Source organism: Mandrillus leucophaeus, unplaced genomic scaffold, assembly GCF_000951045.1.
Source record: "Mandrillus leucophaeus isolate KB7577 unplaced genomic scaffold, Mleu.le_1.0 Scaffold719, whole genome shotgun sequence".
Classification (NCBI taxonomy): Eukaryota; Metazoa; Chordata; class Mammalia; order Primates; family Cercopithecidae; genus Mandrillus; species Mandrillus leucophaeus.
The window spans coordinates 327,719-435,295 of NW_012107797.1; the positions used below are offsets into that span (position 1 = coordinate 327,719).

The window sequence follows — 107,577 nt, forward strand, 5'->3', positions numbered from 1 at the left end:
TTTTTTTTTTTAAGCCTCTGATGAAATCCTGGTGGCTTCTTCTCTCTTCTTACCAATCCAGGAAGTGTAGAGAGCTGTTGAGCCCTGTTTCCAAATCCACAGGTGAAGCTGTGCTGACATGCCTTCTGTCCGTACAGCCCTTTCCAAGACTCAGCTATTTGTGATCACCCTCAAATGCTGCCCTGATTCTATTATCAACTTGTAATAAAACTCACTTGTATGGTGGAAAGGCTGTTGCCAATTAATTTTATTTTCGTTTGTCACCTATCTTCCCTTCCGTGTAATCGTCAAACTGTTTGTTGTACATATTAAAAATAACACACAATCAAGAGGGCATATGCTATATTCAAGCAAAGAATGCTATGTGAGCCAGGCATGGTGGCTCACGCCTGTAATCCCAGCACTTTGGGAGGCCAAGCGGGGGTGGACCAATTGAGGTCAGGAGTTTGAGACCAGTCTGGCCAACATGGTGAAACCCCATTTCTACTAAAAATACAAAAAAAAAAAAAAAAAAAAAAGCTGGGCATGGTGGCGCACGCTTGCAATCCTAGCTACTTGGGAGGCTGAAGCAGGAGAACTGCTTGAACCCAGGAAGTGGAGGTTGCAGTGAGCCAAGATTGCACCACTGCACTACAGTCTGGGCAACAGAATGAGATGCCATCTCAAAAAAAAAAAAATGCTATGCAATAAAAAAATTATGTACTTATCAATAGTCCAGTGAGTCAGGGGAACCCTTTCTCTTTATTGTGGAGAAAAATAGCACAATCAGAAAAAAAATTAAAAGATAATTTTCAGGAAAACTGACACTTAAAAATCCAATGTTGTCTTACAAAAGTAGGATTTACTACTCTTTTGTGTTTTGCAGAAAAACAAGTATCTGGTGATTTGGAGATGGACAATATATGGCCCTTAGCAAATGAAAGAAGTTTAGCTGTGGGGAAACCTGTCCTTCCTCACAGTTTATTGAATAGCTTAAAAAGATGTCATCAGCAATTATAAATATGCTTCTGGGGTGCTAACTTCATGGGCCTCAAAGGGAGAAATGAGTCTGACAGGAGGCTTGAGGCACTTAAAAAAAACACAGACATTCTGATTGCCACCCCTAGAAAGTGCTTTTTTTTTAAGTTAAAAAATATGAAATGCTTCATAAATTTACATGTTATCCTTGAGCAGGGGCCATGCTAATCTTCTCTGTATCATTCCAATTTTAGTATATGTGCTGCCAATATAAGCATAGAAAGTGTTTTTCAGATGGCCAGGCATGGTGGCTCATGCCTGTAATCCCAGCACTTTGGGAGGCCTAGGTGGACGGATCACCTGAGGTCAGGAGTTAGAGACCAGCATGACCAACATTGAGAAACTCCGTCTCTACTAAAAATACAAAATTAGCCAGGCCTGGTGGCACATGCCTGTAATACCAGCTACTTGGGAGGCAGAGGCAGGAGAATCGCTTGAACCTAGGAGGTGGAGCTTGCAGTAAGCCGGATCGCGCCATTGCATATTTTTCAGGTAAAACCATGCATCAACTCTACTGCCTTCAATGATTAGGTAGGCTCTACCAAACAGCAAACACCTGAGCCATTCTCACTGGAAAGAAAATCACAGGCAGATCACATTCCATATCTTAATGCTTCTAAATATCAGAGAACTGCTGGCACAGTGGTGTGTGTCTGTAATCTCGGTACTTGGGAGGCTGAGGCAGGAGGATCCTTTGAACCCAGGAGTTTGAGACTAGTCTGAGCAACAAAGCAAGATTCCATTGCAAAAAAACAGTATGTAAAGTAAATTTAAAATAAATATCAGAGAAGCGTACTTTGAAAACAAAGCAAAAATCCTGAAAAGGAAAAACACAAGCAATCTACGGTGTACACAAACATGTATTGTACCCAATGCAGTAAGTAACTGGACTACAGTTCATTCCAACTACTTGGTAAGGTTCACTGTGAACTGCAAACTTAGAAAGGGATCACTGTTTGCTTTTCCTTTATCTTAGAAAAGACAATAGGCCAGCTTTGCAATTAAGAGGGCATACATGGCGTTTACTGTAAAGGCTTTGATGTGAGTTCAGCTCTACCGTCTTTAAAATAACCAGAAAAACTCAGAAATGGTTTGCTAGTCTGATCTATGATCCTACTATTAGAAAAGGCATTTTATCAACCATAATTTTCAAATGTGCATTTTGATAAAGCAAGACACGTTTTATACTGTCATAAGTGACAATCAAGACCAATTAAAGTTTAATATTTAGGTCAAGCGTCCAAACATCTGGGCAGTCCATGCCTGCCAAGTGCAGCCCTGCTGGGTTGTATTAAGGAAAAGGTGGGAGATACAGCAGTAAGTCCAGTTGGTGCCCAGGGAGATGGTTTGGATGTCTGGAACATCACCTTTGGTGATTGTGTTAAAACTATTTTTGACTTGAATGGTATTATTTTCAGCCTGTCATTTCAAAGGTGCAACCCAGAATGCCAGTATTATTTGTGTGCAGAGAATACAAATAAATTGAAAACCACTATCCTTGGTTTCTACCTCTTCCCCTCCCGTGCACACTTGGGTCTAACTAAAATTTCTCTCTTAAATATCATCAACTGCTTCCTAATGGTCAAATCATCTGGTGGTTTCTCAGATCTCATCCCACTGTTGCTCTCAGAGATACTAAACCCCACATACATTTTCCTTCTCAAAGCTCTATAAAACCTTTCTTAGTTTCCTCATAGTATTTTTTGTTCTCCTGCCTCAAATTTCCCTCACTTTCCTCCTTCTATCCAGTCCTCCCCCGACCCACCCCACCTTGTCTCTCTCCACTCTCAGGGCAATCACACTTTCTTCCATTATTTTCATAATACCTGTACACAAATGACTCATATTTGGCTCTGTCCTAATTTTCAACAGAGCATTTCTAACTCTCTGCTGGATTCCACACTGTGCTGATAACAGTATCAGAAGTCACTCAGGTGAGAACTGAACTTTTCTTCCTCCTAGGGTTTCCTACTTCCTTACTGAGTAAACAGAGCAGCATCTCAGCATGCCAGTGAAACGATGGCTCTTTATTTCAGGTCGATCCTGTTCCTCCTTTTTACATTTTTTTTCCGGTTATACTTGCACACATTATTTAAAGACTAAGTCTTTCAGTTCTAAAAACTTTTCTTGAATTTCTTTGGTACTTTCTCTTTTCCAGTCCTTTTTACTCTTTTTGGTACTCCTATTACTCAATTATTGGACCTTGGTGACCAGTTCTCACATTGTATCATCTCTCTCTCCTGTTTTCTAATTTCTTCGTCCTGTTGCTGTAAAATCTAGATTTCCTCAACCTATTTTTACTACATTTCTGAGTTTTTCATTTTTGCTATCACATTATTAATTTATAAAAGGTATTTGTTTCCCCACTGAATATTTTTTTCTTTTTCGAGACAGGGTCTTGTTCTGCTCTGTCACCCAGGCTGGAGTGCAGTGGTGTGATCATATGATTATAGTTCACTGTCACCTCAAACTCCTGGGTTCAAACCATCCTTCTGCCAAGCCTCCCAAGTAGCTGGGACTACTCTACTCAGCTATTTAGTTTTTTTGTTTTTTTTGTTTTTTTGTTTGTTTTTTGAGGGACAGAGTCTCATGATGTTGCCCAGGCTAGTCTTAGACTCCTGGGCTCAAGTGATCCTCTTGCCTTGGCCTACCAAAGTGCTGGAATTACAGGTGTGAGCTGCCATGCCCAGCCCCTCACTGAACATTTTTTATGTAGTATACTTTATAATTTCTTTGAGGGTATTGATAAATTAACTTCCTCTTTGTTTAATCTGTTTCGTGTTTGTTTTGATCTCCGCCTCTTGGGGTAGAGGCTTTCCCCTAATTCCTGATGATCCTTGGCTATTCACTCATATGTAAGAGTGAGCCACTTAAATGCCAATTAGCTCTATGTACATGGTGATATTTGCCACTATGGGCTTCATAGTAGGGTGATTTGGCAGAGTAATTTACTTGGGGAACCCTGATATCTGTCTTTAGATCTTTTTTCTTGGGTTTGTTAAATTCCCCAGAAAAGTCTCTTCTAGCCTCCTACCTAGAGTTAGAAGTGTTCTGGCAGTAGAGTTGGGGAGAAGGCCGGGGAGGATGGTGGTTATATTTAGTATGTACATGTTTAGTTAATCCTGTTTTCAGTGTTTTATTCCTATCTCCAGCTGTGTCTGGTGTTCCCTAGTTCAAAGACCTGTTGTTTCACACTCTCCGGGAATAAACCTCTAATCTGCTAGGTGGTGGAGGGAGCAATCGCTAACTACATGGAATGGGGCAGAGGATCTAGAAGTAATTGTTTCCAATTGCTTTTCCACCCACCACCCCATGGTACAGCATGGTACTCAAGACTACAAGCTCCTGAGCCTTCAGAGGAATCCAGCTCATAAGTCAGGCTTTTTCAGTTTTCCCCATTCCAGATAGGAATGTAATGTTCCTGGGTCGACTAAGTTAGTTTGAACCCGCCACTGCAAAATTGAAACTGAGACAGTGAAAGAGATCTGACCTAACCAACTCCATCTTGCTTCTAACCTCCAAGCTGTCCTTATTCATCCCTGGGCATAGGCTGAACTAAGTTTGGGAGGAATTTAGCTTATAGTTTAAAACAAAGATAAGAGGCAAATCCCCTTCTTGACTGGGGACTAGACTGCCTTTATAGGATTAACAAATTAGTCACAAGATTATAAATTATGGTTTAGGAGTCATGCAGTGGGAGGCTGCAAGATTCTGATCCTCCCTAAACTGCTCCTAAATCAGTAACTATTTTGCAGAGTCTGCACTTGATGGATCAGCTGGCATCACCCAGATTGATAAACTGGCTCATCTGATCTTGGCTCTTGTGGCCCCCACCCAGGAACTGATTCAGCACAAGAAGACAGCTTTAATTCCCTGATTTCATCTCTGACCCAACCAATCAGCACTCTTGACTCAACATCCCCTACCCACCAAATTATTCTTAAAAACTCTGATCCCTGAATGCTCGGAAAGACCGATTTGAGTTATAATAAAACTTCAGTCTCCCCCACAGACGGCTTTGAGTGAATTACTCTTTCTTTATTGAAATTCCCCTGTCTTGATAAATCGGCTCTGTTTAGGGAGCAGGCAAGATGAACCCACTGGGTGGTTACGAATTTTCAACCTACCTACCTTTGAGCTTCCAAAATTGTTTTCTCCTTTTCGATTTTGTCCTCATGTGTCTTGTTGCTTGTGATTTGGCCTCTTTATTGTTGTTAGTGGGTGTCTGAAGGCAGAGAAGCTGATGTGAGCATTCAGCCAGGCCTGGATCCCATTCCCATTGCCCTTGCCTTCAGTGGGATTTCTGCAACAAACTCTTCCCAATCTTTGTGCTTGTCAATGTAGCCACTATATTGCCACTAAAGTCACTTTCTTCAAACACAAAACCAGTCATTTACTCAAAAACCTCATCAGCTGTCTACTGTGTATAGAAAAGTCAATACTCCTTAGCACATCACCCTAGGTCTTGGATGACCTGACTCCAATATACTTTTATGGTGTGACTTATACCACCCACCACACATATCCAAAGCTGCAACAATTTTCGTTTTAATAGTGTACATTCCTCATCTTCTGTCTTGAAGGCAGGGAATAAATTATGCAAGGAGTCTGAGAAGAGGTTGGAACCCAACTATTTGAATCCATTACTTCAGCTCTGCCACTTTATGATCTTGGGCAAGCTACTTAATCTCCATGTCTGCAAAACAGTAATAGTAATAATAATAGGACCTACTTTCTAACATTGTTAGAAGGATTAGATGAGCACTTAAAACAGTGGCAAGTAGGAAGTGCAAGGTAAGGATAATGATTATAATTCTCTGCACATCTGTCTCCTCCAGCAGATTATCAAGTCCCTGGAGAAGGATCACTTCTCATTTATTCAACATTTGTGCTGTGCCTATGATGTGACGATGTAAAAAGAGCTTAGCAAATGGAAAGACTGTTGACTTATGGTTCAAATATAATGTGACAAATGATACAACACAGGAAAGAGCAAAGTGCAGAGAATAGAGCATGCAAAATTGAATGGTGTGGAACAGATGGGGAAAGGCTTCACAGATCTAACACTGAAGATGGGGCTTGATGAATGAGTATGTAAGGGCCAAGAGTTGTACAAGGAACAGTGGATGGGGAAAAAAGCACAGACAGGCTGGAGAAGCAGGTTGGGGCCAATTGCACAAGGCCCTGCATAACCTGTTTACCATACACTTTATTGTTTGACCAGTGTTTGTTAATCTCAGTGTGCTAGCATATAGGGTGTGTCAGAGAATTATGAGGAGTCAAAGTATTTTGTTACTAATAATAGCTGAAATGTGGGGACTGTTTTTTTTTTTTTTCCTGAGATGGAGTTTTGCTCTTGTTGCCCAAGCTGGAGTACAATGGCACGATCTCAGCTCATTGCAGCCTCTGCCTCTGGGGTTCAAGTGATTCTCCTGCCTCAGCCTCCTATGTAGCTGGGATTACAGGTGTGTGCCACACGCTCGGCTAGTTTTTTGTATTTTTAGAAGAGACGGGGTTTCACTACATTGGCCAGGTTGGTCTCGAACTCCTGACCTCAGGTGATCCACCCACCTGGGCCTCCCAAAGTGCTGGGATTACAGGCGTGAGCCACCACACCTGGCCAGGTACTTGACATTTTAAAAATAAATGAGGACACACTCCCAAATGATGTTGAACAGAATAATACATAATCTATGACTCCATTTATAAGAGTAAAAGAAAGAGAAAACAAGGCAAAGATCATTTCTGTTATCTCAGTTCACGACACAGTTACCTTCAGGGGTGGACAGTGACAGGGAGAGGACTCAAGAGGGACTTCTGGGTGCCTCATGCTATTTCTTCGTCTGGGGACTGGCTCCATAGATGTGCTGTTTCTGAAAATTCAACAAACTGTATACTTATAGTGCACTTTTCTGTATCTCTTCTGCTTTAAAACAAGTAAGTTAGGTGTATGGCACCATGTACTCACTTGCATTTCCATATGCTTTTACTGGAAGGGCCGAGGTTACAGACTGCTCTTGTGTTGTACTCTGGGAACTCACTGTGCAGACATATATCAATAGTTTTGTGTTCCTTTATGACGTAACTCTGGGAATAGCGCTTAGATGCTCAGAAGGGCCAAGGATAGTGATCACACCAGCCAAGGGTCACCTTTAGCAAAAGCAGGGCTTAGTGAGTGTGTGATGAATTGACTTACACTCTAGTTAGTTATAAATGTAGATATTCTGAAACACCAACTTAGCATACCTGTAAGACTGCTTTTCCCTCATTTTACACGCAATGAGGGGCTGACAGTTCCTTGCTAATCCTATAGAGAAACACAGGTCAAAACCACACCTGCATAAGCATGAGTTATAATGCATTCAACATTTATGTACCTTTTGGAACAATATTCGTTTTTTTTTTTCTTTTCCCAGTTATTTCCATTAAAACACAGTTACCCATGTGTCACTTGACAGGGACATGTTCTGAGAAATGAGTTGTAAGGCAATTTTGTTGTCATGTCATGTGTGTTACAGAGTATATTCAACAACGTAGATGGCATAGCCTACTACACACCTAGGCTGTATGGTATTGCCCATTGCTCCTAGGCTACAAACCTGTACACAGCATGTTACTGTACTGAATACTGTGGGCAACTGTAACACAATAGTAAGTATCTGTGTATCTAAACATGCCTAAACAGAGGAGAGTTACAGTAAAAATAATGGCTTGATAGTCTTATGGGACCACTGTACTATGTGGTCTGTTACTGAAATATCCTAATGCAGTGCTGCATGTATCCAGCTAAAAATAGTACAAAAAGATGAGAATTTGTCTTCCACATCAGACCTGTCTCCTAAGGCAACCACTATTATGACTTTCTTATATAGTCTTACATACATATTTTATACATGCACAAAAGCACATATATTAATGTGTATTACTCCTGCCCTGCTTCTTTCCCTAAATAATTGCAAGCCCCATGTATTTACTTGTTTTTTACTGGAGATGTTTCACATCCACAAACATGCATAAAATGCATTATTTTCACAGGCATATAGTATTCCACTGAACAAATCCTGACTTAGTTAACCAGATATTTCTAGTAAAACTCTAAATAAAACCTTAAAATATTTTGCAAATAATGTGGCATCCTTGAATACACATTCTTTGACGTGCTTTTTCAATTATGGTAGAAACTGCCTCAATGCCGTTTCTCAACAGCCTCACCAACATGTTAAATGCAAACCTTTTGACCTTTGCATTGCTATTTGGCTAACACTGGTACTTCACTGTTATTTTAATCAGCAACCTTCTATTTAGCTCCACTGTTTTTTCCATTTCTACCTGAATTAAGTACTAAACTGTTTCAAATACCATAGCCTTAATCTGTATTTTAATGTCTGGTAGGTTTAGTCTTTATTCTGTTTCTCTGCAAAGAGATCATTTTAAAAAAAATTTACAGGCAATACTTTAGACTGCCTTAATGCAAGACTTAGCAGCACAATGTAGCTATTGCTCCTATTACACAAACATATTAAAATTGACTTTACTGCTTCCCTTCAAGAGTATGGAACACAATTATTCATGTCACAATTTTAAATAGGAAAATCATATAGTGATTAAAATTTTTTTTAGAAAGAATCATGTTCATACAGTAGGCCAGGTATAATAACTTCTCAAAGAAATGGCTAAGGTTTTACATTTTTAATATATCACTTTCTGTGTAAATATCCCAGAAGGAAATAGTAACTATATTTGGTTAGTGACCCTCCTGGATTCAAGTCCATCAAGAACACGTGAAAGTGACCTTATCTGGAATTAGGGTCTTTGCAGCTGCAATCAAGTTGAGACCATACTGGATGAGGGTGGGTTCTAATCCAATGACCGATGATGTCCTTGTAGGAGGGAAACTGGACACTGACACAGGAAAATGCTATGTGAGGCAGGAACTGGAGTGATGCCGCTACAAGACGAGGGACACCATGGATGGTTGGCTGCCACCAGAAGCCAGAAAGGGGCAGGGAGGGATTCTTCTCCAGACCCTGAGAGCACTGCCCTGCTGAACCTTGAGTTTGGATTCTGGCCTCCGGAACTATGAGAATAATTTCAGGTGTCTGAAGCTGCGGCACATGTGGCAAGTTGTTACGGCAGCCCTAGTTAAGAAGCGTGATCACCACCCCTGATTTTGTATCAGTTTGAACTGTCATAAATCTCCAGTGGTATATAGGTATATTGAGTGACTTGTCACTTGATATCTCTTTTTCAGTCACTAGGTTGCTTCCAATAAGGCAAAAAGTAAGAACTTGTTTAGAAAACCCAGCCGGGCACAGAGGCTCATGCCTGCAATCCCAGCACTTTGGGAGGCCAAGGCGGGTGGATCACTTGAGGTCAGGAGTTCAAGACCAGCCTGGCAACATGGTGAAACACCCGTCTCTACTAAAATACAAAAATTAGCTGGGTGTGGTGGCGGGCACCTGTAATTCCAGCTACTCGGGAGGCTGAGGCAGGAGAATCACTTGAACCAGGGAGGTGGAGGTTGCAGTGAGCTGAGATTGTACCACTGCACTCCAGCCTGGGTGACAGAATCAGACTCTGCCTCAAAAAAAAAAAAGGAAAACCCTTTTGTGGTGATTATTTTATACTATTATTTCATTGAGACATAATTTATATTAAGGAAAAACAATTCCTGGAAAACAAAATGCCAATGTTTTACAAAGTGTTCATAGTTTTATTACTTATCACTTCTATGTATTTTAACAACTTCAAAAGTGCAGTTGGATTATATGGGAAAAGATTTTTCTTTTGCAAACGGCAGATGGCATCTTGTAGCTCCTGGAAGCATTTTACTATTGTGTAAAATATTCCCACTTCAGAGACGACATCATTTGGGGCTACTTCACAATCAAAGGAGAAGTCAGTATCAAATTCTTTCAGAAACAGAGGCCTTGATGGAGGCTCAAGGCTAAATTCTTCTTTATCTCTGCTTGTCCCAGCTGCATCCTGAATCTCCATAGTTGCTTGTTGGTGTAAAGATGTCTGTTTACTGTTAGCTAAACACTGGTCTGTAGATTCCACTTCAGAATCATCAGAGCTGTCGTAATCTACCAGACTTTGAGAGGCCCGGGGGGAAGACAGACTAGAAGTACACATGGTGTCAGTCCCCTTGGACATCATAGCTTTCAGTGGTTCAGAGGGAGCATCGGAAGCCCAGGAGTGCCGAGCACACACATCTATGTGACTATGAGGAGCAGTCAAATGATGGGGTATTGTTCGGTTGGTGCTTTGGTCTTGGACAAGTAAGGGGACACAGTCACAAATACTTATGTCATATTTAGATTCAGTTGCATCAAAGTTATTGCAAATGGTGAAAAAATTATCCCAGTCCTTTTGCAGTAATTTTAAATATCTAACAAAATATTCAAGAAAACAGGTTTCTGATGAAATCAAAAAGTCAAGAAGAACTGTAGAATCAAATCCTATATTTTTTAAGAAGAACAAGAAAATACAGTGAGGATTGTAGCCATTTTCATGTGTGTGATGGTCCCACATTTCTTTTCCTTGGGTCAAGCTTTCAGTGGCTTCACATCCTCTGAAAATGAAGATAATGGAGAATCCAGATTAACGACCTTACAAAAATAAACAGTTTTAACAGATATAATTCACATACTATAAATTAACCTATTAGATTACTTTTAAATCTATGCATCACTTCTTAAAAGAAAAAATTTCAAAACCTATTCCTTTCCCCATAAGCTCTAAATAAGTCCGACTCAGTAAAGCAAAATCCACTGACTTCGGCAGTTCCAGTTTTTGTCTGCCCAATAAAAGTTCTCTGTCATCCTTTCTCTTGACATCAGAATTCCTCATTCTTACAGGTAACCAATTCCATGTGGTAAGATAATTCCTAAACCTCCTTCCTTACCCTCCTCAACAAGGGTGGGCATGGTGACCCAGGCTGACCAATCAGAACACTCCATGCTCCTGGCCACCATGACTGGTTCTGACAAGGCTCTGTAACCCAAGTGGGTTAAATCAGATCTCTCCTGGGACTTTTGCTGGAGCTATGGAAGATTATAACTGTAGGGCTGAGGTAAGCCTTGAACTGCTGGTGGCCATGCCTTGAGAATGAATTCAAAACTGTGAGACAGAGAAAAAGAGAAGTGACTGATGACTTGATTATAGTCCCTGTACATACCTAACTCCAACTTGACCCTTTAGAATTCCCAGTTATGAGCCAATAAACTTTGGTTTTCGCTCAAATTAGAGTTGGTTTCCATCATTTACAACCAAAAAAATCTTAACAAATACAACTACATCTGAAAAAAGTATCTATGTTGTAAGCACATGCCTCTCTGGACACACCGAACTGGAATTAAGAAAGTCAGAAATTCACATACAAAGTAAGTTTAATTCAGGGGTTTCCACTTCCTGAGGAGTAAGGAGCTAACTTTGAGTACAATTAAGATATACTCTTACAGGCGTGTGCATTTTCAGACTGAATTTGTATTTGACCGTTTTGAACCTAATTCAAATCACATGCAGGAATTTTGTGTTCTTGATTAGAATCTTTTGAAAATTGGCCCCAAACACTTAAGAGTCTAAGAGCAGCCATTGCCAGCAGTGTCATAATACAAGTAAGTACTGGCAGCACAACACTGCACCACAGATCATTAGCAAGAAATCCCTTTCTCCCAGGCCAAGAAAGAAATGGAAATAAAACAAGTATGTGAGTGTTTTAATAAAGCAGAAGCAGAAACAGTGGAAAAGGTCATCAGTTATTAGCTTCATAACCAATTACAGATATTTGCCACAAGAAGATATTATCTCAAGTACAGCTATTTTAATAAAGCAGAGACAATCAGTATAAATCATCAGTAACATAACCAATTTCAGACATTTGCCTCAAGAAGGTATCAGCCCAAATTCAACTGAATATTGAAACGAAAATTCAGAACAGCTCCTTTTGACTATTTCTAAGTTTGTATTCACCTTTACAAAAGCAAAGATCATCTTACTGAAGCTTAACACAAAAAAGTAAGTCTTAGGGGTGAAAAGAGGTCTTAAATGAACAACAATTAGGATTCAGAGAAGTGTATTGACTTACTGAAGACTAAATCAGAAGCCATGGTTTTAGATACCAGTCTACTTATACTACCTGAGATCTGCCCAGCCAGCCAAGTTTTCACAGTGATGCAAATGCAGTCTCCTTTTCATTGTAAGTCAGGGTTAAAGAAAGGAACTGCAACTTATGAGGAAACCACAGGATGTTTTACCCCAAATGATGCAAAGTAAGCAACACGCCCAGCAAATTCTCAGAAATGTTTTCTGCTTTCCTGACTTGTAGGCCGTTCAATAAATACTTTAAAATACACTAACCTGGTCAGTGTTAAGTAGATGCCCAGTGATGCCTTGGCAGCCTCCAGCATGTCATCGTCTTGTTCTATGAAAACTCTAGACAGCCATTTGCATGGATTGTGTAATTGCAGAGAGGGCTGAAGGTGAGGCTTTAAGAAGGTCAATAACTCAGACATGAACCTCTGTAAATCAACTTCAAAAAATGCAAATTTCAAACTATAGGCAATAGTTCATGAATGAATTAATATCTTGCCTATATATAAACTCATAGTGCCTAGACTACCTTAAGATGCAATTATCCTAATTCACTTTCAAAAAGTCATCAGGAATCAGTTAGGAATCATCTTTATTTGGCAAATGAGGACATGGAGGCTCATTCCAGAGCATACATTTAAAATGTACAGCTAGATCATCTATTCGCAACAACTGCCAAATAACTGTCTCTCAGAAATAAAAGCTATGTGATTTCTTGCTAAAAGCAGATAAATAAATGAGCAGACCACAAAGATCACTTCTCGGATGCCAGAGCTGTCTGTTACTAGAGGCAAGAATGCGACCAAGCAAAAATAATTTTGTCTTCAAAATAACAGAAAAACATTTTTTGTTTGTTTAGAGCATAGAAGTACTACTATTAAGCACAAAAATAAAAAACATTTTAGGTAGTTTTAACTACAATTTAAAACTGAATTATATAACAGGTGCCATCTAGTGTTATAAATTATAACTGCACAGAATTATAACTAATGTGTAGTTATTAGAAGCTAAATTATATCCAAAGCAATTCAGTGATGTCACTGCTCACATTCAAACTTTTCACTGAATCTGTATGCTGCTTGTTTAGAGACATTTACTATTCATTTTTCTCAAGTAAAATGGAAGACTTTGAACTCCTGTGTTACTATCCTGGAAATTATATATGTAACAATTTCTTTATCAATATAACTTCTCATATATTAGCTTCAAATCAATATCTAATTTTCAATAATCTACATTAGTAGAATTAATAATTGTATGAAGGATTAATATAAATGGGGTAGGGAAATGGAGGCGGGAGGATCGCTTGAGATCAAAAGGTTGAGGCTGCAGTGAGCCTGGGCAACAGAGCAAGACCCTGCCTCAAAATAAACAAACAAACAGTAAACATAACAATAACAAAGAAATAATAACTAACAATAGTAACAACACTTAAGTGGGAGTGAATACATTTTTCTTTAATCTCTCTGTCTCCTCACTCTCTTTCTCTCTCTCTCTGACAGGATTTCCATCTGTTGCACCAGGACTGGAGTACAGGTGTGCGATGGATCGCAGCTCACTGTAGCCTTGATCTCCCAGGATGGGACCTCCCAGGTTGGGACGGGAGGAATAGCATGGGCCGAAGGCGGACCAGGGCTGCAGTGGGCCATGGTCATGCAACTGCACTTTAGATTTTTTTTAAAAAAGAAGGATTAATATAAATAAAATGCTATAAATACTTGAATATGAATTTCCATCACTTACTTTGAGATGACTCAACAGCAAGTTTTTTAAACCTAAATCATTCCTTATACTTTACAAATTCATTGTAGCCACAAAAAGCTGACATGTTTCTTAAAGGTAAATCCAGTTCTCTTTTTTTTTTTCTTTTGGAAAATGTAGCAAGTTATAAATAGGATAACATACAGCTTAAATTAGTGGAATTTATATTAGTCCTGAGATTTGATAATTATGAATTACTATACTTAATAATTACACGCTGCATACAAAAGGAGTTTGGGGAATTACCTTTCATTTCACTTGCTGACGAACAATTCTGAAACTTGATTTCCAAAGATTTCATTATAACTAAGCTTGCTGCTCTAAGGATCACATGATCTGGACTAGTGATATGTGCACATCCAGGTTGAACTTCATCACCTCCAAAAAAGGAATGTTTTCCATAAACAGACAGTGTCTTCAACAATCCTGAATTCACAGCTTGCAAAACGGCATTAGCTAAAGCCAGCATGTCCATTGCTACATGACGGTCTGGTGGCATTAGGGGAGGTACAGATCCACGACAAAGGTCTTCACCCACTTTAAAGAGAAGGCATTTTTTGAGGAATATGATGACCTTCCTTTTGACAAAAGCCTGAATAGGCCAGGTAATAACTTCTAGCATGCAAGATGGTTTCAAAAATAAAATCCTCTGGCAAGTGAAATGTAACTTCAGGTAGATTCTGGAGGCTATGAGAAGCTCAAGCAACTCCAGGAAACATATCAGGATGTTTACTATTTTAGAAGTATCCTGGCAGTTTTCAAAATGCTGAGAGAATAAGGAATTGTAAAACACTTCAAAAATAGTGTCGAAATGAGTCAGGAACTGCTTTAGAATTTCTGCAATTATAAAAATAGGAATTATAAACAGGGAAAATGCAGTCTTCTTCAAATAATTTTACAATTCAGTTTTTATAAATATCACTTTATAAGATGAAAAAACAGATTTGGAATGTTTACCTCTAACATTAACAAATGAGGTTACACAGAGTAATGGCTAAGAACCACAGTTAAAATTCATTTTATGGTCAGGTGCAGTGGCTCACAACTGTAATCCCAGCACTTTGGGAGGCCGATGCTGGTGGATCACTTGAGGTCAGGCGTTTGAGACCAGTCTGGTCAACATGGTAAAACCCTGTGTCTACTAAAAATACAGAAATCAGCTGGGTGTGGTGGTGAGCACCCATAATACCAGCTACTCGGAAGGCTGAGGCAGAAGAATCACCTGAACTCGCAAGGCAGGGGTTGCAGTCAGCCAAGATCATGCCATTGCACTCCAGCCTGGGCAACAAAGCAAGACTTGTCTCAAAAAAATAAAAACAAAAAAAAAAAAACCAAAAGAAATTCATTGTACGAATATCAGTAGCATCAAACAATGCAAGGGATTTACGACCATGAAAAGTTTTACTTTTTTCCTTATGCTTTTTTCTTTTAAAACAGGTTATCCTCAATCAAAATATATTGGAAGAGACTGAGTTTTTCATTACTTTAAGACAGATCAGATGTTCCAAAGTAAGTTTTGTTTCTCATTATAAATACAATACTCCCAGGAGCAAGATGACGATTGTTTATGGGGCCATGTAATCCATACCTGTTTTTTGTGAACATGAATCTTTAAAGATTTCTTTTATTATTGCTGTAAGAGTCCAGAGGCAGTATATTGCTTTATTACTCTCAGAGTATTCAGAAAGATTTTTCTGGCAAAAAGCAACCCAGGAATTACTTAAGGTTATCTGCAAGTGAGAAAATAAAGAAAGTAGTTAAGGGAGGCCGAGACAGGCTGATCACGAGGTCAGGAGATCGAGACCATCCTGGCTAACATGGTGAAACCCTGTCTCTACTAAAAAATACAAAAAAACTAGCCAGGCGAGGTGGCGGACGCCTGTAGTCCCAGCTACTCGGGAAGCTGAGGCAGGAGAATGGCGTAAACCTGGGAGGGGGAGCTTGCAGTGAGCTGAGATCCGGCCACTGCACTCCAGCCTGGGCGACAGAGCGAGACTCTGTCTCCAAAAAAAAAAAAAAGTAGTTAAAATACAATATTTTCTTTACATAACACAACTGTATACCACATTGTTTACACATTTGGTCAAAAGAAGTATGATAATATGTGGTAAACTGAGGAGGAACAGAAATATCCTAATATAATTTAAGTAAAAAATTTGAATATGCCATAGAAATAAAATAAAAAAGGAAGATGAAAACGTTAGCAGTGTTATCTCTAAGTGGTGAATTTTTTATTTTAATTTGCTCTTTATACTTTGTCTATTTTCCAAATTTTCTACTATAATATCACTTTTTATATTCAGGAAAAAGTTATTGAAAGAAGCAAGAGATTATGGTCGAAAAGTCAGTAGATACTTCATTTGTTTAATTCAGAGATAAGAGAAAAACTCAACTCTGAATTTGTTTATATTGTTTTACATTATGCTGAGGATTGTTGTTAGAATTTACATTAAACCTGTGAAAATAGGCTTGTTCTCAAGAGGTAGTTCCTAAATCTTTTTAGGGGAAAGGGGTCCACCTAGTAGTTTGAGAATATGCAGAAAGTTATGGACTCTTACGTGAAACTCACCTCTCAGGTTAAGAATCTGATTAAGATTGACAACATATTTAAGACTCTAATCCTTGACACAAATAATCTATTCTATTCTTAAATTTTTATGGTTTTACATATGTTATTATGTGAGCAAACGTCTTATTAATACAAACATTTGAAGGGTAAAAATCAAATGTCAAAGAGCAATTTTAAAGAAACTATAAGAGAAACAAGTTGGGTGCCATGGCTCTCGTCTTTAATCCCAGCACTTTGGGAGGTTAAGGCAGGAGGATTGCTTGAGCCCAGAAGTTTGAGACCAGAGTGGGCAACACACTGAGACCTTGTCTCCACAAAACATTTAAATTAAAAAAAAAAATTAAGAAAGAGAAATAATAATGCACTTTGATTACTTATCTTACCTTTTCTCTCAATTGGAAATAGAGAAGCAATGCAAGGCACTGTGCGGCCATGTGACATAACAATTTATCTGAATTTTGGAACATACAGATCTAGAGGAAAACAAATACAATTAACCACTATTGCTGAATGTTCTTAAAATTTTTATTTTAAATATCTAGATCTTTAAAAAAAACAAATGGCTTACTAATTTAGAATCAACTTTGGCTGATTCTAAGAGAATTTTAATTATATCTCTGTATTTCTCCTTTGCATGGAACTCAGTTTTGACAGACAATATCCGGGTTGTCATCACTTTGATCACTGTTAACTGAAGGAGCATTACTTCTCTGGAACTGCTCATCAGAGAGTTGGTCTTCAAACATGCAGGTGCTACAGCAATGGGAGCCACACCGACAGAGATAGGCTGATGCCTGCCCTGGATACCATAGGTGTTTGCCCATTCTAAGGAGGTGGCTGTAGAGCAATCTTGATCTGAAACTCCTGGGTTGAGATAAAAGATGTAATCATGGCTGTCATTTTCAAGTGTGACTCCAAGAAGTACCTTCTTGTATAACTGTTCTAAAACTTCACAGAAAACTTTCATTTTGACTTCCAAAATGTTTAAGAAGGTCAACAACTCCAAGTTGTAAACATTAAATCTCAGAGGTGCAATGAATCTCTAAGATGTTTCTTCAGTGAAACCTAAAATAGGAAAAGTAATAAAAAAATTCTAAGTGCTATACACTTATTACAAGAGAAAGCAACTGTTTCCACTTAATCACCAACTCTCTCAAGTTAAAGGGTATGCTGACTGCTTAATTTTTAAAATGGAAAATTGTAACAGGAACATTATTTCAAGACCTTAACAATGAAACGTATGCTTTCCACACAGATTTGAGAGCATAAAATTATGTTTAATTTTAACACAGCAGAAACTTGAGCTTCCCTCTAACAGTTTTCAATGGCTATCAGGGTTTCTTAATCTTGGCACTATTAATATTTGGAGCCAGATAACTTTGTGGTGGGGAGCTGTTTTGTGTATTATAAGATGTCTGGCAGCATTCCTGACCTCTACCTTCTACACACCCAAAGCACTTCCCACCTGACCTGCCAGATTTTGACAACCAAAAAAATGTCTGCAGACATTGTCAAATGTCCCCTGGGGGACAAAATCACAACAACTGAGAACCACTGAGCTAATTCAAATTCACTAACCTTCACCTCCAATTTATAGATAAAAATTTAAAGTTAGACTGCTATATGGTCAAACTAGATTATGGCTATTGCCAATGAAATTCCAACTTAAAATGCATCAATATCAGAAGCAGCAAGTAGTTACTATAGAGGGAGTATGGCAAGGAAAAACTTAGGACTTTGGCATAAGCAAAAGAGATTACTGAATACCATGACAATGGAATGCTGGAGCCTCTGGGAACAATCTGACCCTGGGGAGGAAGGGGGTTTTCCTCCTTTCATTGCCTTTGAGCTATTTCACACCTCAAATAATTCTTGTCCAGAGATATGTGAATAACTGTCTGACAAAGAGGCAACCCTCTCCCTAGCGGGAAAAATCAGTTTTGCTTCCATCTGTAAACTCATTTTAACATTCCTTCACTCTACATAGATTTCATGGTTTTCTTACTGCTCCTTTAAACAGGTTGTGCCTGGTTCCCTTACTAAAAAGGTAAATAAAATCTTTGATACGTGGTCATTTTATACGGGTTGTGATTTTGCACTCTTGAAATTTACCCTTTAACAAAATTACAGACTTCTCTGCCCTGACCCATTTATAGACACCCTTCCCATCTTCAACTTCCAAAAGACTTCGGAAGGCTACCATTTATACTGGGTCTTCCGTCTACAATATGGCCCACTAGCCTAGTCTTGGTCTTTAATGGCTGGCTTCTTCCCGATTTAGCCTGAATTTCAATTGTTGATTACTCCACAACACAAAGCTGCCCTGTTTTAGTCCTTTCATGGAGAAATAAATATTAAGAAACCTATAGATTTTAAAGTTATGAATGAAACTTTTGATAAGTTTTCTCGGAATCACACTTTCAACCTGTGGTATGCATCCCATATGATTTATTAATACAAACGTTCGTAATGTTGTTCCATCTGACAGTGTTACACTTTATCTTAGCCCTGAGTGCTCTCAGAAGGCCAGAATGGATAAGCACCACACCCTTTTTTAAACCAAGAAACGGTTAACCAGAAAGGACCAACTGAAATACAATTCCCAAATAGGACCTACTTCTACCCTTCCTTGATGACTCCCGTTTTATTAATCCCTACCTTTTCTCCTTCCTCTTCAAGAGGTTTCCCATTAGTGAACATTCTCCCTATTGCAACTGCCTGAACAAAATAATCTCCTTAATTGCCTGATATATCATCTGTCACACATCAGAAATTAGGTCTTCATGTTCCACCTCAAAGTCTAATTCCATTGCACTTACTTTATATTTTAGTTATAATATTTCTTTTCAAACTACTGATACTATAAAACAGAATATTTTGTTTTAATTACTATCACATGCTCAACTCTTTTAGTAAAAATTTCAGCAACAAATGGAATTATTTTTATTTAAATGCTATAGCAATAAAAATACTTCCAATAATATTCTTATGGGTCACTAAGTCCTTAAATTTTACCAAAATGAGAATGAAATTGCTATCTGACCCAGTTTCAATCCACACAAAGGGCAATTTCATATGGCTCAATCATTTTAGCACACCAACCAAAGTGAATGCCAGTAAATAAAATATTCCAGGGGGTTGATGGGCTGTTTTCTCTCATGGTGGGACCCAGGTTCTTTGGTAAGAGTGATTGTGAGAAATTAGACTGAAAGGTTGTAAACTTTAAGAAATGCAGATTCAAAATGAGCCTTTAGAGGCAGAGGGGGGAAAAAAAGCCTTGGGGTTATGAGAGGAAGAAATAAACTCAGTTTCTTCCACTATTCTCTTCCAACATGCTTCTGACCTCAGATGTGTGAAGATTTCTCCCCACCAGCCAGTAAGCAAACAAAGCAACTCTGCACAGACCACTACTTGGGCATCCTCCAATTCAATTCTACATTATCTACCTGGGGATACCATCAGATCACACAGATTGAAGACTGAGCCACAATTCTAATGCCAATTGCAAGCCCCAGGATGTTTCACCTGTGCTTCTGATCAACTGGCTCTAAATCGGAGTTCCCCTGACTTCTCCTTTGGGTTTGATTAATATGTTACGGCAGCTCACAGAAATCAGAAAAACATAACCATAAATTCTTCCCTCCCCTACTCGACTGGCTAAGGACAAAAGAAGCCCACTCAGGCTCCACATCCTATCATTACAGTTCATGGCTGTCACTCTAGTGGAACGAGAAGCATGGGAAAGCGTGGTCTTACCAAATTATACAGATGCTGAAAGTTGGGGATTACACCCAGGTATCAAAGGAAAGCTCACAGCAAGCCATCACCTCTGGAGGAAAAGTATACAAAGCAGCACCAGTGCCCACCTAAGGTCAGAGACGTCTGATACTCTAAGATTGGACTCCAAAGGGGAACACCCCACGGGGATCCTCTGGACTTCAATCTCTACAAAGGGGATGCCCTTGGCAGAGGTTCTGAGGTCTAGTACTAAACTCTCCTTAGAACTTTCTCTCGTAGTTGCAATACTGTTTGGCCCCAATATTGTTTGGAATCTGGAGTTTGCCGTTGAATGGGAAAGTGGGATGGTGTTGCATGTATTCAGGCTTTTGTGCTGCTGTTCTAAGCAGAGGGCCTGGTTAATGTGTGGTGCTCTTGTTTGGAACTGTTTGGCCCCAGTGTCCTTTGGGGTCTGGGGAGGTTTGGCGTTTAAAAATCAAACTGCCATGGAAAATGCTTTACTCGAAATTTTGGTTCACAGCCTTCATGGGATTATTTATTGCGGCAAATGAAGTAAAACCAGTGAGCTTGTATTGCTATCTCACGGCTAAGGTTCCAAGCTATTGGATCTTGGTTCGTGTATGTGTATACATGTCTAGATGTGTTTATTTGTATGTACATTTGTTGTTATATGCTGTGTTTACTGAACTGACTTATAAGAGTGCTCATACATTAACTAAGTCTAAGCAATTTTTAAGTTCACGTGACTTAAAGTATAACTTTACTAAACAAGCTGGCTTTAAAATTACTGGTAAAATAAAAACAAATGCCTTCAGAACTATCAGCATACATTTTTTGTCTGGTTTTATGTTTGTCTTCGCTAGATATTTTGAGATGTCAGCGTTTGGCATAGAAGATTATAAAACTATAAACCTAGCCAAAACAAAATGATCTTGGTTAGCGTGACTTTTTTTTTTTTTTTTGACAAATCAGAGAAATCTGTGAAAGGAAAATATCTTGGGCCCCCAAAATCACTAAGCTAAAGGGAACATTCAAGCTGGGAATTGCTTAGGGCAAATGTGTGTCCCATTTTACTCAAAGTCATCCCTCTGGTCATTGAGATAAATGCATATCTGATTGCCTCCTTTAGAAAGGCTAATCAGAAACTCAAGAGCATGCAACTGTTTGTCTCTCACCTACCTGTGCCCTGGAAGCCCCCCCTCCCCACTCCCCTTAGAGTTGTCCCACCTTTCTGGACTGAACCAATGTTCATTTTACATACCATGATTGATGTCTGATGTCACCCTTGTTAAAACTGAAAGAACTGAGCATAGTGAATGGGATAAATGTTTTAGGTAAACTTTTTGTGTAAATTAAATGCTTTGAGTTATTTTTGATGCTCATTTAATATCTGGGTCATTTCCAATAAAGAAAGGGATGTGATATGGGGAAGTATGTTTCTAAATTGTGGAACTGTTCTTATCTATAAATGCCCACATCTGATGGTTCAGAATTTCTTGCTTTTTGGGGTTTCACACAAGTTTTAGGTTACTAAGGATAAGAATTCTAGTTAACACATAATTCTGTAGATAATATGTGCCGAAAAGTTTATATTACTAGTGAGAAACATAATAATTTTGTCTAATTCAGAAGTTATCTAAAAGTTAGTTCAGATTACAGATTTGAAAAGGTTATTTATGAAATACCATAGTAAGAAACCAGTAAGTAGTGGAGAAAGATGTGGAAAAGGTTTAGATAATAAAATATTCTTTAAAACCTGATAGAGAATTGGAGACATTTGGCTAATTAATGTTTTCAGTTAAAGCTCTTAGTCTTGATTAAAATAAAGTAAGTATTGTAAAGAAATGCAGCCAGGTTCAATGGCTCACGCCTGTAATCCCAGAACCTTTGAAGGCCGAGGTGGGCAGATCACGAGGTCAGGAGATCGAGACCATCCTAGCCAAAATGGTAAAACCCTGTCTCTACTGAAAATACAAAAATTAGCTGGGCGTGGTGGCCCGCACCTGTAGTCCCAGCTACTCGGGAGGCTGAGGCAGGAGAATTGCTTGAGCCCAGGAGGCGGAGGTTGCAGTGAGCCAAGATCACACCACTGCACTCCAGCCTGGCAATAGAGGGAGACAGTGCCTCAAAAATAAAGAAAATAAAAAAATTTTTTAAAAAAGCATTAGCAGTTTGGCAATTCTTTAATATAGTTAAGCCTGAAGCTGGATTTAATGTAGAGCCAAATTTCACATACGTGCACGCATTGCTTCACACTATGTTTACTGTTTTGCATGGATAGTGCTGGCACTGAAGTACTTATTGGTCATGTGCCTAGAGTGAATTTCTTGATTGCACAGGATGTATAATGATACTGGTGAACTTAAGGAAACTGAATTGTGTAATAGTAACTAAATATTCATTATGTGGGTTTTTTGGGGCCCTGGGTAACACTGTAGCCTCCAAGATAGACTCAGTAGGAAAATTTATGGTTGGTTTTCTGCTTCTTTGTGCTTCTAGTTTTCATTTGTTTGCTGTTTATTCTCCTCTGGGCTTTTCTCGTGTATGCATATATATAAAACCAGGATTTTTTAACGTTCCTAAGTGGAAGGCTTTTATTTGGTTCTGTGGGTATTTTGTTTCCTATGGGTTTCTAGAAAGTCATCATTTGTCCCATTTATCTGGAATTCCTAGGCTACCTTTGTTGGGCCTACAGGAATTAATGGAGCACACCAGCTTTTTAATCTTAAACTAACTTTTTTGGAGTTTAGGCTTCCTGATACTTTAAGTGTCTTGATTATACTTTTGTAAATAGAATTTGAGTCATATTTCTCACTCTGCCTAATTTCTCCAAAATTTGTAAACCATTTGTGAATATTCTTAACTCATGTGAATGTGTTTGTTTGCATTACAGTTGACTAGGGTCACTAGGGTTGCTTAGGGAGAAAGAGCCCAGAAATCTGGCATGCCATCAAAAGGGCAAGAATTTCTTAGTAGTTAGACTCTGGCCTCTCTCTCTATGCAAACTGGTTAAATGAAAGGTAAATGTCACTGTTTATCTCCTCTATAAAGTTTTAATTAATACAAAAGGAATTCTGAGGCTGGTTGTAAGCTGTAGTGAATCTGGTTGCTTTGTGTGTCTTCCTGTGTTGTTCTGTCATAGAGGGGTACCTTAGGATAAACTGTGTGTGTAGGGCCCCAAAAGCCCACTGATCAAGATGGCCCAGCAAATTGGTCAGTCATGTCCTTGGGAGTTTGACCTTGTAACTATGTGGCTGTACTTTCTCTTTTCACAATGGTGGCCCGGTTTAGGGTTCAATTCCTGGCTCAGGGAATGAATCCTTTATGTTATACCTGTGTATTTATATGCGTTGTGTGTATAATATAAAAGAGCTTTAATTAACTGGTTAATTAAGAGCTTAAATCAAATATTTTGTCAGAAAAGTAAAAAGTGTAATGCCTTTCATTTAGTTCATGTGACTTAAGTAATCTCTGGGAAATAAAGACAGTTTTAAACAGTATTGGTAAAATAAAAATATCTTCACAAATGTAAACACTTGGTCTAAATTATGCAGGTCAGATATTAGATTTGCTAAATGCTTTAAGGTCACAAACTGCTTCTTTGACTTTTAAAAATTCCTTAATTTACTCTGGAGCATTAGATTCTAGATAAATCTTGGGGACATGTGAAATGAGATATGCCCTCTAGCTATGCAAAGAAGGTTTTATATAAGAAAGGATCTTGTATGATAAATTCTTGTCCTAAAGTAAAATAACTGCTAGTTTAAAAGAGGGATGTTTAGGACAAGTCAGAAAGTCCAAGCATGTAATAGATGGTCTGTGTAAGTCACAAAAGAATTTATGAAAAAGAATTTATGCAAGAAATGTTGTACAATTTAAAGGTGATTAGGCCTCCTAAATGCTTTGTAAATGCCACTATGACTCTTAACTGTACAATTTGACTGTTTTACAGCTAGGTAGGGCCTGGGACACATGGAGTTAGATGCTAGAAAGAGTCAGACTTTATCCGCATTTCTTTCTGGGTTCTAGGCGCCTCACACCTAGTACTTAATTAAAACCCCAAACTTATCAAAGTTTTCACCAAAAGTAAAAGTCACTAAGAGTTAACATTGTAACATGTAACTGAGACTACTGAAGAAACAGTTTTACATGCAAGGTGTGTAAGAAAAGTGAAAGGTGTTGTTCATAAAAGACTATAAGAAAGCACGGGAATGTACATTTTTGCCTAGTTTAAAGGGTTAAAAAACAGAAATAACCAAATTTCCTTGTATAAAGCAGCTAACACAACTAGAACAAGAATGAATTAAATACTTTAAGAAAATACTTTTTATCAGATTTTCATGTTAAACCAGCTAATACTGAAATTGTTTAGATATACATTATGAATGAACTCCACGATCTAAGTCAAATTACCTTATGATAACCCATCAGTTACTAGTGCTATGCAGCTAATTTGGAGAAACAACTGGCATTCAAGAGGATATAAGTCTAATATTAACTAAGCATGGACTCACTGAGAACCAGGATGGTCACCTTGTCCTTTCCAAGTCCTTAAAGCTTTTATTATTAAAAGTTCTGCATTCGATGACTCATCACAGAAAAGATAAAATGATCCAAACTGAATATACTGGTGTGGTGACTTACAAATTACTGAAATAGTTTATAACCAATGTTTGGGCCCATATTCCTAGGAAAACAATCAAAGCTTCAGGTACATTTGGTCACCTGATGGGCCATCTAAACATTTTATAAAGTGATTTCATTCAATTGTTATTTTCAATGCATGTTTTCTGGTTGTATAAAAGCTCTCCTATGCAAGAAGGCTCATGTTATAAAACTAAGACATTATACCACGGTGTATTTTCACCAGGTAGAGAAAGTTTTTTATGGTTCACTGAGGACAATCAACCCCTTCACAATCTAGAACCTAAAGATTAGATCTTCTGAGAACATCAGAGAAAGATTTTCCTTGCCATCCGCATTGCAGCAAAATTTTGGAACCCTGAACTTTGGGTTCATAATCTCACAATCACAACTGAGGAGGGTCCCTCCACACTCTTGGAGCTGTACACCCACAGGAACCCTTAAGATAAAGCTAACCAAGGAAGTCTCTCCCCAGAAGAACATGGCATCCTTGATGTGAACAGCTTTTCCCAAGATCACAGATCAAGACTTCTACTATTATGAGACTCTTATCTTTGAATATTTTTTGTTTATGCCTCTAAGAACAACAGAAATGAAAAGGGGGTCTGTTGTATGCACTTATGGGGTACACTTTTATTTGTGAAGGATTTTGCTGCCAGCCTCATATATGAATAACCTTATACTTTGACAGATAAAATATGAAGGTCCAATGCAGGTGAGAAACTTTAATGGTACACACATTGCCTCATAATCAGTCAGAAACAGAACATTGGTTCACTCCTCTTAACCCATATCACGAGTTAAAGAGAACATTGCTAGGAGGCATTGAATCTTCTAGAAGGGCATCATTTGTTAGGTCCTTTTTGCATGGCCCTTTTCCATTGCAAAAGAAGCAATAATTAGAAATGCTTCCCTCATGATAGGCTGTATAACAGATTCTTCTGTAAAGGCTACAGTTACACAACAGACTTTAAATTCCCTTGTTAAAGTTATGATAGAAATGGCTGAACAGAGGAGCTGCTGGCACTTGTGGCCTATGGAGAAATACATCAAATGAAAAGTATAGAGATTCATTGTAGGGCATTAACAAAAAGACTGCTTGGTTAAATGAGTAGGCTCTTGAGCTCATTCTTTGATCTATTTGATTCTAGGTGGTTTGGTTTATGGGAATCCCGGGTAAGAAGCATACTCCAAACTCTTGGTATTATCCTCCCAATAGTCGTAACAATGGTCTTGGCCAGGCGTAGTGGCTCATACCTGTAATCCCAGCACTTTGGGAGGCCGAGGCAGGCAGATCACCCGAAGTCAGGAGTTTGAGACCAGCCTGGCCAACATGATTAAACCCTGCCTCTACTAAAAATACAAAATTAGGCAGGCGTGGTGGCACACACCTGTAATCCCAGCTGCTCAGGAGGCACTTGAACCCGGGAGGCGGAGGTTGTAGTCAGTCAAGATCGCACCACTGCACTCTAGCCTGGGCGAAAAGAGCAAAACTCTTGTCTCAAAAAAAAAAAAATAATAATAATAATAATAATAATAACAATAATAGTTTCCCTTGTGCACTGTATTCTCTTAAAGGTTTTAAATGCTTGCACACAGCCATCTCTAGAATGTCAAATGGTCTGTTTTCAACTGGAATGACAAGAGCTGAAAGAAATGTGTGAACATGAGGACACCATAACCTATGAATCACACACTGAGACCAGAAACCCAAAATGAAGGTAACTGAGAGAGGTGCTAAGGCCCTAAGTTTTGGTCACACTCTCACCTAAGTGAGAATCTGACCAAAAGGGGGAATTTTTTAAAACAAAATTATGGGAGGCCATTGTTTTGGACTGAACTCATGCACTAGGCCCCAACAAACCAAACCAAATCAAACCAAAATGGAGTTGCTTGCGTTAAGACATTAAGGAAACACATAGATCCTAGAACAGACTAGGTTTTGTTTTTCTCCTACAAATCTCTAAAAAATGTTCCTGGAAGCATAGGTATCCACTACCTGAAGTTCTCATTAAATCTTTTAACTAAATTCATTTCCTCTCGCCTAGAAACCATCAAGCTTCAGATGATCATGCAACAAAGGTTCCAGCCAGTTCCAGACACTACTCCTGGTCATCAAGAAGCTACCCTGCCTCCACTAGACAGAGTGGGGCGAGAGTTCCGTTGATTTCCAATAGGTAGGGACTATGCCCCAAGCCAGCATGAAGCAGTTACAGAAGACAGATCATCGGTCTCTCTGCCGCCATAAAGATTTATGGGGATCACATCTTTCTGGGGGGAATGAAGCAAAATAGGGTCTGGAGGTAGGAACATAAGGCTAATTCATGCTGACTTTCTAGAACTAAATCAAATGGAAACACTTTGTTGGAACCGAACTGTCGATTCCCTCCTGGGCAGGGGTCGCCGCGAAGGATCACCGACACGAGATTCACAGCAGAGAGTTATTTATTACTAGCGCGCTAGGGTCCCAAGCTCTAAGTTGGCCCTGGGACCCCGAGTGCTTGTTACAGGTTGTTTATATAGGCAAACACAAGTTCAAGCACAGCTTAAGGAGCGAAATTCAAACAAAGCTTTAGGCCCAAAATGATTGGGTCTAGCTATGGCCTGAGCAAGGTGTCTTATGCTAATTGGTTAGAGCAGGACCTTATGAGGTTTTTTCCTGGAGTTGTTGATTCCGGGAACTTCGAGGCAGGGTGGGACCCCCGGAATTGGCAGGGTGGGACCCTATCAGGGTGGGTCCCTATGGAGGCAGGGTGGGACCCTATCCAGAGCCACCTGGTGTTAATTTTTTTCTATATGAGGATGAGGCCTAGTTTCTAAGTTTTATGAGGCCTAGTTTCAACTTCACCTATGAAGTATCCTCTCCATTTACATAGCACGTAGAGTAAGTGACTTGACTTTACCCTCTTCATTTACATAAGGCGTCACCTAGTAATCAATGGAAACCTCTAGAGGGTATGTAAACGCCAGAAAATTCTGTAACGGGGCTCTTGAGCTTGGCCCACTCCCACTCTGTGGGGTGTACTTTCGTTTTCAATAAATCTCTGCTTTTGCTGCTTCATTCTTTCTTTGCTTTGTTTGTGTGTTTTATGTGCCTTTCCTTGCTTTGTTTGTGCTTTCTTTGTTCAAGACGCCAAGAACCTGGACACCCATCAACTGATAACACTTCCGGATTTTTACGGAGGCTTCCTTACTTAGGCATGGTTGATTAAATCACTGGCCCTTGGTGATAAACTCAACCTCAAGTCCCTCTCCTCTTCCTGAGACTGGGGATAGGGCTGAAAGTTCCAGGGCTGGTTCCCTCCCCGCAGCCAGCACTCCATCCTGTAGCCATCTAGATGGTCCAAAAAAAATCACCTCATTCACATAAGGTGGGGTGTGCGAAAGGTGTTTATTATAAATAACAAAAGACTGCCTTTGACCTTTAGTGCTCTGAAGCTGTTCTTGAGCTGCTTCAGGAACCCAGGACAAAAGGCCATATATTTACTTTAACAGAAGATCAACTTACTGTTCTAGTCCCATAGGAAATAATAGGCTTAAAGGAGATGAGCCTGGAATCTTAGATGGAAATCAAAATACATTCATCTTAGTAATACAGGTCACAAATGCCAAGGGGCCAGGCAGCTAATGAATGAATGACGACAATAGGTGCTAGGCTGTTTTCTATTGTGATCAAGCATAAACCTCTCTTAATTACACTGTCTTTAAAATAAATGTCTGTGGGTAGCCCAGTGGAATTGAAAATTGCAGTTTGTGTGTGTTTTTTAAATCAATTGTGGTATTAAAGGAAAGGATAAATCCTTAAGAAAACAAACTAGGGGATTTAACTGACCACAATTTTTTCTGAAGTGGATGCTCTGAGGTTTGCACATCTCATTCTGCATTATCATGCTGGCCTGGGGGAATGTGTACTCTTCAGACAACAAGCTTTTAAGAGACACTAACAAACCCAAGTGTCTGAGGAACGGTGCACAGGATGCTGACAGGCTTTGAGGCCATCTATATATGATAAATGAGAGATTTTTCTAGCCTGGAGAGGAAACAAACAATTGGGGCAGTCTTACTAGGTAAATGAAGGGGCAGTGCTTCTCTTAAGTGTTTTCTCTTGGCAGAGGAGCTGAAATCCCACACCACGTGGCCTAAGGGTGACCCATATTAAGTATAAAATTTGTCTGAAGCCTCTATTAATTAAGTTCTGTAAACTATTTGAATTTTGCATTATATGCCTAATAAAACCATGTGTTTATTAATATAAAATAACATACTTTCTACCCATCTTCACCAAAATTGCTGTGTTAGGAATACGAATCGTTATTGAGTACCTACTATGTACCAGATACTGCTCTAAGTGAGTTTCACAAAAACTTTATGGGGGGGGGGTACTTAATTATTGTACTCATTTTACAGATAAGAAAACTAAGACAGAGAGCTGTTATGTCACAAAGCTTAAGGGGCAGAGTCAGGATGTGAAGCCAGAAAATCTATTATCAGAGCCTGTGCCCTTCACCACTCCACCACAGCACTCTTCAAACTTCCACTGGTGCTCCAAAAGCCCAGGACAAGAGTTCAACATTGGACCTCAAATTAAGTAGTAACTTATACAGCTTAACTGTTCACATTGTAAAACAATATCAGTGCTCAGAATCATTTTCACACGCCATGCAAGATCTAAAATCAAGGTCAATTACTATGCAATTTCCCAATATAAACTAAGATTATTTTTTTCAAAAGATACTCAGCAACTACAGGTTGAAAGGTGAATCAGGACAACCATCTGACTGAATTTTTAAAATTATATAGTCACCCCTCGGTACCTGTAGGGGATTGGCTCCAAGACCCACCAAGGATACCAAAATCCATGGATGCTCAACTCCCTGGCAAAAAATGGCATAATATTTGCATATAACCTGTGCACATCCTGCCATATACTTTAAATCATCTCTATATTACTTATAATATCTAACACAATGTAAGTAATGTGTAAATAGTTGTTACACCGTACTGTTTTGATTTGTATTATTTTTATTATCATATTGTTATTTTTAATTTTTTCTTAATTTTTTTTTTTATCTGAGGTTGGTTGAATCTGTGGATGTGGAACCCGTGGATCCAGAGGGCCGACTATAGTTCCATTTAAGCCCCAGAATCAATAGGCCAGCATGGTAATCAGACCTTCAGGGGTCTCTGATTTTGGTTAATGATCATGAATCTTGTGAGATCAAATGCTGTTGGTAGTGCTACTGTCAGTGACATGGTTTTCTGGAATAGTGAGTTTCTGAACAAAACAAAGAGCAGTTGTCCCTTAGGATCCATGGGACATTTGTTCCAGGACCCTCTAAGCATACCAAAATCTACAGATGCTCAAGTCCCATATATAAAATGGTGTAGTTATTTGCATATAATCTATATACATCCTCGTAGGTATTTTAAATGATCTTAAGATTACTTAAAATATTTGACACTGTACATTGTAAACGCTATGTAAACATTTGTTACACTGTATAGTTTAGGAAATAATGACAAGAAGAAAAAATCCAGACATGTTCGGTGCCAACTCTGAGCACAGGGCTGGTTCCCCTGGCAGTCAGCACACCATCCTGTAGCCAAAAATTTTCCCCAATTCCCTAAATACTTTTGATCTGGGGTTGGTTGAATCCAAGGGAGCAGAACCCACTGGAATGGAATCCGTGGATATGGAGGGCTGACTGTACTTTTAGTGGCTGTACCAAACCTAGCAAGCTCCTCGTGAAAAATGAACTATCCACTGTTCCTCCTCAGGCATCAACAGTTCATCAACATTAAAGGCACTGTGAATAAAGGTGACTATGACCTTGATTTTGCTTTCTCTAAAATAATTCCAACCTTTTACAAAACTTAACCCTAAATGGGTCATGGCTGTAAAATTTAAGCTTTTAGAAAAAAAGTGTAGGAAAAATCTTAGGGATCCGAAGCTAGTCAAAGCATTCTCAGACTTGACCATAAAAGCATGATCCACAAATGTAAAAACTGATAAACCGGAACTCAGCAAAATTTAAAACTTGCTCTGCAAAAAACCCTAAGAAGATGAGAAGACAAGCTACAGACTTAAAGAAAAACATTTGCAAAGCACATGACTAGTACCTAGAATATACAAAGGACTCCCAAAACTCAACATTAAAAAAAAAATTGAATTACAAAATGGATCACAGACATTTCACTGAAGAGGATATAAAGACAGCAAATAATCACACAGAAAGATGCTGAACCATATTAGACATTACAGAAATAAGAATTAAAACTACAGTGAACTACCACTACAAGAAGAGCTAAAAATGATTCCAAATGCTGGGAAGGATGCTGAGAAACTAGACTTCTCTTACACTGCTGGTGAGAATGTAAAATTGCACATCCTCTTTGGAAAACAATTTGTGGTTATCTTTAAAAACTAAATATGCAACTGTCATATGACCCAGCAACTGTGCACCTGGGCATTTACTCCAGAAAAATGGAGACTTATTCACATAAAAACCTGTACCTGATGTCCTTCAGTAAATGAATGGTTAAACAACCTGTGGTCCACCCATACCATGAAATACTACTCAGCAATAAAAAATGAAAGTACGATTGATACATGCAACAACTTGGATGGTTCTCAAGAGAAGTACATTGAGGGGAAAAAAAGCCATCTCAGAAGGCTGCATACTGTATGATTCCACTCTTGAAATGACGACATTAAAGAATGGAGAAGAGAGCAGTGCTTGCCAGCTGTTAGGCCACTCTCATTTGGTGGGAAGGACTATAAGGGGTGACGTAAGGGATACTTGTGATGATGGAACTGGTGGAGGACACGCTACCCTACATATATGATAAAGTTGCACAAAATTAACTATACACATACATAAATGAATAAAAGTAAAACGGGAAATCTGAATAAGCTGGTGGATTGTGTTGGTGTCAATATCCTGGCTGTGATATTACATGATTGTTTTGTAAGATGCTACCATTAGGGGAAAGTGGGTAAAGACTATATAGTATCTCTCTGTATTAATTCTTTTATATTATTCACTGCTTATGAATCCATAATCATCTCAAAATAGTTTAATAAAAAAATTTCAGACGTCAGTCTTTTGATTCCTAGCATTAATATGTATAGGATTTCATTAGTATCAATTACAATATAAATAAAACATACTTGAATTTTGATTTTAAAGGTCTCTAGACCTAAAACTGAACAGAACGGTATCTAAAAATGTTAAGAGTATTTTCTTACAGAATATTTAGAGACAGGGTCACACTATGTTGCCCGGGTTGGATAGCAGTGGCTATTCACAAAGGTGCAAGCATAGCACAAGCACACTATAGCTTCAAACTCCTGAGCTCAAATGATCCGCCTACCTCAGCCTCTCCAGTAGCTGAACCACAGGCGCATGCCACTGCACTCAGCTGAAATACGAAGAACGTCTAAGTACACTGTCTACTCGTTAGAAAACACTCTCCCATCACTTAATTTTGAAATTATCAAAGAACAAGCTCCTAGTAATTTAATCTTTGTTTTTATGTGACCAAAAATGCCACTACTTTTTAGGATGTTTTCTTTAGATAAAGTCTATGTTTAAATTCAGAATACAAAAAAAATCTAGTTTCATGGTCAATATTAAAAGTAAAAAAATTACTAGTTTTCTTAATATGATGCGGCTACTATACAGACTAATAGACTGGAAAGTCAGTAGTGGGCTTTCCCCTAATTCAACAACAGGTTCAAATCTGACCACAGCCCAAGAGGATACTTAATCTATTTTGTTCCATTAATGAAGACGCAATGACACTTGAAGCAGAAGTTGAGGCACTCCAAACCAAGGCTGTCTTCCAAGATTCTGGTTCCCTCCACCAATCAAAACTGCATGAATTTTGACAGAAAAAAATAAAATGGGTCTGGTTAGACAAGAGCACCTCCCTCCCCTATTAAAAGAAGTGGGGCAGATATCTTCCAACAGCATGCCGTGTGCCAGTATCTTCCCTTTAGTTCCATTCTTCACCCTCCTCAGTGCCCCAACAGGCTCCAGGAGATTTGGAGTGGGAGAGGCCGAAGGCAGGCTGGACTTTCAAGCTCCAGCAACTGCCAGCTCTCCTTACCTTCAGGGCTAAAGCGGGTGCTGGTGGTTACTGGCCCTTTCCTCAAAACAATGGTGCTCAAACTATGCTATGCACTTGACAGGTTTATGAAAGCAGACTGCAGGGCCCTACCCTAGGAGTTTCCCATAAGATAGTTCTGGGGTGGGGCCCAATAATTTGTATTTCTAACAAGTTTCCAGATTACTTCTGAGATAGTGAGAACACAAATTCTGTCACATGTTTGTAAATTGTCTTCCTATTAAACTCTTGTCTTAGGACTCTGAAAGAGGCCAGATTTTTTTGGCATGAAGGAAGAGCCTGGCAATCAACTTATAGATAAAAGACTTAATTAAAAGCATTTTTCTGTCAAAGTGATATATTGGTAACAGCCTGATGATACAGGAGCTAGAAATTATTTAGACAGATAGTGAGGGTAAGAGAGTCCTCAGCAAGGCTTCCCTTTTAATAAAAAGCAGCCCCCAAATCATTTCTTTTCTAACAAAAAGCGGCCTGAAAAATCAAGCTGCAAGCATAGATATGCAAGCTAAAAGCCTGCATAGGTGAATGCCGGCAGCTATGCCAATAGGAAAGGGCTACCTGGGGACCAGGCACAGATAAGAATGTAACAAAGAGGAAGCCTGCTGCAATTGGTTAAATCCAAGCTGGCCAAAACCTTGACCGAATGCATACTCTTGGCTGCACTATGCCCCTGTTACCATAAAACTTCCCTGGGGAAACCTCCCACTCCCTGCCACGTACCTGAAGCCATGACAGTTCCAGATTAATCACATTTAGTCAAGAAAAGGGTGGCACCCTTATTCGGGGAACTGCCTGCCCATTTCCTGTAAACCTTCTCCTTTTATTATAGAATACTTTGTGCCTTCATCATGCCTATCTGTGTAGTGAGCCCGGACCACATTACATGCCTCTTTTGAGCATATCCACACTCCTCTTTTGAGTGTGTACTTTCACTCTGTAACAAACCTACATTTTCACTGTGGTCCTCCTTTCAAATTCTTTTGTGCAGAGAAGAACCTGACCTGGCCTACTGGCAACAGTATCTTTCTCAAGGAGCTCTATTATGTGACCACTCCAAAGGCAAACCTTTTTTTTTTTTTTTTTTTCAGTATCTTTCTCAAGGAGCTCTATTATGTGACCACTCCAAAGGCAAACCTTTTTTTTTCTTTTTAAACATAGCACAGATTAATGCTGGACATTAGAATCATAAGGTGTTCATACTAGAAAAAATCTCAGAGATAATTTAGAGATAATTCTCAAACTGCAGCATCAGAATTCCCTGAAAGGCTTATTAGAACACAAATGGCTGGGCCCACTTCCAGAGATTCTGATTTAGTGGGTCTGGGGAGGGCCCAAGAATTGAACCAGGGACTATGCTTTGAGAACCACTGTGCAATCTACTTGATTTATTGATGAGGAACCTGAGCTCCTTAGGTTTTTATCATATTATGCTAATGCTAAGCATTTTTTTAAATAAATGGAAACTCTCCAATGTATCAATATGAATGATACTTTTCTACACTTAGTTGCTAAATTATGACTGTATGTTTTAAGTGGTACTTCAGAATGAAATATTTTACAGAAAGGTTTTCCTTAGTCTTCTCCTTTTCCAGTCTATGTCTTGTCCCTTTTCCATCTGCCCCCACAAACCCGCCACCAGTGGCAGGGTAGCGTTTAGGAACTGTCTATAGATGGGATACTGTCCAGATTTTACTGAACTCCTAAATTCTGTATGCAGACAAGATGTGATTTTTCAATAGATAAAATGAGATTATCTATCTACCTCAGATAGCAGCATACTCAAAAATTTGCAAAAATTAACTGGCTTATATGTGAAAACACCTATAGAACTCAAGTAGGAGGACTTCGGTATGTCTTTATTTATTAACCTTGAAAGGTTCCTTCCAGCCTCTGGGCCTTGACATAATGTTTCTCCTTCCGCCCACTTTCCCTTTTGTTTTAGACTTAAATATGACTTTCTTTGGCAGGGGTAGGTCCTCCGGTGATATTCTGTCTTCTAGTTCTGGTGCCATATCTTACAGAATGTGTCACAATTACACTTAAACAATCTGTGCAATGATTTGTATGATTTACTAGACTGTAAATTCTGTTAAGAGTTGTCTGCTTGGTTCTTCCCCAGCTCCTAGCACAGCATTTGATACACAGTAGGTACTTGTATTTGTGGGATACATTCCTAGCTGAAGATTAATTTAGTAGTGTATATGTCTCAATCCTAAAATCAGTCCCGAAGTATATTTTAGTACCATTTTGATCTCAAAAAACTTTTAAAATACCATGTAATATTTTAAGTTCTGAATTTTAAATTAAAATAAAAATGTAGTATCAAAAAACTATAAACAGTAGTATCCATATCAGGGATTAAGTTCTGAGCTCGTTCAGTCTTTACCGTATTATACATCTGACAATGTACTTGACAGAAGCAACACACATTGAAGTACCATCTTAAAATGGTTGTGGTAGAGTACAAATTAAAATTACCCTGGAAGACCAAAATCCCTTAAATTAGCAGGGCAAGAACTATAAGGAACTCAAAAGCCTCCAGTTAGCTTCCTTTCTTTCAGCATTCTTTTTGCTGTGATGACTAAGGTCTGAAATATAATTTGTCTACCCAGCCCCATCTCCTTTTCTGCCAGGTACAGCTGAACTAAGTTGGGCTAACAAGGCAGAAAATGGGCTCCAAACTTTGCTGCATCTGTCTTTCTGGTGGCCCTCTTTATTACACCAAGATCCCCAGATACCACCTGCAGGCCCAGAACAGTGCCTACTGCCAACTAGAGCATAAACTGCTCGTTCTCTCCACCACCAAGTGCTTTATGGGCCAGGACACAGCCTCCTGGGCAGTGGTCCTTGACCTTGGAATCTGACCTTGACACCGACATCACTGGATCATTAGGAAAATCCATGAGCCTTTGACTCCCTGGAGACCAGCTAAATCAGAATTGCTGCAGTGGGGCTGGGGCATTTTTCCAATGATAAAGTCTTTTTCTACTCAAGAAATAAACTCAATTCTGATTGAGTCAGGGTTTCATGAATTAAGCTTCCTACCTACCCCAAATTATTTCACTTATATGTTGTAAGATGTTCCCATTTTTGTGAGTTTTGTATGGTTAACTAAGTGAATGGGAAATGAAGTATATCTGTTAAAACCTAATCAATATTAACTTGTTAAAAATACTCCACAATCTAAACCGCTTTTACATCAATGAAAAGTTTGTTTCAACACCAGAGGATAAAAAACAAATCAACAAAAAGTTATAAAAATTAGCAAATCTGATAGCACCAATTCAATAAAGCAATTTAAAATCATCTAGTAGCACATTCTGTAAAACTTTGACAACATGATGTTACTTGGTTATAATATAATCATGTACTTCGATCATTTGAAAAATGGTTGTTTAACTCGAAGGCAGGATTTTAAATGAAAAACAAATGGCCAGAAATACAAAGAACTAGGAATTAGGAGACAACTCTGTTTCTAGGCTCTTCACCAACAAGTTCTTAGCCCCCCATCTCTCTACTTAACCATCATCTAGCAAACACACCATATGAATTGCACGGGTGCCGAGTCTGCTATAAGAATGAATATATTCTCCACAACAATTTACATATTTATTCACCTCTTTCTGCCTCTTTTTCCTTCTTTTTGGAGTTCAAAACTTCTTGAGTCTATAATTAGTAAATGTTATAAAACTGAACATATATATTATATGTGAACTGTTAAAAAACAAAATTTGAGGCTGGGCACAGTGGCTCACACCTGTAATCCCAGCACTCTGGGAGGCCGAGGTGGGTGGATCACCTGAGGTCAGAGGTTCGAGACCAGCCTGGCCAACATGGTAAAACCCCACCTCCACTAAAAATACAAAAATTAGCTGGGTGTGGTGGAGCACACCTGTAGTCCCAGGTACTGGGGAGGCTGGGGCAGGAGAACTGGTTGAACTTGGGAGGTGGAGGTTGCAGTGAGCCAAGATCGCACCACTGTACTCCAGCCTAGGCGACAGAGTGAGACTCCGTTTCAAAAACAAAAACAAACAAAATTTGAACAAATTTAAAGATGTAATCGGCTTTTATTAGCAATTCATGAATCTGGCAGCATCTCAACTGAAAATTTAGAAAAGGTGTTCTGATTAGCTGAGCAGAGGTGGGCTGAAGAGGGTTGAAGAAGCAAAAAGAGAATAAAAGACAGACTGGTCATTTCAAAGTTACTTTCCTTATAGAGACAAAATGGAGGAGAGACTTTTTTATCACGCTGGCTCAGGTAAGCCAGGCCCCCTTGACTCCTTGCTGTGTATCTTCTGGATTTTTTGACAACTGGCCTATTTCTAAGTTGTTTGATTATGTGGCAGCTAGCACCAGCAACTCCATTCTGATTTGGCCTGGTCTGTTGGGCCTAGTGCAGGAGTTTAATCTAAAACAATGGCTTCCTATACATTTCATTTAACAATACTAATAAAATACCGCTTTTATTTTATTTTTTACATTGGAGTCCTGCTGTTAAGGAAAAAAAAAAAACAGGGAAAAATCATGGTAGAATTGAAAGACCGAAAGCTACTAAAAATTGATACCATTTAATAGTCCTGAATAAGTTGTTTCTAATTATAATTCAGCTACCAATTTCAAGGAGAAATGGAAATTTATAAAGTTGAAATTATGAAATATGATTGCTGGGAAGTACAAAGGGACAAAAATAAAAAAGCTGAATCTATCTTCACTGCCACTACTGCACTTCTACCCTGGACAACTGCAACCAATCCCTTCCAAAGTGGTTGTATCCTGGCCCACCCTACACCCACTTCCTTCTGAAAAACCAATCCACTTTCCTTAGGATAGAGTCCAAACTCCTAAACAAGGCTTACAAAGGCCCTTCAAGATCTGACTCCTGGCGTCTTCTCACCTTTATACCCCAAGCCCCAGTCTCATTACCAGTCATTCTTACCTCTATGCCCCACCCCCCAGTTTCATTACCAGTCATTTTCCCGCCACTCTGCTTCAGCTACCCTAGCCTTCTTTCTGGCAGTTCCTGTAAAGAGCAAAGCATATTCTGGCATCAGAGGCTTTGCATTTCTAATTCTCTCTGCTGGCAAAATCCTTTCCCTAGACCTTGGCATGGCTGGCTATTTGTCATTCAGATGGCTGCTCAAATGTCACTTCTTCAGAGACCTTTCCTATCTTTCTTAGTTCGTTTCCTTCTGCTTATAAAATAATTTCTAAAACTCGGTAATTTATAAAGAAAAGTAATTTATTGTCTACAGTTTTGGAGGCTGGGAAGTCTAAGACTGACGGACCACATCTGGTGTCAGGAGGCAGCGCTGCTAAGCATCACGTGGTCAGGGGGCTGAGCAGGCTCACGTGCTGTCAAGTCTCTCCTTAAAAAGCCACCAGTTCTACCTCCATGATAACCCATTAACCCATGAATAGATTAATCCACTCATGAAGACAGAACCCTCATGATCCAACCACATCTTAAAGACTCTACCTCTCAGTACTGCCACATTGGGGATTAAATTTCAACATGAGTTATGGAGCGGACAGATATTCACACCATAGCACTACCTATCTAATATAGCCCATCACGTCCTGGTCAAAATCGATCCCACCATTCTGCTTGATTTTCCTCATATAACCCATCCCTATCTGATAATTTTGTGTATGTCTCCCCGAAATCACTATCTTGTTCACTGTTGTCTCCCCAAGGACTAGAACTGTGGCCAGTAAACACTTGCTAGATGAATATAAAGTGCTTAATAAACATGCCTTGATCAGTTTATCTCGCATTTTCTCCACGCCCCCTCTCCATTCATTCACAGGAACCCGCCAACGTTGCTATCCTTTCAGGAAAGTCCTTGGCCCGGCATCGCCATCCCAAAGACAGGCCCTTCTCCCACTCTAGGGGAGGCATTGCCAGCCTGGAAGCTACCGGGGTCTCAGGGACCAACAGCCGCGCCAAGACCGGGTACTTGCGTCTGAGAAGCGTTGAACAGGGGCGGAGAGACAGGGCACCCCTTTTCTTGCTTCCTGGAGCCTGCCGCCCTCCCAGCCTTAATCCCTGAACCAGTCCCTCATTTGGCCGCACTCGTGCCTCCCCTGCTGCCAGCTCAGCGGCCGCTCCCGGTTACCTGCTTGGGATCTGGCTCAGGCGAACACTCCTCACACCGCCATTCGAGGGAACACAAATGCTCCCTCTGGGCCACCGTAGTTCACAGAAAGTACAAGCTGGCCCCTCCCTCCGCATGCGCAGAGCCCGCGTTCGGCGTATAGTGTCTCTTAGCAACGGCTTTGAGTCCCTCCGCCAGGGGCGGAGCCTCGGAAGCCACCACGGGGAAGCTGTAGGGGGAAGTGAGTGAGACCAATCGGAGACGAATCTCTGCCTCGTTCGGCACGCCTCCCTTAACTGTCGCGAATGCAGAGGCAACTTTACGGCAGGCAGAGGGTGGGGGCTGCTGGGGGTAAGGAGGAGAGAAGGAAGCAAGCAACCAACCAAGTCGCCCCCACTCCCCCCACCCCCACCCATCCCGGACCTGGTTTACGGCTCCAGGCTCAGGCTCCACTGCGGCCGCTGATTGGTTGCTGAAGGCTTGGTCCCATCCCAGTGACCCCAAAGTGCTGGAGGGAGGGGGCGGGGGTGGCCCAGTGCAAAGTGCATCTCGAAAGCCCCCTGTCCGGAGACCCCACGACTGGCACTTCGGCCCCGTATGACCTGGGACCTCACCGTCCCGAGACCTCCTGGGTCCCTCCGTAGCTGGAAGCCTCCGGCCCGGAGCGCGGCAACCCCCTGCTCCGAGCCCTGGACCGGGACTGCCCCCCCACCCGAGCCGGGACTTCCTCCCTGCCTCCCTGCACCCCTGCCCGAAGGCTGCCCGGCGGCCGGGATCGCCACCTCCTGCCTGCTCGTCTGTTCGGATGCTCGCCGGGCTGGGGCCGTGAGGCACCGAGGAGGTTCAGGAACGCCAGGGTCCGGCCCTGCCTGGGGTATTTCTTCAATGGAGAAGTTGGTGAGTGTAGAGGAGGCTGAAAGGAGGAAGAGAAGCAGCAGCTGAGGAGACAGGTAAAGTCCTTTACCTCTCCCGAGGGGAAGAGGGCTGGCTGAGGAAGGAGGGAGGAAAATCTCTGCTTTTTCTTGCCTGCTCTTGCCACTCTCCAGCCCCTTTCCTGAGTTCCCCCTTCTTCAGAGCCCCCTCCTCCTCACCCCTGAGGCACTACACCACTCACTGGTTTCTGTTTTTCTAGGTTTGAGCTGGCTGAAGAGGACGCGAAAGCAGGAACGGGTCTGCCCACCTATCAGAGAAGCAGAAGGCACAGTGCCTCTGACCAGCATCGTCTATAAAGGTAATGAGCCAGCCCTCCCCTCCCCCACTGTTTATTCCTGGCCCCTACCTCATTAAGCAGTGGTTTATTTTCAGGGTGGTTGCCTGGGAATGCAACCTTTTCTAACATCCCCACCCCCAGTTTCCCAGGAAAAATAAAAACATTACCCGTGCCTGATCCTTAACATTTTATAACTTCTCTACTCAGGAACGTATTTTCCCACTTTCTCTCTGTACAGTGTGTTTCTGTGTTTTTCATTATCTTTTGGTACACTGTGCCATTTACTCTGCTCTGAGGCTTTGAGACCTTTTTGTAGCTACCCTCCCTTCCTTACTCTCATAGGAATTCCTCAATTCCTTGTTAATTGCTTGTTAATTCTGAACGACTTTCGTTTTTAATTAAACCACAATTTACTGTTTTCCCCCTTATTCTTTCCTATCACCTTTCTTCTACCAGCATCAGAAAAATCTTTTGAGTTATCGAACTGACATCGATTTGGTAGAGAAAGGTAAATTATTGGCCTGAGATTTATTAGTTTCAGAAAATAATTTGATTTTATTTCCTACTAGAAAGCCAACCTGTGTACCTTAAGAGTGTGAATGGTATGAAGGCAATATTATTACCCTGAAGCACTTAGGCGTAATTAACTCTTTGGGCTTTCTGTGTGTTTGTGTGTGACAAATGTGGATGGGCTTTGAAACTTATAAAGATACAAACAATGTTTGTTACACCTCAGATTTTCTAGAAGAGCTTTTAAAAATTTACACAATATCTTATTAATCATTTGACTCAGGATTTTAAAAACAAAGGAACCTTTTGGTGTGTTTACATATCTGGGTCTTAATTTTAGCACTCTATAAAAAAGATTTCTCTTTCTAAAACCTTTACATAGAGTTTGCTAGATTGAAATTTAGGCATCCAATTCATGTGATCACATTTCTGCTGCCATATTTTGTTGTTGCTTCTGAAAATGCACTGAAAGTAAACTTAGGACATTAGTGTAATTCCTAAAAAGGGGATATAAGCATGAAAATTATACAAGGTTTAATTCCAAAATTAGCCAAATGAATGACTTTTCTAACGTCCAGTAGCAAAAGTATAAAGTGACTTGTTAATCTGAGTTATTTTAATATCCCAGATTGTTTAGGGAATTTTTGTTACAAGGAAGTACTTAAAATAGCAGAAGTTAATATTTTTGATTTCCTATGTTCCACTGGACTTTCTGCCTTCCACAAAAAGAAATTAGCATCTTTACTGATTCTGTTAATTCTTAAGACATAGCTAAAGACGTTTTTAAGGGGATCTGCAGTATACATATTCTTGAGACATGGAACTGCTTGCTAAAAGAAGAGATTCTAGGGAATAGGATTTAGAATCAGTATCTACCAATGACTGTTCCCTGATGAATACTTAGGGCAGCTTTTGTATGTATATGTGGGGAATCAGGAGTACTTGACTATGTCATTTCAGTAAAAGCTAAGCAGAAATCTTTAAAGGCTAATTTTTATTATGTAAGTATGGAAGTTGCCAGGGAGATGGCCTAATGATTACTTCAGAACTTTTAAAAAATGCTAAAATATTTGAAGCATGTTTTAAAGATCAAAATGAAGTACTGTGTTTTGTATTCAAGCCTCTCAGTTAAATATTTTTTCAGCTTTAGATTTAACTCTAGGATGCTTTCATTTCTAAGAAGTAGTTTCACCTGAGATGGTAAGGGAGGGAGTCTGTGGCTATTCCAGTATATAAGGTAAGAGAGGAGAGGGCTTTACTCTGACTCTCAGCCAGTTCATTCTCATTGCTTAAATAGTATTGGGTCATCTCATCTTTTAATGGTTTTTCTAAGATTAGGGAATATATATAAATTGTCAACGTCTGTCATGTTTCTAATATCAGAATGATTGAGAGAGTTTTGTCTAGATTATACCAGACATTTAGAATATTTAATTTGGGTATTTATTTACCAACATGGCTAGTTAGGTAGCTTACATTTTTTAACCTGGCAGTTAGCTTTGTATTAATTCTATTGCCAATCATGTGGCTTTAAAAAAGTCCAATTTATTTGGTCACCAAATATAGATTTATAATCATGTAGTGCGAATAATTGATTTTAATTGAAGATATACAATGATGCATCTTTAGTATACTGTGGCCAGTACTTACATTCTTTACACATAAAGTTATGTCATTTACAATTATTTAATACTGTGACGCATACAATATCTCTTTAATTCGTTCATGTTTAACTTTGGTGACACAGAGATACACCTCATCCCTAAAAGGTCTAAAGCCAGATATCATTTATATTGGCATATCTGTTACCTGACTTGCAGCCTTCCATTTCATAATCAACTGAATGCACTTCTTATGTAGGATGATTGTCTCCTTTCTTGCAAACTTTCTAGGAACTGACACAGGCTGCAAAGATGGTGTTGGCAGACCTGGGTTAATAGGATAATATTGACAGGACCTCATTGTTATAATACTTGTGATTTAAGCTTTGAGTTGGGTCTGGATAAGTGAATTCTAAAATTTCTTCTGTTGCTTCATCCACACTTCATGAAAGTTACTGGTTTCTCTGCTGGAATTTATGTGAGTCATGGATAAGCTGTGCATGGTAATAAACCCTTATGTTATATGGAGGCCCAGTAATTTGGAGGAAATACTAATGCCTTTATTTGTTTTGGAACATAACCACTATGCTATATTTTGTTGAGTGTTACTGAAATAACACTTCTACTTTATTTTGGGTTCCAGGCTCCTGATCCTATCAGCAGAGCTTGTGAACAGGCGTCTCAGCCATGTTCTCCATTTTGGTAGGGCCGTATAGTGTTTTCATATCCGTCTTCCCTCTTAGATCTTGTGAATGTGAACCATTGAAGATTTTTTTTTTTCCTCAGACCCAGTGTCATTGGAGTTGCTGATTGCATTTATTTTCTTAGCAGCGTGTATTTTTGTTTACTTTGCAAAGAAATGCTTATTTCTTTCTTTGAGCAGCAAGCCAATATCTTGTTTCTAAGTTTATGTGACATCAGAAAGCACAGTTCAGTTTACATCACTTAATCAAAACTGTGGACTTTTAATGATAATAATATGCAGAAAGTCATTAATGTCTAATCATTTATGCTGAAGGAAATTTGGGAAATATGGTCAAATTTGGTGAAGGTTTTGTAACTTTGGACAGGTCTTAAGCATATTTTGTTTTATGTTTATTTTATTCTTCACTCTGTTCTATCAGTATAGACTTTTAACTGTGTGAAGCAAGAAGTTTTGGGTTTAAATGAACTACACTTGACATCTATGTGGAAATTAGATGGTAATGTATTTGAATTTCTAAATTAGTAGTTTTTAATATGGTCAGTAGTACTAAAGCTTGGAGCCTAGATTGTTTTATTTTGACCCCGAGTGGAAAAGAAAGTCTTCCTTGTTTGTATGCTTTTTTTCTCCTTCTGATTGAAACCTAGAATAGAATTTCTAAAGATCATACCCTCAGAGTATCAGTAGCTCCTGAGTCCACAAAAGCTTAACTGAACATACATAACTTAGAAAATTACCTCCTGGCTGGGCACAATGGCTCACACCTGTAATCCCAGCACTTTGGGAGGCTAAGGCGGTGGATAAGAGGTCAAGAGATTGAGATCATCCTGGCCAACATGGTGAAACCCCATCTCTACTAAAAACACAAGAATTAGCCGGGCGTGGTGGCTCGCACCTGTAGTCCCAGCTACTCGGGAGGCTGAGACAGGAGAATCGCTTGAACCCTGAAGGCAGAGGTTGCAGTGAGCCAGGATCATACCACTGCACTCCAGCCTGGTGATAGAGCGAGCCTCCGTCTCAAAAAAAAAAAAAAAAAAAAAACCAGAAAATTACTTCCTTTGCTATATTCGTTTTTTATTTTATAGGTGACTTCCGTGAGCTATCAATTTTTTAGTAAACTCCCTGAGGGAAAATAGACTTTCTTCTATTCTCATCTCTGGACTTCCTCTGTCGTTTTTTAATAGATATCTTTCCCACTGGATATTGTGTTTGCTTTTCAGCTCCATGGTCTTTTCTTCATTTATACACATGTGACTAGCCCTACTCTGTCAGGCGCAGCTCTCATAAAGTAATACCAAGAGGAAATTACTTGTTCATGCTTTTGACTATTTGGGGGTCTTTTATAATAAATTATTGTCTATCACAATTCAAAGCAGTGCACTGACAGGGATCATGTGTGCATGACTTGTGTGTATGTTTTTTTCTGGTAAACACTGATGCGCTAGTACATGCAGGGAGTACTTTTTTGGTTTAAACCTGTGGTTATTGTTTATAGCACTTGGTATTTTCAGAAAAGAGAAAAATAATCTTAAAATGTCTGGGATTTTTAAAAATTCATTTTAAGTATGCAGAACTCTATTGTAATACCACCTGGAGGTGCTACCTGTGGCCAGACCCTATCACTGTGCCAAGTACTTGTGAAGCATTCCGTAGACATTTGTTTGTTTGACTGAAGGAGCTCGTATGGAATTATCACAAGTTGCTACCGCCTGTGCATCTTTCTTGTGGGGAGAAATAGTTTCGCCACTTCATCTTCTACCACCAGGCCTTCTCTTGATATTATTAATAAATTAACACCATTTCCTATTCTGCTCAGCTCTCATGCCCTCTTCCCTGTCACCTCCAGCTGCCTCCGTGGACGTGGAGATGGGTAGTTGGAAGCCAGCAACAACCACAGGAATTCTTACAGGCTTGAAGCTATATTGGGTCATTTTTACTTCTTATGGGAAGCAAGGGGTGCTGAGGACACACTTAGAAGTGAGAAGTCCAGTAATGTTCACTCTTGAAATGTAGACGTAGCTCATGTGAAAAGTGGTAGCATATTCATTTGTGGCAATGTGTGAGGCTCATCATTGGAGATGTTGATTTGCATTTTAAAATAAAATTTATTATAGGAAAGCTTTGGATTTACAGAAAAATTACAAAGGCAGTACAGAGTTCCTAGATGCTCGACACTCAGTTTCTCCTATTAACGTCTTGTATTAACATATATGTTTGTCACCACCTTGAGGAGGGACTATCTATACAAATTATTTGGAATTCTGAACAACAGATGTGTTTCTCCCCCTCTTTATTTATCCAGTCAGTTATTTGTATAAGTGTGAACTCTTGGTATCTGCTTCGTACTTTGTCATTTGGTACTATTTTAAGTATTGCTCCAGTTTTTCCGTCTTTGGCTATTGAGGGATCTTTCACTTGGCTCCTGTGTCCCTTTAACTTCCCCCATCGTGGTGTCTTTCTTTGAGCACCTCCTTGCTTTCTGGCACCGTGCGATGTTCCAGTCTTGGAATCAGCCATTTGTATAAGGATCTTTTTGCATGTTTCACAGCTTGTTTCGTAGGATTTGTTCTGATCCTGTCTGCCTCATTTATTTAGAAATAATAATAGAATTTTAAAACAAATTTTATTTCCAAGAGCAAGTTGGCAAACTCTTTACCTTCCTTGAAGAAGTTTGACAAGGAAAAGTAGATGAGAATAGAGGAAAAGAGAGAAGTGGATATACCAATTTGGATTGGTTGAAAATTCTGGTGTGCAGCTGGCAGGACATACAACTGCCACATGCCAGGTTGCTAAGTGGTCTGACCTTTTCTTGTCTGAAGGTTTAAGTGATGCTCACCCACCATCGGGGGATAGGGTAGTAGTTCTCCCAATACGTAATTCCTAGAGTTTTGTGTGGAAGTCACTTTGTGTCTTTAACCTTGATGGAATTAACAGAGCTGGAATTTAATTGACAAGAAGAATGATCCCTTTTCTTTTAGTTGTAGAGAGAGTTTATTCAGAATTCACATGGGGAACCTGGCAAGGCTGTTGTTAATGTTTTATCTAGTTTGGTGTATGCATAGAGGAATAACAATTTCAAAGTGATTGACTTGATGCCTTTAGGGCATGTGAAGAAAAAGCATTTAAAGACACAGTCTCCTTTTAGTTGTCATAGATTTTATTTTAACCCAGGCCACCTACTATATTTAATGCACACATATTCTCATTTAAGTCCTGTTTAGAAAGTGCAGGTGACTAATGGTGTCAGTTAAAAAGTAATTCAGATAAAGCAAGTCTGAAAGTATATTCTCAGTAGAGGAAAATGAAGAATCTATGTTTGCATCCAAATTCCAAATATGTGATTTATTATTTTTTTTATTTGCTCTTTTTCAAATAGCTGCATTTTGGGGGAAAAATCCTGAAACTAAATTATTTCTTACAGAAAATAACAAGATTATTATTTCTGTAAGAAAATAATCTTGTTATTTTCTGTAAGAGTTGATCTGAGTTCTTTCTCTGCTCTACAGATTTATTGTAAAGCCCTGAAGTTTAAATTCATCAAAAGATAGACTGTGCAGACAGCTATGATTATTATTTTAAGGAATTTTCCTATGATTGTTATTTTTATTTGTTTTTAGGTCAAGAAGGCTTTTTTGCTCTGCAAGCTGGACATATTTTGAAGCCCCTCCCCACGATGCTGTATGTGCACAATGGTTATTAGGCAATCCATACATCAGGAGAAGGGACACTCTTCCATAAGGTGAGTTGACTCAGGGTCATTGATCATCTGTGTTGTTCTGGGGGAAAACTCATTTAACTTTTTTACTTCTCTCTTAAATCGGTTAATGTGTACTAAATACACCACTCACTAAAGAAAACCCAGGTTTGTTTTCATATTGTTTCAGTCTTTTTCGTGTGTGGTAGACCTCATTTTAAGTGCCAACATGATCACTTCATTAAAAAAAAATCTGTTAAGGATGATTGTGAGCATAGTAAGTTTCCATTAGTTCCTTCAGATGGTCTTCAGCATTTTCTGTTATAACTGAGAATAAGCAAAAACCTATTCTGAAAGGATTCTCGTTTTAAAATTTCTGAGAAGGGACGATTTTTGTGAAGGAATTGAGAGAAGAAATAAGAGACAATCTTGTGGCGGGGCGCGGTGGCTCAAGCCTGTAATCCCAGCACTTTGGGAGTGCACATCACGAGGGCAGGAGATCAAGACCGTCCTGGCTAACATGGTGAAACCCCGTCTCTACTAAAAATACAAAAAAATTAGCCGGATGTGATGGCGGGCACCTGTAGTCCCAGCTACTTGGGAGGCTGAGGCAGGAGAATGGCTTGAACCTGGGAGGCGGAGCTTGCAGTGAGCCGAGATTGCACCACTGCACTCCAGCCTGGGGGACAGAGCAAGACTCTGTCTCAAAAAAAAAAGGAGGCAATCTTCTCTGAGGAAATAGCTATTTGTAGAAGTAGCTTGATATTTTTAAAGTTGAGCACTTAGTCATGATACTTATGAGTAGGTAATGACACCATTTCCTATGTATAAAACAACATAGGATATTTGTATTCTTAAGTTGTAACGATTTAACTTAAGTTAGCCCTAAGTTTGCCTTTATACAGTCTATAATAAGTTTTGCAAGATAAATGATTGTTGGTAGCAAGATTATCCTGAGATGTCTAACCTACATATGAGAACAGAAATGTCTTTAAAGGGCTTTATCACACTTTAAAAAATTTTTAGAAACAGAGGCTGCTAGTTAAGAGATGAGTCTAATCTATTCCTTCCAGTTAGCACACCTGGAGTTGCTTTCCAGAAGCTTGTCAGTTTAGTTTGCTGTATGTAGTTAAAAACTTAAAAACACACTAAAAATGTTTTTGTATACACGCGTAAGATGCAACTTTTTACCATTTCACTTTGGACTGTTCCTGTTTCCATAAAGGAGGTCTCATTTTACTTTCTTTAATTTTTGAGACAGGGTCTTGCTCTGTATCCCAGGCTGGAGTACAGTGGCACAATCACAGCTCACTGCAGCTTCGATCCAGGCTCAAGTGATCCTCCTGCTTCTACCCGAGTAGCTGGGACTACAGGTGCACACTACTATGCCTGGCTAATTTTTTTATTTTGTATTTTTTTTGTAGAAACAGGGTCTCACTGTGTTGTCCAGGTTGGTCTCGAACTCCTGGGTTCAAGTGATCCCTTCTGCCTTGGCCTCCCAAGGTGCTGGGATTACAGATGTGAGCCACTGTGCCTGGCCAGATATTTCATTCTATATTCGGTTTTAGTACAGTCCTCTTTTCTGAACTATTAAAGAGTATGAGAATTCACTGTACTACTTTTCCTTTCAGTAATTTTATCATGTGGTTAATCACCAGATTGTTTAGATTCTTTTTTTGTTTTGTTTTTTTGTGACAGAATTTCACTCTGTTGCCCAGGCTGGAGTGTGGCGGTACAATCTCAGCTCACTGAAACCTCCACCTGCCGGGTTCAAGCAATTCTTGTGCCTCAGCCACTCAAATAGCTGGGATTACAGGCATGTGCCACCACACCCAGCTAATTTTTGTGTTTTTGGTAGAGACGGGGTTTCACCATGTTGGCCAGGCTGGTCTCGAACTCCTGGCCTCAAGTGAGCCGCCTGCCTTGGCCTCCTAGAGTGCTAGGATTATAGGCGTGAGCCACTGTGCCTGGCCTGATTGTTTAGATTCTTAAGGTTTTAAAATATATTGTATCATCTTGCTAGTTTGTTTTTTTGTGGTTTTTTTTTTTTTTGAGATGGGGTCTTGTTCTGTGGTCCAGACTGGAGTGCAGTGGTGCTGTCATGGCTCACTGCAGCTTTGATCTCCTGGGTTCAGGTAATCCTCCCACCTCAGCTTCCTGAGTTGCTGGGACTATAGGTGTGCACCACCACACCCGGCTAGTAGTATGCACTGTCATTAGTAAGGTTTACTGATTTAGCAAATGGAATGTTCTGTAATATTTAATGGACACAGTATCAGGAACCAGCTATTCTAAATTTTACATTTTCTACCTTCTCTTCTTAAAGGCTGTTCCCCGTGACCTAATGAATCCTTTGTAAAAAGTGGACTCAGCTAGGATGTTACACCATCATTGTCGAAGGAACCCTGAACTCCAGGAAGAGTTGCAGATTCAGGCTGCGGTGGCTGCTGGAGATGTCCACACAGTGCGAAAGATGTTAGAACAAGGCTATTCTCCAAATGGCCGAGATGCTAATGGCTGGACTCTGCTTCATTTCTCTGCAGCAAGAGGAAAGGAAAGATGTGTTCGGGTTTTTCTAGAACACGGAGGTGAGTTTTGTAGAAGCAAATCTTTTTCCCCAAGGAGAAGCATAAATTATTTTTAGTTTAAAATGTGTCTATGTGTAATTTTTAATGCTTCTTTTCTGTTAATACTCAACATTTTATTCTCTCTCCTTTGTGAAGATTTGCTATAAGTGTGCCTTTTTGTTTAAAACCAGATTGTTTAAAAGATCGGTTTTATGAATGGATTATTTTCCCTGAAACTGTAGTTTCTGTACAGCCAGGTTTGCCCAGGTTATTTCAGCTAAGCAACCTTTCTTCAGGTTGTCCAGTTGCTTTTGTTTCAGAAGCAGAAGTGGCTGTGGTATACTCGTAATTAGAGAATTACACAAGTTTCCCCTGTTGATTATTGCTCAAGCATATAGACCGAGCACCAGTCCTTTAAACATCATGGCCTAATGATACCCTATCCTTATCTTTTTCTTTTAGATGCTTTCCTTTGTTATTTTAGAGCACTTGTTTTTTCCAGAAACTGTACATAGTTTGTAGGTCTACTGTAAGAAGATTGGTTATCTGAGATCTAATTTTGTATAAATATATGCAATTGGAAACTATATTTGACATATTAATGTTTTTGCTTCAAAAAACTGTCCATTCCCATGGTTTTTAAACCAATAATTGTCCAAAACTACTTTCTCCAGTTGAATTTCAACCTACTTTATTTTCCTAGAGATGGATTTTATATATATTTGATCATGTATACCCATATTATCTCTGTAAATTATGGTTGAAAGCAGCTTGGTTGGGGACTCAAATTACATACGTGCCATTCTAGGGCTTTAATTGCTCATTAGAAGTGATTTAGTTTCCTTGCTAAGGTGCACTTTGTTACAAAACTAGCCAAACTTACTTGCATTTTGAGGTGCAGAAAAATGTTGGAAGTTCTAGAATTCTTATGAGGGTCATGTGAATAATATGAATACAAAGGCTAACAGGATGGACTGATTGCAAGGCGTGCTAACACTGAGACTAGGAGTAGCCGTATGGCCCAGGGGCCTTGAAATGGGAACTATATGCCTGAAATAGTTGACCATTGTCAGAACCCAGAAATTCTGTGGCCTGTGCCTACTTTTAGCTTGTCTTCCATGTAATTTCACCTTATAACACAAAAACCTCAGTTCTGAAGTTGATGAAAGGGAAATAGAAGTGGAATGCCAGGAAAAAGATATGTAAAAAGTAAAAGGTGGGTGTAAAGTCAGAACGATTAAAATTTTATGCAGGGTTTCATGACATTAAGACCAAGATCAGGGCTCACAATGTTTATTCCACCTAGTCCTGTTGCTTTTCACTTCTGCCAGCCTCACTTTTAAAAAAGTTAATAAAAAATATTCTGTTATTCAAGTAATACATGAATATTGTCTCTTTCAAACAAAGCAAATCTTCAGTTAAATTACAAATAAAGCCAAAGTCCCCTTTGACTAACCCTAATCCTTGTCCGTCTGCCTCTGTGTGGATGTAACTGGGTATACATTTGGTTTAGTGCTTACCCTTCTAGAGTATTTCCTAACACTATTACATGAACTCATAGAAATTCAGTCATATGGCCAGGCACAGTAGCTCACGCCTGTAATCCTAGCACTTTGGGAGGCCAAGGTGAGTGGATCGCCTGAGGTCAGGAGTTCGAGACCAGCCTGGCCAAGGTGGCGAAACCCCATCTCTACTAAAAATAAAAATTCAGCTGGGCATGGTGGCGGGCGCCTGTGATCCCAGTTACTCAGGAGACTGAGGCAGGAGAATCGCTTAAACCTGGTGGGTGGAGGTTGCAGTGAGCCGAGATCATGCCATTGCACTCCTGTCTGGGCAAAACTATGAAACTCTGTCTCAAAAAAAAAAAAAGAAAAAGAAAAATTCTATGGTATTATGCTGTGCGTGGTTTTTGAACATCAATAATATACTGACTGTGTAATTCTACAACTATTGTTTTTTATACAATTGACTTAAAGACTTTTTAATAACAGGGGTCTGCAAACTTGTTCTGTAAAAGGCCAGATAGTAAACATGTTAGACTTTGTATGCCATACTGGCTTTTGTAACTACCCAGCTCTGCTGTCATAGCATGGAGGCAGCCACAGATAGTATGTAAATTAATGGGTGTGGCAGTGTTCCAATAAAACTTTATCAAAACCAATGTGGGGTGAAAAAAAGAAAAAAAACAGTGAGAGGCTTAGAGGCTGTAGCAGGGGTGTCCAATCTTTTGACTTCCCTGGGCCACATTGGAAGAAGAATTGTCTTGAGCCACGAATAAAATGTACTAACACTAACAATAGCTGATGATCTTAAAAAAAAAAAAAGCGAAAAATTATCATAATGTTTCAAGAAAGTTTATGAATTTGTGTTAGGCTGCATTCAAAGCTGTCCTGGGCTGCAGGTTGACCAGCTTGGGCTAAAGTTTCTGAATCTTTCTCTCTGTATATGTGTATGTATCTGGTTACATGCAGCATAAGGACATTTTGCTCAATCATGGACCCCATTTACAATGGTGGTCCCATAAAATTATAATACCATGTTTTACTGTACGTTTTCTATGGTTAGGTACACAAATACCATTGTATTACAGTTGCCTACAGTATTCAGTACAGTAACATGCTGTACAGGCTTGTGGCCTAGGAATGGTAGGCTATATGATATAACCTGGGTGTGTAGTACGCTGTGCCATCTAGGTTTGTGTAAGTGCATTTTATGATGTTCACACAAGAGTGAAATCACCTAACAACCTAGTCCTCAGAATGTATCCCTGTTGTTAAGCAGTATATGACTGTATATCTATATATATTTTGATAGCTTTATTGAGATATCATTCAAATGCCATAGAATTCACTCATTTAAAGTGTACAGTTAATGGCTTTTGGCATATTCATAGAGTTGGGTATTCATCACCACAGTCAATTTTAAAACATTTTCATTATCCCCAAAGAAACCTTCTATGGGTTCTATTAATACATATTGGTTCACTCTTCTTTTCAGCTGCTGAATATAGTATTGATAAGTATGGATATACTATCATTTGTTTATTCTCTCTTATTTTTTGAGAATGGCTGAAATGTTCATAGCAGGAGATTTTGTTTTTTAAAAGGTAGTGCATACATACATGGTTAAAAAGCAAATTAAAGCTGCTATAGACTGATCAATGAGGGGCAAATCTCTAACTTTTAGCCCCAGTCCCTTACTCTTCTTCCTAAAGGCCATCTCTTTCACTGGTTTCTTTTGTACCATCCGGAGATAGTCTATGCATGTAGGCAGAAATATTTTTTCATTTTCTACCTTGTAGCCAGCTCCCTTATTTAAACGTTCTGTTCCACCTCTTGATTTTTTCACATGACAGTTAATTTAGTGATGGTTCCTTATCTGCATAGGACTCTGTCTCAGATTCCATCGTATAGATGTAATTTATTTACACTTACTTTCTATTGTTGGACATTTTACGTTTTCATTTTTCTGCTACTAGAAACATTACAGAGAATGTCCTTGACTGATCATATTACATTATGTGAGAGTTTATTTCTTGACTAAGTGCTAGAAGTGCATTTGCCAAGTCAAAACATTTTTTATGGATATTGGCAAGTTGTCCTCCAAAGAGATTGTCATCATTTTATGTCCTTACTGACAGGGCGGGATAGTGCCTGTTCACCTGCCTTTGTAGTGATGTACTACCAGATGGTTTTCTCCTTCCTGGTGTGATATGCCTGCCTCTCTTTTTTTTTTTTTTCTTTGAAAAAATGACATGAGTAACAAACATTGAAAGACTGGGCTTTTTGTCTTATTGATTTGTTGGGATTGTTTATATATTCTCCTTTGTTAATATGTTGCAATATTTTCTCTCTTTTTGTAGTTTGTTTTTCACATTCTTGTTTCTGTTGTTGGGCAAAAGTCTACTTTTTAATGTAGGTGAATTAGGGTTTTCTTTAGCCTTATAGTTTGTGCCCTTTGTGTCTTGTTTAGGAAATATACTGCAGGGTCATTATTTGCCTTTATTTTCTTCTAAAATGTTTTATGACATTTAGGTTTTTTATCTGTTCAGAATTGGATTTGGTGTATATGAGGTAGCCTGGTAAAGTTTCACTTTTTTCCCATGACGATAGCCTAAATCATGCCTTCTTTCTTCATTATCGTGCACTGCTAGGTCAGATATAAGAGTTTTATATATGTGTGGTTCCATTTCTGAGTTTTTATTTAAAACAACAAATATTTTGGATAAGCCCTATATTTGTTTTTATATAGCACCTCCTACCTGATACCCTTTCCCTAGTAGAATAAGAGTTTCAGAGAGTGTTTCACCTAGTGTATTATGAACCAACTTAGAAAAATTAGTAGAAGAAAACACCTACTGCCCCACTTGCTTATGGCCACTTGTGGTGCTTAGGTGTGCTCTGTATTTAGTCTAGTCCTGGCTTGTGACCTCTAGACCAGTGTAACCAAGTGTGTTTAACCTCTGCACTCCCATGGCTCATAGATGTCGTCAGCACAGCACAAGCTGTGTTCGTATTCTCACTACGGTGTTCATTCTAGCAAATGACACCACAGCCTCTGATTGCCATGCCAGGAATCTAGAAACCATCCTTGGTACCTTTTCTTTACCTCCAATATGACTGATGGCTAAGTCTTATAGATTCTGCCTCCTAAAAAGTTGTCAGATCTTTTCACTTCCTTTCCCTGGAGATGCTGCCCCATTCTTGGGCCAGGAAACATTCCTCACCAGGACTGTTACAGTGGTCTCTTCCATCCCTGCTTCCAGTCTTGCCCCCTCCCAACCTGTCTCCAAATAATGTGACCTGTTAAAATGGAAATAAAAATATTTCCTTTTAAAAATCCATAATTGGGCCGGGCGCGGTGGCTCAAGCCTGTAGTCCCAGCACTTTGGGAGGCCGAGACGGGTGGATCACGAGGTCAGGAGATCGGGACCATCCTAGCTAACACGGTGAAACCCCGTCTCTACTAAAAAATACAAAAAACTAGCCGGGCGAGGTGGCGGGCGCCTGTAGTCCCAGCTAGTCGGGAGGCTGAGGCCGGAGAATGGCGTAAACCTGGGAGGTGGAGCTTGCAGTGAGCTGAGATCCGGCCACTGCACTCCAGCCTGGGCGACCGAGCGAGACTCTGTCTCAAAAAAAAAAAAGAAAAATCCATAATTGGTTTCCCATTTCTCTTACGATGATATTGAAAGTTTATAATGTGATCCACATGGTCCTGCAATGCCTGGCTCCTCTTACCTTTCCAGCTGCAGCTTTGAGCCACAGCCCCTCTGTGTTCTTTCAGAGTCGCTGAGTGCACAGGTTTTGGCCTGGGACCCTCTTGGATCACTCTTCTGCTCACTCCCCACCCCTGCCCCATCACGTTGCTCTGCCTGCTTCTCTCTCAGCTCTCACTGATCCTTTTCTCAGGGAAACCTTCTCTTACCAGCCAGACCAGGTCACCTAGAATCCTTGTATATATCCCTGCTATGTGATACTATTGTTCCCTGTGTAATGTTACCCTTCTGTTATATGATATTATTGTTCCCTGTACTTTTTATTATTACAGCTGTCATGAGCACAATGAATTGTTTTATAGATCTTTATTTAATGTCTGTATCTTTGATTAGTCTAAAGCTTCTTGAGGGTAGAACCCGTATCTGTTTTGCTTCCGTCAAGAAAGAGAGCGAAAACTAACACCAATTATCTAAAGTAATTGTTCCTCAGTTTTACAGAGACAAGACTAATCTTTGCTTTTATCAAAAAAGATTGGAAATGGGCTGCCTTTTGGTGGGATTAGGAAGTCGCTTGAATACATCATACATCCCCCATCTCCTACAGGGTCTCCCTGTGTCACCCAGGCTGTGCGGTGGCACACCCAGGAGTGCAGTGGCATAATCATAGCTCACCGCAGCCTCTACCTGCTGGGCTCAAGCTGTCCTCCTGCCTCAGCCATACCTGTTACTTGCAAAACAAGGTAGTTTATCTTTCCTTTCCCTTTCCCTTTCCTTTTCCCTTTCCCTTTCCCTTTCCCTTTCCCTTTCCCTTTCCTTTCCTTTTGAGATGGAGTCTCGGTCTGTCACCCAGGCTGGAGTGCAGTGGCGTGATCTTGGCTCACTGCAACCTCCACCTCCCAAGTTCAAGCGATTCTCCTGCCTTAGCCTTCCGAGTAGGTGGGACTACGGGTGTGTGCCACCACACCCGGCTAATTTTTTTTTTTTTTTTTTTTTTAGTTGAGATGGGGTTTCGCCATGTTGGCTAGGCTAGTCCCGAACTCCTGATCCCAGGTTCCGCCCACCTCAGCCCCCCAAAGTGCTGGAATTACAGGCATGAGCTACCGCACCTGGCCTCAAAACAATGATTTCTTTAAAACTTTGTGGACTCCAGTCAGATTGGCTCTTCCTGTTAGTAGCTTATTTTGTGGTGCATAGTAAACCAAAAGGAAGTCAAAGATCTCAATAGGGAACAGAGTGAGTGGAAAAGCTCATAAGAAACAAGACTTGACTTTTCACTCTCCCTCACCTTCTCACCCTGCTGTGTGTGTGTGTGTGTGTGTGTGTGTGTGTGTGTGTGTAGAGACAGAAAGAAAGAACAAGAATTCATATATGTAGATAGACAAGGTGGCCAGTTGATCCCTTATAAACTATGTATTCAGCAAATATTAATTGAGCGCCTAATAGATGCCAGGCCCAGGGCTGGGCCCCAAGATGCAGAAATGAGCAAATATGGGGCTCTCCTTCTGGTACTTCATCATCTGCTGGGGGATAGAGTTATAGCCAACATTTATTGAGGGTTTAGTATATGCCAAATTCCTCACAGCTCTTTTAGGATAGTAAGCATTATCAGTTTTTACATTAAAAATTCTAAGCTGCAGAAGAGTAAGTAATTTACCCAAGGTCATTACTTCATAAGCAGTGGAGCTGGCATTCAAACCATTGTCTTACCTATAATTCTGTATTGCCCCTAAGAAAACAAGGCAGTTCCAAAAGAGTGAATTTAAGTGCCATGTGTAATAAGGTCCTCGCTGTCTGCTGGGGCGGGTGGATGAGTGCAAGGAAGGCTTCCTAGATAAAGCAGGGTTGGAGTGGAAATCTGGAAAGGTGAGGCAAGGATGGAGACTGGAAGGATGGAGGTGTGGAATTTTTCCAACTCAGGGTACACTACATGTGACGGGTTGAAGGAAAGGAGGAACACTTTTGGTTTTAGGAGCTGAAAAATGTTCAGTAGGATTGGAGCATATCCAAAAATTGTAGGGACATTGGTGAGGTGTCGAAACATTTGACAGAGGAATGGGAGAACAGATTCGTGGTTTAGTAATCTAGCTGGTTGTAGTATGTGGACATATCAGAAGGGCGTAAGCCCTAAGGCAAGAAAATTAGCTGGGATGTGAGGTGAGAGTGAAATAAATCAAGAATGACTGAGGTTTTGGCCTGAGGATTAGGAAGATTGTTGTTAATTGAAATAAAGATTAGCAAAGGAACAGGAGTGAAGCTAGCCAGATGCAGTTTATTAAATGGGACATAGGTATCTAATACCAGTCGCTCACCCAACTAGAAATTACTCAAATATATTGATGGGTCAGATTTTACTCGTGTTAAATTCAGACACCTGCCTGGTGAAACCATCGACCAGTGATCACACAGAGCTAGCCAAAATCAGAGAAAGAGATTGTCTGTGACCATAGTTTGGGGAAAGCATTGTGACCACAGACAGCCTGGTGGGGAGCGACCACGTGAAGCCACACTTGCTGGCGCTTCTGGAGAAATCCAGTTTTGTTGAGAACATGAGCGAGTTTGAGTTGGGTAACTGACACTACCTATATTCCAAAAGGAAAACACAGTGTGGCTCTCTTTCTAGTTTAATCTAAGCCTGTGCTGTCCATAGCAGGTGTGGTTATTTCAATTTCAGCCAAGTTAATTAAAAAGTTCAGTTCCTCAGACACACTAGCCATGTTTTAAATGTTATGTGTGACAAGTGGCTGCCATATTGGAGAGCACAGTTGTCCTTTGGTGTCTACAGGGGATTGGTTCCAGAACTGCCCCCTCAGTGTAACAAAACCACAGATACTTGAGTCCCTGGGAGAAAATGGCATAGTATTTGCATATAACCTACACGTATCTTCCTGTATACTTTAAAATCATCTTGAAACTACTTATAATACCTAACACACTGTAAATGCTGTGTAAGTAGTTATTATACTGTATTGTTTTTTAAAAATGTATTTTTATTGTTGTATTGTTATTTCTAATTTTTTAATCAAATTATTTTTCATCTGTGGTTTGTTGATGCTGTGCTAGGGAACACATGGATATGAAGGACTGACAGTGGAACATTGGCCTGTGCATATAAGTGATATATTCCTGCTTTACTTTCAAGCATCCTGCTTCAAAATGATGAAAACTTAGGGTTTTACAATGGTCCAAAATTATTTGAGTTTTTAAAAACAAATGGGATGCATATAATAGCACATCTGTACAAATCCTGGTAGTCTTTCTGACCAGGTTAGTGTACTGTTAGAATCATAATGGAAGAGTCTCTATTTTAACCGTGGAAATTGTAACAAACTCCTGATTGTCTTCATTTCCCAATTTTGAGTCTTCTAAAAACTCCAAGACCATGCTGGACGTTTCAAGAAAATAATGTTGAAGAGACAATGTCTTAGTGCATTTATTCATCTTCAGATTCAGTGTTTATACAAATTGGCCTGAGGGAAGTTGGCTAAAGATCTAGAAGTTAAGTCTATAAAGCAGATCCCCAGAGGAACCTGAGAAAACCTCTCGATAAAATAGGTAAAATCCTTTTGGTGAAACACAGGGAAAAAAGTGAGAGATAAGGGGGTAATCAAATCCACAGAAGAATGGTGAAAAATACTTTTAGCTTTTCAAAAATGAAAGATTTTGCAAATGATAATTCCAAATGTGGTGAAACTGGCACATTGATGGGAATTTACAAGAGCACATTTGGAAAGCAGTTTAGTAGTATGTATTGAAGTCTTAAAAACAGTAGCTTCTCTTGCCAGTATAGAACTTATATTAACTCTATTCATTTAAATTAAGTTTAGTTAATAATTAGATTAAATACAATTCTTTTAACGTGGCCAGAGGAATCAGTCTTAAAAGCAGGAAATATTTTCTATATAAAAGTTTCACCTTACTAAATGTCATGATGTATTGAAAAAAGCCTATCTTTCATTGTATATAATTTTTCAAATGTAGGCATTCTCAACGCATATAGAGAAGAAATTAAGTAATTAGAGTATGGTTACAGCTACGTATAACTTTTTAAAAATGTGTAGAAGAAAAGCTGAAAGTCTATCATCAATGTTGACAGTAGTTTTTAGGAAATGCTGTTCTCTTACCTTTGAGGAGTTTTGCCACAGACAGTATATTTTTGTCATCATTTCATCTTTTAAACGAAAATAGACAATAATTATGAAATTAAATTGTTGTTGGGCTTATAACATATAAAGATGAAATATATGACAGTAATTGCACAAAGAAAGGAGCTATATTGAAACAGTTTCTGTATACTTCTAGAATCCAGTTAATCCCAAAGTAAAAACAGGAATGAAGTAATAAAGAGAATAATTGAAATCAGTGGAATTGAAAATGGGTAAATGACAGAGAAGATAGACGGAACTGAAAAACAAAAAAGGATTCTTTGAAAAGATCAATTTTATTGATGAATCTTTGTCTAGAATGGTGGGGGGGAGAAAAAAAAAAAAACAAGAGAAAAGATACATAACCAATATCAAGAGTGGAAGAAAGATTTCCTGTAATACTGGAAATCCTAGCCAGAGCAGTCAAGCAAGAGAAAGGAATAAAAGGCATTCAAATTGGAAAAGAGGAAGTCAAATTGTCCCTCTTTGCTGCTGATATGATCTATGTCTAGAAAAACCTAAAGACTTTACCTAAAAAACTCTTAGATCTGATAAATCAGTAAAGTTGTAGGATACAAAATCAACATACAAAAGTCAGTAGCATTTCTGTATACCAGTAATGAAACAGGCAAAAAAAGAAATCATGAAGGTATTCTCACTCATAATAGCTACAAAAAAAACAAAAAAACAAAAACAAAAACAAAACCTAGGCATAAATTTAACCAAGAAGATGAGAGATCTCTACAAGGAAAAGTACAAAGCACTGATGAAACAAATTGAAGAGGACACAAACAAATGGAAAGACATCCCATGCTCATGGATTGGAAGAATTAATTTTGTTAAAATGACTCTTCTGTCCAAGGCAATGTGTAGGTTCGAGGCAATTTCTATCAAAATACCAACGTCAATTTTTGTGAAATTAGAAACAACAATCCTAAAATTCATAAGGAACCAAAAAAGAGCCCGAATAGCTGAAGCAATCCTGAGCAAAAGGGACAAAGCTGGAGACATCACACTACCTGACTTCAGAATATACTACAAGGCTCTAGTAACCAAAACAGCATGGTATTGACCTAAAAACACAGACCAATGGAACAGAGAATCCAGAAATCTGTGTATTTATAGCAAACTGATTTTCGACAAAGATAACAAGAACGTACATTGGGGAAAGGACACCCTCTTCAGGTAAATGTTGCTGGGAAAACTGGATATCCATATGCAGAAGAATAAAACCAGACTCCTGTCTCTCACCATATGCAAAACAACACAAAATGGATGAAAAACATAAGCATAAGACCTGGAACCACAAATCTACTGGAAGAAAACAGGGAAAATGCTTCAGGACATTGGTTTAGGCAGAGATTTTATGGCTAAGACCTCAGAAACACAGACACCTAAAATATAGGCAAACGGGACTATATTTTAGAAACTGAAAAACCTCTATACAGCAAAAGGAACAATTGATAGAATGAAGAGACAACCTGTTGAATGGGAGAAAATATTTGCAAACTATTCATCTGACAAGGGAAATTGTAATATCCAGAATATATAAGGAACTCAACAGTAAAAACAACAAATAATCCGATTAAAAAGTGGGCAAGTCAGGCGTGGTGGCCCACACCTGTAATCCCAGCACTTTGGGAGGCTGAGGCGGGTGGGCACAAGGGCAGAAGTTCAAGATCAGCCTAGCCAATATGGTGAAACTCCATCTCCACTAAAAATACAAAAATTAGCCGCACGTGGTGGTGGGTGCCTGTAATCCCAGCTACTCGGGAGGCTGAGGCGGGAGAATCACTTGAACCCGGGAGGCAGAGTTTGCAGTAAGCCGAGATGGCGCCATTGCACTCCAGCCTGGGTGACGAGAGCGAAATTCCATCTCAAAAAAACAAAAGTTAGCAAAGGACACAAATAGACATTTCTTGAAAGAAGGCATGCACGTGTCCAGCAGGTGTGTGAAAAATTGCTCAACATCATTAATCATTAGGGAAATGCAAATCAAAACCACAATGAGATATCTTATCCCAGTTATAATGGCTACTATTAAAAAGACAAAAAATACCAGATGCCAGCAAAGAGGCAGAGAAAAGAAAACTCTTAATATGATGTTGGTGGGACTGTAAATTGGTACATCCACTGTGGAAAACTGGACATTTCTCAAAGAAACTAAAAATAGAAATACATATAACCCAGCAGTCCCACTACTGAGTATCCAAAGGAAAAGAAATCAGTATGTCAAAGGAATACCTGCACTTGTGTGTTTATTATAGCACTATTCACAATAGCAAAGATTTGGAATCAACCTAAGTGTCCATCGTGGTATATATACACACAATAGAATAAAATTGGGCCATAAAAAAATGAGATCATTTGCAGCCACATAGATGACTGGAGGTCATTATGCGAGGTGAAATAAGCACATTACGTTCTCACTCATGTAGAAGCTAAAAAAGTTGGCCTCTCGGGAGTAAAGAATAGAATGATAGATAACAAGAGGCTGGGAAGGGTATGTTGGTGGTAGGAGGAGATGAAGATAGGTTGGTTAATGGGTACCATTTGTTAGAAGAAATAAGCTCTGACATTCAGTAGCAGAATAGGGTGGTTATAGTTAGCAACAATGTATTATGTATCTCAGAGTAGCTGCAAGAGAAGACTTGAAATGTTCCCAGCTCATAGAAATGATAAATGCTCAAGGTGATGGTGAATAATACAAATACCCTGACTTGATCATTACACATTCTGTTCATGTAATAAATATTCCCATATACCCAATAAACATGTAAAATATTACCAATAAAAAAAATTTAAAAAGAATGGAAAGGGGTATGTTTCTACAGATCCTCTAGACATCAAAAAGATAATAAGGAGTATAATGGGCACCTGTGTGCCATTAGGAAAAATGGACAGATTTCCTGATGCACATTGCTAAAACTGACCCAAGGAAAAAATAGATTAATAGCCTTATATCAATTTAAGAAATCTAGCTAATCACTGAAACCTTTCACTGAGAACACTTTAGGCCCACCTGGCTTCTCATTGAATTATTTCAAATATTAAAGGACATAAATAAGAATTCTACACAATGTTTTTGACAGAGGAGGAAACCCTTCCAAGCTTGTTGTATGAGGCTTGTGTAGCCCTGATACAGACCAAACAAAGACCTTGGAAGAAAACTATAGGACAATATTTTTCATGACAACAGATACAAAAATTCTTAACAAAATATTGGCAAATTCAGTCTATTGGTGTATAAAAAAAAGGATATTATGCCCAAGTAGTATTTATTCCAGGAATGCAATATTTGTTTGACATCTGAAAATCAATAGGCTAAGTAATTTGTCACATTAGAGTAAAACATAAATACCAAACAGTCATTTCAGTAGATTCAGAAAATGGGACAGTCTTAAATACCTTCATGAGAAAGACAGGAAACCAGAAGCGGAAGGTGATTTCCAAAGCAATGAAAAGCTACAGCTTCCCAGGTGGTGAACTACTGATTTCTTTCCTTTTAAGATCAGGAACTAAGGGAAGGGTCTCTGCTTTTGCCACTTTATTCAGCACTCTACTGTAGGTTCTAACCAGTGGAATGAGAGCAGAGCAGTAATCAAGGGTCATGAATTGGAAAGAAAGAAGTCAAACTGTCTTTATTTGCAGAGAAAATAATTGTGCATGTAGACACTGGCAAGAAAACTACAGGCCAGGCACGGTAGCTCACGTCTGTAATCACAGCACTTTGGGAGGCCGAGGCGGGCGGATCGAGATGTCAGGAGATCGAGACCATCCTGGCTAACACGGTGAAACCCTGTCTCTACAAAAACTACAAAAACTACAAAAAAAAAACAACAACGACAAAAAGAAAAACTTACCCCGAGAGAAACAATGAAAAAATTTACATTAGAATTCTTAACATATACCATTCAAACAAGGGAGGCCGAGGCAGGCAGATCACCTAGGTCAGGAGTTCGAGACCAGCCTGGCCAAATGGTGAAACCCCATAAACTACAAAAACTACAAAAAAAAAAAACAACAACGACAAAAAAAAAAAAAACCGGGTGTAGTGGCAGGCGCCTGGAGCCCCAGCTACTGGAGAGGCTGAGGCAGGAGAATGGTGTGAACCTGGGAGGTGGAGCTTGCAGTGAGCCGAGATCGTGCCACTGCACTCCAGCCTGGGTGGCAGAGCAAGACTCTGTCTCAAAAAAAAAAAAAAAAGAAACCTACAAATGTGTACTAGAACTAAAAGTGATTTTGGGTAGATTATAGAATACACAAGTCAGTGTACAAAAATCAGCTTTATTTCTATCAATAGTCATCATTTGGAAAATGGAATTTTAGCTCATTATAATAGCAACAAAGTTTAAAATATTTAAGAATTTAACAAAATGTATGCATGATGTATATAAGCTATAAAACATTGCTGAAGAGAATTAAGACCTAAATAGAGAATTATCCCATGTTTATGGTTTGGAAGAATCAATATTGTTTAGATCATTTTAGAGAGGTTGCCGTCCTTAGAGTCAGTGGAGTTCTAATCAAAATTCCAGCAGACTTGTTTGAAGAATTGACAAGCTGATTCTAAAATGTGTTATCCCGAATATTAATAATTTTAAAGAAGGCTAGAGAACTTAAGCTACCTGCTATTAAAACTTACTGTAAGCTACAGTAGTCAAGACAGTGTAGGTTTGGTGTATGGAGAGACTTTTAGACCAATGGAACAAAACAGTTCAGAAATAGACCTGCACTTTTATGGTAAATTGATTTTCAGCAGTGACACTAGGGTAAATCATTAAGAAAAGAGTCGTTTTAACAAATTGTGCTAGAACAAGTAGGTATCTTTGTGGAAAGTACTCAACCTCGAACTTACGGTATACCACACACAAAAATTAATTATGGGCCATTGATCTAAATGTGAGAGTTAAAACTGCAAAATTCCTAGAAGAAAAAAGAAAATCTTTGTGACATTGCATTGGGCAAAGATTTTTAAAATAAGATACAAAACCACAAACTGTAAAATAAACAATGGGCTTCATCAAAATCAAGAGTCTTGCTCTTCAAAACATAATACAGAAAATGAAAAGGCAAGCAACAAACTAGGAGAAAATATTTACAAAACACATCTGACAAAAGGCTTGTATCCAGAATATACATAGAATTTGTACAACTCATTAATGAGGAGACAACCAATAGAAGTGGATAAAGGATGTGAACACACAATTCACAAAACAAAGTATATGAATAAGTTCAGTATAGCTAGTTATTTGGGAAATGGAAAAGTCACGATTTTACCTGTCTAGAATGAGTGAAATTAAAATTACTAATGATACCAAGATGTAGAACAATTTGAACTCATCCGTTGCTGGTGAGAATGTAAAATGGTATAGCCATTTAAAAAGCCACTTATAAAAGTTTAATGTGCATTTAACATATGACCCAGCAAGTCTCTTGTAGATATTAAACCCAAGTGAAATGAAAACACACACTGTCCCTCTCTCCTTCTCTCTCATGTATTAATTCATGATAGCATTATTCAAATAGCCTCAAATTGGCAATAACTCAAATGTCCATCTTCTCATAAATGGATTAGAAAAACTATATATCTATAGTATACGGTACTATCCAGCAATACAAAAGAATGAACTGTTAATACAACGTGGAAATATTTCGGAAACATAATGCAAAGTGAAGTAAGTCAGACACAAAAGTCTACATATGATTCTATTAATATGAATTTCCAGAAAAGAGAAAACTTTTTGTTGACCAGTGGTTTGCATGGGACCCAGAGTCTGGGAAGGGCTAAAGAGAGATGAAGGAACTTTTTGAGATGATGGAATGTTCTATATTTTAAATAGGGTGGTGGGTTATATACCTGTATACAATTATCAGAGCTAATCAGTCTGTACACTTAAAGTGAATGCATTTTACCTCAATAAAGCTGTTAGAAAAAAAAAAAATCCCCTCATATTCATAGGGAATGTTTCTTTGCTTCTGTTTATATACATTACATTTTTTTCCCCAGTAAATTTAAATGAACCCGTTGAGATTTTGCTACAGCTTATTTAAAATAAGTTCTACCTGGGGAGAAAATGTTCGATAAGGGGACAAAGTAATTAGTTTGGTGGGGTTGCTGTTTTAGATGAAATGTTTAGGGGAGGCTTTTCTTTTTTTGATAAAGGGACATTTGAATGAATACAGATGACATGAGTTGAATTAATGTTTTCTTTTCACATGTCTTATACATTTCTTACTGAATTTCTGTCTAGGTGTTTTGTAGTTTTTGTTGCTATTACAAATGACATATTTTTCTTACCTTATTTCATGGGCTAATAATCTTTAAATTACATTTTGTTTGCATTTTCATTTGCCATCTAATCTCCCATTTGGTTTTAACAGAGACTAAGCAGGTCATTGTTGTGTGTGTTAATCTCTGTTTTTCCTTAGCTCAGTGTAGCATCAAAACGTACATAGAACCTAAAAGAGACCTGAAATGGAAACCAAAGATGCAAGTGCAGTGTTTTGTAACATAATTTTAATTTTACCGTCAAATAGAACAAGTATAGGATGCAAATAAGGATGTTGGCTGGCTCCTTTAAAAGCACCGCTGGTGGCTGAAAGGTGGGAGAAGTGAAAGAAGGTATTCTTAAATTTCACTTGCAGATTAAGAGGGAATGTCTGCAAGCAATTGACTGGCCAGGTATAGATTAGAAATGACCTTTGGCAAGACTTTTTGTTTCATTTGAATGGGAGGGCATCTTGTAGATTTCACGCCTGATTTCAAACTTTTGGTGAGCGATGCACCTGAAACAGGCTTGAGTGACTTGAGGGCTCAGCAGTATCTGTCCAACATAAACATTAGTAGCTCATGCTCATGCCTTACCAGCAGATGGCAGCAAAATGCTGTGTTAAAATGTTCTTGCCCTATTTATTTAAGTCATATAGTAAACAGGTACTGTATATTTTTCTTTCAGTTAAGACCAAGGTAGATATGATGCTCTTATTTCCTCTAAATAGATACAACTAATACTACCATTGTGTACTGTCACTTTACAATAAATATTTTTAGAAATCTACATGATATGGCTTACCTAAAAAAATCTTATTTGGTATAGGTTTTGTTAGCAACTGCTTCACCGAAGTACTCTCCACAGTGTTATTTTACATACAGTTTTCTGCCTCGTAGATTTTTCTAAGAGAACCATTTATCATAATATGTTCTAGACCTAAGTAACATTTATTAAATAATACATGAGTTTTTACTCACCTGTGGAGGCTGTGTGTGTTGTGTGTGTGTATGTATGTGTGTGTGTGTGTGAGAAACATTAATGATTTTTTTTTCTTTTGTTAACAAGCCAGAAATTAAGGGTGACTTTTACAAGAAGAGAGCATTTTCATCCTGGATAGTTAAGTCTGATCAATTTGTCTTTTGCACGGAATTGCTGGCTTCCAGGAGGTGCCCTGCATAACCAGTCCTTGTCCCTCTTCTGCCCCCAGCCAGAGATGCCATGGGGTGAACACCATCAAGAACCAACCTTTGGCTTAATGAAATATCTGAGGCCAGTGACAAAAGTCTGTGACTTGAGTCACATAGCAGATAAATTATTATAGTTGTTTTTTCTTCTGCAGAGATCAATTAGGAGAGGTTTTTGGAACTGTTTTAGAAAATAATATTTACACAATGCTGAGGTTATTCACATAATGCATTGCTTAATTCTTATAAACGCTAAAGTTCATATAAAACTAGGAATTCAGAATAGACTTCTATCTTTTGAAAAAACAATTTATCAAGATTACTTGACACATATCTGAAATGCTTTGGAATTTTTATAGACCACAGAAAAACTTTTTTCTTATTACTTAATATACCCTAAAACAACACAGTGTGCCAGACCATAGTACATCCGTAATTTAGAGCAGCAGATGTTGCTACACATGCTTCTCTTTAAGACCAAGAAGAAGCACAAGAGAAAATAAAACAAAAAGTTCAAAACAGAAGAGCAACGTGAAACAGTGCAGAGATGAAGGAGTTGAGTAGTCAAAGGCAGTTGGTTAAATTAGCAAAGACAGGGGATGTGGTGATCTGTACTCCGTGTTTTTTGTGTGTATCATTTTAAACACTTTGTCTTTCTCCTTTCATTAACCCAGACGTGATAACATTCTACAAAATTTATTTTCCATTAAAACTAGACTTGAATTAAACTGAGGAAAAAAGTACTTGATATTCATTACAGTGGTTGGTTGCTTCACATTTTATATGAGAATTGGCCACAGTTTGCTGTGCCATGGTAATGTTTGTTGTTTTGTCTTAGAGTCTGCTAATACTTTCATTTTGGTTTTAACTCCAGCTGATCCCACAGTTAAAGACTTAATCGGAGGCTTCACAGCTCTTCATTATGCAGCCATGCATGGCCGGGCCCGTATTGCACGCTTGATGTTAGAATCTGAATACAGGAGCGACATCATTAATGCAAAAAGCAATGACGGCTGGACTCCCCTCCATGTGGCTGCCCACTACGGCAGGGACTCATTTGTCCGGCTTCTCCTGGAGTTCAAGGCTGAGGTTGACCCACTCAGTGATAAAGGTACCACACCGCTTCAGCTCGCCATTATCCGAGAGAGGTCAAGCTGTGTGAAAATCCTCCTGGACCACAATGCCAACATCGACATTCAGAATGGTTTCCTGTTGCGATACGCCGTGATCAAAAGCAATCACTCTTATTGCCGAATGTTCCTTCAGAGAGGGGCAGACACAAACTTGGGTCGCTTAGAAGACGGACAGACTCCTTTACACTTATCTGCCCTTAGGGATGATGTGCTCTGTGCACGGATGTTATATAATTATGGAGCAGACACGAACACACGAAACTATGAAGGACAGACCCCATTGGCTGTTTCAATAAGTATTTCTGGAAGTAGTCGACCATGTTTGGATTTCTTACAAGAAGTCACAAGTATGTAATATAATTATTACTTTATTGCATTTTAAAAAAATTTGCATCTTCTGAGGAGCTTAATGTGTTTTTGCAACTTAAGATGACTAGATATTAATCATTCCTATAACCACTGCTTGGTAAGCGATGCCTCATTCTTCTGAAATAAAAAAATAACTTTGAATCACAAGATTTCATAAAAATTCAATTGTGTTTCTAAATGTAATAGGGGTAGACAGTAAGAGTGAGGGAAGGAATGGGGAGAAGGACAGAGAGGAGAATTTCTTTAAATAAACAAAGATCTGTGTTAGAACAAGGCAATTCCTGTTGGTCATAAGGATAATCTTACCTGGCTTCCATGGACTTCAAGTTGAGGAGTTAGAGGGAGAATTTTGGATTTTAGATTCCTTAGCTGTGAAAATATCCTAGAATTTGTGCTTTATTGCTAAGTTGTTCACGTTTTAGTTATGGCTTTTCTGCTTCATGAGAACCCACATGAAATGGAACAGTGGTACTGTTTATTTAGGGATACTGCTAGTGGAAGTTAAGGATGCTAGAAATTGTTGTAAGAAAATATTTGCTAGCAGTGGGAAGTTTGGCACCACTGTCCCTGGACCACATGGCTTCCATTGTATTTGAACAATTTTTGTGTGGGTGCTTTTTTTTAAAGCCTTGAAGTGTCTGACCCACTTTCTGTAGTAGTACATGCGTCCTAGTTGTTTCTGTGATGGGGTATCAGTTTGTGTGGACTTAGCCATCCTCTCTTGTCAAGCTTCCATGTGACCAGTTGATTGTGTGTCTCATGCTTAATGTCCAACATGAAGCTGAAATCTGTAAACAAAATTGATTTTGCTGTCTGCTGAACTTTTTAATGAATTCCTTTTTCCTCACTGGTTTTGAACCTTTGATCATGATGATAGAAGACGACATATTAATATCCTGGGTACCAGCTACTAGAGGACAAAGGCTTTACTTGACTTGCTTGTAAATAACCCACTCTACCCCTTAGAACCGACCTTTGGAGTACAAACTTGCTTTATGAAGAAACAAAATGTAACTTGAATTTTGCAGATTCATGGAAGGAAAGATGAAATTATTATCACTAATGTATTCAGACTAAAGCATAAGAAGAAATCACACTACTTTGTCTACTCAGTGCTGGCTAGTACCAGTTTCTGTAATGTTGGAAATGGTCTCTCATTACTGTCCAGTATAGTAGCCACTGGTCCCATGTGGCTGTTGAGCACCTATTAATATGACCATTGCCACTGAGAAATTGAAATTTTATTTAATTGCGATTTAAGTTTAAATGGCCACAAGTGCCTGGTGACTCCTTTGTTGGTGGTCCACACAGATCTGCCTGCCTTGGGAGAGGTATTTGGGGCTGACTGGTGGGCGTTCCATTGCAGAAAGCTTCTGAGACACACACAAGTAGCCAAAGATGGGAGATGTGATATCTGCAGTGCTGCAGTTCCTGGTTGCCTTGTTGTTGTTGTTCTTTTAACTTCTACATTAGAGACTTAGTTATCATGAGTGTGGCTGCCCTTAGGAAGGCATGTTATATACTCACCTAAATGCCTCAGGCCCCTTTTTTTAAAATACTTTGTTCAGCAGTTAATGGCATAGACTAGAGCTAGACTGCAAGAGTTTGAGCCCTAACTCTATCACGTTAGCTGTGACCTTGAGCAGATCACCTAATCTCTCTGTGCCTTAGTGTCCTCACCTTCAAATTAAGATAATATAGGCTTGTTATGAGAATTAAATGAGTTAATATTTATAATGCACTTAACATTTAACACGTTCCAGGCGCTGTTCTTTGTCATTGTTTTTCAAGATAAAGTGTGTAACTAATAAAGTGAGGGTGGATTAACAGCGAGGACTGGCTTGCTACCAACAGAGCAAATCTTTAGATTCATATTCAACTCAAGCCTCCCAGTTTCAACCGTATATACAACTGTTTAGAGTCTGTACGTGGAGCCACGCAGCCAGGTGGCTGAGAGGAGCCGCTGGGCAGGAAAAGCATGTGGGCAGCCGCCCTGTGTCCCTGAGCCCTTAGAGCTGCCCCCAGCAGTGCTGTTGCACAGCAGGAATGTTGAGTTAAAGGCTCACATGCACTTTAAAATTTGAGCAGATAGAAACATCAGTGGGGACTGCCTCTGTCTGTGCTTAGGTTCTCCACTGCACGAGGAGCAGAGCTGTGCACCTAGGAGGTCCTCAGTAAGTCCAGGCAGTCTGGCTGACTCTGTACAACGAGGGGTGGGGACTGAGGAAGCACAGACTGCTTTCCTGAGTGCAGGGCCCTCTGTCTGTTAAGGCTGCAGTTGTCCTTTGTCTTCAGGTGCCTCAACATAATTTAGTATTTCTTGACTCTCCAGTGATGTTTCCTGCCAAAAGCAAATTGGTGTTTCTGCTTCTGCTTCACCTGTGTGTTCTTTGGCTCTAAATAGGTTTTCTTTTCCTAGTGAACAATGTGGGCCAGAAGGAGCAACTGTGGCTGATGCTCTGGACTGAGCTTTCTTACGAAAAGCAGCTCGAAAGAAGGTTGGTTAGTTTAGAGAGCACTAAATCAAAGCTGAGAGCTTCTTCTAGCCCGTGTGCTCTAAGCACTGCAGCCCCGGGCATCATGCTGTTGGCTTATGATTGGAGATCGCAGACTGCCGTGGCATAAGGACAGCAGAGGGGCCACATGGTGGTCTTCATTCAGGGACATTTTACTCTTCATCACACTGTTTTGACTAAAAACCAGATTATTTACATTGGAAGAGACCAAAAAAATTATAATACCGGAATTTAAAAACTACTCTGGCCTTTTGGAAAAATTGCCATAAAAACTCTAATATATAGTGCAAACAAAAACAAAAACAAAACAGAGTGCACTCGTGGCTTGGTAATAAAGTAGCATCTGCTGGTGACTTGTTGATGCTGAGTAGGGGGAGAGGCCAGGAAGAGCTGCTGTTGCTGTTCCCTTCAGCCAGCCCGCTGTCTAGCATTCAGACCTCAGAACCTCCCCCTTCCAGGATGGCAGGAGCACAGCAGGGCCCATCCATGGAGGAGCCTCTTCTCTGTGCCCGGGAATGATAAACACAGTTAAGAGGAGCCAAAGCACCTGCCTGAATAATGAGCATCACTTGTGGAAGGAAAGCTGTGTCCTGCTTAGTTGGCAGTGTTTATGAGAAGCCAGTTTTTAGTTTTTTACTTGTAGTCAAAAAAAAAAAAAAAGAAAGAAATGAATAAATTAAAGAGAGAACAGTGAAGGTGTGACCAGGGTCAAGTAGAAATGGTAGTGACGGCCAGGCGCAGTAATCCTAGCACTTTGGGAGGCCGAGGCAGGCGGAGCACCTGAGGTCAGGAGTTTGAGACTAGCCTGGCCAACGTGGTGAAACCCCGTCTCTACTAAAAATACAAAAATTAGCTGGGCATGGTGGCACATACCTGTAATCCCAGCTACTTGGGAGGCTGAGGCAGGAGAATCACTTGAACCCAGGAGGTGGAGGTTGCAGTGAGCCGAGATTGTGCTACTGCACTCCAGCCTGGGTAACAAGAGCGAAACTCTCTCAAGAAAAAAAAGAAAGAGACAGACAGAGACAGAGAGAGAGAGAGGAAGGAAGGAAGGAAGGAAGGAGGGAGGGAGGGAGGGAGGAAAAGGAAAAGGAAAGGAAGAAGAAAGAAAGGAAGAAAAAAAAAGAAAAGAAAGAGAAATAAATGGTGATGAGGACAGACAGCAGTGGCCATTCTAAAGGTAAATAGCCCCTTGTACCTGGGCCAGGACTAGGTTGAGGCAAGTGACGTGGCCAGGGCACAAAACTTAGGAGGCCCTCATTCTCAGGCTCGTGCACACAAAGTGGAATAATGTGTACATAATGTTTGCACACACACCACTCCAGAACTAAGACGATCCCAGAGGCTCTGGCATGTGGGTATTGGTTACAGTTCTTCAGCCTCAGGTGAAGAGCAGAAGGTTGTGGGAATGTTTGCCCCATTCAAAAGAGAAACTTGGTGGTTATGCACAAGAAAAGGGTGACACGAGAAAATGTTGTTAAACAGGTACAGTACTATAACCTCGTGAAAAGATCGTTCCTCAGTAAAGCTTGAGGAGTAAATAATAATACCACCCACCCTGAAGAATCAGATAGTGAGTTAGTGATTTTTTTTTCTTCTTGCTCGCAATGTAAACTCCTACAGTCAATGTATGGACCAAGGAGTTATTCAGAATATGAAATCTTTTAGAAAGAGATTCCATGAGAAAGCTGAACCTGAGGCAGTGACTAGCAAGAACATTTAATCATACATATATTCACATATACACACATATTAAAACGAGGCTTTAATGATTGGCACAACTGGAATTTTGTTCAAAGAGAAGTAGGAGAGAGCGTATGTTTTTGGGGAAAACCCCACCTCAGAATGCTTAAGCACAAATTATAGACCTGGCAAGGTAAGTGCTGTTCTCACTCTAAAGCCACTTCTTTAGGTGAAAGGAAAGGATTCAAAAGAAAAGAGAAAGGGCCAGGTGCAGTGGCTGACACTTGTAATCCCAGCACTTTGGGAGGCCAAAGCAGGTAGATCACTTGAGGCCAGGAGTTAGAGACCAGCCTGTCTAACATGGTGAAACCCCATCTCCACTAAAAGCACAAAAATTGGCTGGGCGTGGTGGCATGCACCTATTGTCCCAGGTACTCATGAGGCTGAGACAGGAGAATCTGGACCCGGGAGGCTGCAGTTACAGTGAGCTGCAATCATGCCATTGCACTCCAGCCTGGGTGACAGAGTGAGACTCCATCTCAAAAAAAAAAAAAAAAAGAAAGAAAGAAAGAAATAGTAGCTGCATTTCCTTGTGCAAATGGTATGGAAATTGGAGGAAACTTTTCAGTAACACAGTCCAGTGAAAGTTGAGACAGCAGTAAACAGGATGGCTCCCTCCTGGAGAAGGCCACTGGAAAGGAGGCGGTGTCTGATTGGCTAGATTATTTGCAGAAAAGATGCCATACTGTGCTTTCTACCTAGGAATTCCTTTCACTGTGAGGCTTTTTACCCTTTATGTAGGGGGGAAAGGTTCGAAAGGCAAAGCGGAGTCAAAGGTTTGTTTGCCCCAGCAGACAAGGTACAGTGCTGTTGGAGGGGTCACCTTGTCACTGCTTTTCCCCTCTGCCAGTGACATCCACAGTGACATCTCTACTGTGTTGAGAATTTCACCTCCTCAGAGCTACTGCTTATTAAGGCATGAAGACAGTCAAGATTTTACAATTACCATTTAATAATTTCATTAATCTTAATAATTATGGTTATTTTAAATTCCCTGACTGGTAATTCCAACACCTGCGTCATATTTAAGTCTGGTTCTGATGGTTATTTTGTCTCTCCAGACTGTGTTTTTTTTTTTCGTGCCTCTTAGCATGTTTTGTGATTTTTTTACTGAAGCTAGACATGGTGGGTAACAGAAACTGAGGTAAACAGTCCTTTGACGTGAGGCTTTTTGTTAATCTGACTGTGAATTGGGCTGTGCGTCATGTTTGTTGCAGCTGTGGGTGCCAGAAGGTTCCGGTCCCTGCAGTGCCCTTGTTTTTGTCCCGTGTCTTGGCTTTGGGCTTCCCCAAGCACCCTCATTGGAGAGAGGGTGCATCCTGCAGCTTTCTTGGCTTTCATCCTGTGTCACACGTTGGAGCCCCGTTGGTGCAGTTGTAAGGTGTGGGAAGGGCCAGTGGTCTGCAGTCTTCTGATTCACTCTCAGTCTTTCAGTGGACCTGTGTCTCTAGGCTGCGTCTTCACATGTTTCTTCTTGTGTAGCTTTTCCAGCCCCATAAGTGAGACAGGAGGCCAGAGGGGACTGGACTCAGGAATGCCCTTTCCTCATGGCTCTGAGACAAGGCTCTGAGAAAGTCTTCCCCACCTCCGGGGTGCGGGCCTTTATCATGGAGAAGGTTCTGGGTGCATTTCACAAGGGTTACTCTTCACCTCTTCATGCTGGAGCCATAAGAGGGTCTTTACTGGCTCTTTACCTTGAGGACTTGGTGGGGTTCCTGGGATTAGAACTCACAACCAAGTGGGAGGCTTCATAAGACCGGCTGCCACTCTCAGACTAGTCAATTCACAGTCTGGCCATTCGTCAAAATTACCATTTCAGTGTTCCTACCAGTTTATGGCTTCAGTGACTTCGGCTGCAGGTGCACAGATCTCAGCCATGGCTCTGAATTTGTTTCCTCTCCAGATTTTGTGGTGGAGGTTTGCCCCACAGCTTCAGTTTTCTGATAGATCCATGAAAAGTCATTGACTTCGAGTTTGTTCAGGTTTTTTGTCTTGTAAGGATGGGCGTGATGATTTCCAAGCTCTTTACATGTTGGAACTAAAACTGGAAGTCTATTTAGTTTTATCATTTTTATTTAAAATAGGAAAAACATACACTCTGTCCATTGTCCTTTGAGCTGGTTAATGTTTTGCCCACTGGGATCAGGTGTCTCCCGTACATCATCCCAAAGATCTTGCCACTGTGCCTGTGCCAGAGGCACTGTTGAATCAGTAGGATGGGACGGTAGAGCAGCTAATGGGCTTCTGATCTAGTGTCTGACTCGCCTTAGAAACTTGGACAAGATGTTTAACACTCCCCGCACCCCACTGGCATCAGTTTCCTTCTCTGAAAAACAGAGGAATTGGAACATAGTCCCCAAATCCCTCCCTTTTAAAATTTCTTGCCACTAACTACTCTTAAAGGCTATGATTTTCTGCTGCTTATGATTGAAAATGAAACAAAAATGGTTTTTCTTTTTTAAATTTATGTTAGAATGTTTTTCAGTGTGGACTTTATAGCCAGGGCTCCTCAAGATTGTTTTAGGTGCCTATGAGATCAAAACTAATTTCCTAACATTACTAAGATGTGATTTGCCTTTTTCACTGTGATGACATTTGTGTTGATGGTGTACAAGCAGTGGCAGGTGAAACTGCTGGCATGTTAGCATGAATCGAGACAGTGGCCCCAGCCAGTACTGGTCATTGTTCACTGCCAGACACTCTCAGGAAAAAAGATTCCAATTCCACTTAAGAAGGTCTGTGATGAAGCGGTAAAATTAATTTTATTAAATCTTGTCCCTGCGAATACTTTTTAAATTTTCTGTGGGATGGAAATGGCAAGTATTCTTACTGCATACCAAAGTGCAGTGATTTGATTGAGGAAAAGCAACTTCAATTTGTTTGAGCTGAACTGGCAGCTTTTTCATGAAACACCGTTTTTACTTGAGAGAGTAACAACTAAACTCTAGCCATTTAGTCTTGGGTATTTGGCAGACATTTTCTTGAAAATGAGTAAAATTCACTTGTCACTTTAAGGAAAACAACTGACAGGACTTATGGCCAGTCATAAAATTTGAACTTTGCAAATGAGGATTTGAGAAAACTTATATTTGCTGCTGTGAGATTCCTAGTATCTAGAGACTTCTTCAATCAATGAAGATATTAACAAAGTTATTTTTTGATCTTATATAATGGAACAAGTTAACATTTGGAAGATCCACATAACCCAATGAACCTTGTTTTCCAAATGACTAATGCATAATGTGACAACAATCACACATGGATAAATGATCCATTTCAAGTGCGAGTTGAACCAGTGGATTTTAATGTAACAGAGTATGAAAGTTCATCAATTTGGTACCAGATTTCATATTGTAACTAACCATTAAGAAACGCCCACTTGTCTAGTTTTGATGGAGTATCAGAGAAGATCCACAGTTACTTGAAAAAAATTATTTAAAAATTCCTTCCTTTTCCAACTACGTGTCTGAGTGAGGCTGGATTTTCTTCAGGTGCTCCAGTCAAGACAGCGTGTTGTAGCAGATGAAATGCAGAAGCAGATCTCTGACTGCGGCTGCCTTCTGTGAAGCCAGACATTAAAAGAGATTTGCAGAAAACTGTAAGAAGTGCTGTTCTCACAAAAATCCCTTTTGGTTTGGAAAGCAGCTCTTATTTTTACATAAAAATATTTCAATTGATGATGGATTTTTAAGTGAATTGGATATTTAAAAAATTTCTCAATTTCTAAAATGGTAAATGTAGGTAAGTATAACTGACATAAAGATTCTTTGCGCTTCTCCAATTTTAAAAGTGCAAGGGGGTCCTAAAACTAAAAGACTGAGACCTAGTGATATACATTCCCTACAATCAGATTTTTAGGGTGTCCTGTTAGCCTAGTGTTTCAGAATTTGATGAATCTCTAATGTGTTTCTGTTTAAAGTTAAAATCTGTGGATAATACGAGATGTATTACATTATTGCTTGCCGTGTACTATCATATTTACTATGTAGGCTCTGCAGAGATCTGTGATTTCCTGAAATTTGTTTATGAAACTGGCTGGCTAGTTCAAAGGTAGTGTCCACAGTCAGTTACAGATCAGATCCCTTGTTCTACTCTTTCCTCTGCTCTCAAGACTGCACTTGACTAGTCTTAAAGAAAAAGAAAAATTGTGGTCTACCAGATACTGTGGAGTCAAGTGGATTCATGATTCAAATCAGTTTGGAAGACAAGTACCTTGGATCCTAGGTCCAGGTTTCAGAGGTTCACTGTGCACAGTAACATATCAAAGGGGCCGGGAAGTCCTTGAATAAATAAAGCATTTATTTGTTCACTAGTGTGAACAACTTACTTTCACATCTTACTTTTACACTGTAGCATCTTTTTAATTATTATTAAGTTCTGGGATACACATGTAGAACGTGCAGGTTTGTTGCATGGGTATACATGTGCCATGGTGGTTTACTGCACCTGTCAACCCGTCATCTAGGTTTTAAGACCTGCATGCATTAGGTGTTTGTCCTAACGCTCTCCCTCCCTTTGCCCCCCCACCCTCCGACAGGCCCTGGTGTATGATGTTCCCTCCCTATGTCCATGTGGTCTCATTGTTAAACTCTCACTTATGAGTGAGAACAGAGCATCTTCTATTCCTGTGGCAGGCTCTGGTCTAGGTGATTCTTAAGTCAGAGAATATGCTAGTTTGGTATTTACTATCCATAGGAGGCTGAGCTGAGTAAGTGAGCTGTTTGTAGTAGACACTGTTCACAGACTGGAAGCCACCACCAGTATGCTTTGGTGGTGTATAACAGGGAGGGCTGGGCTGTGTTTTGATTTGTACATTTTAAGGAGTTAACTGGCATGTATTTCTACAAGAAAAAGATGAGGTAGATGGGAATTGAGTTGTATAAACGGTTTTGCAGAAGACAGTCTGTCAAGTACTTAAAGTAATTGCTTTCTGGAACATTAAATACAGATATTTGAAAATACTATTTTATAAATATCACAGTAACCTGAAATATTTTTGTTTAAATTTTAGCAATAGTCAAGTACTGTGTTCTAGCTGTAGAAGTAAACTTTGAAGACAGCATTTCCAACTTTAAAATAACTTAAATAAGGCATAATAAAAATCACGACGACTCCTTTTTTTTTAATTTTAACAAAGCAAAATTTAGGCTTCGGCTTTCTCAGGTTAAACCCCATACAGCAATAAGTATATGAGCAGCTGATCACACAAAATGCCTCTAAAACAAGTGCCTTCCCCTCCTGTGTTCCTTTTGAATGCTACTTTGGTATTTTTGTAGGATGGTTTATCCAAAGCAGTGTTGTATAGAACAACTCTTTGGAGAAGTAATTTGTGTAATACATTTTAACCAGGGGCATTTTTGATTATTGATTTATAATTATATCATAGTCTTACTAGGTTTTTCAGTCCCAGTTAGTAAGAATCGCTTTTAGAAATAAATAGTAACACAATTTTTAGTAAGATTGCATCACATTTTAAGGTTCTTTGATACAAAAATATCCTGCCATTTATAGTATTTGTATTACTTTATATTTTTAATATAGACATCTAGAGATTTGTTGTCATTTGACTTAGTGCAAATGGAAAATATAATTCAGAGCTCATTTACCTATGGAAAAAATCTAGCAATAGAAAAATACCATAAGCCTGATGTTGTAATACCATAATTGTTATTTTAAGGAGAGCTGGAAACTGCCTTTGTCCTATAAAGTAAGATTTGTTTAGCACATTTCATACTAGGTCCCTGTGAAGGGAATTCAGATGCAAAAGGAATAAAATGTATTTATGGTAGGATTTTTTTTTCTCTTTTTCTTTTTTCTTCTTTTTTTCTCGGAGACAGAGTCTCACTTGTTGCCCATGCTGGAGTACAATGGTGTGATCTCAGCTGACTGCACCCTCCACCTACAAGGCTCATGCAATTCTCCTGCCTCAGCCTCCTGAGTAGTTGGGACTACAGGCACGTGCCACCATACCCAGCTAATTTTTGCATTTTTAGTAGAGATGGAGTTTCGCCGTGTTGGTCAGGCTGGTCTCGAACTCCTGACCTCAGGTGATCTGCCCACCTTAGCCTCTCAAAGTGCTGTGATTACAGGCGTAAGCCACTATGCCCAGCCTATGGTAGGATTTTAAAATGGGAAGCTGAAATAAAACAAAGAGATATTGAACGACCATCCCAGATGTTGACCTAAGATGGAGAGAGTCTGGAAGGACCAGGTCAGGTGTGTAGAGCAATCCAGAGGACGGAAATCTTTCACTTATTCCTTTGTGCCTCCCCTCCACATCCAATTTCTACCCCTCTCCACCCGAAAGAACAACTTTGAAACTTTGTTTTGCCTTCATTTTGCTCACTTTGGGTATTTAAAAATGTTTTTCCTCTCTACCTTTATGAATCCAGATATTTTTAAACAAATAAGTTGATCCTATCATAAAAACGGTAATGGCGATGTCACAGGGAGGTGATTTAGGCTATTTAATTTTCTAAATTATGCCGCTGGCCCTGGTTTTGTAATTTATACTAGACCCTTCAAAAGCTGATTTCCTATTTTATACCAGCCCAATTATTACTAATGATGGGCTTCTTTATAAAATGGAAAGACTAATAACTCTTTGAACTATTATGTAATTCCATTGTAGTTCATTAGTATGAATACCTGGTAGTTTTTTCTGCATCCCCTAAAGGGTTTCTAGTTCTTTAAATTATGCTCTGTTGTGAGATGTCTTCCAGTTTTCCCCTGTTATGATCCCATGGACAGGGAAGTTGTTCTTTAACGGGAGGAATTAATTTTCTAAGATGCCTAGTAAATGGTGTGCACATTTGTGTTGATTTTCCTTCTTTCATTCTCTTTATTCTCTTTCTCTGCCTTCTCTTCTTCTGCCACTGCCCTTCTCTTCCCTTGGCCCTTTAATCTCTGGGATAGTGCATTGTTGAATACATATAGCATTAATAGATGCTCAGTAAATACTTTTAAGCGATCAGTTGACAAAAAAATAAGTACTTCTCTTTCAGTCATAATCTTCTATTCCTAAAATGCCATTTCTGAAAAAAATAGCTCCTTAGACAGTCTTAGAAATGACAGTACTTACCATGAGCAGTCATTATTCCTAAAATTTAGCTCACTTTTCACTCAGCAATACTGGTACATGGCAAGATGAGTTCATACCTGTACACTCGTAGAGAACAGTGTAATGATATCCCTCACTTCATCTCTGCACATCTTTTTATACAGGTAAAAGCCCTCACATCTCTGCCTGATTCAAGTCAGGCAGGGATTTCTAGAATATGATTTATATCAATTTGCCCAGGACTGTTTCCCACTAATGGGTTTCCAGTTGCTCCTTTACTGTTAAACTGTCACCTAGTTTTCTTACTGTCCTGACACCAGGAAGATGGAGACTGCAGCTTCCAAAGAGGGCCCTCTACTTTTTTGGTAACCAGAGCAGACATCCTTACAAATATTTAAAAATGTATTTACCTGGTACTTACTGTGTGCTTGGCACTGTTGTAAGCACTTTACCAAAATTAACTTTTTTAATGCTTGTAAAACCTTTGAGGTGAGTGTGATTATTATGAGAAAACAGGCAGGAAGCTAAGGAGCCCAAGATCACACAGATTGTAAGTGGTGGTGGGGCCAGGAGCCAAATCCAGGCAGCCTGGCTCCAAAGTTGATGCTTTTAACCACTATGATATGCCTCTATCATTAAAGGAAATTCTGCAGACAGGAGTTATACATGGTCAAGAAACCTTTAAAAGGTCAGATTCTTCCAACAACACACGTTTTAAGCAGAAGAAAAATTAGTCTAGAGCATTTCAACATATTGACTAGAGCATTTCAACATATTCAGGCCTAAGAATGTGTGTTTTTCCCTGGAAAAGGCTTACGCAGAGATAAATAACTTGTGAAGATGGTAGCATTTCTGTCGGTGCTTCCCTTGAATTAAAGTTATTGTCTCATTTTTGCCCTCTTGCATCTTATCATAGATAATGAAGAAAAGCCAGTGATACTTACAGTATTCTGCCTGAGGAATTTACTTAAATAGACCATTAGGTCATAGGACATTTCCTGTTTACCACATTTCCCCAGGTGACAGTGTTGCCAGACTTTGCACTATTACATACATACAAGGCTTCCCTGTCTTCCAGCTTCTAGTAACATTCAAAAAACTTTTTTATACAGCCCCAACCAACAGGCTTCTTAAAGCCCTTCTGGCTTCCTTGTAACACCCACCTCAAAGCCCTCCCACTGCCTGGTGCCAAGGGCAAATCCCCACTTTCAGGTGCCAGAGTCTCACTCGGTTATCTAATGCTGCAGAACTTTAGTGGCTTAAAACAACAAGAGTCATTTGTTTTACTTCCCTGCTCCACACATTATTTTCTGGAGCAATTTGACTGGGGCCTCTCTGTTTTGAAAATGGCTCACTCTTGCAGCCAGGCGCGGTGGCTTACGTCTGTAATCCCAGCACCTTGGGAGGCCGAGGCAGGCAGATCACCTGAGGTCAGGAGTTTGAGACCAGCCTGACCAACATGGTGAAACCCTGTCTCTATTAAATATACAAAAATTAGCCAGGCGTGGTGGTGCATGCCTGCAGTCCCAGCTGCCTGGGAGGCTGAGGCAGGAGAATTGCTTAAACCCTGGAGGTGGAGGTTGCAGTGAGCAGAGATTGTGCCACTGCACTCCAGGCTGGGTGAAGGAGTGAGACTGGCTAAAAAACAAATAAACAAAAGGCTGGCTCAGGTGGCTGGCGAGTTGGTGCTGGCAGTTGTCTGGGAGCTCAGCCAGGATCATTGGTCAGTGACCTCAGTTCCCTTGTGTAGGCTGCCAGGGCATCTTCGTGGAATGGTGGCTGTGCTGCAGTAGTAAATGTCCCAAGAGTCTGGCAGAAGCTGCATCACCTTTTATGACTTAGCCTTGGAAGTTACATAACAACTGTATCACCATTATCACAGACCCACCCAGTTTCAAGAAGAGGGAACATAGACCTCATCTCTTAATGATAGGAGTGTCCAGCCTCATTGTGGAAAGGCATGAGAGATAGGAGGTAATGTGGTCATCTTTGGAGAGAAGTCTGTCACAAAACAAATCCATGTCAACAGATCCCCCATTCCGTAACCTTTTGTCTCAGTCCCTTCTTTTTTTTATTTTTTGAGACAGAGTCTCACTCTTGCCCAGGCTGGAGTGCAGTGGCACGATCTTGGCTCACTGCAACCTCTGCCTCCCGGGTTTAAGTGATTCTCCTGCCTCAGCCTTCTGAGTAGCTGGGACTACAGGTGCCACCACCATGCCTGGCTAATTTTTTTTGTGTGTGTGTGTGTGTGTGTGTGTGTGTGTGTGTGTTTAGTAGAGACAGTGTTTCACCATGTTGGCCAGGATGGTCTCAATCTCCTGACCTTGTGATCTGCCCACTTCAGCCTTCCAAAGTGCTGGGATTACAGGCGTGAGCCACCGCGCCCGGCCAGCCCCTTCTTTTTTACTTTAGCTAAGCAAATTCTAGTAATTTAGTTTTTACCCTTTTTTTGCATGATGTTTTCATTTAAGTATGCCTGTATACACATATGTAAACTCGTTCCTCATCTGTTTTTGCCTGAATATGTTGTGGTGGTTCTTTTTATTAGTATTAAAAAGGGCCTGGCATGGCAGCTCATGCCTTGTAATCCCAGCACTTTGGGAGGCTGAGGCAGCTGGATCACTTGAGGCCAGGAGTCCAAGACCAGCCTGGCCAACATGATGAGACCCCATCTCTACTAAAAATACAAAAATTAGCTGGGCATAGTGGCACATGCCTATAATCCTAGCTACTCAGGAGGCTGAGGCATGAGAATAGCTTGAACTTGGGAGATGGAGGTTGCAGTGAGGTGAGATTGCACCACTGCACTCCAGCGTGGGCAACAGAGTGAGACTACTTCGCAATAAATAAATAAATAATACTTAAAAAGAACCCATCATCTATTAGGAAAATCAAATTCTTTAAAGAAAGAAGATTCATATCTAATTCACATTCTGGTTTGCATTTGCAGATCAAATACTGTAAGCATTTCCTGAAAAATGACAATGATAATTTATTCTTTTCCTAAAGTAGCCCATGAATAGTGTTGAAAAACAATTCAAAACAGGCTTGGAAATGATTTGCTGTTGACCTGGGTGTGTTTTGCGTTGACTGTTTTATACTTTAAGGACAACCCTATTAAGCATTCATTCAACTAATATTCGCTGAATACTGTGTCAGCTGTCAGGTTTACATTGGCAAATGGAGCCAGACATGGTCCTCCCCTCATGGAACATGTCATATAGTGAGGAAGATGGGCATTAATTAACACATAATCACCAAATAAATGTGAACTCACAACCTTATTAAATGTTATAAAGGAAAGGAACTCTGGGAGTATCTGATGGTGAATCCTGACATAGTCTCCTGTGATGAAGTGCTATTTTGGCAGAGATCTGAAAGGTGGAGACATAATCCTCCCAAGAGACACATGAGTGTGTGTGTCACATCCCTGCACAGATCCATGTACAGACATCTGTGGATACACATATTCCTAGTTTGCAGACATTTGTAAGAAAGCAGTCACTTCTGCTGCCATTCTGTTAAGAGACCACATAGCAGGTAACCTCTCGAAAAGCATATGTTCATACAGGCCTTACAGAGCAGAGGTCTAAGTCAGCCTTTGTCATTTATGAAGAAGTACTTCATTTTGAATAATAGTGATCACGGTAAGCAAGTACAATGGATAGAAGGGATAAAGTACAAAAATAGTTTTCCAAGTATGGTCTAGTGGACCCTGGAGTCCCCAAGACCCTTTTGGGGTATCTGTGAGGTCAAAATGATTTCTTTCCTTTTTTTTTAAATAGAGAATGCAAGCCACAGTTTCTGTTCTATAAACACAAACTTTTGTATTATAAATACAAAATAAGAAAAGATAGTGATATGTTAGCTGTTATGAAGGGTGAAAACTTTATATAAACTTCAAAAGGCTGCTTTCTGCATCTGCATCAATGTAATTTCATGATTCTCTACCAGTTTCATTTATAGAACGAATCTCTGTAATCAAATTATTATTCGTGTTCGTGTCCCCCATATCTGTAGGAATACAGTTTATTGTCTGCTCCTCTACTCGAAGAAGCCCTGTGTCTGTCTAGTCTGCTCTCAGAACTTTGTCTTCATGAGCAGCCACATCATAGAGAGAAGCCTTACAACTTCTTGAATCCCACAGCTTGACAGTGTTATATAAGGATCCTGAAATCAGCTGTGGTTCATGGGTAGGAGACCATTGTACTGATGTCTCCCAACCTGCATGTGAGGTTAGGGACGCAACATGAAAGAACCATCTTTAGTTTGGGGATCCCACAGTCTGATATACCTATCTGTGCTTCCAGATGCTAAACATTTACAAAGTGGAGAATAGGAAATACAATTAAACACTTTATTTCCTGTAAAGTTGACTTAAGATTGCCAAACATGACATCCCACACACTAATTGTATGGTCCCAAGGTACACTGCAGATTTCTTCAGCATCTGACCACATCACTGAGGAAATTGCTTCCTTGTGGCCAGAGAAGGTCACTATGGGAGTCCTTGTTAGTCCCAACTGCTCTGTTTTCTGTTTCTTTCTTGGTCAATTTGTGGATTCCTCCATTTCATCTTCTTCTGTAGGGACTGTAGACCAGATCCTTAGCATCTTATCCCAGGAGCCACTGCAAAATTTAGTTGCTGAGCTATCAATAGCTGTAGAATCTATACTTGTGCCGCAGTGTAGGGTTTTCACTTTGTTTCTCTCAACATTCCACTCCCATGTGAGAATAGTCTGATCCATAGAGGCACTCAGTAATAACACAAACTGTGTTTTATCACCCAGGCCATATCTTTTACAACATCCATGTGTCCCACAATTGTCAATGTTGACTTTCCTTCCAAGGACCAGATCCAAACCAGTCAAGATCCATACCTCTGTCCCTTAAATTGAACTGGTCCAGTCATCATGGACACATCATTCTGGGTGGGGTGCAGTATACTTCTCCGCGTATTCTATTTCCACAACTTCTTCTAATGAGATGTTCTCCTGTTCCATGTGTTTGACCAAGGGCATTCGCAGAAACTGATCCTTAAAAAGGAAATCAACTCCATATATTTTTGGAACTCATTTCTGTCCTTTAGTAATTTATTGATGATGTTAGTAAAGTCATCACTTTCAGAGACAGCAGTGATTGAGAAGGGAACATCATCAATGGCCTATTTCTTGTGATCAGTGTAGAAGTGTGTTTACAGCTGAGCAATGGCAGGGAGTGCACACAAGACTTGGCCACAGAAACATATGGGTTAGTAGGCTGAGAACGGGAGCTCCTGTATCTTAGGACTACAAAGAGACAGCTCAAAATTACACTGCACAGGTAAGCGAGAAGCTGCAGTCTAATCTCGGACTTTGCTTTCTCTCCATAGGTCTGCTCCTGATTTTCATAATAACACTGAGATATGATTTGCCTTTTTCTCATTCCTTTTGACACGAGTGTCAGTGTTTTCCAGAGACGAGGTGGTGTGATTGGTGTGATTTATCTCAACAGATTGAATTCAGAAGCATATATGAAAATTCAGCTATCTATTAAGCCAGACATTAAAAGCTTTGCAAAAATGTGAAAGAATGACATTCTTGTTAAATTTTTTTTTGGTTTTGGAAAATATAGTTAATTTTCATAATGATGTGTTATTTATGTTAACATGTAAAGGGTTTATTAGAATGAATTTAAAAGTATTTCTAAAATTTCTGTTTTAACTTAAAATATGGCATTTATCTATAGGGATAGCCCACATAAAAGTTTTTTTGGGGTTTGCAATAATTTTTTTAAAGTGTAAAGGAGTTTTGAAACCAAAAAGTTTGAGAATGACAAATATGGCATTCAACTTGACTTTAAGCATGTTACCTAATCTCTCTGAGACTGTATAAAATGGGGGCGATGATCAAAGTACTTCCCTCATAAAAGGATGAAAGGAGTTCATACATGTCATTTGCTCTTAACAATATATGGCACAGAGTAAGTATTCAATATATATTAGCTTTATTATCATGTTTAATATGAAAGCAAAACTCCCTGAACTCCAAACACTACTGAAGCGCAGTCGAAGAATTCTTGCTTGTTTTTGGAGCCATCTGTATTGTTTTTGTAAAACAAAATATTCCAAAGGGAAAGAAATAGGACTTTGTGATTTTTCTTTTGAATTGAGATATAACAGGAGTTTTTATTGGCAAATGATCAGGGTGTAGAAGCTTGAAGCGATGTAGATTCAGAATACCTTGAGGTGCTTTTTCACACCCCATTCCTGCTGCACTCCTCAACTCTCAGCCTTATAACCAAGGTTCTGCTATGTTCAGAGTGACGGAAAACAGGTGGGCAGATCTGGAAAGCTCGTTTGGAAATTTCCACAGAGACCGTGGTGGACTTCGGGGCTCCAGTGTCCTAGACCCAGAGCCGAAAGGGAGGCTCACAATAGGGGACATCTCATTCAGTCCCCACACTTTTCAGATTGAGAACCCAAGACTCAGAGCAATGATTGGCTCACAGTGGCTCACCCAGCCTGAGAGAGACCTAATCAGGACAAGAACCAGAGTTTTCCTGATTTGTAACAGAAAGGATATGAGGCTTAGAATCAGAACTGTTTTTAGTCTCAGTCTAAAGCCTTAATTGGTTGTCTGATATTAAGCAGCTTGTTTATATCTGATACTCAGTATTCTTATTTATAAAATGGAGGTGAAAATATCCACCATCCCAGAGTTGTGAAAAAGATCAAATAAGGCATCGCATGAAGGTCCTAGGACACTTTGTTTGAGTTGGTATCTTTCCGGGCCTTTGCGTGTAAAGTCCGTAGAGAGAACTTCTCAGTGAAATAAACAGTTCTTTTCAAAAGTGCCTTAAATATTGTGCTTTGTGGCTTTGTAACATTCTCTTTTTTCTGTCTTTTTAGGACAGCCCAGAAACTTGCAGGACCTGTGCCGAATTAAAATTCGACAATGTATAGGCCTTCAAAACCTAAAGCTACTTGATGAACTACCAATTGCCAAGGTCATGAAAGACTACTTAAAACACAAATTTGATGATATCTGATATACCAGAACTGTGAGCAGGATTAGGAGTTATATTCCAGATACTTAAAAGGCTTTTTGCCTTGCACAAAGTATATCCTATGCAATTTCTGATTTGCTGTGAAATCAGAAAGCAGGTATACACTTTTGGGTTTTCTGTTTGTTTGGTTGGTTTTCATTGTAGGGAAGGGATTTTTTTATATATATATAAAAACACACACCACATGCTTGAAGGTCTTAATTTGGTTTCTTGGTCCAAGTTTAAGAGGTCCAAGCTTTGTATACAATACTGCATTTAGAAAAATTGTCTTTTCTTAAATGACACAAGCAGGTTTGGAGTGGAGAATTTACCGTTTCCAAATTTATGGTTTCCTTGGTAAGCACGATATTCTAAACCAGCAGAGCACTTGTTAATGTTTGGAGGCACAGTTTCACCCAGGGGGGCCCTGGGTTCTTCTGGAAAATGCCCTAAGAAATGTTTAAAGTAATGCTGTCACCTCATTCATTTTTAATGAGTACAAATTGGCCGTTTCAAACTGTTCTTTTTCCTAATTGATGTAGCTTTCGGATGACATAAATTCAGTATCTCTGCTTTTCTTTTGGTGTGCTCTTGTTTTTAACTTTTTTTTTTTTTTAACAACTGTAGTACACTACCCTGAGACATTGTGTCTCGATTTCTATCTCTAGTTAGAGTTGTGCTTTTAAAAAAATTAACGGGAAAGAAACTAACTTTAATTGAAGCCAGTGTATTCTGTTTTTAAAACTGTGCCTGCAGTGCAATACTCTTTCTGGTGTATTTTATCCATTATTTCACTTGCTGGTCATCATTTCACAGCCAGCTTTGACATGCCCGTGAGAACAGGAGCCGCCACTTTAATTTTCATGGCAGAACCATAGTATGTCAGTTGCAATTTCCATTTTAAGCTATGTCTTTTACTTCACTTTAAGCAGAAAATTTTGTATCCTGGTGGTAGAGTCTTCCCTTAAAAATTGTTAAATCATTTGGCTTTAATGGTTCAATAATTTGGAATGGCTTCATGGTGTTTCTTTTTCTCCCAGTTTAAAAAAAAAAAAAAAACTTTTTAAGGGTAAAATCTTTAAGGGGTACACATTTGTAAGTCTGGCTAATTTCTAATATGCTAATTAAACATTTCCTATTTTAAGGTTATATACAGTGAGGCTCTTCAGGACAATTATTTTCTGGGTTGATTGGGCATTTGTTTGCTGTGTAAACACGGATATGATAAGTGTCAGTAACAATGGAAAAGGTCCCAGAGGCATTAGGCATCTAAGATGATGCCCTCAGAAATGTATTCTGTGCTTGATTTGTGTTATTAGCTTCAGAAGAACCTTTTCAAATGTCCCAGTATCGTTTTTAGTGCTTTGGGAAAAAAATATTCACACACTGTTAATAAATTTGTTATCAGAAGTTTACAAGACGAAGGGCTTCTCTCATCTGAATTTCTAGATTTAAGTCATAAAGCGTAAAACTGTTTCACCCAGAAGTGTAACTAAGCAGAATTAGGAGTTGTCTCTGGCTTTACCTTTTTCAGAGCCAGCAGTGCTGTTTTCTCAAGCACAGCGTTTGTTCTCTTGGGTGCAGAGTAGTTGTGGCATCTTACACTCGATCTGCTTGTGCCTAGGCATTGCACAGGTTTCCAAAGACGGGCAGCTTCAGAAAAAAGGATTATTCGGGAGATTACTGGTGTGACCCATAGACTCTTTGGCATAGACTGTTTCGCAGGCAGCCAGTCTGAGTGTGGCCAGTTCTATAACCATCCCCAAACTAGCTGGAGCCTGATGGATAGGAACGAGTAGTCTGTCCTTTTTCCCATAAAAATATTCCAAAAATTTATCTCCAGAGAAAGTCCCCTGTGAAGACAGTTGCCAAGCTATATTCTCATTCTTTAAACCAATACCCAGGTCAGGGCTAGGACACACTAGCAGTCTTAGGGACATGGTGTGGCTAGAAATGAATTGAGTGTGACTTCTCCCTAAAACCCCAGGCCCAGGGATGTGAGGAGGCAGAGGGGTGCCTGGAGTTTCTGCACTCTAAGCAGTGATGTTAATGTTACACTTGCACAGAGCTTATTTCCACGTATGTGTGTGTTAATTTATTCACCTAGTTTAAAATGATTTTCTCTCCCCAGCCATTCAGAGGTTTCCAAACTAAGCCACTGAGTTTGAGTCAGGGAATTCCAAGTAAAAAAAGATCAGATTAAGGTAAATTCTTTGTTCTGTATTGCTGCTGTGACTTCAGAAAAAAATTATGAGAGCTCTTCCTGGAATTTTGAAATTTCTATTTAATGAAGAAGTGTATAATTCCATTATTTATTGTTTGAGGTTTGATTTATCTGGAAGCTTAAAAAGAATGTTTTATTTTTGTTGTTAATAAAATCCCAATCACATTTCACAATAACTAAAATGTCTCCAAGTGGGTTACTGGTAGATTATAGTGGTGAAACCTGCAGGTCTGCATTTGAATTGGATTGACAGAGAAGCATTCCGTGGTCACATAATGAATAGGGAGAACAGAACTTTTCAGAAAAATCAACTGATTGTTTTTTCCAGAAGACAGAACAGAAAATGTTCAGAATATTTTCAAATTTGTCAGATTCTTTTATGTTTCCTTTGAAATTTATTATTTAAGCCTATTACTAAACCTTTATAAAAATATATTTGGCAAATACACCAAAGAAACCAGCTCATAAAAGATTATGATCATTAATGAACTGTAAACCTCATCTTTCGAAAACAAGGTTTTGTGTTTTGTTTTTTTTGTAAATATTTGTGTTTATAAATGTACAGCAGAGTAAGAGTGTTTTTTAGATTATTTAATTCCCATATTTCTAAACTATTTACTACACAGTAATCCATGCCTGTTAGTTTGGAGGACTTGACTGTTTCGTTTTTTAATTCATTATCAGTCATGCTTGGAACAGCATTTCCACTAGAGAATTCAGTGTTCTGGCAGTAGCAAGAGTGCACATCTGGAGCATGAGGGAGTCTAGCATGATTTGTCAGATGCACACCCTAAGAGACGAGAATGGGTAGTTTAATGACCAGCGTGGACCATACGAAATCGAGATTCTAACTTTCCTGCAGAAGTGCTCATTAGCCCAGAATGTGATTGGGATAAGGCCATTTGCCCACAAATTTAGCTTTCATGTAACTCCTAGTGTGTTATATCATAATGTATTTTGTTCTTCCTTTTTAATGTAAGTTTTGCTTTGGGTCAATTTGAATTAAAAAAAAATCAAATCTGATTTAAAACATGTTGGAGTTGTATTTTATTTCCAGTCTACCTTAACTTTTTAATATGTCCAGCTATTTGGTGAAAATAAATAAAACTCTGTCCTTCCTTCATCAGCATTTTAGATCACTGGGAATTGTTTAAGAATATGATGATGCAGAAAACAATACCACTCTACATTGTCACCAGATAAGCCATTTCTTACCCTCCTTTAATTTGTTTAATGCATTCTGCAAATACCAACCAACTAAAGATTATCACAGTGTTGAGTGTATCGATCCAGCACTGAGCTTTCTTGGGCCGTAATCGCCACCTACCTCACGCGTGTCACACCTTGACTGAGGACAGGATTTAGACCACAGCGTTTCTAAACGTAGGACAGTATGCAGTCAAAGCAATGAATCTGACGGAGTTACCCTGCAGGGGATGAAGCAAAACAACTTTGATTTCACATTTCCTCTATAAAACATAAACACAGCTTGATTCAGGAGAGACCCAAAGTGAATATGAATGATGGTGTGCTAAGAGAAAGGGAAGAGGGACTGCTTAGCACCCCATGCAGAAGTGGGATGTTTTGGAATTATAATCTTGTTGCAGCCTTGTCCAGGGTTTGGCACGAATGAAGGCCAAGAATAGGACATTTGAAACTATTTCTAATGATCAGCAGGGGAGTTCAGCTTTGAAAAATTGCTGTGTTGCTTGGAAACCTTGAGATCATTCCTTTTCCAATATGATAGAAGTAGTGTATTGTTTTCTCAGCTGAAAGACAGTTTACAAAAATAGTTTACAGCTATTGATAAAACATTATCTACTTGATAAAAAAAATAGTTCCACATCTCACATATTTGGATATCTGAGATGAAAGAACATGGATTTGTATCCTCTGCCTGTATTTATGTAACTTAATGTAACTGTGTGTGCTTAACTGAAGGAGTAAGAGTGAAGTTTTACAAGTTTTGATGATAGAACTCAACATACTAAGATACAAAGATAATTTTTCTTTATTCTATCTGTAGTTATTTTGTTATTACCTATTAAATGAAACAAAGGTTCAGACAGCATATGGCCAACTGGATCTCATGACTTCTCTTGTATGCCCCTGACAAATAGTGTTCCACTCTTTGTAATATATTTCCTGAAGACCGTGGCTCATTTGATGGATATTTCCTTATCTTCCAGAAGAACGCTATGATTCCTGAGTGACAGTCAACATTCTGAATCACATTTGAAAAGACTGAGGTGATTTGTGTATGGACTATGAAAGATCATCAGTGTGGGAGTAAAACCCTAAACTAGCCCTGTTGCCCCAGTGCTTGGTCTCACTGTCCTGAGCGAGTATCTTACACTAAATGATTAGATGTGATCTTTAAGTCTCATTCATCCAGCTATGCCTAGAGCACCTCGTGCTGCTTTTCAGTTGTGTATCTGCAAGGCAAGGGTTTGATTCATTCTGACCCTTAAACCGTTGGAAGTAAAGGATCACATTCAAGCACAGTATTTCTCTTCTTTCGCAGATGTGACCTTTTAAAAACGTCATCATTTGTAGTTATTGTAAGTTTATTTTATTTTATTTTATTTTAGAGACAGAGTCTCACTCTGTCACACAGGCTGGAGTGCAGTTGGCACAGTCTTGACTCACTGCAACCTCTGCCTCCCGGGTTCAAGTGATTCTCCTGCCTCAGCCTCCCAAGTAACTGGGATTATAGGTGTGCTCCACTACGCCCGGCTAGTTTTTGTATTTTTAGTAGAGACAGGGTTTCACCATGTTGGCCAGGCTGGTCTCGAACTCCTGACCTCAAGTGATCCACCCACCTCAGCCTCTCAAAGTGTTGGCATTACAGGCGTGAGCCACCATGCCCGGCCTGTAAATATATTTTCAATCTTGATTCCAGTATCTTGAAAATCTCACTTGGAACCTTTATGTTTCCTTTTTATTAGAACACTGTTTTAAATTAAAAGTGTAACGTTATGTTACATTAAGAAGTAATGAAGTTATTCACTTTTTTGCGAAACTAGTTTATGAATCAGAACAGAGATGGCTGAATTTGGACAATGACATTCAGTTTAAGTTGAGAAATTTGGTTATGTGATGAGTAGACTGACACAGAAGTACTCCAGCTGCAGAGATTTCCTATTTTATCTGGCAAATGTAGTCATATTTTTCTTGCTGCTCAGTTTTGAGCTAATGTTGCTTTTCTTCCTCTAATAGTTTCAGGTCAGGTCACTTCTTAGTTTTCTTTTTCTTTACCAGAAAAAAGAACAGTTGTGGGGCATGGACTTACTGTACATGACCATTTTAGATTTCTCTAGAGAGTTTCTAGATTTTCCCTCTCTTCATTCTGGTCACTTAACCCTTTAGTGAGGTACACGCCTGTGTACAAGGTGTAGACTCAGCCTCATCAGGTTGTTTTAGTGTGCTGATTTTCGAGTTCCCACATGGCTTATTTTCTCTGCCTTACCTGAGTAGAAATATAGCTTATCATTTTGGAAGAATGCCTCCTTAGTTGGCTACAGCCATTTTCCATCTTGGGTAGCACCAGAGAACAAATTGCATTTCTTGCTGGTTTACCACTGGTGCTCTTAAGAATTCATTTGCTATGAGTCCACTGGGCAGAGTTCCTTGAAGACAAACACTGGGTCTTATTTGCCTGACCCTCAAACAGTATTTGCCAACAGAATCCATTTTCCAGGGCCTTAGTGGCATGTGGCATTTGGTCCCTAGCATGTTAACTTTGTTCCTTCAGGGATCCAAGGAAAAGAGGGCCAGGTCATTCATAGCTTTAAGTCTCAGGCCCTCCTAATTCCCACCAGTCTTGCCTTTGGCTCTTCCTTCTTCCCTCCGCCTCCTCTCTTCAGCCTCCCTGCTGTCAGCGTCACCTGGCAGTGGAGCCTAGCTACTGGTCTCGTGTGGGCACTGAGACCTTCAGCAGAGACCACTGGATTTTGGTTGCCAGGAATTGTATCAGTCAGGATTCTCCCTCCCTGAGCCCCCACAGTGCTGCGAGCCCCCGAAGGAGGCAGGACAAGGCACAGTCTAGATGGCTGACTCAGAGCTGCCCCCAGGCACCTGCCTCACTGGAGTATCTATGCAGGCTCCAGCTGTGCTTGTGCAGCGCTCTCCGTGAAGCTGGATGGGGACTGAGGTGGATCCCCCCGCATCTCTACACCGTGTTGCTTTTTCTCCATTGTTTCATACACCGCATGGGTGGTATTCTTACATAGGAAAGCCCTGGCCGACTCGGTCCTGGTTTGACCATTTCTGCCCTCTTTAGTGCCTGGCTGGCACAGTGCCTTTCACACTATGGATTTTCACTCCCGCAGATTTTCAAGTGAATCTAGTCCAAACCCTTCCTTGGGCAGGTGGGAAAGCCAGGCCTTCTTATGCTCTTAGCTGGTCCTCACCATCCCTGAATTGGTGTCACTCCTCTCCTGCTGGCATCAGTTGGTTTCCACGGAATGGAAATCACCCCATTATGAGGACAGCAATAATAGAATGAGACCCATCTTGGCAAAAGTTGGCAAGGCTTAGGATTTCACATGTTATACTTCCTGGATTTAAAGCCCACACATCTATAAAATGCCTGTAATTTCCTATAAAATGTGGCCCAAGAGTTCAGTCTTAGCCTCCACCATGCCTTCCTTTTTTTTTTTTTTTTTTTAATTGAGACGGAGTCTCTGTCTGTCGCCCAGGCTGGAGTGCAGTGGTGTGATCTTGACTTACTGCAACCTCTGCCACCCGGGTTCGAGTTATTCTTGTGCCTCAGCCTCCTGAGTAGCTGGGACCGCAGGTGCACACCACCATGCCTGGCTAAATTTTTTGTAATTTTAGTAGAGACAGGGTTTAGCCATGTTGGCCAGGCTGGTCTCGAACTCCTGACCTCAGGTGATCTGCCTGCCTCAGCCCCTGCAAAGTACTGGGATTACAGGCGTGAGCCACCGCACCTGACTGTCTTTCGGATAATCTTGACTAAGAGGAAACAGCTTGGGTTCTAGAACTCCCTTAGGAACTCCGTGTGCCCTTTGCTGGCCTCGGGAGTGTGGCAATAAGAATTACTTCCTAGGCAAGGATGCTACTGCTCTCAGCTCCGCCTGTCCACTGTTTACAAGATGAGCAGGATAACTGAACATATGAGCCTGCACACAGAGGCCAGTGGCATGCATACTTGGCTGGGTTTTTCTTTTAGCTTTCATTACAGTCAGCTAAGAGATTGGTATACTGCTATCCTTTCATCATATTTTATGATCCCTCACATTTATAACATACACTTCCACTGAAAAGAGAAAAAGAGACTTGTTAAAGAGACTTGGGGAGGAGTAGGGAGAAGAACGTGGATATTTTGTCTTAGAAATAAAGTTGAAATAAATATCCTTGTATCCGATAGCACTTGTTGGGTGGCTGTATATATTTTACGTTGACATTTACTTACGTGGAGTCTTCTCCTGAAGTTTCTATAAGAAGTTGATAAATTAATCTATTAGTTTGTTAGACCATTAGGCAAGTAAAAAGTAAGATTGCGTATTTCAGTGTGCTGATTTCAAGACTGTTATACCATTAGAGTTTGTCCTAATTTATCAGCCTTTGAGACTAAGGTAGTGATGCTTTATCCCAGAACTGTGGACTCACATATACTATCTATGGAGCATCTTGAGGTTCTGTGTTTAAAATCACAGTGCACATGTCAATGACAAGGTGATCATGTCTCTTGCAACTTCCTGTCAAACCTAATACCACGTAGATTTGAAAGTCATCACCCCTACCACTCCAGCCTCCCAGCCCCATCCCTGGCAGGTGTTTTTAGGACATGAAGTGTAGTGGCTCAGCCCTTCACTCTACCAGTAAAGCAGAGATGAACGGCCCTTGCCTCCTACCTCTCCTTGTCAGGAGAGCCTTCCCTGAGAGGCATGGAGCAGGACACACAGCGGCAGCCTAACAACAGATTCTAAGGTAGACCTGGCGCCTGGGATGGAGACAGGCAGCACTGAGAGCAGTAGCATCCTTACCTAGGAGCCCCTCAAAGACTAGGGCACAACATCTTGTCTGGGGCCAGGAGAGCTCTGCCACCGTTCCCTGCCTGCACTGGGGGCCTAGAAAGCAACTGCTGCTTTGCTACAACCTGTTCAGAACACTCACCTTTAGTCCTGCTTCCTATTAAGTCTGTTCTCAGGACACATTTGTCCTCTAATGTGAAAATGACATAAGTTTACCACCCACCCCAAGGGGTGTGTGCGTTTACATTAAAGCCTTAGATGAACGGGGATGAGGTTCTGATACAAGGCATGCTGGTGCCGGGCGCAGTGGCTCACACCTGTAATCCCAGCATTTTGGGAGGCTGAGGCGGGCGGATCGCTTGAGGTCAGGAGTTTGAGACCAGCCTGGCCAACATGGTGAAACCCCATCTCTACGAAAACTATAAAAAGTAGCCGGGTGTGGTGGCCCGTGCCTGTAATCCCAGCTACTAGGGAGGCTGAGGCTGCAAGAATCGCTTAAACCCAGAAGGTGGAGGTTGCAGTGAGCCGAGATGGTGCCACTGCACTCTAGCCTGGGCAACAGAGCAAGACTCTGTCTCAAAACAAAAACAAAAACTGTGCTGGGGAGGAAACTATACCTCTGTCTCATCCACATCCATGGAGGGAAGGCTGGGCCTATAGCTCCTCTTCAGAGAGGTCAGCTACAGTTGTGCAGGCCAAGGCGGGCTTCATTGTTCATGGCCTGTGAATTTAGAGTAACCTATGCTCAAATTTTCTAGACTTTCCATCCCTTTCATCCCACCAGAGATGGCAGAGAGGCTGGTGCCTATGCAGAAGTGTGGTCTGCTAGTCGGTGGGCTGGGGAGAGCAAAGGACTGATTTCCATCCTGCTACACACCCCATCTGTACCTAGGACAGCAGCAGCCTCTCAGACCAGCTGCTTTGGGCATTCCTGTTCCAGTTGGGAGGGTACCCTTTCCCTCCACCTTCCTTGCCCTTGGGTCTGTCTGTGTCCTTGGGAAACTCCAGGTTGGAAGGGTTGCCCCACAATTCCTCTTTGTAATGGGGAAACTGGTTTGTCTGCCACGTCGGAAGCCCCGGGAAGGCAGGGATCTGGCCTTAGGCTTGGCGGCCCGGCAAAGAGAACGGCACTGTGTGTGGTCCCTGGCTGACAGATGTTGGGTGAGTGAGGAAACGGGCAGGCCTCTGGTCGTAACCCTGGTACCAGGTGAGAGAACTGGAAAGGAATCAGTGATTTGTTCATGTACCCACTCCTAATCTACAGCCCTTCCCATGCGCCCTCACCACCGCCTCCCCACCCCGCCCCACAGTGGGTTTTCCAGTCATTTCCACAGGTGAAGAGGTGGAGGGGTGTCTTCCCTTCTCTGCCCACTTCCGCAGGGCCTCTCACTGGGATGGTTTCCCCAGGCTCCTGAGCTGGTGTAGCTCACCCTCCTGGGTCCCCACAGGCCTGTTTTGTGACACGTGTCCCGCCGTCCTGCTGTGTGTGTGTGTGTGTGTGCTCCTCGGGGCTCCGAATTCAGGGCTGGGAAGCCCCTCTGAGGGGAGACACGTGACCTTTCCCGGGAAGCAGGTCTGTGGCGTTGTCACCATGTCCAAGGGGACTGTGATCTCAGCAATATTAAGGCGCCACACATGGGCGCCCCTGTGATAGTTCCCAAGCATCTCTGCTCTACTGAGCTTGCCAACCTCAGGTGACTTGATTGAGTGTGCCGCACAGGGCCTGCCGCCTCCTGCCTTCTGGACCTCGAATCCCCATCCCGAGGCCCTGCCTCAGGCTGGGTGGGTTCGGAGGCCTTGGGCCATGTGTGTTCGGAGGCCTCAGGCTGAGTGGGTTTGGAGGCTGCCCCTGTGTTCCCCGAGTTCTCCTCCAACTCTGTTTATGCTTCTTCACTTAACTCCACATGGGTCCTGTTTTAGATGCAGAGAGAGAGTCTGTCAGCACTCAGGAGGTGGCCTCCAGGCAGAGAGGGAACATCAAGACTGAAAGAGCCTGGAGAGCTCCCTGCTGGTGGCGATGCTGGGCTTGGCTGTGGTGCTGCATTGCTGCCGGTCCACTGTGCCCACATTTGCCCCAATGCCTTGCAGGCTGCTATGTTACAATACCCAGCCTGGCTTTGCCTGCAGAAAGGACTTTGAAGGGAGATTCTCAGAGCTGTGAGGGGATGCAACAGCGATGTCGGGTGTCTCGGTGATGAGCTGTGACATTCTTGTCACCAGGGTGTGCTCACCTGCCTGGAGGGACCTCCCCCGCTGCCAGGAGAGCCACTATGTAACTGATGCCAGGCCCCGCAGTGGCTGGTGGCTGGGCAGGGTGGGGATGCCAGCAACTGAGTTCGGTTGTTGCCTTATCCGTGAGCCAGGCTGGCTCCCAGGTGTTGAAGTCCTCATGGCATGCACTTCTGGACAACTTTGTGCCTTAAGATAAAAAAGCACAGGCTGGGCGTGGTGGCTCACACCTGTAATCCTAGCACTTTGGGAGGCTAAGGCAGATGGATTACCTGAGCTCGGGAGTTTAAGACCAGCCTGGGCAACACGGTGAAACCCTGTCTCTATTAAAATACAAAAAATTAGCCCAGTGTGGCAGTGTGTGCCTATAGTCCCAGCTACTCTGGAGGCTGAGACAAGAGAATTGCTAGAACCCGCGAGGCGGAGGTTGCAGTGAGCCGAGATCGTGCCACTGCACTTCAACCCGGGCGACAGAGCGAGACACCGTCTCTAAAAAAAATTTTTTAAAAGCACGTATATAGGCTCCGCGTGGAAACATCTAAACCGTGTGTTATATGAGGAGCCTGATGAGCCCTTTGAGAATTCTGTAGAAACACTTACTCATGAAGCCTGTAATTAAGTAACTTTGGCTAGCTTCATGGAAATGCTTGATGTTTAGGAAGTTATTAGAGGGTTCAAAAAAAAAAAAACCCTACCCTGAGATTAACCTGTACCATTACTTCCTACTCCATCTAACAATTATTTAATTAAAAAGTATTCTAATAACCTTGTGTTTTAGTGGGCAATAATAAAAAGTCTGCTCAGTAGAAGCTCATCTTCTCATGACACGCACTTTGAGAGATTTCTCAGGTCAGACTGTATCCCCTGGAAGTGATACAGACCCTGAGAGGAGTCCCGCGGTGCTTCTAAGTCAAGCCTAATCCCCGTTCGGTTCTGCCCTGGTGTTCCTTACTGCACATGTTCACAAAATCCCGGGAGTGTTCAGAAATGAACCTGGTGAGTGCTGCTTGCTCATTCAACACATACTTTTTGAGCACCTACGCTGAAGGACCAGATTCGTGCCAGCACTCAGAAGGAGCCCGCGTGGGAGCCCAGATGATGAGCAAGAGGACAGAAGCAGGGTTGGCACGGGAAGACGGGGCTGGGTGGAGATCAGGGCTGGGGCTCTGCGGAGCCAGGGACTTCTGCTTTCCGGATTCAAAACATATGCAATCCCTGGGGTGTGGAATTATGGTACTCTCTGTGTTAGTGCAAGTGAGCAAGCATCTGTACCCACTGGAGAACTTTTTAAAATAGTGCGAGTCCTACCCCCAGAATTTCAGATGTAGTGGTTCTCAGGTGGGGCTTAAAAATCTCCATGTCTAGCCGGGCATGGCGGCTCATGCCTGTAATCCCAGCACTTTGGGAGGCTGAGGTGGGCAGATCACCTGAGGTCAGGAGTTCAAGACCAGCTTGGCCAACATGATGAAACTCTGTCTCTACTGAAAAAAAAAAAAAAAAATGCCAAGTGTAGTGGCACATGCTTGTAGTCCCAGCCACTCAGGAGACTGAGCCATGAGAATTGCTTGAGCCAAGGAGGCAGAGGCTGCAGTGAACCGAGATCGTGCCACTGCACTCCAGGCTGCGCAACAAAGTGAGGCTCTGTCTCAAAAAATAAAAAATAAAAAATAAATAATATCCATGTCTAACAAGCACCCAGGTGAGGTGTGTGCTGTTGGTCTGTGGACTCAACTTAGAACTACTGTGTAAGGGTATTTGGACTCTTTGGAGCAAAAAAAGGACAAGGTAAAAAAAGAAAAGAGAAAGAAAGAAAGCCTACTGTCACTATGAGATGTTACAGTAGCCACCTATCTGCTTACCCATGAGTTGTGAGTAATGATGTAGTGATTTTCAGAACCCACACGTAAAACTGAGTCTTCTTATTTTATGGACCAGCCTTGAATAGTTCCGCATGTGTTATATGAACAAAGACTACACATCTCTCCTGCCACACTGCAAGCTGACTCGACATCCTAGGCCTTTATGTCTCCAATTTTCTTTTGCAACTACTTAATTTAAGTTGGGCACAGACAAAACCAGTAGCCTGTAGTTCTGTTATCCTGCTGTTAAATGTTCTTCAGTCTCATTTGCTGGCTCGTAAATAATAATGTGTGCCAAACATTAATAATGACAACCCCGGCCTGCTCCAGGGTGGGAGAGACAATGACTCTAGCTGCCTCAGCCAGCATGTGCCTTGGCACTGCCCGTGAGGCGGCCTGCCAACGAAGTGTCTCTAAGAAGCATGAGCAGCATTGCTCCAATTGCTGATAGCAGATAGAAAACACCTTGTCAGCTCCAGCTGACTGCAGCCTGACCAACCCACCCCCAACCCCTGAATAGTAAAAGAAGCCATGGCACCTATGAATTCTTTCCCAGCCACTCAATGCAGCCTGAGCTTCTTGCGGGGGCGTTAAGAAAAATAAATCAGCTAGGAGGTAAGCATAGCCTCACATCAGATGCTGCTGCTACTGTGGGTCCTGGAGCCACTGGTGGGACCACCGACATAGAGTCATCTCTGCATGGAATCCGCCTGCTAAAACAAAGATGGGTCTGCTAGGCATGATGGCTCACACCTGTAATCCCAGCACTTTGGGAGGCTAAGGCAGGCAGATTGCTTGAGGTCAGGAGTTTGAGACCTGCCTGGCCAACATGGTGAAACCCAGTTTCTACTAAAAAATAAAAAAAAATATATCCAGGTGTGGTGGCAGGCACCTATAGTCCCAGCTACTCAGGAGGCTGAGGCAGGAGAATCACTTGAACCTGGGAAGTAGAGGTTGCAGTGAGCTGAGATCGTACCACTGCACACCAGCCTGGGCAAAAAGTGAGACTCCATCTCAAAAACAAAAACAAAAACAAAAACAACAAAAAAAACCTGGTTCTCTTTTGGTTAACAGTTTTTTTGAGATATAAGTGTTACACAAAAAATCGCACACATTTAATGTATACAATTGGATGAATTTGATAGGTTTCTCTTTGAAATTGGAAAAACAGACAACTCTGAAGGAAAAAGGACATCCAAAGTTTCTCTTCAGAGTACAATCATCTACTACACACAGCCCAGGACTGGGTCCAGCCTGCCCTGCTCCAAAGCCTGCCCAGTTTTGTAGCCCCTTTTAGTAAGAACACAGCCTGTCAAGATGTAAGGGAGAGGGGGTTCAGAAATCTTTTCATCAGGCAAAGGTGCTTAATAAAATATTTAGGGTCTTTGAATCCTCACATAGATTGCAATGGCCATATTTTCCAACTTCTGTATCTACTGACTTACCTAACAATATTTTTCTAGAGGGAAATGCTGCTAGATCCCCGGCTCACTGGTTCAGGACCCCAGACAAGTCCTGGCTTGCCATGATACTGATTTTATTTGACTGTTTTGGGTTGGGAGGGACAAAGTGAGTTTGATGAAATGTACTGTTTTGGAAGTAAGTATATGACTGTTTGTGCTATTTTTCTCTGAGCCTTCATTTTAATATCTTTTTTTCAAAAATGAAAAAGGAAAATTGTTGTCTTACCCACTTAATTGTTTTTTGTGGGCTGAGTCTATTTTTTCCTCAGTTTTTGAATTTCAGCACAGAGGTTCCAAGTGTCGACCCCTTCCTTGGAAGTTTTATTCTGTTTTGGTGGAAAAAACAGACTCCTAAAGTTCATCAGTTAGGTTTGTTATTGACATGGAGAGATTCCTTTCTTTTTCTTTTCTTTTCTTTTCTTCTTATGTCCAATGCTTCCTATATCCAATATATGGTAGTTCATCTTGGAGGAGGAATGGGATCAGGAACCCACCTTCCAAATGTTTAGACCCTTGGAGAATAAAGAATATAAACAAAAATTATTAATGCACTAACACTAAAGCAAGGCTGCCGATTAGAGACGAACAGCTTCTGCAGTGCACTCATGAGACCTGGTTGCATTTTCTTTCTGATTAGCTTGCTAAAAAGACAAAAGAGCCTAACCTGGCCTCATGCAGGCTAACATTGAAGGCTGGCTGTGCTGGTAAGTGGTGGTATGACTCTGGCTGAGTCATTTGCCCAGGGTTAGAGGCATGAGCTAAGGGTTCCTTCAGCTGCCACACACTGTGATCCTAACATCACAGAGAAGCCAGCAGGGGGAAAAACCGGGCACCCAGGGCAACAGATGGAGCCGAGAGCCCCACATCGGCTGCCTGTTACCATGCTCCCCTGTCCACCCACCCTCTTACCATGGCTGATTAGAGGTGGCTTATGAAAAGGCTGGAATCCATGCTCCAGGGCCTGTTTTGCTCTGGTGGAGGGTTTAGCACCATAAAACTCACTTTGTAAAAGTGCACCAGCTGTGATAAATAAGCTTAAGCCTCGGTAATCACTTTTTCACTTTTACCAATTACTCTAGGCTGCTTTGTGACAGAAGTTAATACCAAGTAAGAATTTTCAAGAAGCCTCATTTTCCTTGTCTAATTAAATTAAATACTTGAAAGGTGATTTGCATCTTGATTTTCCCCCCATTTAGTTAACTGAAAATTACAGGGTCTTTCAGGAGTTTGAGTCACCTGATTCGCCAGCTCAGCCTCTGGGGTCAGGGAGCCCTCACCCTGGGACCCTCTCCTGCCAGCATCCCACCCACCGATTTTTTGTGTGCAGCTGTCCATGGTGAGGCCCTTGGACCAACACTGCCCAGGAGAATTTAGGGAGGGCATGCCTTGTTAGTTTTCTAACACTGTCACAAAAATCAGCACAGGACGCCTTTGTCTCCAGGATTTTAATACTCCTAACATGAAGCGGGTCTTTCTAGGGCGAGAAACCACAAGGACAGTCTCATCCCGTCCAGTTCTTTTTGTTGCAAACCAGTAACAGAATTCGCCTGGACTGAGTTCATCGAGTCAGCATCTCTAATTTTCCTCTGTAGTAGAGATCTGGACTATTTAACTGCTAGAAATCCTGGCAAGTTATTTCAATGGTGACAACAGGATGCTGAAATTTGAGACTTGCAATACTTTATTTTCTGTTTTTTCCCCTTCTGCCCTTTGTTTCTGAGATAACACACATGCATTGGAAACTCTAACATGCTCTGCAGAAGTATTTCCTTGGACCTAGAAGAGGCCTTGGGGGCATCAGGGAGCCCGGCCGATGCATTATGTGTGAGTGAGTGTGTGAGTTTGCCTGAACATCTGAAGAGTCGTCATCTGTAAAGTGACTTTGTCTTGTGCAGGTTTCATGTTTGAATCAAATTATTCAGCAGTATTCCTGCTCTAAGTCACCCCCCACCAATGCATATAACTCATTGTGTGCATCTTTTGAAAAGTCTTTTTTATTTCAAAATGAGCATATACCCTTAAAATATAATCAGTGAACAAATACCTTAGGTAAAAAGTGAAAGCCTGTTCTTTCTTCCCAGTGCTAACCATTGCAGTGTGGATTCTTCTAGCTCTTTCTCTGTGCATCTATCTGTGTGCATGTAGTTTACAAAAATGATCTCTCTGCAGCTTATATGTTTCTACTTGCAGAAACCCTTTCATGTTACCATGTGCAGATATAGTGAATTCTTGTTGTTGGCTAAATAATATTCCACATTCAATTTTTCTTCCAACAATATAAAGAACCTTCCACATGCCAGATGCTTTTCCAGAAATACAGCAGGAACAGGTTCTGTTCTACTGTCTTTCTCTTGCTGATTTTTTTTTTCTGGAATCTAAAGTATTTAACCTACTTCCCAATCACCTTATCATCATGAAGTGCTTTTATTTTTTCAGGCTGAAATTTGCTTGATGTGTATTTGTTTATTGTTCATTTACATAAAAATATAAACTCCATTAGACTGATAACGTTGCCTGCCTTTACAGATAACACCCTCTGCACTAAAACAGTATTTGGCACGTGCCAGTAACTTAAAAACTACGGATTCTCTATGCATGGATGGATGGATGGATGGATGGATGGATGGATGGATGGATGGATGGATGAATTCTCTATGGATAAAGGCAGTTGGGGAAGAAGTAGAACTGCTCATTGATGACCTTGATTTCTTAAACTTCCAGCTCAATTCTACCTAATTTAGACAGTTAAATGGAGACACGACTGACTCTTATTTATATTCATTTTATCTTTATATGTGCGTGTGTTTACCCATTCTTTTGTTAAAATATTAACTACTTCCATACAGATGGGCAAATAGGCATTCCCTGAGACCTCCTGGATCTCAGGTACCTCATCCAGATCCAGAAACTCCAGGACTGGCCCTTGCCCCAGCAGGCGGGCTCTCTGGCACCTGGTTTCTATGCAAGGACCAGTGTCAACTGAGACTGGCAGAGCCCTTGTCTCAAAAGTTGCTCAGTGTTTTTGATATCACCCCTGCCTTCATAGACTTGATAATATTCTGGTTTACTCTTTCAAGATAATCATTTGGTTTTAACCTTTAAAAACACAGATCAGATATGTCACTACTCCTCTCAAACCTACCGATGGCTTCCAACTCACCAAATCTGAAATGCTTCCCATGGCTTCCAGCCCTCTCTGGCCTGTAGCACTTTCCTGGAGTCGCTCCGAGCCCTGCAATCCCCACGTGCAGAGCACACCCCTGCCCTGCAGCCTTTCTGTGCACTGACTGTTCCTCTGCCAGAAGTACTCCTCCCTCCGGAACACAGGGCAGCTCGCTCATTCACTCCAGTCTCAGCCCAGAGGGCACCTTCTCCAAGAGTTCAACCCTGGCCCCTTGGCCAGAAGTCAGACTCTCTATTGCCAAGCCCCTTGCCATGCTTTATGTATTTCATCATAGCATGACATATGTGTATATGTCTATGTCCATGGACTATAGCAGGCCCTCAGTAAATATTTATGGAATGAATAATTGAATGAACTAAAACATCCTGTAATGGGTATAAGTTGTTTTTTGTTTTTTGTTTTTTTGTTTTTGTTTTTGTTTTTGTTTTTTGAGATGGGCTCTTACTCTGTTGCCAGGCTAGAGTGCAGTGGCACGATCTTGGCTCACTGCAACCTCTACCTCCCGCGTTCCAGTGATTCTCCTGCCTCAGCCTGCCGATTAACTGGGACTATAGATGCACACCACCAAGCCTAGCTAATTTTTGTATTTTTAGTAGAGACGGGGTTTCACCACGTTGGCCAGGAGGGTCTCAATCTCTTGACCTCGTGATCCGCCTGCCTCGGCCTCCCAAAGTGCTAGGATTACAGGCTTGAGTCACCGCACCTGGCCTGGTATAATTCTTTTAGTTCAGCATCCAGAGGACTGAAGATCAATGTGAGAACATTTTCTCATCATTCATATAACCAAGTACAGGAACTGGGCAGTATTTGATTTTACTTGATTTTTGAGCTATCATCATTGGTGCATATATGGATGGCTCCCTTCCATTTTTCAAGTGATCCTCCTGCCTTGGCCTCCCAAAGTGCTGGGATTACAGGTGTGAGCCACTGCACCTGGCCTACCCTGCATTTTGATTTTACAATGCTCTTGTTTCCTCTTTTCATGCCTAGTAGTTTTAGCATGCACACTTGTTGGCTGGCAGTATTTCCTCCATTATGCTTTTCAGAAGACAGAGTAGTGGAGTGCATGGCTTTTAATTAGAATAGATTTTTCACTAACGTATTTTTTTTTTTTAGTTTGAAAACTATTTTTGTTTGCTTGATTTTACTTTTCTTTATTTTCCTTCCCCAGCTGTTTAATAGGAAAGCATTTGTGGTTTCAACATTTGTAAAGATGTTAACGTCACTGAGTTATCTTTATGTGTACGTGGAAGCCTATGTATCTTTTTTTCTGTGCTATTTAAAACTAAGTTATTGGTTGGGCATGGTGGTTTAGACCTGTACTCCCAGGACTTTGGGAGGCTGAGGTGGGAGGGTCACTTGAGCCCAGGAGTTAGAGACCAATCTGAGCAATCTAGCAAGACTCTTTCTCTACAAAAATTTTAAAATAATAGCAGTAGTCCCAGAAACTTGGGAGGCTGAGGTGGGAGGATCACTTGAGCCCCGGAGGTTGAAGTTGCAGTGAGCCATGACTGTGCACTGCACTCCAGCCTGGATGACAGGCTGAGACCTTGTCTCTGAAAACAAATAAATAAATGAAACAAAGGTATAGACATTATGATACTTCACTTGCATCCAAAAATACATTCTTCAATATAACCAGAATACTGATATCATTCGTAAGAAAACAATGGTAATTTCAAAATCTAATACAGAGTTCTTATTCAAATTTCCCCAGTTGCCACAAGAATATCTATTATAACTGTTTTGATTTACTTTTTAAAGCCAGGATTGAATCTTGGTTTACACGTTGCATTTGGTTGTGTCCCTTTGATTTTTCATTCCAGAATAGTACACCCTACCTTAAAAAAAACCTCAGGAGTTGACTAAAGAGTCCAGAAAATTTGTCTTAGAGAATATCCCATATTCTGGATTTGCGTGCCTGTTTATCCCTGGTGCCATTTAGCTTGTTCCTCTACTTTTGGTGTATCCGGTAAACTGGAAGTAAGTTTGGCAGCAGGCTGGGTTCAGTGTCAGCGTTTTTGGCAGGTATGTTTCATAGATGATGTTGTGTTCTAGGATATGTTTTTAGAGTTTCATCTCTAAAGGCAACTGAAAGTAGACAGCTCCCAGGCCTTGTAGAGTGATTACTAATTGACTTGAACATTAAACAGGCAAGAATTATTTCTACCCGAGGAAAACCTAATGAGGAAAACATCTGGCCCTTCAGCAGAGGCTGGGAAATGCTTGTGTCTCTTCCAGGGACTAGCCAGCGCCTGGCGACGTGCAGCGCTTTGCTAACGTGCATTTTCCGACTCCATATGTTCCTGCGGTTGAGGGGAGGCGAGGCGCGGGGCAGCGCGTGGAGAGGAAGGCCTGGCCAGGCCACTTGGGTTTTGTTTGGACGGAGGATTTGGCTCTTCATTTATTTACACCATGGTGGATTGTTTTGTCCCTCACCTCCTCTCTAATCCCATATTTCATCTCTCTGGCCAACAACTGAATAATAAAGTAAATAGATAGGACAAGCTGGTGGGTCCCACAGAGCTGGAGCTGACGAGACTTGCTTGAAAATTCCCTTCCTTAGATTTTAAATTCTGTGACTCAGACTTGTATTTAAACACACACACACACACCCCTCACAGAAATGTGTGTGGGAAAGTGGAGGACTGAGGGTCATTATGTCTCTCTGTTCCCACCTAACCTAAGTGGCCATTTCTAGATGCCATTTTAAAATTGTTTCCTTCCTGTAATAAGAGCCTCTCGTACTAAAGAAAATCATCTTTCCTGAAATGTGGGTTTCTTGGGTCTGAAAAAGACACATGGTGAGTGTAAGCATGTGGAGCGTCCCAGCTCCATGTGAGGGCAAGGGGATCCCCTCGGGAGGGGGCTTCCGCCTGGCCCTGAAGCCCGGGTGGCCTCTGGACTCAATGATCCTTGGGCCCTGCTGGCTGTGATGGCCTAAAGGCTGTGGTTACTGACAACTTAGCAACCTGGGTGCGTGGATTGCATGCGTGTGTGTGTGTGTGTGTGTGTGTGTGTGTGTGTGCTTGCGCGATACTCTCTCTTCCAGGCAACCCTTCTCAATGACTCTATAAGGCAGGCACTCCATTACCGCAAGATGAAGATGAGGAAATTGAGGCACAGAGAGGCTAAGGGAGTTGCCCGAAGTCATATGGCGAGGAAGTGGTAGAGGTGGGACGGTAGCACATGTCTGTCTCTAGGAACTCTCAGGGGACTCCTCTGCGGACAGACAATGCTGCATGTAGTCTAACTGGTCCCTTGGCTGGCTTTACTGTGACATCTTTAAACAGTTCACCCAGAGCCCAGGTGACGTGTCTCGGGCCACTAGCCACTGTGGGTTGGGTTTTGCTGGAAGCCTGCCTCAGCACATTCCACTGTGAATTGCTTTCCCCACTCAGACCAGGGGCTCCAAGGCTTCTGGCTGATCCTCAGGCATTACACAGGTTGACAGGGCTGTTTGGCTCCTTGTCAGCCAGTCCAGTGAAGGGCTGGGTAACTGTAGGAGAGCCCAGCTTCTGAATCTAAATCAAGCAATACCAATCAACAAAAAACACCATGGTCTTCTGACTTGAAAAACTTCTTGGTGAATAAGAGGCAGCATTTCATTTCATTTTCTGGATGTATCTTCCCACCCATCCCTGCCCCCTGCCCCCCAAGAAAATCTAGTTACTGTGACCCAATAACAACCAGCAAGCTCGAGATATGTTCAAGCTCAGACAGGGAGTGATGTGGCAATGATTGGAAGCCCATGCCCAGATCTGAAGGAGTTTTGCCTGCACGTGGGCTTCAAATGGGGCTGTCCTCCCAGGGGCAGCTCCTAGGGCACCAAGGGATGGACAGCACTCCCAGCACGGGAGCAGCACCCGGCTCACTCCTGCAGGGCTTGGAGCTTTCTGCGAGAGACAGCTCGGCTGACTCCTGGCAGGAATTTGCCTGCCTTCCGAGGGTGGGTCCAGCCCCCACCACCGTTACTGGAGTGTGGAGAGCGAGAGAAAACCTGGTTACTTCCCCCTGGGTAAAGTGAGTCGTGAATGAGGCAGGCTTTTGTAGACGGATCTACTTGTTTGATGGCCTCATTTTCTGAATCCTGAATCAAGACTTAGATCTCTCAATGAGGTTTTATGCTGTTTGGGGGTTTCGGAGGCAGATTGAGAGAGGGTATTTTGTAGCTTAAATGTGAATTTCTGGGACATTTTGACAGCTTATTAGGACTGAGGTTTAGACACTTGGAATTGTAACTTTCCTGGAGATTCCAGGGTCTTTGGTCGCTGTATTAGTTTGCGAGAGCTGTTTCAGAATGCCACAGCCTGGGGACTTAAACAGCAGAAATGTGTCGTCCTCTCAGTTCTGGAGGCTGAAAGTCAAAAATCAAGGTGCTGGCAGGGTGGGTTCCTACTGAGGGCTGGGAGGAAAACTCTGCTCCAGGCCTCTCTCTAGCTTTGGGGGTTTTCTGGCGATCTTTGGTGTCCCTTGGCTAGTTGAAAACTCATCCTGGTCTGTGCCTTCATGTCCATGTGGCAATCTCCCCATGCATGTCTCTCTGTGTCCACGTCTCTCCTTTTTATAAGGACGCCAGTCTCATTAGATTAGGGCCCGCCCTAATGACCTCATCTTAACTTG

General features: G+C 40.5%; 2 protein-coding genes and 2 pseudogenes across 3 annotated transcripts; 1 reads left to right on the plus strand and 3 right to left on the minus strand.

The window, feature by feature from the left end:
- LOC105528494 overlaps positions 1 to 120 on the minus strand; it is a 1,943-nt pseudogene extending 1,823 nt beyond the window's left edge.
- Positions 121 to 9,704: 9,584 nt separating this feature from the next.
- LINS (lines homolog (Drosophila)) lies at positions 9,705 to 39,193 on the minus strand. Of its 2 annotated transcripts, XM_011965251.1 has the most exons (8): positions 39,074 to 39,136; positions 21,359 to 21,473; positions 17,010 to 17,506; positions 16,825 to 16,914; positions 15,461 to 15,602; positions 14,119 to 14,709; positions 12,379 to 12,550; positions 9,705 to 10,591 (listed from the first exon to the last, which is right to left on the minus strand). In XM_011965251.1, exons 3-8 carry the CDS (start codon positions 17,406 to 17,408, stop codon positions 9,712 to 9,714), a joined length of 2,274 nt encoding a protein of 757 aa, XP_011820641.1. In that variant the 5' UTR covers positions 17,409 to 17,506; positions 21,359 to 21,473; positions 39,074 to 39,136; the 3' UTR covers positions 9,705 to 9,711. The 2 variants fall into 2 exon arrangements, with proteins under 2 accessions (XP_011820641.1, XP_011820640.1); XM_011965250.1 differs by lacking the exon at positions 21,359 to 21,473 and having other exon boundaries at positions 39,074 to 39,193.
- A 215-nt stretch (positions 39,194 to 39,408) lies between these two features.
- Positions 39,409 to 86,571, plus strand: ASB7 (ankyrin repeat and SOCS box containing 7). The gene is made up of 6 exons (XM_011965249.1): positions 39,409 to 39,998; positions 40,181 to 40,279; positions 46,690 to 46,811; positions 49,093 to 49,354; positions 67,024 to 67,629; positions 85,860 to 86,571. Exons 4-6 carry the CDS (start codon positions 49,144 to 49,146, stop codon positions 85,997 to 85,999), a joined length of 957 nt encoding a protein of 318 aa, XP_011820639.1. The 5' UTR covers positions 39,409 to 39,998; positions 40,181 to 40,279; positions 46,690 to 46,811; positions 49,093 to 49,143; the 3' UTR covers positions 86,000 to 86,571.
- On the minus strand, positions 82,960 to 85,215 carry LOC105528492 (annotated as a pseudogene).
- Positions 86,572 to 107,577: the final 21,006 nt, after the last annotated feature.

Bases quoted from the DNA above. Each gene is read 5' to 3' on its own strand.
- ASB7 (XM_011965249.1), top strand. From the start codon at position 49,144: ATGTTACACCATCATTGTCGAAGGAACCCTGAACTCCAGGAAGAGTTG. The intron at 49,355-67,023 runs GTGAGTTTTGTA...TTTTAACTCCAG, and splicing joins GGTTTTTCTAGAACACGGAG to CTGATCCCACAGTTAAAGAC. The intron at 67,630-85,859 runs GTATGTAATATA...CTGTCTTTTTAG, and splicing joins TTTCTTACAAGAAGTCACAA to GACAGCCCAGAAACTTGCAG.
- LINS (XM_011965250.1), bottom strand. From the start codon at position 17,408: ATGAAAGTTTTCTGTGAAGTTTTAGAACAGTTATACAAGAAGGTACTT. The intron at 16,915-17,009 runs GTAAGCCATTTG...GTTTTCCTCTAG, and splicing joins CCAAAGTTGATTCTAAATTA to ATCTGTATGTTCCAAAATTC. The intron at 15,603-16,824 runs GTAAGATAAGTA...TCTCACTTGCAG, and splicing joins ATTTCCAATTGAGAGAAAAG to ATAACCTTAAGTAATTCCTG.